We start from the raw sequence: 144,179 nt of genomic DNA, 5'->3' as shown, positions 1-144,179 counted from the left end.
ATTTTCAATAATATACTCCCCCATAACATTATTTTAAAAAATCCAATTGAACAGAAATGCATACTAAACCACTATCTCCAGGAACATGTCTCAGGTAAAAAGATATTAAAATATATGACTACTCAAAACCATTCTTGGTTACATAGGTCACTATTCTAGACAAAAGCTGCTGTAACTCCTTAATGTTCATCACTTCGATTTCTAGCTCTTACCATCCTTGGCATTTGAGTGGCTCCATCAGCCATTTTCCAGCCTCAGAGGGACTGGCAGGCCTTTAAATGGGGGCAGCAATTTGCTTTTCTGAGAAACAGTATGTTTTGAGAGTTGTCATTTCAGAATTTCATCCTATACTAGCAAAATTTTGTTTTTTCCCTTTTGTTTCAAGATATGAACGAGAATGTCAAAATGAATCAGGCTGATTTTTTAGAAAAATCAGAACAGCTAATTATCTCATGCCTCTACCACACCACTGGAATCTGGTCCACCAGTTACAGTTGGGAAACAGAAACAGGTCTTAGGGAAAGGGTGCCTATGCTCTGCATACGAGTAAGAGAGGGAAAGGTATTTTATGTGTGGGGTCAGTGGAGGGAAGAGGAGAAGGGGAGATAATGGGATGACATTGGCAATGAGCACAGACTCAGACTTAGACTCAAGTCTAGGCTCTATACCTTTTACTAATGTGTGACCTTGAACAAGTCTCTTAAGTTTTCTGAGCCTCAATTACTTTAAAATGAGGGAAGAGACAAAATACTCTTTTAAACAAAGGCCATAAATAAAGATAAAGAAGGATAGTATATAATGGTAAAAGAAGTAATACAAGAAGAGGATATTATACTCATTAACAGGATACATGCACCCAATATAGGAGTACCTAAATATGTAAAACAAATACGAACAGACATAAAGGGAAAAATGGATGGGAACACAATAATAGTCGAAGACTTTAACATCCCACTAACATCATTGGACAGATCTTCCAGACAGAAAATCAATAAGGCAATGGAAATACTAAATAACACAATAAAACACTGGACTTGATTGATATTTTTAGGACATTACACCCCCCAAAAGCAGAATATACATTCTTTTCAAGTACATATGGAACATTCTCTAGAATAGACAACATACCTGGACACAAAAGAAGCCTCAGCAAATTTAAGAGGATAGAAATTATTTCAAGGATTTTTTCTGAGAACAATGGCATGAAACTAGAAATCAACCACAGAAAAACAAATGAGAAAAAAATGACTGCATGGAGACTAAACAACATGAAACTAAAAGACCGGTGGGTCAACAATGAAATAAAAGAAATTAAAGTGAGGGAAGAAAAATAATAGTTAGGCACATGTCAAGTGCCTGATACGGTGCTGAGCACACAGCCAGTGCTCAGTAAGGCTATTATAACTAAGGATAAGGTGGGCTTGGGTACGGAGAAGAAACAGCCTGGGTGGAAAGGGGGATTTAACCCAAGTTGTGCCCTTGGTAATTCCTCACTCCTACCATTACCCCACCTCCAGTTTCCAGGTAACCACTCCCTACTTTCTGTCACTATTGACTAGTTTGCATTTTCTAGAATATTATGTAAATGGAACCATTCAGTATGTATAATTTTTGGTCTGACTTCTTTCACCCAGCATAACTAGTTTGAGATTCATCTATACAGAGTATATCAATAGTTTATTCTTTTTATTGCTCAGTAGTATCATATGCTGATTTTATGACTAGACTTCAATTTGTTTATCCACTGATCTGTTGATGGACATCTGTACAGTTTTCAGTTTGCGGATATTACAAATAAAGTTGCTCACAACATTTGTGTCTGAGTCCTTGTGTGAACATATGCTTTCTTTTCTCTCTGATGAATACCTCAGAGTAAAATGGCTAAACCATATTGTAGATGCATGTTTTTAACTTCCTAAGAAACTGCCAAACTGTTCTCCAATGTACTTCTGCCATTTACATTCCCAACAGTTGTGTATGAAAGTTCCAGTTCCTCCAATCCTGGCCAACATGGAGTATGGTAAGTCTTTTTTATTTTAGCCATTCTAATCATATGTAGTTGTATGTCATTTTGGTTTTAATATACATTTCACAATGACCAATGACTTTGAGCATCTTTATATGTGCTTATTAACTATTCATATATCTTCTCTGGTGAAGTGTCTGTTCAAAATTTTTGCTCAATTAAAAAAATTGGGCTGTTTGCTTTCTTGTTATTGAGTTTTGAGGACTCATATATTTTGATACAAGTTCTCTATCATATATATGGTTTGTAAATATTCCCTCCCTGTTTGTTGCTTGTTTTTTAATTCCCTTATTAGTGGTTTTCAAAGAGTAGAAGTTTTTATTTAACTTTGATAAAATACAATTTATCAATACATTATTTTCTGGATTATACTTAGTAATATGTAAAAAAACAATTTGCCGGGGGGTGGGAAGGGACTGGGATTTCAAAATGTAGAATAGATATACAAGATTGTATGTGTAGCACAGGGAAATATATACAGGATCTTGTGGTGGCTCACAGTGAAAGAGAATGTGACTGAATGTATGTATGTTCATGTATAACTGAAAAATTGTGCTCTACATTGGAATTTGACACACCATTGTAAAATGACTGTAACTCAATAAAAAATGTTTATATATACATATATAAAAAAACGATTTGCCCAACCTAAGGTCACAACTGTTTTATCCTATAGTTTATTATAGAAGTCTTATAGTTTAAGGTTTTACATTTATGTCTGTAATACATTTGAATTAATGTTTGAATGTGATGTGAGGTATGGATGATCAGAGGTTTTATTTTGCATATTGATACTCAATTTTTCCAGCACCATTTGTTGATAAGAGTATACTTGCTCTACTGAATTGCTTTTGCACTTTTGCCAAAAATCTATATATGTGTGGGTTTATTTCTGGACTCTATTTCTGTTCCATTGATCTATTTACCTACTTCTATGACAAAAGCACATTGTTTTGATTATTACAGCATTGCAGTAAGTCAAAATCAGGCACTATTTGTTCAGAGACTTTATTCTTTCTAAAGTTGATTTGGTCTTTTATCTTTTAATTGGAATTTAAAAATCATATTGTCAATTTCTACAAAAAAAAAAAAACACAAAACCTGACGGGCCTACACACTTATGGTCAATTAATCATCGACAAAGGAAGCAAGAATGTACAATGGAGAAAAGACAGTCTCTTTAGCAAGTGGTGTTGGGAAAGCTGAACAGTCCCATGTAAATAAATGAAGTTAGAACACTCTGTCACACCATATGCAAAAATAAAATCAAAATGGCTTAAAGACTTAAGCATAAGACAGGATACCATAAAACTCGTAGAAGAAAACACAGGCAAAACATTCTCTGACATAAATTGTGGCAATATTTTCTTAGGCCAGTCTCCCAAAGCAAAATAAATAAAAGCAAAAATAGACAAATGAGACCTAATCAAACTTATAAGCTTTTGTACAGCAAAGGAAAACATAAACAAAATGAAAAGACAACCTATAAAAAGGGAGAAAATATTTGCAAACGATGTGCCAAACAAGGACTTAATTTCCAAAATATACAAACAATTCATACAGCCCAATATCAAAAAATAAACAACCCAATCAGAAAATGGGCAGGAGATCTAAATAGATATTTCTCCAAAGAAGATGTACAGATGGCCAATAGGTACATGAAAAGTTGTTCCACATCGCTAATTTTTAGAGAAATGCAAATCAAAACCAAAATGAAGTTATCACCTCACACTAGTCAGAGTAGCCATCATCAAAATGTCTACAAATAACAAATGCTGGAGAGGGTGTGGAGAAAAGGGAACCCTCCTATATGTTGGTAACAATGTAAGTTGGTGCAGCCACTATGGAGAACAGTATGGAGGGTCCTTTAAAAACTAAAAATAGAATTACCGTATGATCCAGCAATCCCACTCCTGGGTATATATCTGTAGAAAACTCTAATTTGAAAGATACATGCACCCCAATGTTCACAGCAGCACTACCACAATAGCCAAGACATGGATGCAACTTAAATGTCCGTAGACAGATAATTGGATAAAGAAGTTGTGATATATATATATACACACACATATACACATACACAATGGAATAGTACTCAGCCATAAAAATAATGAAATAATGTCATTTGCAGCAACATGGATGGACCTAGAAAGTATCACACTAAGTGAAGTAAGTCAGACAAAGATAAATATCATATGATATCACTTATATGTGGAATCTAAAACATGAGACAAATGAATTTATTTACAAAACAGAAACAGACTCACAGACATAGAAAACAAACTTATGGTTACCAAAGGGTAAAGTTTGGGGTGGGTAAAGATAAATTAGGAGTTTGGGATTAACAGATATATACTGCTGTATATAAAACAGGTAAACAAGGACCTACTGTATAGCACAGAGAACTATATTCAGTATCTTGTAATAACCTATAATGAAAAAGAATATGAAAAAGAATATATATATGCATACCTGAGTCACTTTGCTGTATACTTGAAACTAACACAACATTGTAAATTAACTCTACTTCAATCAATCAATCAATCAATCAATCAATAACTGCATGCATACGCAGTTGGGGCAAATTATGAACAATAAGATATAAGAAGACCAAAATCCAACTGTAATTTCTGAGGTGCTAGGAGCAGAAGCAACATACAGCTCATGATCCCTGCACACAGCAGCACCAAGGGGTGGGCAGACCACCTAAGACACCTCTCCAGCCCAATTGCTGGACCAGTCCCTAACCCCTCCCCATTTAAGGGACCAGGTCAGCCCCCCTCAGGAAGTGAACAAGGGCACCTGTTACTTGTTTTCACTCCCTCATGCTGCAACATGAGTCCCAATAAAGCCTTGCCTGAAAAGAAAAGAAAAAAAAAAACAAATCTGTTGGGTTATTGACTGGGATTGTGCTGAATCTGTAGACCAACTTGGGAAGGCGTGTCTTAACAATGTTGAGTCTTTTGACCAATGAACGAGGGCTAATTCTCCATTTTTTAAAGACTTCTTTAATCATCTGAATAACATTTTATAGTTTTCATTGCAAAGATCCTTTCAGACATTTTATTAAAATTTTCTCTCAGTTTATCTTATTTGTAGTTGCAATTGTAAATATTTTTATTTCAATGTGATTGATGATTGATACTATATGGAAATAAAATTGATTTTTGTATATTGATCTTGTAATTTGCAACATTGCTAAACTCATTTACTAGTTTTAGTAGCGTGTCTTCTGTGAATAAAGGCAAGTTTAGTTTTTCCTTTCCAGTCCAGATGCCTTTCATTTCTTTTTCTTGCCTAATTTCCATGTTGAATATAAGTGGTGAGAATGGGTAGTCTTATCTTGTTCCTGATCTTAGGGAAAAAGCGTTTAGTCTTTCCCACTTAAGTATGATGTTAGCTGTGTTGTTTTTATATATTGCTTTCATTCGGTTTGAGGAACTTTCTTTCTATTTCTAGTTTGTTGAGTGTTTTTATTATGAAAGGGTATTGGATTTTGTCAAGTTCTGTTTCTGTGTCTGTTGAGATGATTATGTTTTTTAAATTTTAATCACTTAATATTCTGCATTACACTGATTTTCGGATGTTAAACCAGTGTTGCAATCCTGGGATAAATTGTGCTTGGTTTTGGAGTATAATACTTTTTTTTTAACAGTTTTTATTGCTTTATAATCACATTACAATGTTGTGTCAAATTCCAGTGTTCAGCACAATTTTTCAGTCATTCATGGACATATAAACACTCATTGTCACATTTTTTTTCTCTGTGAGTTATCATAAAATTTTGTGTATATTTCCCTCTGCTATACAGTGTAATCTTGTTTATCTATTCTACAATTTTGAAATCCCAGTTTATCCCTTCCCACCCTCCACCCCCCTGGCAACCACAAGTTTGTATTCTCTGTCTATGAGTCTATTTCTGTCCTGTATATACGCTTTTGTTTTGTTTTGTTTTGTTTTTGTTTTTTAGATTCCAAATATGAGCGATCTCATATGGTATTTTTCTTTCTCTTTCTGGCTTACTTCACTTAGAATGACATTCTCCAGGAGCATCCATGTTGCTGCAAATGGCATTATTTTATTCATTATTATGGCTGAATAGTATTCCATTGTATAAATATACCACTTCTTCTTTATCCAGTCACCTGTTGATGGACATTTAGGCTTTCCATGTCTTCGCTATTGTAAATAGTGCTGCTATGAACATTGGGGTGCAGGTGTCATTTTGAAGTAGGCTTCCTTCTGGATATATGCCCAGGAGCAGCATTCCTGGGTCATACGGTAAGTCTATTCCTAGTCTTTTGAGGAATCTCTGTACTGTTTACCACAGTGGCTGCACCAAACTACATTCCCACCAGCAGTATAAGAGGGTTCCCTTTTCTCCATAGCCTCTCCAGCATTTGTCATTTGTGGATTTTAGAATGATGGCCATTCTGACTGGTGTGAGGTGATACCTCATCATAGTTTTGATTTGCATTTCTCTGATAATTAGTGATATTGAGCATTTTTTCATGTGCCTTTTGATCATTTGTATGTCTTCCTTGGAGAATTGCTTGTTTAGGTCTTCTGCCCATTTTTGGATTGGGTTGTTTATTTTTTTCTTATTGAGTCGTATGAGCTGCTTATATATTCTGGAGATCAAGCCTTTGTTAGTTTCATTTGCAAAAATTTTCTCCCATTCCGTAGGTTTTATTCTTGTTTTATTTCTGGTTTCCTTTGCTGTGCAGAAGCTTGTAAGTTTAATTAGGTCCCATTTGTTTATTCTTGCTTTTACTTCTTCTAGGAGAAAATTTTTTAAATGTATGTCAGATAATGTTTTGCCTATATTTTCCTCTAGGAGGTTTATTGTATCTTGACTTATGTTTAAGTCTTTAATCCATTTTGAGTTGATTTTTGTATATGGTGTAAGGGAGTGTTCTAGCTTCATTGTTTTACATGCTGCTGTCCAGTTTTCCCAACACCATTTGCTGAAGAGACTGTCTTTATTCCATTGTATATTCTTGCCTCCTTTGTTGAAGATGAGTTGAGCAAAATTTGTGGGTTCATTTCTGGGCTCTCTATTCTGTTCCATTGGTCTATATGTCTGTTTTTGTCCCAATACCATGCTGTCTTGATGACTGTAGCTCTAGAGTATTGTCTGAAGTCTGGGAGAGTTATTCCTCCAGCCTCTTTCTTTCTCTTCAGTAATGCTTTGGCATTACTCTAGGTCTTTGATGGTTCCATATAAATTTTATTATGATTTGTTCTCGTTCTGTGAAATATGTCCTGGGTCATTTGATAGGGATTGCATTAAATCTGTAGATTGCGTTGGGCAGTGTGACCATTTTAACAATATTGATTCTTTCAATCCAAGAGCATGGGATATCTTTCCATTTTTTAAAGTCTTCTTTAATTTCCTTCATCCATGGTTTATAGTTTTCTGTGTATAATTCTTTCACCTCCTCGGTAAGATTTATTCCCAGATATTTTATTACTTTGGGTGCTATTGCAAAGGGGATTGTTTCTTTCTTTTTCTGTTGATTCATCATTAGTTAAGGAAATGCAACTGATTTTTGAATGTTAATCTTGTAACCTGCTACCTTGCTGAATTCTTCAATCAACTCTAGTAGTTTTTGTGTGGACCTTTTAGGGTTTTCTATATATAGTAACATGTCATCAGCATACAGTAACACTTTTACCTGTTCTTTTCCAATTTGGATCCCTTTTATTTCTCTCTCTTGCCTGATTGCTGTGGCTAGGACTTCCAGGACTATGTTGAATAGGAGTGGTGATAGTGGGCAGCCATGTCTTGTCCCAGATTTTAGTGGGAAGCTTTTGAGTTTTTCACCATTGAGTAAAACGCTGGATGTAGGTTTATCATATATAGATTTTATCATGTTGAGATATGTTCCCTCTATACCCACTTTGGCGAGAGTTTTTATCATAAATGGGTGTTGAGTTTTATCAAATGCTTTTTCTGCATTGATTGAGACGATCATGTGGTTTTTGTCCTTTCTCTTGTTGATGTGATGTATTACATTGACTGATTTGTGTATGTTGAACCACCCTTGTGTCCCTGGGATGAACCCCACTTGGTCATGATGTATAATCCTTTTTATGTGTTGTTGGATTCTGTTTGCTAATATTTTGGTGAGGATTTTGGCGTCTATGTTCATCAGTGATATTGGCCTATAATTCTCTTTTTTTGTAGTGTCTTTGCCTGGTTTTGGTATCAGGGTGATGGTGGCTTCATAGAATTTGTTTGGGAGTATTCCCTCCTTTTCAATCATCTGGAAGAGTTTGAGAAGGACTGGTATGAGTTCTTCTTTGTATGTTTGGTAGAATTCCCTGGTGAAGCCGTCCGGTCCTGGACTTTTATTTGTAGGGAGGTTTTTTTTTTTTTTTTATTGCTATTTCTATTTCCTTTCTAGTGATCAGATTGCTCAATTGTTCAGTTTCTTCTTGGTTCAGTCTTGGTGGACTGTATGTTTCCAGAAACTTGTCCATCTCCTCTAGGTTATCCAGTTTGGTTCCATATAGTTTTTCATAATATTCTCGTATGATATTCTGTATTTCTATTTCATTTGTTGTAATTTCTCCATTTTCCTTTCCTATTTTGCTAATTTGTGCCCTCTCCTTTCTCTTCTTTGTGAGTTTGGCCAGAGGTTTGTCGATTTTATTTACTTTTTCAAAAAACAAGCTTTTGGTTTGGTTGATTTTTTCTTTGGTCTTGTTAATCTCTATTGTATTTATTTCCTCCCTGATCTTTATAATTTCCTTCCTTCTGCTGCCTTTTGGGGTTTTTTGCTCTTCTTTTTCTGGTTCTTTTAGCTGGTGGGTTAGATTGTTTATTCGAGATTGTTCTTCTTTTTTGAGGGAGGCTTGTATCGCTATGAACTTCCCTGTAAGCACTGCCTTTGCTGTGTCCCATAAATTTTGTGTGGTTGTGCTTTCATTTTCATTTCTCTCAAGGTCTTTTTTAATTTCAACTTTGATTTCATCATTGACCCACTGGTTTTTTAATACATATTGTTTAATCTCCATGCTTTCCTTTTTTTCTCCTTTGTTTCTGTGTAGTTGATTTCTAGTTTCATGGCATTGTGGTCAGTAAAGATACTTGAGATCATTTCTATCTTCTTAAAGTTGCTGAGGCTTCTTTTGTGCCCAAGTACATGATCAGTCCTAGAAAATGTTCCATGTGCACTTGAAAAGAATGTATATCCTATCTTGGGGGGGGTGTAATGGTCTGAAAATATCCACCAAACCTAATTTTTCTATTGTATCATTTAATTTCTCTGTTGCCTTATTTATTTTCTGTCTGGAAGATCTGTCTAGTGATGTTAATGCGGTGTTAAAATCTCCGACTATGATTGTATTCCCATCAATTTCCCCCTTTATCTCTGTTAGTAATGTTTTTATGTACTTAGGTGCTCCTATGTTGGGTGCATATATATTAATGTGTGTATTATCTTTATCTTGTATTACTCCTTTAATCATTATAAAATGTCCTTCTTTATCTTTCTTTATGGCCTTTGTTTTAAAGTCTATTTTGTCTGAAATCAGTACTGCAACACCTGCTTTTTTGGCTTTTCCATTTGCATGGAATATCCTTTCCATCCTTTCACTCTCAATCTATGTGTGTCCTTCTCCCTAAAGTGGGTCTCTTGTATGCAGCATATTGCAGGTCCTTGCTTTATTATCCAGTCTGCCACTCTTTGTCTTTTGACTGGAGCATTTAGTCCATTAACATTTACAGTAATTAATGATAGATGTGTGTTTATTGCCATTTTGAACTTATTTTTCCAGTTGATTTGGTATTTCCTCTTTGTTCCTTTCCTCTTCCTTTTGTGGTTTGGTAATTTTCCTTTGTATTATCATGGATTTTATTTAGTTTTTGTGACTCCCTTGTAAGTTTTTGGTTTGTGGTTACCCTTTTTTGTAAGTCTATTAGCCCATTACTATAACTTTTTTTATTAAACTGATAGTAACATGATCTCAAACCCATCCTACCGAGAACAAAAAATTTAAAAAAGAAAGAAAAAATATATTCTATATTTCCCTGCCTCCCTCTCCCACTCTCAATGATTTGTATGACTTCTTTTACAATTTCGTGTTTATTTTCTTTGTAATTCATGAGTTATCACCTTTCCAATTGTGAGTTTCTCATTTCTGTAGCATTCTGCTGCTTTTCTATTTATAGTAGACCTTTCAATATTTCTTTTAGCATGGGTTTAGTGTTGCTAAACTCTTGTAGCTTCTTCTTGTCTGTGAAATTCTTTATCTCTCCTTCTATCCTAAAGAATAGACTTGCTGGATAAAGTATCCTAGGCTGCATCTTTTTTTTCATTCAGGACTTTGAATCTATCTTGCCACTCCCTTCTGGCCTGTCATGTTTGTGTCGAGAAATCAGCTGAGAGCCTTATGGGGGTTCCCTTGTAACTCACTCTTTGCTTTTCTCTTGCTGCCTTTAGGATCATTTCTTTATCCTTGATTCTGGCCATCTTGATTATGATATGTCTTGGTATGGGCCTGTTTGGGTTCTTCCTATTTGGGACCCTCTGAGCTTCCTGTACTTGGATGTCTGATTCGTTCTTTACGTTTGGGAAGTTTTCAGTCATGATTTCTTCAAAAACCTTTTCAGTCCCCTTTGATCTTTCTTCCCCTTCTGGGGCCCCTATTATGCAAAGATTGGCACACTTTATATTATCCCATAGGTCCCTTTTGTTGCTTTCATTTGTTTTTATTTGTTTATCTTGCAGCTCTTCTGATTGGGTGCTTTCTGTTGTCCTGTCTTCTAGGTCACTAATTCGTTCCTCTGCATTATCTAGTCTGCTTTGCACAGCCTTTAGATCCATTCTCATCTCAGCCAATGAATTTACTAATTCTACTTGGCTCTTCTTTATAGCTTCAATATCATTTTGACATATTTTATATCTCTAAACGCTATCTCTTTTAATTCCTTCAGCGCTTTGATCACACCTTTTTTGAAATCTTGATCTAGTAGGCTATCGATGTCTATTTCATTGATCATTCTTTCAGGGGATTTCGCTTGCTCTTCTAATTGGAAATGGTTCCTCTGATTCTTCATCTTGCTCATACCTCTCTGGCACTGTGGCTTATGGAGTATCAGTTGTCTATTTTGGTTCTTACAGAGTTTATTTATTTATCTATCTAATGCCTATGCAGGAATAAAACTTAAAAAAAGGATAAAGAGAGAAAGAGAAGTTAAAAAGAAGGGAGAAAAAAAAGGCTTGAAAACAGTGTATAATCAATTATAGAAGAGCAATCTGAATCAGACTAGCAATCGAGTTGAGACGTCTGTTTTAAAACCCTTAAAAATGGGAAAAAGATCTAGAAACATTATTTGAAACCTCTGCATAATCGATAGAAGGAGATCAAAACCAAAAGAAATGAAAACGAAATCAGGTGGTTTTTTAAAAATAATAATAATATAACCACTTTAAAAGAAAAATTTTAAGGAATTAAAACTAGAAGCATATACAATTGTTTAGAAAGTAGAAATTAAAAATGTGTTAGAAAATAGAACAGATAAAAAAGGATAAAGTAAAGAGAGAATTTTAAAAGCAAGGAGGAAAAAACCTTGAAAACAGTGTATAATGAATAATAGAAGAGCAAGTTGAAGCAGAATAGCAGTCGGGTTGAGACATTTTAAAAACCTTTAAAAAAGGAGAAAAGGGGAAAAACATTTTTGAATCCTGTGTATAATCAATAACAGGAGATCAAAACCAAGAGAAATAACGAAATGATGTGTTTTTTTTAAAATAATAATAATAAAAATATTTTAAAAGAAAAATTTAAAAGGGATTAAAACTAAGAGCATATATAGTTATTTAAAAAGTAAAAATTAAAAAGGTAGTAGAAAATAGAACAGGTAAAAACAGATTTTTTAAAAAAAAGGGAGAGGGTGTTCTCCTGGAGACTGTGTGATCTTAATGAGGAGTCTTTCTGTCTTCCCTGTTTTGGAAACTCAGCTTGCTATTTGCAGAGGCCCTGCGTTGGTGCCCTCGTCTGTGCTGCTCCCAGTGCCTGTCAGCAAGCAAATCACTGCCCCTCCCAACACTGGGTCAGGTGCAGCTGTCCTCTGCTGTGGGCGGCGGGTCGCTGCCCCCCCACCCCCACCCCGAGCACTATGGTCAGGGGCTGCTTTCCTGCCGTAAATGCGGGGAGCCGCCCGCCCTCTCCCTGCGCTGGTCGCTCGGCAGCTCTGTGCCGCTGCGCGCTCCGTCTCAGGTCGGCGCTCTGCAGGTGGGCTCGGGGAAGACCGAGGGACAGCCTAGTCCCGGCTCCGGGCCAGAACCCAGCTCCTTGTGTGTTTTGGTGGAGCGAGTTCTCTGCGGGACCAGGGCAGAAGGATCCTATCTGCCTCGGGCTGTAGACAAGTCTCCGTCTGGCCTTTGAGGCTGCTGCGCCCCCAGGTGCTGATTCAGGTTTCACCCCCGCTCCCCCCTGGGTGCTAAGCATTGGATAATATGGCGGTTGTGCCTGAACCCCGCCTCTCTTCCCCCGAAAACCTTCCGCGGGTTTTCAGAGATGGGGGTGTGCACCCTTCCCCCCAGGGCACATCAGCCGTGCTGTTTCATGGAGGGCCCAGGTGGTCCTGCCCTGTGCACCCACAGCCACGGCGCGCAGCCCCCTGCAGTCGCCCGGGGTGCCTCGGTGTAGCTGCCCGCGTCCCCCGCCCGGCTCGGGCAGCCTGGCCCTGCCCCCAGCTGCCAGCTCGCGTCTCAGGCTGGGTGTCGCAGGGACCCTCTGTGCCCATTTGACTTAGTTCTGCCTGTCAAGCGCTGCTCCATACAGGTCCGAGCCTCAGAGGCTCCCCCTCCATCCCTCTGGCCTCTCCGTTGGAGGGGGGAGACCCAGCAAACGAGCGCTAGTCCCCCTTTGCCGCTCTCTCCCCGCGGGACTGGTCCCACACTGTTTAGCCTCTTCTTCTTTCTTTTTCCTTTTCTCCTACCAGGTTTTTGGTGTCTTTGTCTTTTGAAGAGGGCGATGTTCTGTTGGAGTTCTGCAGGTGCGCTGGTTGGCTGAGTGGATCCATGGATGTGAGTCTTGGTGTATTTGTGGGAGAGGGTGAGCTATGAGCATCCTACTACTCCACCATCTTGGCCTCCGTCCTATATATAGATTGATTCTTAAGAGACAAACTGAGGTCATTGATTTGAGGCACTTCTTCTTTTCAAATATAGGCATTTAGCAATATAAATTTCCCTATAAGTACTGCTTTGGTGGCATCATATAAATTCTGTATATTTTCATTTTCATTCTGTTTAAAATATATTCTAGTTTCCCTTTGATTTCTTTTTTGACCCATGAGTTATTTAGGAGTGCATTATTTATTTTCCAAATATTTGGGGATTTTCCAGACATGTTTCTCTTATTGATTTCAAATTTAATTCCATTGTGGTCAGAAAATAAACTTTGCATGAGTTGAATTCTTCTAAATTTATTGAGACTTGCTTTATGACCAGAATATTTTATCTATCTTGGTAAATGTCCCATGTACACTTGAAAAGAATGTTAATTCTGATGTTACTGGGATTATGATGTAAATGTCTATTAGGTTAATTTAATCAATAGTATAGTTCATATTTTCTATGTATTTACTGATTTTGTTTGTTTTTTCACTTACTGAGAGGAAGGTATTAAAATCTCTAAGACTGTGGACTTGTCTGTTTCTCCTTGCAGTTCTATCAGTTTTTGTTTCATGTAGTTTGAAGCTTTGCTATTAGGAGCAAAATGTTAAGGATTTTTTTTTCTTCTCTTGATTAATTGACAGCCTTATTATTATGAAATGGCTTCTTTGGCTTTGATAATATTCTTTCCCCTGAAATCTCCTTTTTCTGAGTTTAATATAATCACTCTGGCCTATGGCTAACTCCATCATTTCCTTCTCGTAGGGGCAAAGCTCAAATGAGACACATTTTACCTAAGGAAGTAAACAGACTGAAATTGATCACAAAGTATCTCCACCAAGAACCTGGAAGCTTGTTATAGCTGTTTATTAAAAAGGAGTGTCGCCAGTGTCCCTCCAGGAAGGTAAGGTCTATTTCTCCAGAAGGTTTCAGGAGAAGGAAAAGAGTTAGGATGCTATAAGTGCCATCTGTAAAAAAAAGGTAATAAAAGTGTCTTGTGGGTGAGGATACATATTGAGAAGAGCTTTTTACATAAGTAACATTTTTCTCTGGTTAAGCGAAGCCCCTTCCTGCATGCACTCTTCACTTTTAGATTGTAGTTTCTTGTGTGCAAACACCCAGCACAACTTGCAGCATCTATATATCTGCCTCGTACCCTCTGTACACTGTTAAAACCTAAGCCTGGGTAGTACACCTCCTGAGATGAGCAAGACCCCCCCCACACACACATTTGAAACAAAACTAGGAAACCCAGCAAAGCAAGTGTGTTCACTGAGGTCTTGCTAGCCTGGAGGCCGTGGTTTCAGACTAGAGAGCAGAACACTGACGGCAGTTATGCAGACACTGGGAAAAGGAAGTAGGATGAAAAGTTCCTTGGTAGTAGCCAAGAGGCAAATGATCTTCAAAGTGTGAAGTGGAATTTGTAGGAGGGAAATTAGATGAGTCACATCTCCAGTTTTAAATATGGCCACACTACCATGGATGGGTTTTAGGCAAGACATACAAAGAGTAGGTAATGGTGAAGGATGGGGGAGAACAGAATGAACCCCTGAGGAGGGTCGCTGTGGGGAAAGGTTTGGAGGAGAAACCCTCTCCCTGCCACGTGGCCCACCAGAACCGCCATGGGGAGATGCCGAGGGTGGCATGTCAGTTTGAAGGGCTCTTTAGGGGTGCTAAAATGCCCCCCTTCCTCCCATCAGAGCATTTTGGCCTTGCCAGCATCTTCCCTCCTCCATGGGTGTGTTGGGATGGTGCTTTGTGATGCCTAAGCCCCCCAGGATCACCACTGGCTGGGGGAGAGCCTTGCTGAGCAAACAAGGCCAAAGGGTGTGGCCCTTTATGATCCTGGGGAGGGGTATATATATATAGGCAGGTCAGGAGGCCTGGGGTAGACCACTGGAAAATTTTGTCATGGCAAGGGTGGTGACCAGGAAATCATCAAGTCCTAGCACATTTATGGAACAAAAGGCTTCAAGCACCAAAGGGAAGAAGAGGAAGATGCCCTGTCAACACAGGTCCAGAGGCAGCGTAAAGGTGAGATGACCCCACTCAAGCTCCTCTTCTTCCCTTTTGACTCCCTGACCCTTTGACTCCTTCACTGTCCTTGCCTGGCACACACCCCTTCCTCAGCCCACATCCATTCTCCTGAAGCCCCTGTTCCCATACACCTCCACCTTCTTCCCCCAACCAGTGCTCCTCTGTGCTCACCCTATTGTCTTTCCAGGTGACCAAGAGAACCATGCAGGTGAAAAGAAGCCTTCAAGGGAGTTTGAGAAGAAAAGCCTCTCAAAAAACAACTACTCCTTCAGTTAAGTCTAAGAAAGCTAAAGGACCAACACTATTTGGCCATTATCACAGGCTGAATGAGACACTGAATCAAAATCAAACTGAGCCAGAGGAGAACCAAGAGGTCATGGAGAAGCCCACCACTTCAAGTCATTACCAGGGCAGCCAGAATATTGGAGCAGGGCCAGTGACCCCAGAAACATCTGCAAAATCTCTTAAAGTCTAGCCACTGATATATGGCCAGCTACTAAGAGACCAAACCATGCACCAACAGGATACACCCACGGTGATGAATAAAATAAAAACCTGTTGTGAAAATTTGTTTGTCTCTCTGTGTGTTCTCTAATGGTGGGGAGGGAGGAAGGAAAGAGGCAGGTGTGTGAGAAGTGACAGAAGAGGGGTTCTGTGGGGTTGGAGACTTAGACCAGAAGGTCCATATTTAGCCAGAAATTAGGAATAAGGACTAGGGGAGGTCTGAGCACTAAAGACAAATTTCTTGCTTAACATTATCCCACAGGCAAGGAGGAAAATGTCTTGGTATTTCTACATGTGCTTTCAGGGGCTTGGAGGGTAGCCACATCACATCAGTGTAGATTGCAGTAACCTATATTAGATGAAGAGTGCCACCCCCCACCCCCGAAGGCAGAAAAATAATCGTCAAATAATCACCCCTAGGCCACTTACCACATACTGTTTGTTATATCCTACCCTATGCTTTAAGAGGCTAAAGTCCTCCAAAAGGACCAAAAACCACACCCTACTGAAAGTCATTGACAACATCCCCAAAATAATAAGTGTTTGGAGGCTACAAACCCAACACTGATTAGTCCACTTGTTAAGAAAACTGGGTCTCCCCTCTCCAACCGAGAGGCCAGCGGGACAAGGGGAGCCTCCGAGGCTTGGATCTGTACGGAGCAGCGCTTGACCGACAGAACTAAGTTAAACGGGCACAGAGCGTCCCCACGACACCCAGCCCGAAACACGAGCCGGGAGCTTGGGGCCAGGCCAGGCCACCTAAGCCGGGCGGAGGGCGGGGACGGCTGCGCTGAGGCAGCCCCGGGGGACTGCAGGAGGCTGCGCAACGTGGATGAGTGGATGATAGGGCAGAACAACCTGGGACCTCCATGAAACAGCACGGCTGATGTGCCCTGGGAGGAAGGGTGCACACCCCCATCTCTGAAAACCCACGGAAAGTTTTCGGGGGAAGAGAGGCGGGGCTCAGGCGCCGCCGCCAAATCCTACGGTGCTGAGCACCCAGGCGGGGGCGGGGAAGAAACCTGCATCCGCACCCAAGGACTTAGCAGCCTCAAAGGCCAGACGGAGACTTGTCTACAGCCCGAGACAGATAGGATCCTTCCGTCCTTATCCCTCAGAGAACTTGCTCCACCAAGACAAACAAGGAGCTGGGTTTTGGCCCGGAGCAGGGACTGGGCTGTTTCTCGGTCTTCCCTGAGCTCGCCTATGTAGCGCGCAGTGGCACAGAGCTGCCGATAGACCGGCGCCGGGAGAGGGCGGGAGGCCCCCTGCCTTCCCGGCAGGAACGCAGCCCCTGACCGCAGTGCTGGAAGGGGGTGCGACTCGCCCTCCCACCTGGCCAGTCTGCAACATCTGACTGCGGCATCAGGAAGGGCAGTGACCCGCCTGCCCACAGCCAAGTAGAGCAGCACCTGACCCAGTGTTGGGAGGGGGCGCGATCTGCTTGCCGACAGGCACTGGGAGCAGCACAGACGAAGGCGCCAATGGAGGGCCTCTGGAAACAGCAAGCTGAGCTTCCAAACCAGGGCGAAGACAGAATGAATTCACAGTAAGAGCACACAGTCTCCTGGAGACCACCAGCCTTTTTTTTTTTTAAATCTGTTTTTACCTGTTCTATTTTCTATTACCCTTTTAATTTTTACTTCTTAAACAATTATATATACTCCCAATTTTAATCACTTTTAAATTTTTTTAAAAATATTGTTACTATTATTACTTTTAAAAATCCATGTCATTTCATTTTTATTTCTCTTGGTTTTGATGTCCTGTTATTGATTATACACAGGTTTCAAATACATTTTTCCCCTCTTTTCTCCTTTTTCAAAGGTTTTTAAAAGACGTATAAACCCGATTCCTATTCTGCTTCTACTTGCTCTTCTGTAATTCATTATACACTGTTTTCAAACCACTTTTTCTCCCTTCTTTTTAACTTCTCTTTCTCTCTTTATCCTTTTTTTAAGTTTTATTCCTGCATAGGCATTAGATAGATAAATAAATAAACTCTGTAAGAACCAAAATAGACAACTGATACTCCATAAGCCACAGTGCCAGAGAGGTATGAGCAAGATGAAGAATCAGAGGAACCATTTCCAATTAGAAGAGCAAGCGAAATCCCCTGAAAGAATGATCAATGAAATAGACATCGATAGCCTACTAGATCAAGATTTCAAAAAAGGTGTGATCAAAGCGCTGAAGGAATTAAAAGAGATAGCGTTTAGAGATATAAAATATGTCAAAATGATATTGAAGCTATAAAGAAGAGCCAAGTAGAATTAGTAAATTCATTGGCTGAGATGAGAATGGATCTAAAGGCTGTGCAAAGCAGACTAGATAATGCAGAGGAACGAATTAGTGACCTAGAAGACAGGACAACAGAAAGCACCCAATCAGAAGAGCTGCAAGATAAACAAATAAAAACAAATGAAAGCAACAAAAGGGACCTATGGGATAATATAAAGTGTGCCAATCTTTGCATAATAGGGGCCCCAGAAGGGGAAGAAAGATCAAAGGGGACTGAAAAGGTTTTTGAAGAAATCATGACTGAAAACTTCCCAAACGTAAAGAACGAATCAGACATCCAAGTACAGGAAGCTCAGAGGGTCCCAAATAGGAAGAACCCAAACAGGCCCATACCAAGACATATCATAATCAAGATGGCCAGAATCAAGGATAAAGAAATGATCCTAAAGGCAGCAAGAGAAAAGCAAAGAGTGAGTTACAAGGGAACCCCCATAAGGCTCTCAGCTGATTTCTCGACACAAACATGACAGGCCAGAAGGGAGTGGCAAGATAGATTCAAAGTCCTGAATGAAAAAAAAGATGCAGCCTAGGATACTTTATCCAGCAAGTCTATTCTTTAGGATAGAAGGAGAGATAAAGAATTTCACAGACAAGAAGAAGCTACAAGAGTTTAGCAACACTAAACCCATGCTAAAAGAAATATTGAAAGGTCTACTATAAATAGAAAAGCAGCAGAATGCTACAGAAATGAGAAACTCACAATTGGAAAGGTGATAACTCATGAATTACAAAGAAAATAAACACGAAATTGTAAAAGAAGTCATACAAATCATTGAGAGTGGGAGAGGGAGGCAGGGAAATATAGAATATATTTTTTCTTTCTTTTTTAAATTTTTTGTTCTCGGTAGGATGGGTTTGAGATCATGTTACTATCAGTTTAATAAAAAAAGTTATAGTAATGGGCTAATAGACTTACAAAAAAGGGTAACCACAAACCAAAAACTTACAAGGGAGTCACAAAAACTAAATAAAATCCATGATAATACAAAGGAAAATTACCAAACCACAAAAGGAAGAGGAAAGGAACAAAGAGGAAATACCAAATCAACTGGAAAAATAAGTTCAAAATGGCAATAAACACACATCTATCATTAATTACTGTAAATGTTAATGGACTAAATGCTCCAGTCAAAAGACAAAGAGTGGCAGACTGGATAATAAAGCAAGGACCTGCAATATGCTGCATACAAGAGACCCACTTTAGGGAGAAGGACACACATAGATTGAGAGTGAAAGGATGGAAAGGATATTCCATGCAAATGGAAAAGCCAAAAAAGCAGGTGTAGCAGTACTGAATTCAGACAAAATAGACTTTAAAACAAAGGCAATAAAGAAAGATAAAAAAAAATTATAGTAACTAAAAGAGTAATACAAGATGAGGATATTACACTCATTAATATATATGCACCCAATATAGGAGCATCTAAGTACATAAAACAACTACTAGCAGACATAAGGGAGATATTCATGGGAATACAGTCATTGTCAGAGATTTTATCACTGCATTAATATCACTAGACATATCTTCCAAACAGAAAATAAATAAGGCAACAGAGAAACTAAATGACACAAGAGAAAAATTAGATTGGGTGGATATTTTCAGAGCATTACACCCCCAAAAAATATGTTATACATTCTTTTCAAGTGCACGTGTAACATTTTCTAGGACTGACCATTTACTTGGGAACAAAAGGGGCCTCAAAAATTTTAAGAAGATAGAAATTTTCTCAAGCACCTTTACTAACAATGCCATGAAACTAAAAATCAACTACAGAGAAACAAAGGAGAAAAAAAAAAAGCATGGAGATTAAACAACATGCTATTAAAACACCAATGGGTCAATGATGAATTCAAAGTTGAAATTACAAAACACCTTCAGACAAATGAAAATGAAAACACAACCACACAAAACTTATGGGATGCAGCAAAGGCAATGCTTAGAGGGAAGTTTAAAGTGATACAGGCCTTCCTCAAAAAAGAACAATCTCAAATAATCAAACAAACCAGCTAAAAGAACTAGAAAAAGAAAAGTAAAAAAACTGGAAAAAGCAGCAGAAGGAAGAAAATAATAAAGATAAGGGAGGAAATAAATAAGAGATTTAAAAAACAATAGAAAAAAAATCAATCGAACCAAAAGCTGGTTTTTTGAAAAAGTAAATCAAATTGACAAACCTCTGGCCAAACTCACATAGAAGAAAAAAAGAGACAGCACAAATAAGCAAAATAGGAAAGGAAAATGAAGAAATTACAACAAATAACATAGAAATACAGCATATCATACAAGATTATGAAAAACTATATGGAACCAAAATGGATAACTTAAGAGGAGATGGACAAGTTTCTGGAAACATACAGTCCACCAAGACTGAACAAAGAAACTGACCACTTGAACAAACCAATCACTAGAAATGAAATCAAATTAGCAATAAAAAAAAAAAAAATCTCCCTACAAGTAAAAGTCAAGGACCAGACGGCTTCACGGGGTACTTCCACCAAACATACAAAGAAGAACTCATACTAGTCCTTCTCAAACTCTTTCAGAAGATTCAAAAGGAGGGAATACTCCCAAACTCATTCTATGAAGCAACCATCACCCTGATACCAAAACCTGACAAACACTACCAAAAAGGAGAATTACAGACCAGTATCAGTGATGAACATAGATGCAAAAATCCTCACCAAAATATTAGCAAAAAGAATCCAACAGCACATAAAAAAGATTATACATCATGATCAACTGGGGTTCATCCCAGGGACACAAGGCTGGTTCAACATATGAAAATCAATGTAATACATTGCATCTAATAAGAGAAAGGACAGAAACCACATGACCATCTCAATAGATGCAGAAAAACCATTTGATAAAATTCAACACCCATTTATGATAAAAACTCTCACCAAAGTGGGCATAGAGGGAACATATCTCAACATAATAAAAACTATATATGACAAACATACAGCCAGCATAGTACTCAATGGTGAAAAACTCAAAAGCTTCCCACTAAAATCTGGGAAAAGACAGGGATGCCCACTATCACCACTCTTATTCAACATAGCCTTGGAAGTCCTAGCCACAGCAGTCAGGCAAGAGAAAGAAATAAAAGGGATCCAAATTGGAAAAGAAGAGGTAAAAGTGTCACTACATGCTGACGACATATTACTATATATAGAAAACCCTAAAAGGTCCACACACAAAAAAGTACTAGAGCTGATTGAAGAATTCAGCAAGGTAGCAGGTTACAAAATTAACGTTCAAAATCAGCTGCATTTCTTTACACTAATGATAAATCAACAGAAGAAGAAAGTAAAGAAACAATCCCCTTTAAAATGGCACCCAAAGTAATAAAATATCTGGGAATAAATCTTACCGAGGAGGTGAAAGAATTATACACAGAAAACTATAAACCATGGATGAAGGAAATTAAAGAAGACTTTAAAAAATGGAAAGATATCCCATGCTCTTGGATTGAAAGAATCAATATTGTTAAAATGGTCACACTGCCCAACGCAATCTACAGATTTAATGCAATCCCTATCAAATGACCCAGGACATATTTCACAGAACGAGAACAAATCATAATAAAATTTATATGGAACCATCAAAGACCTAGAGTAATGCCAAAGCATTACTGAAGAGAAAGAAAGAGGCTGGAGGAATAACTCTCCCAGACTTCAGACAATACTCTAGAGCTACAGTCATCAAGACAGCATGGTATTGGGACAAAAACAGACATATAGACCAATGGAACAGAATAGAGAGCCCAGAAATGAACCCACAAATTTTGCTCAACTCATCTTCAACAAAGGAGGCAAGAATATACAATGGAATAAAGACAGTCTCTTCAGCAAATGGTGTTGGGAAAACTGGATAGCAGCATGTAAAACAATGAAGCTAGAACACTCCCTTACACCATATACAAAAATTAACTCAAAATGGATCGAAGACTTAAACCTCTTTATTTTTTTTTAATTTTTTATTGATTTAAAATCATTTTACAATGTTGTGTCAAATTCCAGTGTAGAGCACAATTTTTCAGTTATACATGAACATAGATATATTCATTGTCACATTTTTTTCTCTGTCAGCTTCCACAAGATCTTGTGTATATTTCCCTGTGCTATACAGTATAGTTTTGTTTATCTATTCTATAGTTTTGAAATCCCGTTTGTCCCTTCCCACCCCCCGCCCCCTTGGCAACCACAAGTTTGTATTCTATGTCTATGAGTCTATTTCTGTTTTGTATTTATGCTTTGTTTGTTTTTGGTTTTTTTTTTTAGATTTCATATTTGAGCAATCTCATATGGTATTTTTCTTTCTCTTTCTGGCTTACTTCACTTAGAATGACATTCTCCAGGAGCATCCATGTTGGTGCAAATTGTGTTATGTTGTTGGTTTTTATGTCTGAGTAGTATTCCATTGTATAAATATACCACCTCTTCTTTATCCAGTCATCTGTTGATGGACATTTAGGCTGTTTCCATGTCTTGGCTATTGTAAATAGTGCTGCTATGAACACTGGGGTGCAGTTGTCATCCTGAAGTAGGGTTCCTTCTGGATATATGCCCAGGAGCAGGATTCCTGGGTCATATGGTAAGTCTATTCCTAGTCTTTTGAGGACTCTCCACAGTGTTTTCCACAGTGGCTGCACCAAACTGTATTCGCACCAGCAGTGTAGGAGGGTTTCCCTTTCTCCACAGCCTCTCCAGCATTTGTCATTTGTGGACTTTTGAATGATGGCCATTCTGACTGGTGTGAGGTGATACCTCATGGTAGTTTTGATTTGCATTTCTCTGATAATTAGTGATATTGAGCATTTTTTCATGTGCCTATTGATCATTTGTATGTCTTCCTTGGACAATTGCTTGTTTGGGTCTTTTGCCCATTTTTGGATTGGGTTGTTTGTTTTTTTCTTATTAAGTCATATGAGCTGCTTATATATTCTGGAGATCGAGCCTTTGTCGATTTCATTTCCAAAAATTTTCTCCCATTCTGTAGGTTGTCGTTTTGTTTTACTTATGTTTTCCTTTGCTGTGCAGAAGCTTGTAAGTTTAATTAGGTCCCATTTGTTTATTCTTGCTTTTTTTTCTATTGCTTGGGTAGACTGCCCTGGGAGAATATTTTTGAGATGTATGTCAGATAATGTTTTGCCTATATTTTCTTCTATGAGGTTTGTTGTATCTGGTCTTATGTTTAAGTCTTTGATCCACTTTGAGTTGATTTTTGTGTGTGGTGTAAGGGAGTGTTCTAGCTTCATTGCTTTACATGCTGCTGTCCAGTTTTCCCAACACCATTTGCTGAAGAGACTGTCTTTATTCCATTGTATATTCTTGCCTCCTTTGTTGAAGATGAGTTGACCAAAAGATTGTGGGTTCATTTCTGGGCTCTCTATTCTGTTCCATTGGTCTATATGTCTGTTTTTGTCCCAATACCATGCTGTCTTGATGACTGTAGCTCTATAGTATTGTCTGAAGTCTGGGAGAGTTATTCCTCCAGCCTCTTTCTTTCTCTTCAGTAATGCTTTGGCAATTCTAGGTCTTTGATTGTTCCATATAAATTTTACTATGATTTGTTCTAGTTCTGTGAAATATATAACATGACTCCTCTTTAAAAATTATTAAAAAATGAAAACAATTTTATATAAAAGTTAGTTTCCATTTACAGTTATTATAAAATATTGGCTCTATTCCCTGTGTTGTACAATACATCCTTGAGCCTGTCTTACACCCAGTAGTTTGTACCTCCTGCTCCTCCAGCCCTGTAATGCCATCTCCAGTAACCAGTAGTGTGTTCTCTGTATTTCTGAGTCTGCTTTATTTTTAATTGAACTATAGTTGATTTACAGTGTTTCATGTGTACAGCAAAGTGATTCATATATATATACACATACATAATTTCTTTTTCAGATTCTTTCCCATTGTATGTTATTATAAGATATTGAATATAGTTCCCTGTAATGTACAGTAAGTCCTTGTTGTTTATTTTATATATAGTAGTGTGTATCTGTTAATTCTAAATCCCTAATATATCCACCCCCCTCTTTCCCCTTTGGTAAACATAAATTTGTTTTCTATGTCTATGAGTCTATTTCTGGTTTGTAAATAAGTTCATTTGTATCAGTTTTTTTTAGATTCCACATATAAGTGTTATCATATGATATTTGTCTTTATCTTTCTGACTTACTTCACTTAGTATGATAATCTCTAGGTCCCATCTATGTTGCTGCAAATGGCATTATTTCATTCTTTCTTATGGCTGAATAATATTCCATTAGATTGATAGGTAGATAGATAGATAGATATCTCACATCTTTTTTATCCAGTCATCTATTGATGGACATTTAGGTTGCTTCCATGTCTTGTCTATTTAAAAATAGTGCTTCTGTGAACACTGGAGTGCATGTGCCTTTTTGAATTATAGTTTTCTCTGGGTATATACCCAGGAGTGGAATTGCTAGATCATATGGCAAGTCTATTTTTACTTTTTTCAGGAACCTCCATACTGTTTTCCATAGTGGCTGCACCAAAATACATTCCTACCAACAGTGTAAGAGGGCTCCTTTTTCTTCACATCCTTACCAACATTTATTATTTGTAGACTTTTTGATGATGGTCATTCTCACTGGTGTGAGGTGATACCTCACTGTGATTTTGATTTGCATTTCTCTAATAATTAGAGATAATGAGCATCTTTTCATGTGCCTATTGGCCATCTGAATGTCTTCTTTGGAGAAATGTCTATTTAGGTGTTCTGCCCATTTTTTGATTGGGTGTTTGTTTTTTTTTTTCAATTGAGCTGTATAAACTGTATATTTTGGAAATTAATGCCTTTTTGGTCACATCATTTGCAAACAGTTTCTCCCATTCTGTAGGTTGTCTTTTTGTTTTGTTTATGATTTCCTTTGCTGTGCAAAAGCTTTTAAGTTTAATTAGGTCCCATATTTTATTTTTCTTTTTGTTTCCATTACTCTAGGAGACAGATTCAAATAAATATTGCTGCCAAAAATATTTATGTCAAAGAGTGTTCTGCCTACGTTTTCCTCTAGAAGTTTTATAGTATTCGGTCTTCCATTTAGGTCTCTAATCCATTTTGGGTTTGTTTTTGTATATGGTGTTAGAGAATGTTCTAATTTCATTCTTTTATATGCAGCTGTTCAGTTTTCCCAGCACTACTTGTTGAAGAGACTGTCTTTTCTTCTTTGTATATCTTGCCTCTTTTGTCATAGATTAATTGATCATAAATGCATGGGTTTATTTCTGGACTTTCTATCTTGTTCCATTGATCTATGTGTCTGTTTTTGTGCCAGTATCATACTCTTTTGATTACTGTGGCTTTGTGGTATAGTCTGAAATCAGGGGGCATGATTCCTCCAGCTTCATTCTTCTTTCTCAAGATTGTTTTGGCTATTTGGTGTCTTCTGTGTTTCCATACGAATTTTTAAAATTATTTGTCCTAGTTCTGTGAAAAATACCATTGGTATTTTATTAGAGATTGTGTTGGATCTATAGGTTGCTTTGGGTAATATGGCCATTTCAATGTCTGCAAATCAATCAATGTGATACACCACATTAACAAATTAAAGAGTAAAAACCACATGACCATCTCAATAGATGCAGAAAAATCTTTTGATAAAATTCAACACTGCTTTATGGTAAAAACTCTCCAGAAAGTGGGGATAAAGAGTATACTTAAACATAATAAAAGCCAGATATGACAATCTCAGAGCTAACATTATTCTCAATGGTGAAATGCTGAAAGCATTTCCTGTAAGATCAGGAACAAGACAAGGATACTCACTCTCACCATTTTTATTCCACATAGTTTTGGCAGTCCTAGCCACATTAATCATAGAATAAAAAGAAATCAAACGAATCCAAGTTGAAAATGAAGTAGTAAAACTGACACTGTTGGCAGATATGATACTATACATAGACGATCCTAAAGACACTACCAGAAAACTACTAGAGCTCATCGATGAATTTGTCAATAAAGTTGCAGGATACAAAATTAATATACAGAAATCTGTTGCATTTCTGTACACTAACAATGAACTGTCAGAAAGAGAAATTAAGTGGAAAATCCCATTTACTATTGCATCAAGAAGAATAAAATACCTAGAAATAAACCTACCTAAAAAGGCAAAAGACCTGTACTCTGAAAACTGACACTGATGAAAGAAATTGAAGACGACACAAACAGATAGAAAGATATACCATGTTCTTGGATTGGAAGAATGCCAGTCCTTCTTAAACAACCTAAAAATAGAAGAAGAGGGAACACTTCCCAGCACATTCTATGAGGCCAGTATTACCCTGATACCAAAATCAGAGAAAATACATAATAAGAAAAGAAAACTACAGGCCAATATTCCTTATGAATATTAACTAAAAAAAAAAAAAAGCTGAACAAAATGGTAGCAAACTGAATCCAGCAACATATAAAAAGTATGACTTTTTACCATGACTAAGTGGGACTTTACAGAAAGTGTTTGGTAAGCTGATATTTTTCCAGAGCAGAAAATTTAATTTCCAAGAAGTTCAATAACCTGCCTCACTTCATAGTGCTATGAATGTGATAGTGCTGAGCTTTAGATGCAGGCCACCTGATTCTAGGGCCCATACTTATTATATAGATCATACTCCCTCATTTTCTTAGGGTGTTTTTGTTATCCCACCACTCCCAACAATGGGTCTTCAGATTTAATGTTTCCTTTCCCAAATTTGGCAATTTTATTTAAAAAAATTTAAAAATTATTTTTATTTTTATTTTATTTTCACTTTTTAGATGATAATATTCAAAGGCATCTATTAACTAGGAAGACTTATTTGGATAAATTTCATAAGTTTAATATTAACTGTATTGGTTTTCATGATTTTACAGTCTATAATTTTTCATTTATTGTCTCTTTGATCTAATTCTTGTTTGTGAGTCCTTCTTACTCATTTCTCAGGTGGATGCAATTGTTTCTTAATTAATATATAAAACATGTAATATTTTATCTTCTAGTTAGTATATAGACAATTATCTTTGCATGCAGATGAGAGAATACCTTTTGTACCATACCTGATTTATTGAGTTAGAGATTTCTTGCTTCTCTATAATGTGTGATTTTTAAATGTGTTCAGTATAACATACTTACACAAGAGTGCACAAACCATCAGACAAAGATGAACAAAGTATCAGAAAGTGAACAATCATGTTATATCCATTCCAGACCTCTTGCTCTATAAACTCTTTGGTTAATAGTAATAAAAGTAAATGCAAATGGCATTTTTATTCTTTTTTACAGCTGAGTAATATTCCATTGTATATATATATGCCACATTTTCTTCATCCAGTCATCTGTTGATGGATAGATACACACTACTACATATAAAATAGATAAACGATAATGGCCTACTGTATAGCACAGGGAACTATATTCAGTTTCTTGTAATGAGCTGTAATGGAAAAGTATCTGAAAAAAATATATACATGTATGTATATGTATAACTGAATCACTTTGCTGTACACCTGTAATTAACATTGTAAATTGCTTATACTTCAATAAAAAATAAGAATTAAAAAAAGAAACAGAGTGGAGCTAATGGTCTGGTCAAAGTTTAAAATAAAATTGTAGTTTTTTAATATTAAAAAAAACTCTGCAATACAGTACAGTGTTATGAGAAGAACACTGGGTTGGGATTCAGGAGACTTACAACTTAGTCCCAGCTGTGCCAAGATTCCCTGTGTCACCTGGGGCATGTTCCATGCCTCTTTGCTCCTCAATCTCCTTCTGTAAAAGGAGTTGAAACAAGATTCTCACCAAGATGCCTCCAAGCTCTGACCATTCAGAAGTCTAGAAATACTTTCATATGTATTAGGCTCTTGCTTATTTTATAGCAGAAAGTTGAGGTCTAAAAGATCAAAACAAAGCTCAATGTTAAGTAAATATGCCCTCTTTTAAAGTTATTCAAGTTCTAGTCTACTTAGGAGCTGGCTATAGAATAATCAAGCTGAAGAATTTAGTCATTTTGAAAAGTAATTTTTAGCCATTTTTAGTGAAACAATTTCACAATGTACATCAAGAGCTGTAAGACTTTTCTTGACCTTACACATTAATTTCATTTCTTTAACTTTATTCAAAGGGAATAGTTTCTTGCACATCATTTCTTTGGAATTATTGTAAAGCAATCATTTTATGCCCAAAGATGATTATCACATTATAATAAGGAAGAGTAGAAACAGCATAAATGTCCAATAATAGGTATATGTTTAAATAAATTATGGCATCTCCATATGATATATTATTATGCAGCTATTAAAGGGAGGATGTGGAATTTTATTTCATTGCATGAAGAAAAAACTTAATGTAATGCTGATTTCTAAAATCAGAGTATAAAATTTTACATATAATATGGTCTCAACTATGAAAGGAAATGTAACAAGATGGTATCATGATTGCTTCTGCCTGATGAGATTGGTTTTTTTCAATTGTTCTTCAAACTTTTCATTTTTTTTACAAAGACACACATTGCTTTTATAATCATAAAAAGAGACAGAGATGATGTATGTTCAATTGTTTCAAAATGATTGGAATAAAGCACTTGACAATGATAGTGAAAAGGGCTGTGTTTTCTTTCTGATGCATTATTTATAAGGAAAACAATTCCTATTAGTCCGTGTTTTCAAAAAGCACAATATAAACTCTTCACACAGTTGCCAATACAATGTCAGGGTAATATTGATAAAAAGCACAAATGATAATCTCAGAGATCTCTTTGTTGATTAAATGACCCTCTGAAATTACTACATGAAAAGATCACCTGCTCTCTAAGAAAAATAACATTTTGTTTGTGTCCTCTAATTTCACACAATGAGAGTGTAATTTAAATATATATATTTCTGAAAATTTCAATTTAGTTTGAAGAGGTATTACATAAATATTCTGAATATTCAATTTAAAGTTCAACACAATGGAATGACATCTATTTAACAACCACACTACTCTACAAGGGGACAAAGACAACTTTCACAAGTTTTAATTGGCAGGGACCTTTTTGCACAGAAAGGTTATTTTCATTTGAGTCCTCTTTGTATTTATGTGGTCTTAGCTGCCATAATAGCTCACGAATCAGCTGATGGATCACCTGTCCCCATCTCAGATGCAGATCAACCTATTTTGAAATGAACAAAGGGGCAAGGGTCCTTTCTGAGCTATTCCATAGGAGATGAGTCAGAAATGAATGTTCAAAGGGCCCATCATGTGCTAAGCTACTGCTGACTCACAGGTAGTAGGTTCTGTTAGTTCAGCGTATGGATGGATGGAGGTACATTCACCCCGCCTATTATCTTCTTAACTTGTTTTGGATCGAGGAGGTGCATTTCCAAAATGGTAGGTTGACAGTGTCTGGATAGCAATAATTACCAGGGAAATATTACCCACATCCTACCTCTTGTATCTCATTGTCATAGAAGGTACCAACCAACTAAGCTTCAATCTTGATCTGTCTCGTTCTCAGCCCATCCATGTACTTAGTTGTTGTTTTAACATCTTTTTGCTGTTAACCCCCGGCATCACCTCTTCCATCCCTGTTCTATTCCAACCTTCTAACTCCCTGTGTGACATCTTTCTTGCTTACTTCCCAGGATGAGACCCTGGCCTGCCTCTGGTTTGATTCTGCTTTCACTCCTTTGGAAGCTGATGCTGGTTTACCTATGACCCTGACCTCCAGTCCCTTCCCCCTCATCCTACACAGGGATCCTGTCTAGAGACTCCTTTCAGAGCTCTCAGCAGAGCTGGCTTCAAACATCTGCTGAAATTAGCCCTTCACATTTCACCATTGACCATAGCTAAGACTCGTTCAAATAAACAAACAATTAGGGTTGAAAAGAGATATGTGAATGTTCAACAACAAACCAACATGCAACATTATCCAGAAGGACTGTCTAAATTAGAGTTCATTTGACCACATCAGTAAGGAAGTATATAATCTGAAAACATTCAAAGGGAATCATTTTCCATTCTTTCACCTGACACAGAACATTCTCCAGTCCCCCAGTCCAGTGTTGCACATTAACCCATTTTGAAGTATTAGGTGTGAATAAATAATGAATTCATGTAAGAGAAGGACAAAACTTAGAATCCTCTAAGGTGAAGCTGATTGGATCTTGTGGAACGTAAAGCCGTGAAGTTTAAGGGGATCAGTCCCGAAAAGAGACTTGAATATTTTGGTTAAGTTGTTGCTTTTAAGGGCCCTATTGTTTGGCTGCACTGGCAGCTTCTGGCTTGTGAGATGCTTGTTAATATTGAATGTTCTCTCTCTCATAGACCAGTAAGTGATTTAAAAAAATTATTGAAGTGTAGTTGATTTACAATGTTAGTTTCAGGTGTACAGCAAAGTCATTCAGTTATACATATACATACATATATTCTTTTCAGATTCTTTTCCATTATGTTATTACAAGAAATCAAATGTAGTTCCCTGTGCTATACAGTAGGTCTTTTGTTGTTTATCTATTTTATGTATAGTAATGTGTGTTAATCCCCAACCCCTAATTTATCGCTCCCCTACCCTTTCCCTTTTGGTAATCATAGATTGTTTTCTATGTCCATGAGTTGGTTTTGGTTTGTAAATAGAATTTTTATCATTTTTCACATTACACATATAAGTGATATGATATTTTTCTTTCTCCGTCTGGCTTGCTTCACTCAGTATGACAATCTCTAGTTCTATCCATGTTGCAGCAAATGAATGATTGTTTCAATAGTAGGATCCAGAGTGCTGAAACAACCTCACTGAGAGTTCCCATCACTCACAATGTATCTGTGGGGCCGAGGAATCAGCTAAGTCCTCAACAGGCAGTGAATATTGGCAAGTTCATCGACTATTTTCATCAAGCTGCATAAATCCAAGAATCTAATTGCTTGTTTGCTGGGCAGAGTGGGCCTTGTTCTCCGGTTCTTAGTGATGGAGATAACTGAAACTTGTTTGTATTTTTCCAGCCAGAAGCTATTCCACTTAATGCTTTCAATATGGAAACACTCGGGTTAAGCATTGAGCAGAATTTAAAGGAATTGTTGAGTCTTCAAAATTAAAGTATAAACAGAGGGCAATTTTAAAAATTTGTAAATCCTTCCTGGTTCTGAAGTCTTTCCCAGGGGCTGATACTAGGCAGGGCTTGGTCATTTTCCTTGAGGGGAGAAACACTGAGTTCAGCTCCCCAGGAGACTTTTTTGACTTGACTGGACATGAGTATCCCTGAGCGTCAAAGATTATAAATTCTTAATTTAGACATTCTGAATTTATGATAAATAGAATCAAGAAAGACTAAAGCTTCATATTTGGTAGCTTTCAGGGTGACTTTTGCTAAGTAATGTACATGAATTTGCGGGGAAGGGATGGTAGGGAAGGGACATAGGTGAACACAACTAAGGAGTACCCAATCTTAAAGTAAATTTAAAATCATCCAGTTCTGAGTAACATCTTAATTACAGATCATTCCTATCTCTTTCTTGGTGCAGGATCCTGGCAGTTGTTTTTCCACCTTCATGTGTGTTGGTGGTGAACAGAGAAATAAGGAAACTGCCTGTCTTTGAAAATATTCTTTAAGCTCAACTTTTGAATGTTTTAGGGCAACACCCAGCTTCTGCTAGGATTTCTGAAACTTGACTGCAGTCTTGAATGACTTTTATAACTTGTCCAGAATTTTAAAGAGTTAATATGTGTATCAATTGTTTGCAGTAGTTTATTTGCAGGTTATACAACAGGGTTATCAAATAATTAATACATGGTTACTTTTGTGTTCTCATGGTATGCCCAACAGTAAAAACAAAAAAACAAAACAAAACAAAAAAAAAACATTGAACTAGCAGACGGGGGGCCCCATTTCTTGCACACTACCACCTGGCTGGAGAAGTAAGTCTTACAGAATGTTTAAGATCATAAATAGGTAATTCAATACAAAAACATATGTAGGACAGAGAATTGATATTAAAAATCAGAGAAAAGCAAAAATCAGTTCTAGATAAAATGGATGGGGGGTTTAGTTAGTGAAGTGAAATGTGTGAATTTAAAGGAAGCTGAGAATGTGGACATAAAAAGAACAGTTACATCAAGCATCTGGGAAAAATATGGTGCTTATTCTGATTTAAAAATAGTTTTTATTGACTAGAAACTGGGAAGTGGGGGTGCCGGCATGGGGAGTTGTTAAAGAATGAGACATTTCATTTGATTAAATGTAAATAACAACTCTCCCAACTTAAACACCATTATACGTACAGTAGCAATTCTAATGTTCACAAGCTATGTATTTCCCTGAGGAAAGAGCCCAGAAATGTTGCTGCTGAAATATTTCTGATGAAATGTTCCTAATAAAAGATGTTGCTTTGGGTATAGTAGATAGTCAATATGTGTTTACAGGACTGAAGTGAATTGAGAATTAAAAACCACTGGCTTAATTTGTATGGTTATGAACAAATGAGTGGAGAAGAAAGGAACTCAGCTTCACAAATATTCAATAAATAATACTAACCATGAATTTATGGATACGGGTATAGTTTTAGCTTTTCAGTTGATAAAAGACATAGATATAGATAACGCATATATGGATTTAAAAAAATTCATACTCTTACTTGGCAAATTGTGCCCCAAATATATGATTTGGCCAAAACACAGCAGGCTTTAAAAGAATAATCTGCATGCTAGTCTTAAAAATCAAACATTTACAAATATGCTTAGCTCAATTTCATTCTAAATGGTTGAAACTGCATAGTTGAATTAATGCTAATTATGAATTAATGCTGATTAGCAAGTTTAATGACCAATAAAAATAAAATCACCATAACAAAAAATTGCCAAAAACATGCCTTATCTCTAATCAAGATATTCATTAACTCTTGTTCCTCTTATGGGAAAGGAGGAGATCCAGTATGAGAAATCGCGTAAACTTATAAATTGACTTTAACTGCTTCCTGAAAATACCTCAAATGTGATATTGAATGAGACAACCTTTTTATTTCCCTTGTTTATTAAAATCTTTGTAACTTCATCAATTTATTTTACATCTTCATTTTCCTTTATTCATTCCTGGAATCATTCACACGGTGTGTAAAACTATAATGAGTAGCTTTATGCTTAGATTTTTTTTCCTTTGGAAATTATGATCAGGAAGGAGATGACTGTATCAAAGGCTATGCTCACACATACTACCATATTGTTTTCCAAGGACTGCCTGACTTCCTAGCAGGATGAACCAATGGTTAGCTGCAACACAGAGATGTAACATAGTTTCTTTCCCTAACATTGCATACCTAGGCTTCCAAATCCTTACTTGATTTACGTAGTTTTCTTTAGCTCCCTTTCCTTACTTCTTTTTGTTTTGGGCCTCCCTCATTTCTGCCCCCAGGATATATAGACTCACTGGGCCTGCGTTCATCTACTTCACATTGTTTTTTCTGTTTTTTACTTTCTGTGAATGTTTTTACATCATCTCCCATTGGATTATGTCAATCTTATAGAATCTGTTAACTGCAACGATAAACACAGTCCTGAACTCCATCTCATCTGTTCTCGATGGTACATTAATTAGTGTTCTAATTAGATTTTATCCCACATAGTATTCCTCTGCATGCTTTACAAAATCATACTACAACCTTTCACTTATATGTTCCCTTTTCAAAAATTTAGAACAAAAATTTTAATTAAAAAAGATGTGGTCTATTTTGACTATAAAACAAGTCTAGAAGTTGCTAAACCTACAATTAGGTAATTGTGAATACAATTAGCTACCAGCTGTTCGTTCTAAAGTAATAAGAGTTTACCTCTGTCGCTAATTATTTATACATAAAATTTTGCACAATTGCAATTTGGCAATTAATTAAATCATGCAGTTAAATTATGCATGATAATTGGGCATGAAAGAACAAAATGCAAATACAAAAAAACTTAGAAAAAGTAACCCTCATGAAGAATATATTTTCTAGCCACATAGAAAGATGAGTCTATTGAGTAGCTACCTGAAATGCCTTTTTATGAAACTAGTCTTGCAGCTAAAGTGAGAGATTTTGCTGAGAGCTCTTTCCATTTATGCTGCTTGCCCTGGCTTCCCCCAGGAATTTCTGGGGGCCCACCTTTGGGTTTGGGGCTTTCTGAATACCTGACTATTTCTTTCTGGCTGCTGAAAACTCCCCCTTTCTGTTTCAAATTCTAGAACTCTCTGGGAAGTGACTTGTCATCTCTTCCAATACCTGCTCTCCTGATCTGGATGTAGGCACCAGGCACTGTTCTAGGCAGTGGAGTTACAACAGTGAACAAAATGAAGTCCCTGCCCTCACGAACTGACTTTCTAGAGGGAACAGATAGGACAAGTGTGTAAGTCAATGTGTATAATATTAGACTGTGATAAGTTCTATCACAAAAAATAAAGTAAGAGATGGGACTAGAGATTGGGAATTGAGGACAATTTTAGTGGTTGTTGGCAAAGAACTCTTTGAGGAAGTGATATTTGACAAGGCCTGAAGGAAGTGAGGTAGTGAGTCATGCAAGTGTCTTGTGGGAAGAGATTTCTAAATGTAGAAAGCAAAGGGTGATGCCCCAGAGTGAAAACATTTTTGGTTCAATACCAGTAAGAAGACCAATGTGGTTGGAGCAGAGAAGGTGAAGGGGAGGGTGGGATGAGTCCAGAAGTCTTCCAGATCAAAAATCATTTTGTAAGCTACAGTAAGCATGTATTTTGGATTCTACCTTAAGGGTACTGGGTAGTCAAGGAAGAGTTTTGAACGGTACAAACAAATCTCCAAATTGAGAAGATTTTATAGGGCCAGATACTTGACCTCATGCAACTGCAAGGGAGGCTTGTTTCCAAAGTTCTGGTGACAGGGAAGGAGCATGTTTAATATGACTTATCTTCTGGATTAGTTAACAACTGCTCTACTGTGACATAACAAATTACCACCAAACCTAGCAGCTTACTCACATTTATTACCTTATGGTTTCCATGAGTCATATATCCAGGCATGGCTTAGATACATTCTCTGCTATAGTATTAATAAGGTTACCATCAAGGTGTCAACTAGGGCTGTGATCTCATCTGAAGGCTCAACCAAAGAAGGATTTATTTCCAAGATCACCCACATGGCAGGCAGCAAAATGCAGTTCCTTATAGGTTGTTGGAGTGAGGCTTGAGTTCCTCACGTCCTGTTGACTAGAGGCATCTTTTGGTTTCTTGTCATGTATACCTTTCCATAGAGCATCTCACAACATGGCATTAAGAAAGCAAGAGGGCAAGAGACAGTTCCAATGAGAAAGAGGGAAAGAGAAAGAGAGAGAGAGAGAGCTAGTAAGATGAAATTCACAAGTCACAGTCTTTTGTAATCTAATCATGGAAGTGTCATCCCATCACTTTTGCCATATTCTATTAGATAAAAGCAAGTTGCTAGATCCAGCCCCCATGCGGGGGGTCATGAACACTGAAATGACGGTCAGAAGTTGTCTATCATATCCTCTCTGTCTGTTGGGGGGCTCTGATTGGCCTACAGTATCTGCAGTGTGGTTCAGACCAAGGCCCAACTGAGGCCCAGCATGTGAATATGAGCTGAGGATCTGAGACAGAGTGAACTGGAGGAAGTCAAAAGAGAAGACAATATGTACAATGTCCAGGAAGATCAGCCATCAGCAAAAAGGAGACAGGTATATCTGGAGCAGAAGATTGAATAAATGATACTCTTTTGTTCTGGGTACACTTTCATCATAAGTGTATGCAAAACCATGCTTATATGTGTATTTATTTATTTATTTTGTGTACTCATACATTCATTCATGCATTCCTTTTTAAGTAACAGATTTATTGTAATAAATTCACATACTACAAATTCAGCCATTTAAAGTGTACATTTCAATGGTTTTGGTATACTTACAGAGTTGTGCAACTGCCACTACAATATAAGTTTAGAACAGTTTCATCACCCGAAAAAGGAAATTCCATGCCCATTATCAGTCAAGTTCCATCTCCCCCAACCCCTAGCACCCAGCAACCATTCATTTACTTTTTGTCTCTGCAGATTTCCCTATTCTAGATACCTAATGTAAATGGAATCATATAGTACTTGTCCATTTGTATTTGGTTTATTTCATTGAGCATAATGTTTTCATCCATATTGTAGCATGAACCAATACTTCATTCGTTTTTATGGCTGAATACTATTCCATTGTATGGATGAAGTACATTTAAAAAATTCAGTCATCAGTTGATGGATGTTTAGATTTAGATTATTTCTAACTTTTTGAATTATGAATAATTCATAATTTTATGCTATTATTAATAATGCTGCTATGAACATGTGTGTATAAGTTAAGATTTTATATATATGTATGCACATACATATATGCCTATACATATATAAAAACAGCCGTAAGACATCCAGTTGGCCAACAGGTACATGAAAAGATGCTCACCATGCTAATTATTAGAGAAATGAAAATCAAAACCACAGTGGGTTACCACCTCAGACTGATCAGAATGGCCATTATCAAAAGCCTACAAATAACAAATGCTGGAGAGGATGTGGAGAAAAGCGAACCCTTCTACACTGTTGGTAGGAATGTAAACTGGTGCAGCCACTACGGAGAACAGTATGGAGGTTCCTGAAAAAACTAAAAATAGAATTACCATATGATCGAGCAATCACACTTCTGGGCATATATCTGGAGAAAACTATAAATCAAAAAGACACATTCACCCCAGTGTTCACTGCAGCAGTATTTACAATAGCCAAGAATTGGAGGCAAACCAAATGTCCATCAACAGATGAATAGATAAAGATGTGATATATATATATATAATGGAATATTACCCACCCATAAAAAAGAATGAAATAATGCCATTTGCAGCAACATGGATGGACCTGGAGATTATCATACTATCAGACAGAGAAAGATAAATATCATATGATATCACTTATATGTGGAATCTAAAAAAAATGAGACAAATTAACTTATTTACAAAACAAACAGACTAATAGACATAGAAAACAAATTTATGGTTACCAAAGGGAAGGGGGGAGGGATAAATCAGAAATTTGGGATTAACAGATACACACTATTATATATAAAATAGATAAACAACAAAGACCTACTGTACAGCACAGGCAACTATATTCAGCTATCTTGTAATAACCGATAATGGAAAAAATCTGAAAAAGAAAGAATATATATATATATATATATATATATACACACACACATATAAATGAATTACTTTGCTATACACTTGAAACAGTGTAAATCAACTATATTTCAATTAAAAATACCTATAAAAGGAAAATTTCTGGGCATTTGTGTATACTTAATTTAAGTGAGTAATGCTTGAGTGCTATCCAAGTGGCTGGCCCTATTCTGTATTCCCTCAGCAAAGCATGAGGATTTCAACAATGTCTCAGGTTTGTCAATACTGTAATCTTTAGCTTTCTAATTTTTCTGGGCCAACAAGTGTAAGGTGATATCACATGGATGCTTTAACTTGCTTTAATTAATGTGTAGGGACATCTTATATATTTGCTTTTGAGTTTCCTTTTTAAATAAATGCCCTGTTCCTTTATCCTTTGCCCAATTTTCTATTAAACTTCCTGTCTTTTTTGTAATGCTTTTATTTTTTCAATTTTTTAAAATTGAAGTACAGTCAGTTACAATGTGTCAATTTCTGGTGTACAGCACAATGTCCCAGGCATGCATATACAGACATATATTCGTTTTCATATTCTTTTTTGTTAAAGGTTATTACAAGATATTGAACATAGTTCCCTGTGCTATACAGAAGAAACTTTTTAAAAATCTATTTTTACATACAGTGGTTAACATTCGTAAATCTCAAACTCCCAAATTTATCCTTTTAAAATATTAGTCTTTTTTGGTTTTAGATACTGCAAATATTTTCTCCCATCCTACCATCTGTTTTTAATTTTGTCTGTGGTGTCCTTTATTAAACAGAAATCCTCAATTTTAATTTAATCAAATTAATGGATTTTCATCTCGTATCTTCGGTTTTCGAGTTTTATTTAAGAAATCCTTTTCTACCCCAAGACAAAAGAAAATATTTTTACAATTTCTTTTTGGATGCTACTATTTTTTCCTTTCATAATTATTCTTGAAACAATTTGGAATTCACCTTCATGCAGGTTGTTAGGTGGAAACGTAGTTGGATTTTTCTGCCCATAATGAGACAACTTTCCCAGCACAATCTGCCAAATAATATATCCTTTTCCATAAGCTGTGGTGTCACTTTTATTGTATCCTATGATCCCATACATACCTGGGTTTCCCTCTGAACTCTTTATTCTGTTTCGTGGTCCACTTAATTTTGATAGTTATCTCTAGCAATGCTTTAGCTTGGCTCCATATACATTCACCTTGGTTATTTTCTTCAGTGCTAGGAAAATAATAACTTTCCTCAAAAGAACGAAAAAAAAAGAAAGCCAAGCTTGCAAGACAAACCTGAGAAGAGGCTCACCTGCTGGATTCAGAATTAGTTACACTGTGATGAATACTAACTTCAGTGTGCCGTGAGTTCCAAAGGCTCCTTGTAGAGTTGAAGGCTCAGTTTGGTTTCCAAGAATCTCCTCACTTTTCTTCATTCTAAAGGGTTTGTGGCGGTTCCTTGCACCATGAAGCAACCAGGACCTTGTGCTATAAACGGCTGTAAATCAAGAGCTTTGATGCAGTTCTAACTAATCCAGTAGGAACCATACTTTATCAAATAGCATAATTAAATGATTCTTATTGTTAATTTACCCAAGTATCCCATTAGCTGTCCACAGAGGTTTCTATTATCCAGCATCAATTGTGAGAATGAGGTGGGTCTTATTTGAAAGACATGGGGTTAGGGTATACAATTACCTTCAGGTGGTTTCAAATAGCATATTAGCATATATTCATATTATAATTATTTCACCTAGTTAGCTATTATGATTGGTATCAACTGTATTTTACAGAGATTTTGTGCCATGTTTAAAATAATTATTAGGATGTGTATTTTTTTCTTTTTTTTTCAAATATTTGATCTCCACCCATGAATCTCATCCTTTTTTTCAAAATTTTGTTTTACATTTTTTATTAAGTTATAGTCATTTTACAATGTTGTGTCAAATTCTAATGTAGAGCACAATTTTTCAGTTATACATGAACATACATATATTCATTGTCACATTTTTTTTCACTGTGAGCTATCACAAGATCTTGTATATATGTCCCTGTGCTATACCGTATAATCTTGTTTATCTGTTCTGCATATGCCTGTCAGTATCTACAAATTTTGAACTCCCAGTCTGTCCCTTCCCACTCCTCTACCCTCTGGCAACCACAGGTTTGTATTCTATGTCTGTGAGTCTGTTTCTGTTTTGTATTTATGTTTTTTTTTTTTTTTAGATTCCACATATGAGCAATCTCATATGGTACTTTTCTTTCTCTTTCTGGCTTACTTCACTTAGAATGACATTCTCCAGGGACATCCATGTTGCTGCAAATGGCGTTATGTTGTTGGTTTTACGGCTGAAAAGTATTCCATTGTATAAATATACCACCTCTTCTTTATCCAGTCATCTGTTGATGGATATTTAGGCTGTTTCCATGTCTTGGCTATTGTAAATAGTGCTGCTATGAACACTGGGGTGCAGTTGTCATCCTGAAGTAGGGTTCCTTCTGGATATATGCCCAGGAGTGGGATTCCTGGGCCATCTGGTAAGTCTATTCCTAGTCTTTTGAGGAATCTCCATACTGTTTACCACAGTGGCTGCACCAAACTACATTCCCACCAGCAGTATAAGAGGGTTCCCTTTTCTCCATAGCCTCTCCAGCATTTGTCATTTGTGGACTTTTGAATGATGGCCATTCTGACTGGTGTGAGGTGATACCTCATTGTAGTTTTGATTTGCATTTCTCTGATAATTAGTGATATTGAGCATTTTTTCATGTGCCTATTGATCATTTGTATTTCATTCTTGGACAATTGCTTGTTTAAGTCTTCTGCCAATTTTTGGATTGGGTTGTTTGTTTTTTCTTATTAAGTCATATGAGCTGCTTATATATTCTGGAGATCAAGCCTTTGTCGGTTTCATCGTTTGCAAAAATTTTCTCCCATTCCGTAGGTTGCCATTTTGTTTTGCTTATGGTTTCCTTTGCTGTGCAGAAGCTTGTAAGTTTAATTAGGTCCTATTTGCTTATTCTTGCTTTTTAATTGAAGTATAGTCAGTTTACAATGTTGTGTCAATTTCTGGGATATAGCACAATGCTTCAGTCATACATATACATACATATACTCCTTTTCATATTGTTTTTCATTATGGGTTACTACAAGATATTGAGTATAGTTCCCTGTGCTATACAGTAGAAGCTTGTTTATCTATTTTGTATATAGTAGTTTGTATCTGCAAATCTCGAACTCCCAGTTTATCCCTTCTCACTCCCTTTCCTCCCTGGTAACCACAAGTTTGTTCTTGACAATACTTTTTTCCATTATGTGTCATTTTGGTAGCCATCTTTAGCAGCAGGAATTCCTTACTCATCACCCACCTTCATAATTTCTGATCTGACCAAGGGCAGAGGGAGCCATATGAGAGAGGACTGTAGCTGTTCCCAAGGTGTACTGACAAGAAGGCCAGTAATTGGATCAGTTTTTTAAAATAAAACTGTTTGTTTACTATTTTTTAAAGGCACATTCTGCTCCCTCAGTATTTAACTCATTACAATAATCAGATGACCAGACTGCTCATGTTAGGCTTGATGGACCCAGTCCACTCTGGGTTTGAATCCCAGTTCTGACTCAGACTGGTTATTTAACTTTCCTGGGTCTGTTTCTCTCTTCTATAGAAAGTGCTAAAATCACACTCACATGAAATGTATATAAAAGAAGCTACACACATCTGGTGCAGCAGAGGCACACAATAAATCTCCACTTAATTTTTTATCCTTACCAACCCTTTTAAAATTGAATTTTTAGTAAAATTGCCTTTGATTTCAGCCCTTGGGTATTCCTTGTTGGGGTATGCTGGTTCTTCATGACAGGTGATGCAGAGAAAGAGAATCCTCAGGTGGTTTTTCTGGAAAGAAGAACGTTTGATTGATGTTTTAAAAAAGGAGGGATATGAAACTCCTACACATTTCAGTATTTTGAAGCTTCATGGTCTGAGACAAGCTGTGTACCTTAGACTGCTACAGTTGTCATGGTAAGTGGTGTTTTCTTTCCATAGCAACTGAAGCAATAAATAATTACAAGAATGCTGGAAAAAAAATGACCAGAGGGCAAACATTGCCTTGCTCACGGTCTTTAGGTGAAGATGTTTTCTCTTATAAAATCACTTAGATTCTGTGCCCAAAGCTTGGTCAGTAGTAACTTCTTCAGAACAGAGAGGAGTGGAGTCATGGGGCTCTTTACTTAGGGTGGGGAAGTTAGCTCTAGGGTCTTGTACCAATCAGCTTAGAAAGATGGAAGAGGTCAGCGATGGCCCAGCTTGCCGGAGATCTCCCATCAAAAGAGAACTGACAAACAAAGCTGGAACTCAGGTGAGGCAAGTGAGGTGCTGAGGGCACAAAATTGAAGGAGGTACTCAATCTCAGGGTTGTGCAAGAGTACATGGGCTGTTCAGAAATATGAAAGGTGGCATGCTGAAGCAGCTCTGAGGAGAAATTTATCTGTCCTGTTGTAGCATCAAATCACAAATGAAATTCACCACCACACCTCGCACTGTCCCATTCCCACACCACACTTGGGCCTGATGCTGAAAATCCCTATATGATCCCTGGCCTCTGGCGTTGTCAGAGAGTTGTGCACATAACTCTGCACCCAGCCAGGTGAGGCATGGAAGAGAGTCAGAATCCAGAAGCCTTGGGCAGGTGCAAAATGGGGCATGGTGAGCATGGAGGTGGGACCACTGCAGGAAGCAGGAGACAAGAAGCTAGGCAGGAAGCCTTGGGTTAGATTGGGGAGGCAAAGATGGACTAACACCTCTCAAGTTCAGTGTTTGCCAAGCAAAGGGCAGCACCCCCAAACCCCCCACCCCCACCGTTGGTTTGGATGGCTAGAAAGGCCAGAGAAAGCTGGGACAGTTAAAGAACCATTGCCACAATCTAACACAGAGGTCTACACTAGGGGTCCGGGGCCAGGACAAAGACCCCCAACTGAAACTGACTGGAACATACTGCTCCTACGGGAGGAGTCTCATGCCCAGCATATTTATTTCCTTACCTAAGAACTCACTGAAGAACTGTTCTTGCTAAAAAGCCCTTTCTTTTCTTTCCTTTTATTTTTGTAAAAAGGAAACAAACAAAAACAAACAAATGAAAAAACAAAAACAAAACTTGTTTGCTTTATTTTTGGCAAATTTATTTAAAAAAAATTTGGCTTTGGGAAATTGGGATGGTGACTCATCCCGCTATGTGAAGCGAAACCCACCTGTAACTCCCTAGAACCCCTGACTGCTCTGCTCACCTTGAACTAGAGTGTCCCTTGTGCAGATGTTCCAGGAGCCTGCCCTTCTAGTCTTTCTTTTCTTTCCTTTTCTTTTAAACCAGTTGATCAGTTTATTATAAGAGTATATAATTCAAAAACAGCTGGATGGAAGAGATGTATAGGACAGGTATGTGGGAAGGGGAACCTCTTTGGTTAAGTTAATTTTTAGGTATTTTATTTTTTTGATGCTATTGTAAATGGAATTGTTTTCTGTTATGTCTTCTTGAATGGACTCTTATTGTTATGAAATGTTACTATTTGTCTGGTAGTATTACTTGCTCTACAGTCTACATTGTCTAATATGAATCCAGCCACCCCACATTTCTTTTGATTAGAATTTGCACAGTATCTAGTTTTTTATCCTTCAACTTTTAACCTGTCTTCATCTTTATATTTAAATGTGTTTCCTGTAGAAAAGAGTAGAGGTCAGCCTTGCTTTATTTTTCCAGTCTGACAATTCTTAACTTTTAATTGAGGTTTTGAGACTGTTATAATTATTGATATGCTTGAGTTTAAGTCTATCTTTCTATTTGTTGGGATCTTAGGAAGACCTTTAGAAGCCTGTTCATCTTCTGTTTCAAAGCAACATTTTTGTGGGGGTAAAGTACACGTGGGCATGATAAAGTAGAAACAGCCAAGGCTTGCCATCCCAGCACAGCTGAACTCTAGCCCTCAGATTCTGCACAGTCCTTCTCATGGGATTCAGTGGGCCTCAGTGTCCTCGGTTAGAAAGTGATGGGCTGGGGCCAGACAATCTAGGAGGGCCAGCCTGGATATGCCAGCATCGCCAAGGCAGGACCCCAGTAAGTTCCCTACTCCCACCCACCAGCATCCTTGTGTGTCAATGTTCTAAACTTATTCTTGTTGAAAGTAAAGGAAGAAGAAAGCATAGGTACTCAGGCTCTCTGAGAACATATTTTAACATTTTTTTACTTTTTAGTTAATGATCTATTGGAAGGGACCATTATTTTTTTTCTGGGTTCCAATGCCATAACGTGGCTCTTCCATACTTTGTCACATCAAAATATTTCAGAAAAGCTATGGCCTTTAATATATATATGTATCAAAGTTATGTGTGTGTGTGTGTGTATATATATATATATATATATGTATACAGACACATATTTTTACATTTATATATATCTTATGTATCTTTTTTCTTTCTTTCTTTCTTTCTTTCTTTCTTTCTTTCTTTCTTTCTTTCTTTCTTTCTTTCCTTCTATCTATCTATCTATCTATCTATCTATCTATCTATCTATCTATCTATCTATCTATCAGTCATCTATCTCTTCTAACTGTTGTGGAGTGAGGACAGAAAAGCAACTATTACAATTGGGAAGGTATTAGAAGAGATGAGAATGTGATTGGGCCTTCCTCAATGGCCAGAAATAGTGGTGGTGGTAGGGAAGGTGACAGTATCCCCACCATGGGAATGACGTGACATAAATTTTTTTAGAGGTCACTCTGACTACCGGATGGAGAACAGTTTGGAGGGGACAGGAGTGTGGGTCCCTAGGACTCTGGTCAAGAGGGCAGGTTACAGCTGATGCCCACATGGACTAAAACAGTGCTAGTGATGGTAGAGGAAAGCTCACACATCTTTTTTTGCCTAAAGAGCATTTTTAGCTGCAGGAAGCATGACTCTGTTTCTGGAATTTTTTCCAGGGAGCAACAACCATGCTATGTACGAGAAGCTTGGCATCCAGAAGCAGATTTTTTTTTTAAGGCACGTACTCCTGGCTTAATGGAGAATGTAGTTTGTAACAAAATAGAGGCCATCCACTTTCTACTTGATGAATAGAAATGAAACGTGTACAGACATTAAAAGTGGATCCTTCCAGAATTTGTTGATTGATTTTTAAAAATTCAAAATGTATCAAAGGGCAATCCTTAAATTCCTTTCAAGTATTTATCATTGAATTTTCCCACAGGTTAAATAGACTATAATTCATTCAGGTATACCACTGTATATTAATATCAAACCAGGAACAATAGGGGACTTTAAATGGAAACTCAAATCTCACATTGATCAGTATTTCAGATGTAGTAGAAATATTACCCCAGCACCACAAAATGGCATCTGACTGAACTGGATATGAACAAGGGTGTGGGTATGCTTACGAGCCAGGAATGACTCAATGTCAATTTTGTACAAGTGTGTTCTCTTTTCCCTTAAGAGATGTGAAAATGAGATTCTTACCTCTTTGGGGGATGAACCAAACAACCAACAGTTTGATGACCACACAGAGATAAAACCTTCCATCACTGGGTTTTTGTCTCCCAGGGAATTTCTTTGGAGATTTCTATGGAATTCTGAGGCTTGCTGTACAGGCTACTCATGACTGTCCTTCCTTTGGAAAGGGCTGCCTACTCTGATATTGACAGGTCCCCCGTGAGAAAGACCAGAGGTAAGGTGGTATCTCCAAGCAAGACCAGTGGAAGTCCCTCAAATCCTGCATGCTGTGTTTAGAAGGGATGGACATCTGGAAGCCCTCGCCTTTGGTGAGTGTTGTATTATGGTTCCTGATGTAATTATAGCCCTACAGACCCAGGCCTCCTTCTTCCTAGGCCCCTGTGCCAGGCACTCTGTATGCATCGTCCCATCATATCTTCCCAACTCTCTGAGGCAGGCATTATTTATTACTGGCCCATCACTGAGAGAAGGACACCATGGCTTCAGAGATGTTAATTACACCCTCCAGGATGGGCCAGGGTTTATACTTCAGCACAAGCTCTTCCGGCTCTGCTCTGCTCCTGCTAATCTCTCTGCTTTTAGGGGTGATATACGCCTCGTTTCTGAGGAAGCTCAGCTGATGATTATTAGGATTAATGCATTTAATAGTCCTCTTTTGAATGTTGCCTCTGACAACTGAGTACTAATTGCATGATTAAAGTTAATTAATGCTTATGATGTTCTTTACAAATGACAAGCATTACATCCACATATGCCATCATAACCCCCTTTCATGTCACCTGGCATTGAAAGAATTAATTTAAGGACTAAAAAGAACAGGAAAGTTGGTGAAGATGGGGCCAGACTTTTCCGCCCCTCATGCAACATTGTGCTTTATGATTTGGGAATGTTATGCAAATGCCTGCCTCACTAAACATCCTTTTGCTTGATCATTTCTTGGTTATTTCAGATGTCATGCCATGCTGAAGCTTTTAAACTTAATAATTAGTGTTTGTTTGTAGTGCTTGAAAGCTATAATACGGCTACAAGTCAGAATGGTCTATTTAAGACGCATTTCAGGAAGACTCATGCTGTTTTAAAATTAGTCCCCCCCTGAAAATGAGTGCAGGAGTTTCTTTCTAAGCTCCATAAAGATTCGGAGAATTTTATGTTTAATTTTAGTGTGTAGAAAAGAATAAATCCAAAGACTGTCCTTCAGAGTGATACAACCCTCCACCCATCGCCCTGAGTTTTAATGAGATATGGTTGATGAATTTAAAACTCCATATTTAAGGTGTACAACGTGATGTTTTGATATACATACATATTGTGAAATGATTGTGTGATCCAGTTTTGAAATCAGAAGGATTGTGTTGGAGATATAAAGTTCTGGAGCCCTTTTTGTGGCATGTCCTCCTCGCGTGAGGGGTAAGAGTCGTCTCCCTTATCAATAAAGTTTCATATTAATGGTGGTGTTAAATTAGTACTTACTTTGTTCATCCTGCACTGTGTGTTGGATCTGAATTAAAGTTGTGTTTCAGTCTTTCAATTCACTGAAGCTCCTTTTAACTTGTCACACAATTGGTCAGTTTGAGAAAACAACATGGAATATTTACATGTTTTCCTCTGTGAGGAATGTTCGATTCTGGAATGAGTGGCTGAGGGAGGTTGTGGAATTGTCTTCCATAAAGAGTCTTTAAAAACAGACCTGTGACATCAAATTGTGTAATGCAGGGTAACCCCGTAGAGCTCTGGCGGGGGGTCTCTCCAGGGAAAGGCAGGCAAGGAAGGCAGATTGGGACATGTGAAAGAAACTGCCTTGCGGTTTGGATGGCCACACTTCATAACAGGTCAAGGGAAACAATCTTCTGTTGCCCTTCCTTTGACCTCTGGGGTTCCAGGCACAACTGAGCCTACCCTGCAAAGCGGTGTCAACCTGGCAGGGACTGGATATATGACTTGACACTTGGCCACGGACGAAATGTTGGTTCCTCTCCTGCTACAACAGCCCTTTTGTTGAGGATGAGAGCTGAGCTTCATGAGTTCCACAATGGAGCTCAGCCTGTAGTCAAAAGATCTCCATCTCCGGCTCAATAACTCGCATCAGGCTGCTCAGCTCGGGCCTCGGTGTCCAGGAAGGGTAGAGGGCTCAGCCTGGCGGAGAACATCATGACTCCGCGGACTGAAGATGGCGCGGAAGGAGCTTCATCGGATCTCAGCCCAGAAGAAGTTCCCGGGGCCCCCAGCACCTCAGGGCCTAGGTGGAAATGCTCCTCGCCCTCGCTTTGCACCCTGGGAGCCTCACTCCCGTGGGGGTTTCATTGTTTCAGGCAGGAATCAGTCAGAGGCAAATCTTCAGGGCTTTCAGTGAGGAGGATTGGGGGCCAAGGAGGAGCTTCAAGGCTCTCATTGTGCCCAACCCTTGTATAAACCCCTGGCCCGTATCCCCCTGCCCACAGTGGATGCTTCAGACAGGATGACTGCCTCTGCCTCCTCTTGGGTGCTGTGGAGCCATTTTGCCCCTTGCTGTGGTACCTCCTTAGAGAGTGCCCCGGGGAGGGATGGTTGGTGGGGAGGATCACGGGAAGCCTCGGTGGGAAGCTCGGCATTTTGAGGCCACCAAAAGGCAGCCATCACAGGTGTCACTGCGGGAGGTAGTCTTTGACTCTTCCTCAGAAATTTCGAGAAAGCTCCCAGTATCATCCTAAACATCAGAAATAGATTTTTGAGGAAAGTGACAATAGCAAAGCCACAGGATCTCCTGGGTGGATGGGCCCTGTGGGCCTCCATTAGCACAGTTGAGGGGGATGGAAAGCAAAAGACCAGCCGGCTTCAGTAGACCCAGCAGTTGCCATACTGTGAGACTACACACTTCCTGATTTTGAGGCCCATGTTGCAAGGGTAGCTTTTCAAAGGATCCACTTGAGGGTTTTTGTTTGTTTGTTTGTTTGTTTTTGTGGGTTTTTAAATATTAAGATGTTAAATATTGTATCATTTCAGTGATTTTCAAAAATTGAAGTATACTTGATTTACAATATTGTGTTAGTTTCAGGTGTAAAGCATAATTATTCAATATTTTTGCAGATTATGTTTCATTATAGGTTCTTATAAGTTAATGGATATAATTTCCTGTGCCATACAGTACATCCTTGTTGCTTAGCTATTTTGTATATAGTAATTTGTGCCTTTTAATCCCATACCCCTCATTTGTCCTTCCCTTCTCTCCTCTCCCCTCTGGTAGCCACAAGTTTATTTCCCATGTCTTTCAGTCTGTTTTGCATATACATTCATTTGTATTACTTTTTGGAGTCCACATATAAGTGATATCCTACAGTATTTGTCTTTCTCTGTTCAACTTATTTCACTAAACATAATATTCTTTAGTTCTACTCATGTTTCTGCAAATGGCAATATTTCATTCTTTTTCATGACTAATATCCAATTATATATATCCAATCATCTGTCTATCTATAGATATGTATCACAACTTCTTAATCCAATCATCTGTTGATGAACATTCAGGTTGTTTCCATGTCTTGGCTATTGTAAATAGTGCTGCTGTGAGCATTGGGGTGCATGTATCTTTTTGAATTAGAGTTTTCAGTATTGTTTGATTTTGGTTTTCAGATGTTCTGGCATTGGGATGTGTGTGTGAGTGCACTGGGACTGAGAGCATAGAAGACCTGGTTACACCAGAAAAGTCCTTTCTTGTAAAGTGGAGTAATACCATCATAAAAGCTGAAGCCACATCTATGTACCTAAATAAATTATTTTACCAGTGGTCCCTAATTTTACTATGTTACTGGCAAAAATGTACTGGCTTCATAATTCAAGTTCTGCTTGTAAATGGTGACAGTTAATAACTTTGAAAGTAAAACTACCATGAAGCCATATGCTAGGGGGTTGAAAATGGGAATATCAAAAAGAAAAAAGAAAATCACTGTGAAATGTGATCAGGTCATAAATATTTTAAAACAGGGATGCCTAGATGCCACTTCAGCCCATGCTGATGTTGGTTGCAGTGGTAGCACTGGTGAAGTTAGTAACAAGCCACCTAGAGAAGTGTGATTAAAAGTGCCAAGTGATTTGGAGGTTGCAAGAAAGTGGGAGAAGCTAGGATTTTTAATATTTCAAGGAATTTTCCTCTTTCTTAGGTGGAATCAAAACCTGAAAGAGAAGAGAATAGATACCCGTGAGATCTGATGAGGCTGGGAGAGGAAAGGAGAAGAGAGAAAAAGGTAAGGGCAGGGTCCGTATAGTTTCCCTGCTGTTTTTCTGGGGCTTATTCTGCGGTAGATTGCTAATTTCTCTGACTCCAAACATGAATAAGGAATCCAGAAGCAAAAATAACTTTCATTATATGAATTAGGGAAATGTTGCATTATTATTTTTTCAACCTATTTCTTTTTTTTTTTTTTTTAATGGAAGTCCTGGGGATTGAACCCAGGACCTCATGCATGCTAAGCACATGCTGTACCGCTGAGCTAAACCCTCCTTCCTCTCAACCTATTTCTGTAAACAAAATGAAATAAGAGGATCAGCTTTTCATATAGTGACTAACCCCTCAGAAGAGCGTGATTTTTCATTTTTATTTTTTGGGGGTAGATTAGGTTATTTATTTATTTATAATGGAGATACTGAGGATTGAACTCAGGACCTCATGCATGCTAAGCATGCACTTTACCACTGAGCTATACCCTCCCCTCTGACTTTTCCTTTTTAAATCTAAAATGGCAGATGAGGAGCTCCAGAGTTCTAATGGCTTGATATCAGAAAAGCAGTGTGAGCATGCAGGCCAGTGAATTATCCAGGGGTCTGGATTGGGCAATTTCAGTTATTTTCTGTGTAATTGAATTAAAATAAAGATGGCCCTTTGCTTATATAGCTCAGTGGCTCAGGGCGTGTTTCCCTGCAGGGAAACTTGGGTGGTGCGTGAGGCCAGTGGGGAAACTTGTGATGACCCAAGGAGGGATAGTTGGCTTTTCTCATCTTGACTGGTTCTCGCTAAATGATTTTCTTTTGGGTCCTTGCCTTGTGAATGCTGCTATTTCTATCAGGAAAATACATTTTTAAACAGTGCTCTGAAGGGTTTTCATGTACAGTATGTCTTCATAGGGAAATAAAATAGATGGCAATAAATTTCTTCTTGTTGCTCTTAATAGAATGAACACCTGCTTTGATTCTACTTATTCTCCCTTATTTTGAAGTTTGTTGCTTAACTCTGAATATCATGGCAGAGGGAATTTTTAGGCTGAAAGGCCATCCCAGACAACAGCAAGACCTCTGAGCAGATATTCTCTCACCAAGGGCTGCAGCTGGACAAAGGAGAAAATTGAATTTCCTTAGTAATCACACATTCCTCCTGTTTTATAAAATTAAGCAATTCTGCAGTCAAACAGGTAGCCAATTTATTTTAATTACTCCAAAGGCATTAATGATGATCACATTTGGAAATAAATATTGTCAAGTGAAGTACTTGGTCTAGAAAATAGTCCAGTTGTGTCTAAGGTACATAGTTTTGTTCTGCTTATTTCTCTTCCTGTTCTAGAAGAGAGGATTGAAGTGTGGCCACATCAAGGCATCCAAAGAGGGTCCTTTCCATGAAACTCCAGGGAATAGTTGGAAAGTATTTGACCTATGACTTTGAAACTACTTAGGCCAATGTGGCCAGGTTGGAGAGGCCTTTGGGCTTAGTGATGAGAAGGCCTGAGTACCAACCCCCTCATCTGTCAGTCATTACACAAAGAGGTATCTGCCTCTGAGCATGGGCCTGGCACTTGTGGAGAGGGGAGGGAACTGGATCCTTCCAGCTGCCAAGAGCTGACTGAGCTGGAAATAAAGACCCAGAGTCATCAAGGTTTTCCTTGGGCAGAGGTTTCGGTGGACTATTGGCGTCTCTTTATGGTTCTTGTGTGGGAAAACGGAGCCACTTCTACCTGCTCTAGGTGCTCTGTCATGCCCTTGTGACTTAGGCTATATCTGAATGTCAGTAGGTGTGCACTACATGTGACAAAGTTCCCACTGGGTTTTCAAGGTGGTAATCCCAGAATGTCCATCTCTTAAAAGATAAGAGTGAAAATAATTGTCGAGTTTTTAATGGAGCACATAAACCTCCTTTGAAGTAGGCCTCCTACTATATACTCTGCAAAGAAACTTTACATTTTCCCTTTGCCCCTTATCAAGAACTTAAGATCTCTGTAAGGCTTTTCCTAAACACTACATCAATATTAAATTGACTTACAAATATTGTTTATGAGAAATAGAATATTGTTCTTGCTATTTGATACATATTTATGGAGTATGTGTCCTGACTTGAGTCTAGCTAATGTCCCACTAGGCAAGGATGTTTTGGTGGCTGATGAGTTTTTCTTCTGGTTCTATTTCTAACAATTAAGCACACTGTTTAAGTAACAGATTGTTCTTTCATTATAAGTGAGCATGACCACAAATAAATGTACCCCATATTTAAATATACAAGCTGTACATCTGGGATGGCAGGAAGCTGAGGGCAGTCAGCCTTTCATATGCTAATACTTGAGATTAAGGCACACTAGATATTACTCAATCAAGCTAATATTTCGCTTTGGAAATTAAAGCATAAATTCATGAATTTGATTAGTGTTCTTCTCTCTGCATTGATATTTAACCATTATATATTTATGCACACAGTGTCCCAAGATTTTTCCTTTTGTCTTTAATTTTTGGCAATGTATGTTTTACTTACTGCAATATTTGCTGAATTCATGAGGGCTATTGTTTTTCAGGAGAAAGCTAAGAGTTGTTGAACTCCCAGTGTATCTTACTGCTGCTTGTTTCCTTGTGAACGCTAAATGTTCCATGGAACTTCCTGTCCTTTATGGTACCTGATGTTCCTGAGACTGATGTTATGGGGTCAAGAGGTCAGGGCTCAGCACCATTTTACAGGTGCTCAGAAAGGCCAGGTGTTGCCTAAAGTCACACAGCTAGTGCAGAGCTGGGACTGGATTCTCAGCATTCTGACTTCAAGAATATTGTTGATTTTCACTTTTAAAAAACTTTTTTATTGAAAAATAGTTAATTTATAATATAAGTTTCAGGTGAACAGCACAGTGATTCAATGTTTTTAATTATACTCCATTTAAAGTTATAAAATATTTGCTATATTCCCTGTGCTGTCCAGTATATCCTGTAGCTTATTTAGTTTGTAACTCTTAGTCCCCTCTTCCATCTTGCTTTTCCCCTCCACTCTCTCCCCACTAGTAACCACTCATTTGATCTCTAGATCTGTGAATCTGCTTTTTAGTCATATTCACTAGTTTCTTGTATTTTTTAGATTACAAGCCTAAGTGATACCATAAAGCATTTGTCTTTTTCTGTCTGACTTCTGTCACTAAGCATAATACCGTATAGGCACAGGAGTGAACGGACTGTGTGCACATTCTTCACGAATGGAGTCTAGGTTTTGTACAGCCCTCCTGTAAGTCCCACTGGTTTTCAAACCAGCTAAGAGGTCTTCCTGCTGTCAGTCCCCAGGGTCAGTATGCGGTTCGAACTGCTCATTCCCCAGGGAGGGTCTCTGAGCCCATGATATCCCCCTCCTCTTCTATGTCCCCTCCTATGTGGGTGGGTCCTCAAGCTTATCGCTTCCCTTCCCTTCCTACCTGACTTCGTGTGGATCTTTCTTTATAGCCTTGCTTGTAGAAGAGTCTTTTTACCTGTTTCTAGTTGGTTTCAGGGAAGATTGCTCCACACATAGATGTATTTTTGCTGTATATGTAGGGGGTGGTGAGCTCAGCATCATCCCCTTCCATCATCTTGATCTCCTCCTGTCTGATTTCCACTGGTTTTTACCACCTCCCCTGGTTAGTAATTTTTAAAGCCACCAGATTAGTAATTTTTAAAGTGTGGCTTAAAGCAAACGTTTTTGTTTTTGTTTTTTTTTTGGCTTGCTATACTTTAACTTCGGGTCTCCCATTTGGGAGAACTTGTGAGTCAGTTGTTTCTTCATAGAAAGCAATACATATACCCCTTAGGATAGGCACAATTATGAAAGCCTCACAATCTTCCCCAGATTGGGTCAGTGCCACTTTGAGACATTCCTGGGTACAGCGGAGACAGAACTTAGGGAAGGCTGTTTATTCTTTGCTTTCTCTAGTATCAGTTCTGTTAGCTGCTCTTCTCGGAAACCTAAGTGTGAGCTCAGCTCTCTGGCATGGACCACACAGCACTTTGAAATGAGGAAGCTGTAAAGTAACAGGCAAGAGTTTGACTGGAAAATTGAAGAGTCTGTCTGCCTCAAAGGATTGTCCTTTGAGGTGAAATCCACAAACAAAGTCAGTCAACATGAAGAATCTGGAAACTCTCAGGACAAGCTGTTTCATTTTTCTACACCTTCCACAAGAAATAAGTGGAAAGCCTTCATGCAAAGTTCCAACATATGTGATCATGGGAGGGATTTGAAGTGTATTGAGCAGAGAAAATATTGCAGCTGTCAGCGGGGGCATTCACAGACCATCACTTTCATGTGGCTATGTCTTAGCTGTCAGCATTGAGAAAAGGAGTTGTGCGGGAATTGAGCTGGGAGAAGGGCGTCTGGCGTGGGTGCTGCCAAGAGTCAGTGACAATGAGGGAGACCAAGTGAGGAGAGTCACAGTTTTTCACTCAGGAAATGCAAAGTTTCTTTACCCTGATTTCTAATTTAAGAACTGTGTACCTGATAAATTGAGAACCTTTTTACTAAAGTGGTAATAGGTTTTTGATCTTTCATGTAATATTGACACATAATTCATATATTGATCTTAAATTATTTTTGTTGAATATGGGTTTTCATTAGTGTATATGGCCACCTTTTAAAAAATATTCAACAGATTCTGGGAGACACTTTCCCTGCTTTTTTGGATAAGGGAGCCTAGGGGACACAGACGAGTGAAACAGGATTCAAGAAAACTGGGGGTTAGACCAGAGAATTACGTTAAGGTGAAGGAGTTAAAATGAATCAAGTTAGGAGAAACCACTTACCTTCTAAAGGGCTTATTCCTTAGTTGAAAAATAGGAATCAGTTAGATTTGCCCCGAGAACAATGTGTATTTACAGAATTTTCACATCTACATAAAAAAGACTGGAAAGAACTCATCCAAAATGGCAGTATTTACCTCTGAGTGGTAGAATTATGTTGGCATTGTGTCTCCGTTCTGTTTTGTAAATTTAACACTCTCAAAAGTAGGAAGACGTGAAGAAATTTCTTTTCAAAAATGAAATCACAAAAAGCAACCAGAGACCTGGCTGTTTCCCAGTGTTCTTTTTTTTTTTTTTTTTTTCCCCTAGAGTTTGAAATATACATTTCCATCTAATCCACGTCTACTTTCAAATAACATTATGTCACTTCATGCATAATATGAGGGTAATGTGAGTACCTTATACTAATTTTAACAATTTTAATTCCTCCCTCCTTTCCCTTGTATCTTTGCTGTCATTATTTAATTTATACATGACCATACATAATCAAATACATTGCTGCTGTTATTATTTTTGAATAAACTGTTATCTTCAATTATTTAAGAATAAGAAAAAGAAAATTTTGGTTTCACCTTCACAAATTCTTTCTATGATGCTTTTCATTTCTTTATGTACATTGGAATTTCTGACTATATCATGCTCTTGATTTCTTTTTTTAACATTTTTTATTGATTTATAATCATTTTACAATGTTGTGTCAAATTCCAGTGTTCAGCACAATTTTTCAGTCATTCATGAACATATACACATTTCCCAGTGTTCTAATGGGAAATGATTAGGGAGTTATGCAGAACTGTCGAAGGGGCTGCACGGGATGAAAGGTTTTGATCTCTTCAGGATGTATTGTCGGGAATGGCTTTGCCGCGCTCCCAGCTCCGCAGCCCCTTTCCTCTGTGAAGGTTGAGCTCCAGGACTTTTGTCTCAAGTGGTGAGGGCCCAGCATGCAGCCAGGAGCCCCAGCAGTGGGCACTCACTCACAGAGCACCTTTTGGGTCTGAGGCTGACAATTGTCCCGCCTCTGATTGGGTAAGACGTTGGGCCTGTGGGCTGCCAGCTGCCTTAGCTACCCAAAGGAGGCGGTTCATTCATTCTTTTACTGTGGATTGTCAGCTGAATAAAACAGCCCACCACAGCCTCAGGGACAAAAGCTCTCCATTAAGATTACACTGCCAGGTTGGAGAATGGCCCTTTCAACTGTACAGCCTCAAATAGGAGCTGCACTCAGCTGACCACCTTTATGCAAATCTATCTTCTTTGTCCAAAGGCCCCTGTGACAGAGGCCAACTAACCCTTTCTGGGCAGATGGGTTTTGGGTGGGGCTGGGATGGAGATTGCCCAGGCTAGGTGTTTCTAGGAAGAAAAACAGATTGAAATGGTTTTGGAAAATGCTATTGCTAATAAATTAAGCTCTGACAGAAACTTCTTATGTTTTAAGATATTATTGATAAAGAACTAATTGTTCCTCAATTGGGACAGGTTGGAGTGGTATAGAGTTTGAGAGTGTGGATATTGTTGTCCTTTGACAAGATGCAAAATATATGACATCTTTATCTGTTGTTTCTGGTTCTCTCCCGGTTTCCTTCCTGATCCTGGGATTCCTTGTATTTTTCCGAGTGGAGAAGCTGCTCCCTCTGTGCTCTCCTCCTCACTGGCTTTGGCTCTCTTCTCTCTCCTTGCTGCTGCTCACACCCTCCATCCTTCTCATTGAATATTTCCAAGGTTTTACCTTCCCCTCCTCTGGTCACTCCCTTCAGGCACTCCAGTGATGAGTCGAATTTCAAATATTCTTTGTGCTTGTCCTGTGGAATAATGGACTCTCCATCCTAGAAGACATCTCCAAGTCATGTGTCCAACTGTCTCTCATGTCTACGTGGTCAAATTGATGATTCTTGTCAAATACAGGGTGGGTTTTCTTGCATGTTTCATTGATGCTTAAACACACAAGAGAATCCAAAGCTGGTAAATTTTCTCTCCAGACTCTTCCATAACTCAGCTCCCTTCAGTAAAGGACACTTTTGGCCTTACGACCTTCACTCACTTCAACCCAGTCACTGCTCCCAGGCCCTTAATGGTAGCATCACATCTGCCCTGTAATTCACTCTTTGTTTCTTCTCATTTTACTCTGCCTCCTTTGTGGCATGTCTGACATCCATCGTCTCTTGCAACTTTCTTCTTTTCCTTCGGCAACATCTACCTCCTAAACTCAGGCCTATCCTCGGCCTGTCTGTGTGCACTGGGGTGAATGTGCAGGGTCTTTTATTGGGCAAGGGGCTGTGAACACAAAGGGATAGGGGAACAGATTTTTAATTGGGTATAAGTGAAGTAAAGGGCTTTGATGTATGGCAAGGTAGTGGGATTTATGACTCCGATCAGGAGGAGATGTGGGCTCAGACAAGTCAGCCTGAGCTATGGTGAGGCTAGCCATTTGCCAGGGCTATCAGTTTTGCTAGGGCAAACACATGTCAGAAAAGGGTATACTTTATCTTCTGAAGAGGAGCAGGCAGATGCTTAAGGGCTGGAAGTTTGGGGGTCTCAGGGCCTCGGCAGTCACCAGTTGGCATCACACCAACGAGACCAGATTCTGGCCTTGTGCTCATTCTCCAGTGAGGGATACTGACAAGGGCTTGAATAGTGATCATACACCCTAGAAAGTGGCAAGTGCCCTGAGAGAGTAGTAGACAAAGGACTCAGGTAGGAGGAATCTGAGGAGAGAAACATGGAAAACCTTGAGAACAATGATATCTTTTTGGACACAGATTCATATATCCAGATCCCCTGATGCTTTCAGGCCTTGTAGGTGCTATGGAATATGTTTGCCAAACATCAGAAACAGGTTTTTATTTGGGGACCATGCTATTTGGCTTCAGCATTTGTACCATTCAGGTAGTACAAGGATTATGTGTCCCTCAGAGAAGGCAGGAATACTCCCTGCTTAATGCAAAGAAAGTCCATAATTACTTGTTAGAAGAAATTCATGAACATCAGCACCACTTCTATACCTATAAGCCAAGTAAAGGATTATAAGTAAAAGGTTTTTTTTTTTTTTTCTAGTTGCATGAAAAGTAGAGTTTGTATTGTGGCAAATCTTAACATCATCTTTAGAGCTTGTATCAAGGCGACTGGACAAGATAGCATCAGAAAGCTCAGTGCCTTTGGCCAAGTAGGCTGTCATTGTGACTGAAGGAGGCTGAAATTGGGTGGGGCTGGGAACTAAGGAAATTTGACTTCATACAGAAGCTAGCGTCAGTTTAAGAACATTTTTGGATGAAGAGCAATCCCAGTTTCTCAATTCTAACCTGGGAAGTCTTGGTAGTTGAAAAGGATTCTCTTAATCTTTGCTTTAAATGTGCAGTTACATCATTATTGACTTCCCTTGTGTTGCTAGAGAGGCTATTTTTGATCAAGAAACATCTCTTTCTTCCAAGGTCAGCTGGATAGACTCTCCAGTGTTCACAGACAGCACTCAATCAGTTTCTTCAATTCTTGTTCTTAGGTAAGAAAATGCCTTTTATCTTTTAGATTTTTCTTTTATACTTAACTTTTATATTTTACTCCGTGCTTGTAATCTAATGAAAGTAAGAGTCCTCTGTGTTTTGAAACAATTAAACATGTGAAATTGTTTAGCACAAATAATAAAAATATCTGTTAGAGATGTCATTGATTTTTACCAGCTACAGATTTAAAATGCAAATCATATTTTATTCTAATTAGACACTTTAAATGCACCTCTCTACCCATTTCCCTGAAATAACTATAAAATCAAGTGAAGGAAAGAAAAGATGTCTTGCTTTTAATAAATGGAGATTTTCCATCAATGACAGATGTGTGTGTGTATGTGTGTGTGCGTGTGCACATATGAACTAATTGTAGAACAAATGCAAACAGAGCTGAACTTTAATGCTAATTTTTTGCATCTAATTTTGTATTTATGTAGGTTTACATATGCTCATAAAGTATCATAAATGAAAAATCAACCTACACATTTCCTTTAAACTGTGATGTATAAAATAAAGCATGGCATATATTTATTGCAATAAATGTAATTTGGTGTTTAGGTTCTCTGGGAACGTTGATACTTCTATAATGAAAATGTGAACGGATATGAAAATGGGTTTATAAATCTTAGGATGTAACAGTTTTACTCATTCTCACCCATTTCTTTCAAAGGGGGCATTTTCCCAAATATGTAACTGGTCAGTTCCATAACTATATTTTCAAAAATTGCATGGACTAGATGTCTCTCATGTCAAGTTGCTCATTTTATAGAAGTATCTCAACAAATGCATGGATTCTCCTTGTGCACCCTTGAAATGCCATACTGGGAATATTTCCTTAGTATAGGAAACCCAATGTGCTGGTACACCTGGTGAACAGATTTTACCCTGTTTTGGCTTCAAAGTTACTTAGATGTCAGAGACTAAGGGCATATTAATTTATGGTTTCTACTATTTGCAAAAAGGAGAACATTATCTTACATAGATGATTCTGAGAGAGAAACATATGTAATGCACAATCATTGCGATTGCTCTTTTTCAAATTGGAAGAAAGTCTTTCCTATTTTTTTAAATTTCAGCTTTATTGAAACTTGACTGACATATAAAAAATATGGAATGCTTTACAAATTTGCACGTCATCCTTGCAAAGTGCCATGCTAATCTCCGTATCATTCAAATTTTAGAATAGCACTGAAGCAAGCACTCTTTGCAATAATTCTTAAAAAGAAAAGTTTATGTTAGAGTCCCTTATCCATAGAGTTGTGTCCAACTTAATGGGCAGGCTCTGCTGAAGACTTAGGGGTGCACCTGGGACTGAAACCTGTAAGCCAGTTAAAAGTGACGTACATAGTTTCCTCATTCATCTTTCCCTGGATCCTTTATAAACTTTGGGAGGATCCTAGACTGGGGATTTTTATCCCCTAGACTCTGTATTTTTATCCCAGAGCTCATTGAATATTGATTGTTAGGTTTTCAAATTTTCCTTTCTGTCATTCTTAAGTTTAAATGCATTTGGCCATTGAAAGTGCTTGAGGAAGGGAGGTAAAGCAAAACAGAGACACATTCCCAGTGATCCTAAACCTATGAAAAGCCTTGAGATGTCTTTTTTTTTCCCTGACCAGAAGGCTTTAATGTGAGTTCTACTATTTTTTTTAAGAAATAAAGATTTTTAATATCACATAAACATAAAATAAAAAAAATAAATCCCCAGACTCATAGTAAGATACTAAAAGTTATCATGTACAATATGACAAAATATAATTATAGATTAATTTGATCTGTGGACATTAATTTAAAAACCTGAAATACTGCATTAGCAAATTGAATCCAGCAATTCAAAAGGATAATATAACCAAGCTGGATTTATCCTAGGAATACAAAGTTGATTTTAACATTCCTGAGATGTCTTGTAATCAAGAAATCTGCTTCACTGTATTTAACTCAAAATTTTCCAAATGTAACCAACCAAGGAACACTTTACTTTTATTTTTGCTGCATACTTCTAACCCCCTTTGATGTTAATGTCCTGCAGGAGCAATGACCTTTAGGAAAGTCTGGGCTACTTGTATTAGGCATTTCATATACGTAAGCAATGGCATCTGGCCTTGGTATTGCGGGACTCCCCAAGAACTCCTCATTTCTGAGCAAGAAGAATAGTGGCAGTAAACTGCAACTCTTAGCACAACTGGCTGTGAATGTTTGCATTGATTTAGGCTCCAGCAGGTTTGGAGGTAGCAAAAACTGCTGGAGTATCTCCAGTCAGTTCAGAAACTGCCCTTCTAGGCTTAGCACTTTCTTTCTGCAGAGACAAGGACAGACAACAACCCCAACTGTGCAAACCAAGAATAAGATTTTTTTAAAATTCTTTTTTTAAAAATTGAAGTGTAGTCAGTTACATTGTCTCAATTTCTGGTATACAGCATCATGTCCCAGTCATACCTATTTGGGAGTTCGAGATTTGCAAATATTAACTACTATATATAAAAGTAGATAAAAAATAAATTTATTCTGTGTAGCACAGGGAACTATATTTAATATCTTGTAATAACCTTTAATGATAAAGAATGTGAAAACAAATATATGTATGTATATGTATGGCTGAGAATGAGATTTGTTGACACAGTCCCCTCTGTTCTTAGTTGCTGCTGCACAGGCATGATATTCACCAGAGCTTTCTCCTCTCTCCCTCTCCACTGAGTGGTGTTGAGAGGATGGACCTTGGTTACTGAGTCCAGGTCTTTGAAGAGGAGGTTTGGGGGACCAGCATCACACCTGTGGCAAACAAACAGACTCCTCCTCTTCCAATGAAACTGGGAGGATGTGTTGCTTCAGAGAAGATTTAAAGAATAGAATTTTAGAATACGTTACTTGATTTTTTTTAAAGAATCATTTGCTGAGCCACAGACCAAATCTAATTCCATATTTATGAGAACCCATCTTTTTCCACTTTAGAAAAATGAGTTTGCCTATAGTTTGACAAATTAACTTTTCTTTAAAGAAACAGTAAAAAGTAATTTTCCCACACTGCAAAATTTTGAAATGCTTGGCTTCAAGTTTCAGTGAGTTTTCTTTTCAATGAATATTACTGGAATTCTGTTTAATTCACAATTTTTAAAACTCAGCATCTGTTTATATTGCATATAATGTAGAACTAACGTGGACGATTTCATACCAAATGTTTATCTTATGAGCCAGTAAAAGCAAATTAAAAGTAAAATAAAAAACTTGAAAGTTGTTTTATTTAGTTGTAGTGTATCTTGGTCATTTTTATAAAATCTTTGAATTAGGTAAGGGACTAGAATAACCTTTAGCTTCTATAAATTCTAATGTAATGTGCAATGAAGTTTTACCTCTATATAAGTAATAATGGAAGAGTTTTTAAAGTGTTATGCAGATCTATAGGATCCAAGTCAAAGGATAAGTTATTACTCAGCTTTTGTAAAGAGCAGAGGAATAACTCTGTAGGAAACCTAAAAGCCCTAGACATTTTAGGGAAGGAGGCATATAGAAATTGACATGAAAGTAGCATAGGGTAATCTTTTTTTTTCTTGTAGATAGTGAATAACTGGGTTTTTTATTGAAGTATGGTTGATTTATAATGTATTAATTTCTGGTATACAGTATAGTGATTCATTTTTACATATATAGGTATATATATATAAATATATATATATTTTTTCCTTATTTTTCATTACAGGCTGTTACAAGGTACTGAATATAGTTCACTGTGCCATACAGTAGGACCTTGTTGTTTATCTATTTTATACATAGTGTGTATCTGCAAATCCCAAACTCCCAATTTATCCCTTCCTTCCCCATTTCCCCCCTGGCATGAGGATAATCTTGATTTAACTCTAGTTATTTATGTAACCATTTACAAATTCTAATGCTTTAACCAATATTAAAGCATGATGACTTTATTTATTCATTTATTCACTCATTCAAAAACAATTTGGGGGCAAAAGTAAGTATAGGAGTTTCAGGGGAGGTGGGCAGGCAAGGAAGAGCTTCTCGATGGTCAAACTCAGTTTAGGAGCAGAATGGACCCTGGCAGCCCGGAGTGGTTCCCAGAAGTCCCTGCATATGGTCCAGCGTCTCCCTATGGGCCCCTGACCTGAGGACCATTTCTGGAGAGCCTGGAAGCTGAGTCATGCAGCATGCTCATGTGCAGTTTGGACTATGCACACCAGCCTTCAGGCATTCTGGACCTCTAGATCTGTGTAGACAGGGGCCACCCATGGCCAGCATGCTATCTTCTTGGGGTCAGCCATTCCTTCCACAGAAAAAAAAAAGCTTCTCTTCTCCTGGAATTTTGGAGGCTGTATTTAAGTGCTACAATTATTTTTATTGTTAGACAACATTATGCACATTGGTTTTGCTCAATGGATTGAAATTGAAGTTCTATTGAAATATAATAGATCAATATAGTTTTTCTTTGATAATGGTTTGCTCTCCCCTCCTCTGTAGCTGTTTCAGGTGTACTTTCTCTGTGGTTCTAACAGTGACAGACTGAGCTTTCCATTAGTCATGGGACCCTGAGCTTCACTGTGGCAGAGTTCAGGGGGTTGCATTTAAGAAAAGGCATAATTACTTTAGCCCAGGTGCTCCCTTGCTACCTAGAACATCTGATTCCAGCTTCTGTGCCTCTGTCTATTCCTGTGTTCCCTCTGTGCTTCTGTCTTTATTCCCTCCTCTCAGCTTTCAGAGTACTCTAAATGAATTTAACTCTCATCACTTTTGACCTTGTAGTTAGTTAATTATCTATTTACTAGTCTGATTTCTCAAAAGACATTCCATATCAACTTCATTTCTTTATCCCCCAGAGTCTGCCATAGAGGCCACACTTAGAAAATGTCTATCAAATGTCAAATGAATAAATAGGGTTTAACTACACCCAACTCTTTGGGAAAGATGTGTTATCTGATGAGGGGAAGTTTACCTTTCCTCTAAAATTGAGTATCTACTTTTTACTTAAGAGCTGTCTGGTAAGAGAGCCAGAATATTAGGAGGTAGAATTTTCTTTAATATGTTTTCTTTATTCTGTTCCTTACAGATGAACTATCAGTTATACTTTCTGAGTTTCTTGTTCTTCATTTTTGGTAAATTCTCAGGTTGATTTCTTTGGAGACGAATTAATACTGGAACATGGGGACTAAATTATGAAAAAGGGGAGAGGAATAGAATAGGGTAGAGGAAGCAAGTGTCATTGACTAAGCTTGGAAAGAGAGGCAATGCACAGCCAGCTCAGTTTTGCACAGTATTAGTGAGTAGCTGAAATAGGACATAGTTGTAATGTATCAAGGGTGGACAGGGACATTTTTCTGTTTAAATATCTGACTCTAGGAGACCTTAGAAACTATTCTCAACAACTCACCCTTGGATCTTGAATGAGTCTAAGGGTCTTAGCCTTGGCTTGATGCCATGGTCCACTAGGATAATGACAGCAACAAACACCCAAAGGGATTCTGGGAGACCTCTTGGGTGGGAAGAGGTGGAGCAGGGGCTTGAAACCCATAATCTCCAACTACTGGAGAAAGGAGAGAGGTGAGAAGGAATCGATGGAATGCACTTCAAGATTCTTACCACCTACAAAGCCCGAGTGCCGCTGTGCTTCAGCCTTGATGCTGCCTAGAGCCTGGAAGTACACTGGACTGTCATTCTTTGCTATAGACCAGAGATTCTCAAATACTCAAATCTTATGTCTCACAAATCACTGTCAAGGGACCTGGCTCTCACCAGGATAGAAACCAAACTCCTCTGTTTTTCAGCAAAGGGCACTGATGTGTTTAGATAATTTGTCAGCATATTTATGATTTTGGGTGAGTTTCAAGGACATTGTCAATTGCAGAAAGGTTATTGGACATAAATGGGATTGCTACAGAACTTCAAAGTAATTTGTTGATGAGCCAGTTAACCAGAATTGGAAGAAACATGAGCTGTTCATGCTTATTCTTGGTTAGTTGGAAGGTCATAGATGGAGAATGGAGGGGAGGGTGCAAGGAGGGTAGGTGGGAGATGACACATGACATTTGCAGATGGGTAAAGAGTTGAAAAAGGGCCAGTGCTGTCATGGAGAGACAGCACACTAGTGAGTGAATGATCAGATGCTGCCACTCTCAGGGTGGCCCTGAAAAATTTAGCTAATCTCTCTGGACCCCACTTTCCTCATATATAAAATGGGGATGATAATAGAACCTGGGATGTAGTGAGTGCTTAATAAATGTCATCTCATATTATTTCTATGTTTAACTTTTCTGAAAACTGTTCTATCTTTCTACTATTTTAAAGCTAAATTCAGTAAATATGATTGAATCTGAGCCCTATCCCAAGGGAAGTTTATTGCTTAAATACAAGAATAACATAATGAGAATCTATAAGGAACTCTTATAGCAAGGGGCTTGAAGACAGATTCCTAACAAGTCCCACCCTAGTTTCTTTGTGATTTCTTTTAGGATTGGGACATATGAAAGCATCATAACTTGAAAAGCTAAGGTACTGCATTTGTTCCCAATGCGTTTCAGGAGTGCCTGCATGTGCCAGGCTTGACAATTCTGAGCATGGGAATCCAGAGATGAGGATGACATTGTCTCTGCTCCTGTATAGCTCACCATCCATAAGGGAAGGCATTTAAAGCATCAATTTTAACCCCTCAATTAAAAAGGCTTTCATCAAGTTAAAACAGTGTTAATTCCAAAAGGTACATAGAACTGGAAAATACTGCAGACTTTTCAACTGAATTACCTTTTGACCACCATCATCTATTTCCTCCGCTCCCAATCATCTCTTCCCCTGTGCCCATCCTCTGGCAACCACCAGTCTGCTTTCTGTTTCTATGAGGTTTGTTTGTTTGTTTTTAGATTCCACATATGAGTGAGATCATGTAGTATTTGTTTTTCTGCCTGGCTTATTTCACTTAGCATGATGCCTTCAAGATCCATCCATGTTGTTGCACATAGCAGAATTTCCTTCTGATTTATGACTGAATAGTATTCCATGCGGAAAGTGAGAGGAATAGCCCCTTTCACACAGAGCTGTTTTTTTTTTTTTCAGGTAAATTTTTTTTAACATTTTTTAATTGAGTTATAGTCATTTTACAAGGTTGTGTCAAATTCCAGTGTAGAGCACAGTTTTTCAGTTATACACGAATATGCATATATTCATTGTCACATTTTTTTCTCTGTGAACTAACATAAGATCTTGTGTATATTTCCCTGTGCTATACAGTATAATCTTGTTTATCTATTCTACAATTTTGAAATTCCTCTATCCCTTCCCACCCTCCACTCCCCTGGCAACCACAAGTTTGTATTCTATGTCTATGAGTCTATTTCTGTTTTGTATCTATGCTTTGTTTTTTTGTTTTTGTTTTTGTCTTTTAGATTCCACATATGAGTGATCTCATATGGTATTTTTCTTTGTCTTTCTGGCTTACTTCACTTAGAATGACATTTTCCAGGAGCATCCATGTTGCTGCAAATGGCGTTATGTTGTCGGTTTTTATGGCTGAAGAGTATTCCATTGTATAAATATACCACTTCTTCTTTATCCGGTCATCTGTTGATGGACATTTAGGCTGCTTCCATGTCTTGGCTATTGTAAATAGTGCTGCTATGAACATTCACACAGGGTGTTTTGAGGATTAAATGATGGTTTGTGAAATACTCAACCCTAGCTATGTATGTAGTAAACTCCATAAATGTTGCCCTATGTCCTTAAACTCTCCCAACCGAACTCCTTGGGTCTTCTAGCCCAGTGCTTCTCAAAGGTTACTGTGCATAGGCATTACCTGCAGATTTGGCACCATGATTATTCTGATTTAGCAGGTCAGGGGCAGCTTGTGAGTGTGATTTCAAGTAGGACCAATCCTGCTGAGCTGAGGGCCACATTTTAAATAGCAGAAGTCTAATGGGCATCCTTCATTTCAGCCTCAACTTCTTTCTAGCCATCTAATCCACCCCAGGGTGATATTTATAAGTTATCAATATCAATTATATCATTTTAAAATATCAGTTCAAGTCACAGCACTTCCAAGTGTCCTCATGAGGCACTTGGTAGATCAGGCTGACGGTTCTCCTCAGATTGATATTCAGGCCTTGGCTTCTGGCCCCAACCTACCTTCCTGAGTATTCTTTTTTTTCTTAATTAAAAAAAATAATTTTAATTTTTAAACTTATTTTTTAATTGAAGTAGAGTTGTTAGTTCCTGGTGTACAGCATAGTGACTCAGTTATACATATATATTCTTTTTCATATTCTTTTTTATTATAGGTTATTACAGGCTATTGAGTATTCTTGATTTCACTCACACTGTGCTGCTTGCTGGCAAGGCCTTGCACTTTTGTTTTGTTTGCATTCTTTTATTGGGGTAGTAAAAGATACATAACATCAAAGTTACCATTTGAACTATATTTTTAAGTGTACAACTGAGCAGCATTAAGTACATTCACGCTACTATGCAACCATTACTGCTTTCCATTTCCAGGAGTTTCTCATCATCCCAAACTGAAACTCTGTCCCTATTGAACAATATATGCTCATTTCCCCTGCCCCCAGTCCCTGGTAACCACTATTCTACTTTCTGTCTCTTATCACACTTTGTACTAGTGTTTTGTGTGGCTTTACTCTAGTAAGGCACTAGTGTAGGCATTCTGATGTCCATTATGTCAGTGACTCTCCACAAGAGCCCTGCAAAATGGTACTGTTATTATTCTCATTTTACAGATGAGGACATTGAGGCTCAGAAAGGCCCAAGTTCACATGCTAGGGAGCAGTAAGGACCGTCTGATGTAATCATACCATGAGGCCTCCCTTTGGTGCCCTTAGTCAGGCTCTATTTTCTGCCTATGATGTTCTTGCCGTCTGCCGTTTGAAGCCTTTTGTGTCCACTACACAGTTCTCTCTGATATTGCTGTTTGTGAAGCTTCTAGTCTATCAGTGATTACTCCCTTGCCTTGGATTTATGTAGATGTCAGTCTTACCCTAAGTCTCTGAGCTGCCAAGGTAGAGTGGGAACAGGGATTGAATGAATTGCTGAAATTTCAGAACTGGCAAGACCATGGGACGGTTTTATAGAATATCCAGAGACTTAAATGGAATAAGACTTGGATTAGGAATTTAATGGATTGCTGATCTCTTTCAGGATATAATAATCCTTTGCCTTTTAGTATTCCTTGTTGCCTCAGGCTGAGAGAACATGCCAGACAGAATTCCCCAAAGTGCAAAAGCAATAAGAGATACACTTTTAGATCCAATTTTGTTTCTCTGCAGGTCTGGTAAAAATTTAGCCTGTCTGTCTTTTAGGAACAGGATTAGGTGGGTAATGGTATCCAAAAACCTTTGCCTGCTCATCAGCACTTTGGCAGGTAGGACTCAGTGTTTTCATTCATTTATTCATTCACCAAGCACTTATTCAGGTTGTTTTTTTCTGCCAGGAACATTTGGGTGCTGGGAATTTCACAATGGACACAACTGACCTGGCCCTGTCCTCAGAAGGAGCCACAAAGTCTGCAGAGAATCAGCTTCACCTTCGGTCTAGGAAAGAGTGGGCATATTACCTGTGCAGGTGTGTGCATGCCTGTGCAACTGGGCTCACTTCCCTCATTACCTGGATTCCCCTATTGCCTCATCCAGCCCAGCGCCCAGGCCTGTGCTCGCTGAAAGAACTCAAGTTTGAGAAAAGAAAAGCTTCGGTAGGCACTTTTCTCTTCTTCTTTTTTTTTTTTTTTTCAGTGGAGGTTCTGGGGATTGAACCCAGGACCTTGTGCATGTTAAGTATGCTCTACCATTGAGCTATATCCAAACCCCAATAAAAGCTTCTCATTAGGGATACACCAAAGGAATCAGGAAGCCTGATCCTGTTTCTGGATCACTTTTGGAGCTTGACTATGCCAGTTGCCCTTCCTGGCTTATCTGGTGTTGTACCTAGCACACATGCTGCATAATCCACTCTAGACTAATTTCCATTCTTGATTTTATCTATTGGAAAATTATGTTCCATTAAGATGGATGAATAACTGATGAAATATAGTCTTATGAGGTATAATTTTTGAAGAAAATTTTGATTGAAAATAAATTGGAAAATTCCACTGACTCAGTTGATGTATTTATGCCATACACATTTAACATCATTACTGTCTCCATGAGAATTATAAATATTTCATTCTTTTTCACTGATTAAATATCTTTAATAAACCTTATATGACTAAGAGAAGATGACTTCACCCAACTTGATGCCATCATGCATTTTTCCCCTATAAATTTACAAAAACCAGACAAACAAACAAACAAACAACCCCCCCAAAAAACTAACATCCTATTGAGATTTGGAACACCACTTTTCTGGAGCAGTTGTATATGAAAAAAAAATGTGTGTCTCTCTGTATAAAGAAAGAGTTGATCCTTGATAATGCATAACAAATTTTATAACTACAAATACATGGTGCGATTGTCTTCCACAATGTCATTTTCAATACTTTGAGGTTTTTAATTTAAAATAAACAAATATGGCAGCCTACAGTAATAGCCAAAGATGTATTCACCTCTACCTTCTGCTTTTCTTCAGACCCTCTCTGGTTTTCTTTAAAATTCTGTGTAAACATTTTCAATGATGTTTACACGAGCTAAACACTTTCTGGCCATTATTGCACTGTGAAGGCCACAAGGGTTCCTTTCTCTCTGTCAGTCCAGCTGAGCTGACTGACAGGTTGGCAGGGCAGGGGGAGGGGAAACCAAAGCACTGAGCTGAGCACAGTTTGGGCTGCCGCTGAAATAGGGCTAAATCTGCTAAATAGCCCATTAGGCCTCTCCGGATGTGGAAGTGTGAAGATGTGCTGTCTTTTTTGTGCTTTCTCTCTCTCTTCATGAAACAGAATATTTTTTATGATTGTGTTTGGTATTACCAGAAACTACTGGTGACAATTTCAACTCAGTTCTCTCCAGTGATACCCCTAACTTCCTCTTCTTCCATTGCCCTTTCTGTGGTACTTTGAGGACCCCTGATCTTTGCCCTCCTCTCAAATTTATTCCTACCACTTGACTATTGTGCTTGTTTCTCAGTGAACCTCTTCCATCCCTGCCCACAACTTGTTTACCTACTTAATTTTTGATTGCGGTCCAATATTTCAAGTACTTTTTCTGGCCAATATCCTTAGTGCTTCTTGTCCTCCTTGGTGCCCAGAAAGACTCTGAACAAGGGTCCATCTGATCATCGCCCTCCTCCACTCCGACATGCAGGCAGCAATGTCCTGCTGGAGAAGATGAGGCTTCTGTGCAGCTGGGTACCACTACAGAGTTGTGCTCTTCTACCTCGTGTTGCTGCTGCTGCTGAGGACATCCACTAGGTGTTCCTATGCCCTGACTCTGTACCCAGATCTGAGACACCACTTATCCATGACGTGCTAGATCTACCTGGCTGGCCCACTGCATGGAGACTCATCTCAGGGTTCTCTCATTCTTCTCATGGCAAGTGACATCAAGAAACCTCTCTGTATTGCAAAATTTTTGCCATTGCTTCCCTCTTGGAGAAGAATGCTATGTCCTCACAGTCCTTTAGATTATATATGGCTGTTAATATCAGTATCTTTAATTAAGGCTACAATTTATTGAGTGGCTGCTATGGGCCAGACATAGTGCCAGCCACTTTACATCTATTAACTTTAATTCTTACGAAAACCTTGCCATGTAGGTGTTATAATCCAGATTTTACAGTTGAGATGACTGAGACATAAAGATTAAGGAACTCACCAAGGGTCACACAATTATCAAGAGCTGGTGTTGGAATTTGAACCCAGGTCCAGTTGATTCCCAAGTCCAAACTCTTTACTGTTTCACCCTGGCTCTCATATTATTTTTGAGAGGTCTTTCTTAATTTTGAATATCACACATGCTAATTATAGCAAACTTGAAAAATGAAAAAAAAAATTACCATGCATATTTCCATCACTCAAAGACACCTTTGAATGTTTTCTCCCAATCCTGTTTTCTACACAGTATTTTATGTGCTCACTTGTGGATCATGTTTAAAATGCTTGGGCTGATATAGTATATACAATACAATATACAATAGTTACCTTTTTCAGCTGATACACTAACAGCTATATTTTCATAATACAGATTCTTCACTAACATGCTTTCCTCTGCATTGATTAAAAAACAGGAAAAATCCACTGTGGTGGGTTACAAATGCTGCGACTTTCCATGGAGCAAGAAATGTAATCTTGGGAAGAAGGATAAAAGGGAACTTGGACTCCTAGTCCTGGGCAAATGATACTCTATTTCAAATTGAAGAATGCAACAAGTGTAGACATTTCACATGAAACTTCATTTGAATTCAACCTTCCAAAGCCTCAAGCAGAACAGACAGGAGTGACTGAGTCCACGTATTTATCTGAATTTGTGGAGAATTTGTTGGAAAAGTCATCAGCCCTGAGATATGTAAGTAAATTCCTTAAATTCTAATGTTGTAGTCTTTACTCTAAGACTTTCTGCTGCCTTAGCTTTGCATCCAGAGAAAGTCATAATCTTGCTACTCTGTCGCTCAGCAGCCTCTATTTGCTGGCTTCCACAACTGCAGAGTGCAGCAACTCTGAGACCCTTTAAGAGCAATCCAGGGGTGATGGAAATTTGAACACACTGGGTCTAGCTGAGTCCTGGAATAGTTCTCAGAATGTCTTCAGTTTGATTCTACTTCAGAATTAAACCTTTAGTGTCCTGTCGTCCTAAACTATTTGTATTGAGAGATGATACCAGGTGTTGTGTGTGTCATCTAGGCTCCAGACATGGCCCCTACGATAATGTCTCAAGAACATTAGCAGCGGAAGCCCAGATTTGATTGGCAAGTCACTTGTCTCCAGGGAAGATTGGTACTGCCATGGAGCCTGAACTGTGATTGTGTTAACTTACTTGGTTCTGGCAGTTAGGAGACTGAGAAACTGAGTGAAGAGTTCTTTGACTGTGGCTTTTATCCCAACTGAACACTGACCACCTTTGCCATTATAATTGTCATGCTAGGAAGTATCTGCTTAAGCGATTCTCAACCACAGGGAACCAATGATTAATTTCAGGAATCAGTTCATATTCTATTCCCATTATCCATCTATTCAGTGTGTTTTCTTGTGAACTAAAAAAAAAAATGTATGTGTCTGTGCATACACACACACACACATATACACACACTGCAGAAAATTAAAAGTTGCCTTGCTTCCCAACAAGAACAAATTTTTGCAAGGTTGACCTTCTTGACCTTTTGACTTTTATATTATACTTTAGTAATAAAATTTGATGAGGCTTCAGATTATTTCCCATTGATTTTGGAAAGACACTCAGTGCATAACTCTTCTATTCTGAATGAAATAATTATTACTTTGCATAGGAAGGCTGGTTACTTTTAGCCTGAGAATTTATAACTAGGTGTATTCTTTTTTCAGTCTTAGCAGGTTTCTTCCCTGGCATAAGTTTCTAAGTCTTTGTCTTAGAAAGAATTACTGAGTGGAAAAGACTCAGTAATCAACGGATGTCTGTGCCTACCTTGTCCAATGAATAAGGAAAGTTATCAGATATTTCATGGTGTGTTTTGACTGTTTTCTCTGTGTAGAGCTAGGTGCTAATGGAAATCTCAGACATATAAAGCATGGCTCTTGTATTTAAATAGCTTGCAAACAAATTTCATTGCCGCCAAGGTAGAAAAAGGGCTATATTAAAACACACACACACAAACACACACACTCCATGGCAGAAATTTCAAAATTATAATGCTTCTTTTGCCATAAATCAAATTTCAATTTATGCATGGATCTGTTCCTTAGTGGGTCTCTTCTGTCTCATTCTATCCCTAAGTTTTGCACTGTTATTTATTTACTTAAATACTATATAGCTTTAAAATAAGCCTTGATGTATAGTAGAGCACATCCTTTTCCATTGTTGTTGTTCTGCGAACGTATTGTGGATATTTCTGACTTGTTGTTTTCCGTGGGAATTTTATAAATAACTTGTGAAGTTATACAGAAAACCAAACCAAGACAAAAAGAATCTACTGGGATTACATGAATTTGATTGGGGAGATCTGATAGCTTTATGATACTAGGACTTCCTATCCAAGGATATGACATATCTTTCTATTTATTTAGATCTTTTATATACATCAATAAAGACATTATTTTCTGTGTAATGGCCTTGCACATTTTTGTTAAATTAACTGCTAAGCACTGTATAGTTTCTTTCCTGTATGAAGAAACATGTAAATGTTATTTGAGAACATGAAAAATTGCTTTCAGTAACTAGACAGATTTAACTTTTCTTGATGTAAATATATAACACTACAAAATATATATAATGCAATTTTAATAAATTACATTAGATTATTGCTGTTTTAGGAATTAAAATTTAATATTTATAATCATTCAGTTAGAAATATTGTGTAATTTTCTTTGTTTAAACCTTTTCTAAAGATTTCTTCTTTGACCCAGAAATTATTTAGAAGTATGTTATTTAATTTCCAAATGTTTGAAGGGGTTTCCAGATATCTGTTTATTTGTTTATTATTGGGCTCTAATTTAATTCTGTTTTGACCAGAGAACATAATCTCTGTATGATTTTAATGCTTTAAATTTACTGAAACTGGTCTTATGGCCCAGCACATTTTGAATCATTATGACTGTTACAGATAGAATGGAAAGTGACAGTTATAGATAGAATGGAAAGTGTGTGTTCTATAGTTGCTGTGCACAGTGCTCTGTAAACAAATGGGGCCAAGTGTAGTAAGAGTTCAATATCCTTACTTATTTTCTGTTTATGTGTTCTACTGATTACTGATGGAGGAGTGTTGAACTCACCAGCTGTAATTGTGGGTTTGTTTGTTTCTTCTTTCAGTTCTTACTTCATTTTGAAACTTTGTAATTAGGTGTATATCTATTTAGGATTGTTATGCCTTCTTGGTTGACCCCTTTATGTCCTCCTTTTCTCTAGCACTTTTCCTCACCTGGAGCCTTTGTTATTAATTAGCCATTCAAGCTGTAGGCTTACATGGTATATATGTTCCTATTCTTTTACTTGTAAGCTATCTGTGCCTTTACATCGGTAAGGTGAGTATCCTGTAGACAGTATAGTTTGGTCTTACCTTTTCACCCAGTTTTGATAATCCCAGGCTTTACATTTGTGTCTTTAGTCTATTGACAGTTAATAGAATTATTGATATGGTTAGTTTCAAGTCTACAATCTTATTATATGTTTTCTGTTTGTCCCATTTGATCTTTGTCCTCTTTGTCTTCTTTTTCTGCTTTCTTTTGGATGAAATGAGTAAATAGTATCCCATTTTATCTCTTTTGATTTATAATCTATATCTCATGTGTGTTTTATTTGTTGCTCTAGGCAGTTTATAGTATACATTTTTAATTTCTTACTGTCTGCTGTGAATTAATATGGTGCCATTTTATGTATAATGTAAGAACCTTGCAACAGTAGATTTTTGTTTTCCATCCTCCTGTCTTTTGTGTTATTATTGTCATAGGTTTGATTTCTACATATATTATAAACCCTACAGTACTTTGTTTTTATTTCAGTTATCTTTTAAAGAAATTAGAAATGAAAAATTATTCTATATTTATTCACATGTATATTACTTCCAGTGCTTTTCACTTCTTTATGTAGATCTTTGTCTCCATCTAGCATTTTTTCCCTTCTACCTGAAGTCCTTCCTTTATCATTTCTGGTAGTGTTAGTATGCTGGCCTTGATTTCTTCCAGATTTTGTTCATCTGAAGATGTCTTTATTTTACCTTCAATTTCTTTGAAGGATATATTTTTGCTGGATATAGAATTCTAGGCTGATTTTTGCCCCCAGAACTTTAAAGATGTTTCATTTTCTTTTGGCTTGGGTTATTCTGATGGGAAGTCAGACAGAGGGTATTCTTTTTCCCTCTCTATTAAATGTGCTTTTATTTATGTTTGCTTTTAAGACTTTCTCTTTGTAACTGGCTTTCATCAATTTGTTTATGATGTGCCTTGGTTAGTTTTTCATTGTATTTATTTTCTTGGATTTATTGAGCTTCTTGAATATATGAGTTTATATTTTTCATCCAGTATGGGGAAAAATTGGCCATTATTCAAATTTTTGTCTCCCCTTTCTGGGAATCTAGTTACATATATATTTTAGATTGCCTGACATTATCCCTTACCAAAGCTGTGTTCATTTTTTCAGTCTTTTTTCTCCACTCTGCTGAATGAAACTCAAATATCTTCCAGCCACATGTAAACTGTGAGTGTTAGCTTTGAATTTACTGTATTTGTTCTTTCTGGTAGGTATTCTTTGGTCTTATAGCGTGTAACCTTCCACAGGCAAACTTAGTATTCAGCCAAAGATTCAAGCGAATGTGTATTCAGATTTCTGGAGTTTTGGGGTTTTTTTTTTGTTTTTTATAGGTCCTTTCTTTCTGGTATTATGCTCCACAAATTCCCACTATCTTGGCCTTCCTGAACTCTTATTTCTGTCTCCTAATCTTAGTGAGACTGTTTAGGATTCTGCTCACTGGACCATGGTCTGGATGTAATTTTAGGTAGAAAGCTGGGATATATTGTAGCACTCATCTTTTTTTCAGTCTTATCTCAGTGATCACAGGCATGTGCTTCCTGATGTACCACGTATGCTGCAATTTGTCCAGTTTCCTAGTTGTTTATGGCAGGAGGATTAGTCCCATATCAGTTATTCCATGGCCATAAGCAGTAGGTCCCTATACATTTTGGTTGCTATTGTATTTTTTAAATTTTTTTTCTAATTTTGGTTGCCAGGTATATAGGAACAAAATTAATTTTTAAATATTTTTGTACACAAGAAAACATTTCTGAACTATTTAATAATTTCTCATAAATTGCAGAATCTCTTGGATTTTCTGTGTAGATAATCATAGTATTCATGACTGAGGACAGTTTTATTTTTCCTTTCCAAGAGTTATTAATTTTATTTATTTTTCTTATATTAATGCATTGGTTACTACGTTCAGCACTGTATATTAAATGTTTTAGCAACCACTCTTGGTTTTTTTTCCCCCTGAGTCTAAAGAATTCTTTAATGTTTCATCTTTAGGTATGATGTTTGTATGTTTTTGGTTGATTCCCTTTATCAGTTTAACAAAGTTCCTATCTATACCTAGTCTGTTAAGGATATTTTTAAAGTCATATATGTGTGTTGAATTACATAAAATGCATTTTCTGCATCTATTGATATGGTCACATTCTTTTTCTTTTTGTCTGATATGATGTTGAATTATATGGGTGGCTTCGCTCTTTATCTGTTTTGCATGTAATTGGAGATACCTGTTATTTAAATATTTGAAAGCATCCATCTGTGAAAGCATTGGGGCTATTTTGTCTGGGTTTGGTTAGGGTGTTTTTCTGTGGATAAATTTTTAATTACTGAATTTCTTTACATTTATAGGATTTATTCAAATTTTCTTTGTATTATTAAATATGTTTGGGTAAAATACTTTTTTTCTAAGAAATACTCCATTTTGTCTCTGTTTTCAAATGTATGGGCACTGAGTTGGTAATACTGCTTTTACCATCTCTTTTGTTCATAGGTATGCACTTTCATTCCAAAATGTATCTTCTCCCTTATTTCTTGATCTGGTGTAAGAATGGTTTTTTAAAATTTTATTTTAGAAACAGATTTTTAAATCTGTTCTATTATGCCTTTATTTTGGATTGTGTCATATTTTTGGTCCTATGCTTATTATTTCCTTATTTCTCCTTTCTTTACCTTTACCCTTATTTTTACAATTTGTTTTGATGACTGCTTAGCTCATTTATTTTTACTTTTTTCCTAGTAAGCACTTATGGGTATAAATTCTCAGTACTGCTTTAGCTACATTTTACAGGTTTTACTATGTAATATTCTTACAAGTCTTCAGTACTTAAATATTTGCTGATTTCTAAAGCTATTTAGGAAATGTTGTCATTGCTATTGTTTTAAGTATCCAAGTGTATAGCATTTTATATTATCTTTTTGTTCTTGATTTCTAATTCAATTGCATTAGGGCCAGAGCATATGGTCTGTATGATACTATTCTTGGGTATTTGTTGATCTGTTTTATTGCCTAGAATGGCCTAGCTGTCTTTTGTGTTCTGAAATTTCACTATGATGCTTCTAAATGTGGTATTATTTGAATTTATCCAGATTGGGTCACATTTTCCATTCTGGAAAAAATTCACCTATTAGCTCTTTACTGCCTATCTCCATTCTTGCTAATCTTTTCATCTGGAAGTCCTAGTAGATACACTAGGCCTTCCCATTCTATCCTTCATGCATCATAACCTCTTGTATTATATTTTCCATTTTATTATCTCTCTATAAAGGTAATATGGTAAATTTCCTCATATCTGTATTCCATTTACTAATTTTCTCATCTGGCTTATCTTAATATATTGCTTGATCCATCCTTTTAAAATTAATTTTGTTGAACGTGTTTCTACAGAATTTCTCGTTTGTTCTTTTTTACACCTACTTTGTCTTTTTTCATATTTTCAGTTCCTTGTATTTTTGTTTTTAATATTTTGAACAATTATTTTATAATGGCTTTCAGATATTTCAATTATGAAGTTCTTGGAGATCTCATACTGTTGGAGGAAAGGAAGGTGTATGTGTGTGTCCTAATTCTAGAACATGGTAGATTGTTTTCTTACGTGTTTTCTAATTTTGGATGGTGAGCTCATCTTCAGCTGGTGCCTTATCTGTGGAAATTCTGTAGAACCTGGCTTTAGAGAGTATCTCTCTAGAATGGTTTGGTCTTTGCTTCTCCCAGAACCTTAAGATTGACTCAGTCTAATGACACCCTTTTTTCCTCCATGCAGAGAACAGACCAAGAAGTACAAACTTCCTTGTTTTCTTCCTTTGCTAGTGGAAGGATTTTCTAAATGAAACTGTAGCCTCTAGGAGTCTGGGTTATACCTAGGGAGTGGGTGGTGGGTTTTAGTTTCAATTCCCCACATGGATTCTCCTTCACCCAGGAGGGCATCTAATGCCCAAGCTGCCTCGTTGCATAGCTGTGCTTTTTTTCCATCCCCACAATAGCACAGGTTGGTATACTCACCAATTGTTCTCAGAGTCTTCTCAGTGTTTGACCCCTGAGCTTCCTCTTATTTTCTTGCGAGCATTTGCAAGAGGTTTGCTACTCCTTCTTGTTTAACACACATGTATTTGAATATCATTGACTTCTATCTTGAGATTTAGACCTTGAGGTGTTATGTGAGTCTAATTATACAATTTGAAGCAGAGAAGTTTTATGATTTCAGGGTCATTTCTTATATGACCAGGATTTCCATGATATCAACAGTAAATGAAGATTTTGTCTGTTGTGGTATGATATTGTGGCTAGATCTGAAGCTTTCAACCCACGTCTGTCTTTGTTTCATTAAGTGTTCTTGAAATTAGTGGAAATTAGAGGAATTTAAGGGTATGGAATTAAATCTACAAATATTTGACTTTTGGGCTATGTTATGTAACTTCACAGAATGTTTTTGTGACTTTTTCAAATATATTCATTTGTAATGTTATTGTGACAAACATTCATTCATTAGGGACCACACAATGAAGCAAGTCTTCAACATCTACATAACATATGAGAAGGTAATTGGTACTTAATGAAATTCTATCTTTAAAAGAAGTAGGCATTCCTTGAGGGAAAGATGCTACGCAACTGAGAATTTTGATTAGTCTTATTGCTTTATGGGATTCATCATGGACTGATTTCTTAGTAAAATGTTGCTCCACTTTGATTTCAGAATTCTTTGTTACATCACCAGATAATGGATGAGCATGAGAGAGAAAATGAGAAGAGGTATAAATTCATAACTGACTGATATTTCTGTCCAAGCCCTCTCCCCTGCCCTCTACTCCCATTTCACATCTAGTAAAATCCTACTTCCTCGGGGAAACTTGACTCACTCAGGGATGTTTGATCTCTCTGGTTGGTGTTCCATACCCCCTAGCCCCAACTCTACTATAATACTTAATACATTACCTATGTGCTTGACAGCCTCCTCATCAAACCGTGTCCTCCATGTCTTGCATAGCGGCTGCCCAGAGCTGACAGTAAATAAATGGATTTTACTCCCTGATAGGTTGAGAAGCCTGTTTTGGAACCTTGGCTTGGCTGAGTTTAAATTCATTTACATATGAGAAAATAAATTACCTTCTTTTTCCAATTCAAGAATCTCAAGTAAATTCCAGTACACTAATCAAAAAGTTTTTGTCAGAATTTTTCAATATAGTCTGTCTTTTATAAAGGTTAAAAAAAACGTAATTAGCATTTTATTGCTCAGCCTTCTCTTTGAGAAGGAGCACTGGTTTTGAGAGAGCCTCTTGAGTAATTACAGATCATTTAGAAATAATTTTCTTTAATAATAAGTTCTCTTGTAAAAGTAGGTAAGAATATATGATGAAAAGACCCATCATTAAATTCAAATCAATTTAGATTTATTTTATATAATTCATGGGCCACTGTGCTTTGCTATGGAAGATATGGAGACAGATATGGTCCTAACCTACCATCAAAGACCTCACAGTCTAAAGGATGTGAGATTGGCTTTCATTTGCTTGTTTTAATATTGACAGTTTTTGTTTTCTTATGAGTTATCAAGGGACTGGATTTTTGCTCAAATGTTGACATTAACATATCCCTTTTTCTCTTCTTATTTCTCCCCATCCATTGTTCCATCATCTGAATTCCAGCCCTCCCTTTATTATTAATAAAACTTGATTGTTTTTTGTCAATTAGGGATAAAGTTGATGAATCTGAAAATAAAAGGAAGGAACACATCAATGTCATCTTCACAAAACTGCGTGCCATGCTGCAAAATCATGGTTATCCTGTGAAAGGAGACAGAGCTAAAATGTCACAGAGCACTGCCGCCCTTTCACAGAAGAATGAAGGTTAGAACTGAGCACCCTGACATATCCTTATAGCTTTCAATTAGCCATATTGAAAATGAGTTGTGGGTTAGACAGCTGGATCTCTCCGTTTACCTCAAATATCTTTTGGAGGGCTTAATGATGAGATGAGCTCCTGAAGCACCTTCTAATACCTGGATATTTAGTTTCTCCCTATTCATAAGTTTGTTTATGGTCAATGCTGAAAATATTATTGAGATTCATGCAAAGGTGGAACAAAGAAATGAGAATTAGTAGACGTATACTGGGTAATAGTAATTCAAATTGCTGTATCGTAAGCACTTGAAGCCATGTAGTAAATGTTGCTGAGGGAACATGGCCCTAAGGGTGTAAAATAGTACCTATAGTACTTAAGTAGGTGTGAATCAAAAAATTTGAGCAGTTTATGCCCATAAACATGTAATTGTGCTGTAAACATCCCTTACCTTAAAAAAATATTTTTGTGACCCCATGATACCTCCAGCTGTCACCGTATTTCTGTGCCCCCGTCACAGCAAAACTTCTTGAAATAATGGGTTAGACCCTGTCTCCACTTCCTCATGCCTCATTCTTTCCTCAGCCCACTTCCCTGAGGCTGGAGCTCCTCCCACTACAGTATAACTACTTTTGTCGGGAATAGCAGTGGCCTCCACGTTGCTGAATCCATCGGTTCCTTGACTGTCCTCATCTTTCATGACCTTTCAAAAACATTTGACAGGTGACCACTCCCTCATTTTTCTCTTGGCTTCCAGGATAACTGAATAACTGTATTCTGATATCTCTCTGAGCTCACTGGACATTCCTGCTCTGTCTTTTCTTGCAGTCCCTACTTCTCTTTTCAATGTCTACTCATCAGTGTGCCCCAGGGCTCAGTTCAAGGACCTTTGCTATATCTATGCTCGTATCTTAGGTGATCTCATCCAGTCCCTTCATTTGAAGTGCCACCTGGGTATCAATGCCCTCCACTTTTCAAATCTATCTGCATCCTTGACCTCATACCTGAGCTCCATATTTGAGACTCACACTCATTTTTTAACTGAAGTATAGTTGATTTATAATGTTGTGTTAGTTTCTGATGTTCAGCGTAATGATTCAGAGATATATATATATATACACATTCCTTTTCCTATTCTTTTTCATTATAGGCTATTGCAAGCTATTGAATATAGTTCCCTGTGCTATACAGTAAGACCTTGTTGTTCAGCTCACACTCATTATTCAATCAGTGAGAGAGTTCCCTACATGACTTCTTCACTTGGATCTGTAGGGATCTGTAGTAGGAAAGGTAACATGGCCATTAAGGAACTCCTGATTCCTCACATTCTCATGTCTGGTTCTGCCAATTTCAGTAAATGGTACCACCATTCTTTTAGCTGCTTTAGCTAAAAATCTGGAAATCATTTTTGTGTCCTCCATTTCTCTCACCTCCTCACCCAATCCATCAGCAAATCCTTTGGACTTTACCTCTAAAAGATATCCCAGATCCATCCACTTCAGCCTATTTCCACAGCCTTGGTGTGCCCATCTCATCCAGGCCACCACTGTCTGCTTCTTTTGAAGATGCTTTCCAAGCAAGACTCTCTTGCTTTGGCTCTCACTCCCCAGTTTGACCTATTTTTCACAAAGATCCATAATGATCTTTTAAAAACATATGTCATTCTCCTGCTTAAAAGCACTTCATGTTCCATTCAGAATAATGCCAAATCCCTACCATGTACCCCACATAACCTGCTCCTGCCTATGTCTCAGACTTCATTTACTACTACCCTATCCCTTGGTCACCCTCCAGTAGCCCCTTTGGCCTCCTGTTATTTAAATAGGCCAAATTCTTTCTTGCTTCCCTTTGTACTTCCTGCTTCCTTTGCCTGAGATGCTTTGTTTGCACCCTGGTTTTCACCTGGCTGTGATCCTGTCATTCCTGAGCTTGGCTCAGCTGTTACTTTCTCAGCAAGGCTTTTCCTGAGCAACCAGTCTAAATTACTGTACTTAAAGAGATATAGAATCACCGGTTCCATTGTCTATGTGTTGGTTATCTGTCTACCTCCCCCATCAGTCTGTATGATACAAAAGGACAGGCACTTTATTTGTCTTGTTCATACTCTGTCCTGGGCCTCTGAAACAGAGTAGGGTACATAGTAGGAGCCCAGCAAATATTTGTTAAATAAATGAATGATGAATGATTTTCAGTTTACCAAGAATGACTGAGTCTCTGTTGTGAGTTAAGGACTATGATGGACCCTAGGGTTTGGGTGAAGAATTGGGTATGGTATCCACCCTCGAAGCAAAACAAGAACAAGTTCATGGGTAATAGTAAGGTAGAAAAGCCCTTTATAGTTGATTTATAAAATACATTGGTTTTGTTTCTTGAAAATATATGGACTCTATTCTGTCTTCTTGATTTCTTTGCAGGGAGTATAGGAGGTGAAAGTCACTAGGTGGAGCTGAAAGTTAGTGAAGAGATGACCTCTGAAATCAGCTGTGGGAGAGTGTCATGGGTTGTCTCCTAAGTTTGAGGAGCTGTGATGAGAATTGAGTTTCCAGTCTGGGACAGTAATCAAGATCACAATATTGAGGCAGTCGTGCAATGGGCATGGTTTAGTTTTCATATTATTTCTACTTCCTACGTAACTACACACCTACTTCCCATTCCCCCTTTAGTGAGGGTTCTGGAGCTCTTCTGCTCATGTTTGGCCCCCTTCTTATCCAAATCTTCTCATGGGAAAGAATTGGAGATGCCTGCCCACCAAGAAAGCAAGTGCTGCTTTCAGAATTGTCCTTGTCAAGAGATTGAATATTTTTGATAGGGATCGAAGTCTTATGCCAGGGGTCTGTGACATTTTTGTGAGGAGAAGAAACTAACATTTGTTAACATACATTAAAATAACTGGAGACTGGAGGGCTGGTTAGTGAGGTCTCTGAATTAGTGAACTTAGTGGAGTAGATGGGATTGGGGGAGGTAGAGAGGGGCAGATGTTGACAGTAAAGGCTCCAAGTGAGCACAAGAGCTGAAACACTGCTCATTCGAAAAACCAGAAAATCTTCAAGAATGGATAAGGGTATATGGCAGATAGAAGAGTGTCAACAGCTTTGGAGAGTTCCAAGATGAGGCTTAAAGATTTTCTAGTTAAGGGCCCCTGCTAAAAGCTTAATTAGATGAAACTAAATGATGGCATTCCCTGTTTTGGCCAGGGATTGGGAAGATTTTAGATGCCTGAATACATCTACAGCACTTGACACAGCCTGTACCATATCAGGCATATGATGAATACTGGGTTTTGATAGAATTCAGATAGAAGTCATTAAAGAAATCAAGGAAAGGAAAGACTGGAGGTTGAAAATTAAAAAATTGTTAGAGTGGTCATAATGTGTATAGTAGAAATTGAGTTGGATGATCTTCAAGGTCTTTTTCAATTCCAAACAGTTTGTTTATGATCATTTATAAGCAGTTAGTTATTCTACATCAGATCCTTCATTAGCACTCAGAATTTTCTCATGAGAGTCTTTCTATAAAACCAATTATAACTTTGAAAAATCTAATACCCATAAGCTAATCACTTTAATGTGACGTTTTAATTTTAATCCTTTCTTCTTTTTTCTAAAAAGGCAAAGTCAATCCAGAAATGTCTCAAGAAAAATCTAGCTGGATTCCATCATTTCAAAGCTATGAAGTATTCAACCATATGACTCTACAAGTAAGAAGGGATTTGTTCTTTGATTACTTCATATGTGGAATACGTGCAATAGAAGATAAATAAGAGTGTTTTCCAAAGTGTGGCTAGGAGACCCCGCAAATCAGAATTACCTCGGGAGCTTGGTAAAAATACAGGTTCTTAGGACTCACCTTAAACTGTCTGAATGAAAATCTCAATCCTGCTGAGGCCAGGACCCTGCATTACTAATAGATTCCCCAGATCCTTCTGCCAGCTGAACCCTATGATCTCGAGTGACAACGAAAATGAACAATTCTTTACATAGGTTAGTGGCAAGTTAAGTAATTATCTGGTAGACTCACTCAACACCGATTGTTAGACTCTATGGAATAAGCCTTTAAGTCTTATTGTTTTCCTCAAGGTCATGAGACGTTTATGGTTTCTAGCTCCAAAGAAATTGGTAAGATTCACTAACTTCAAAGGCCACAAACTTAAGCCTGAATGACCCTGGTCTTTTGAGTCAGACACATAGGGACATGTCACTTAGTTGTTATGTGTCCTTGAGAGAATTACCATCTCTGAGCTTTGATTCCTTTCCCTGGAAAACATCTCCATTTCACAGAGTTGTGAGAATAAAGTGTGCTTTCTCCCTCTCTTTTCCATGTCATTTCATTTCTCTTATTTTCCATTTCTTTGTCTCCTTGAGTTGCAGTCTGCGTCATTTCTTCAGCTCTGTCTTCCAGTTCAAAAATGATCTTTCCAGTTATGTTCTACCATGATATTTAACCTATACATGAATTTTTATCTTCATGATATCATTTCTGGACATTTTTCTTGATGATTTTTCAAAATCTACCTAGTCAGTTGTGAATCTTTTGTTCCTTCATCATATTTTCAATCCTTTTAAGAATTTATTTAAGCATATTAAGCATACTTAGTTTCTGTTCTATCTCTGATAATTCCAGTATCTGCAGTTTTTGAATCTGATTCTGCATTTTATTATTTATACTGCCCCTTGTTCATGATTTTTCATTTCTCCCATGTTTATTAATCATTTGTTATAAGCTCATGTTATTTGTAAATTTACCTATATGAATTTTTTGAGCCCTGGTTTTAAGACTATTCTCTAGAAGTGCTTTCAATTTCTTTTTACTAGCTATCTGGGGTCAGGACGCTTTTAAAGTCAATAATAAGTGTGGAGTGTTGACAGTTACACAGGTAGTTTGTTGATTCCAGCTCCGACTCTTTGTGAGTGTGGGCTTCTGTTGAACAATTCCCAGATGAGACTCATTTTTCTTTTCCTTTTCTAGCCAGAGCTGAGGTTGAGGCAAGATGGGCAAGATACAAATTCCCTGCCTCCCTTTTCTGTATAAGATCTTTCTATTTTGCCTGCTGAGAATGTTACCCTTTGGGAGGTCTGGCTTTATGCAGGAGTCTGTGATTTCACCTCCCACCTTGTGCAGGCCCCAGCTTTGCTTTCTGTCCCTCAAGCTCTCTGCCATCAGTGTGGCGCAGGTATTCCTAAGGCTCCAGTATCCTCTTACCTCTGAATTCTCATGCTGTAGTCATTTCTGATATCAGATTGTTTCCCTTACTTTACTGTAAGCTTGGCCCTGTTTTGAAATAGAAGGTTTTTACATATTTTATTCATCATTTTAAGCTTTTCTACCAGGAGGCATTTGTCTGTATATCTAATCCATTATATAGCAGGAAAGGGGTTGCACTACCCGTATTTATAAATAGATGGTTAAAGTAACCATAAGTGAAAATGCCCTCCAAAATATTCTTACTGGTTTTGAAATTAATTTTGAATTAAACATGAAACAACCTACACATGGAAATGAATCTTCCTAGCGTGTGTTGGAGAGTTTTGTGCTAATTGGGTGTACATTGAAATTTGTTTGTCTAAGTGACACATCATTTGACAAACATCTCATGCTTAAGGTTAAGTAGATTCTGTGTAGGAGTCAGAATAATGGAATTTTAATTAAGCCTGTGCCTGCTTTATTGATATTTAAGGACCACAATACATTTTCAGCTTGTGATTATAATTATGTATGGATTTAGAAATAAAGCTATCATTTTATTATTGTTCCATTATTTAATTACATTATTATTCTCTCTTCATTAGTCATTAGATGGCTTTATGATAATCGTGAGCACAGATGGAGTGATAATTTTCGCAGCTGAAAACGTCTTTTCTCTCCTTGGCCATGTACCAGTAAGTTCTTCCAGCTTTGGGGAAAGGATCAGTCGGTGTGTGGTTTAGAGTTTCATTATTTGTTTTCGGAAGAACACAACTCATCAGAGAAGACATTCTCAATGTTGTTAAAACGTGCACCTGTTTTGTTGTCCTCTCAATTGGTTTCAATTTTAAAAGTATAAAAACAAACTTCTAAAATGATCGGAGGTAATGAAACAGTGTGTGTGTATGTGTAAGGTAGGGGGTGGTTTGTAAACTGACCCTGAAGGGGATCTCCAAAGAAGACCGTGGTTTGTCAAATGACAGTCTTCTCTGAATCAGTGGAGACTCCCTAAGGAGAATACTTTGCATGGCAGCCCTCAGCAGGATGAACGTATTTGATTTTGTACATGTCTTGAGTCCACCACATACTCATTCAACAAGGAATGTCATGATTTGTTCATGCTGCCTCATGGCATCCATTTCCAGGTTGGATTTGCTTTTTGTTTCTTTATATTGAAGAAGAAACTCTGATATCATTTAGAAAAAAATAGAAATGACTGCATAATTTAACAATGTTGTAAGTATCCCTGGAGACAGCTACACATGAGTTAGAGTCTCTGATGTTCAAAATTGGTTACTCATTTCTGAAACCTTTGGTGTTACTGTATCCCTGTCAGGAAAATTTCTATTTCTTCATAGCACCATTGATTTAGAATATATGATTTCTTAAAACTTTTTTCTGGATCTTCAGTCTGCATGCCTAACCAATATATCAGTTCAATATGAAAGTACTATTTATCTTCATATTGTGTGAAGACATCCACCACCACTGCCACCACTCCTGAAATCTGTCACTTGGCTGGTTGTGTTAATCACATCTGGATTGTTGCTTTCATTGCATATTCCTCACTCCACAGAGTTGTCCTAAGAACTTAACGAACCCTGACCCACAGATCTATAGCACTCAAGTTTGAAAATGTAAAGTAATAGAAGTTTTGTTAAATTACCATTTAGTTAAGTTAGAAGTGGAGCTTATTAGGATCTTATTCCACTAGAATAAAAAGCTTTTCAGGCCAGCATGTTGCATAGCCCACTTGGAAATTCAGAGAGCTTTTCTATTCTTTTCTCTTTATTTAAAGATACTATGATACATTTCTTTATTTTTCATTCTCTTCCTTTCCTTTAGAAAACAGTTTACACTTTCAAATCTAATTTATATTTTAGGATGCCAAAACAGCTGAATAAAATACAAATATAAGAGATATTCATTGAACTGAACTTAGGAGTAACTATAGAAGGAGAATGGTTTTATTAAATCTATATTAAAAGAAAGACAGATTAAATTAAATTAATTTAATTTAATGTTACAGATTAAATTACAGATTAAATTTTGTTATAGTGAAGACCAGAAAACTACCCAAATTCTTACGGTATTAGATATTACTTAAACCAAATTGGTCATTGATTGAGGCTGGTGACTTTTTCCTACTAAACATGAAGATTTTTCACAGTGATGATGTTATAATATTATCCTTGATTCTTTTTGTATTTTGGTTCAGAATTTTCACTCTTAAGAGGCTCTTTCACCCTTCAGTGTTTGAGGTAACATACACACACACACACAGACACACACACGTGTACATACACACATAGCATACATAGTCACCCTAAGGTAGTGGGTTTGAACTACTAATCTTAAACCATGGGCTTGGTAACCTGAGATTGGTATACTTAAAAACAAAGCTATAACTATTGCATCTGTACATAAACATTAAATGGGAATGAGTTTATATATTCTTGTAAAACAGGATTGAAAAGAACTATTCCTGAGGCACAATTTCACACTTCCCCTCATTAAACGCTATCTCATCTTAATTTTTAACCATGCAATATTTTCTAGGCTTTGATTAAAAATTTCATTTTGTAAGTCACTGCTCTTACATTAATATGGAGAGCAAACCATTTCTAGAGTATCTGCTTGGCTCCAGGAGTCTATAGTTTCAGTAAAAATCAAGGCACCTCTGTCTGTTAGGCTACTCTAAGCTGATAGCATGGTGGGGTGGAAAGAACTTGGTTTTTGGAGTCAAATAATCTGGAGATTAAAATTTAACTCTCACTTACTATGTTAGCTTTGGCTTCTCATCGGTAAATGGGGGAAAATACTACTTAGAGAGTGACCAGAAATGGGCTATTACAAATGGTGTGGTTAGTGAGGGCCCATCTAATTATTTGGACAGAGACTTGAATGGCATGTGGATACTGGAGCAAGTGCATTCCAGTCAAATGCAAAAACAAGGGAGAAGGCATGAAATCAGGAAAATACTTGTTGTGGAAAAGCTATGGTAAAGAGGCAGTGCTGTGAGCAAAAAGAAAAATAGTAGGAGGTGAGAGGCTCGGAGCAGTAACAGAGGTCCACCTGGTTTAGGGCCATTGTAATGACTTTGACTATTCCTCCCAGCCACTTGGGGGTTAGGAGCAGATGAGGGAAGTGACCTGAACTTAAGTTTTATCAGAATCACTCTGGCTCTTTTATTAAGAATAGGCTATGGGAGTAGGCATGGAGGTGGGGAGTCCACTTGGAAAGCTATTGCAATAATCCAGGCAATAGATGGTGATGGGTTGCATTAAGGTGGATGTGGAGTAGTCAGTGTTTTGGAGGTAAAATAAGTTTTGCTGATGGATTGGATGGAGGTGTGACAAAAAGATGGGAAAAGTCAAGTTATGATGTTATAAAACATACCATGACTAAAATGATGGCTAATATCATTATCATGGCATTTAGCTTATGCCTGAAATCTGCCATCACATTTTCCCAATTATTGATTTCATTGACAGTTTTCCCTTTGGAAAAACTTATAATAACTTGTAGCGGTAACTTGCAGTTACTTATATTCACTACTTCCTGTCCAAGCAGCCTGCCTTTCTATGCACCCTACCTCATCACTCCCCTCAAAAATGTAAAACACATGCTTGTTATCTTTTATAATTTCTAAACAAAGGAAACTTTTCAAATACACATTTCATCATGGAAAGAGTTTTTCAGCATGGAGTTTTTAAGAGACTTTAGCAAATATGAAAACAAATATATGTATGTATATGCATGACTGAGACATTATGCTGTACACCAGAGATTGACACATTGTAACTGACTGTACTTCAATAATAATAATAAAAAGACTTTAGCAAATTTTGAACATAGGTTATATGGCTAGTTTGTGATAATTGTGATGAGTTTTGCTCTGTTCTCCCTGCGAAGATTACAGCATAGTAGAGACTGATGATGAGTCTTGTTTGATTCAGGATGTAGTCCAAATCTCGTACCTAGGCTCTTATCCTTCTTGGTGCCCTATACAGCCAAACAGTTCTCTAATGCAGGTTTAATGTGAATGTCTCTGCCAGCAAAAAAGATACTGCTTGCCTCAATTCTCATTAAATGTCAAGGAGTGGAGTAAATTTCTTTATTCTTTTTTTGGCATAAGTGAGACTCACCTTACTAATATGTGTGGGACAACTAATAGGTATTTGCAAACTTGGCTTTTAAAAAAATCTCCTTAATTTTTCACTAGTATTTGTCCTTGCTTCATTAAGCTCCAAGTACCTTGATCCTTCTGCCTTGTGTAATAAGGAGAGCAAATGCCAAAGATTTACAAAAATAACATGGTGTTGATAATGCTTTCAGGTCTCTGCCCTTTGTCTAACTATAAAGCAGGGTCACTGGAATGATTGTTAGGACCACTGTTTTAAGTTGGTGGTCAGTGATAAAGCATTCATTGTCACTGTCATCTTCCTTAAAGAATGTAGTTAATTAACAAGAAACTCATTGCCATTGTTTTCCATCCAAGGGAATGTATGCTATTAAAAGAACTGCTCACTTTAAAAAATATTTTTAATTGAGGTTACAATGTTTCGATTTCTGGTGTACAGCATAATGTCCCAGTCATGCATATATATACATATATCTGAAGACTGTTCACTTTGAATTTTTTAAGTGGCAATGCTATCCTGCATTCTTCTACCAGTGAAAGAACTGGTAAGCCTTAGCACTTGTACCTCTCCTTAGAGTATTATTTTATACTTGGCGTCATAATTGTTTGTGCATGTGTCATCTGTCCTGCTGAACTATGTGTTCATTTAAATTATAATGAACATGTCAATTTCATCTTTTTTAACTCTCATAAGTCTCAGCCAAAAAATAATAATAAATTACTTCACATAGAATATTTAAAATGCAAAAACTGGCCCAGTAGCAAATTGGCTGCTCTTGGTGCAAATTGGAGTCAAGGCAGCAATGGTGTAGTGGATGGAAAAATGAATATGGAGTTGGATGCAGCTGGATGTGAATCTCATCTCTGAACTTGTGACCCTTCAACAATTGGACCAGCTTTAATTTCTCCATGAATGAAATAGAAGATAATTCTTCCTTTCACAGGGTATTAAGTGAGCTAGTTAGTGTAAATGTACCTAGCACAATGTTCTGACATGGAGCAGTTGTTAATCACGCATTAGATGAATGAATAAATGAGTAGTCTCTACTGACCAGAGATAACTTGGTTTGGTACCTAAAGTGTATTTTATAACTAAACCAATGAAAGCATTTTTATTGAAAAAGTTTAGTTTAATGAAAAATATTTCTTTTGGGAAGTCAGTTTCTTACTGTGTGACTTTCATTGTCAAAATCTATTGCCTGTTAATTTCATAATGTTTTCTGTGCTAAATTAAGGTTCTGCCCTGAATTGAGCCAAGCTTTTTCTTGATTGAGACAGGATCCATCTGCTAATTTGAACATTGGCCAACTCATAGGCTGGCTTCTACAAATGGGCCATAAAAACATATTTCTGAATTTTTACTGCAGATTATTAATATTAATCAGTTAAAATCATTTGAATCTGTGGTTCATCACCCAAAAACATTATTAAGCTACACAGAATACTTTGTTTATTATTTTGTTCCTATCACATTAAAAACTCATTACTTAACTCAATGTCTGATAGTTTATTCACATGTTGCCATATTTCAACTACATGGTACAGCATTAACCATTCATTCAACTAATATTTATTGAGTGCTCAATTGTGTGAAGCTGTGTTCTAGGTGTTGAGAATGTAGCAGTGAATAAGACAGCCAAAGTCTCTGTTCTAATGAAATTCATATTTTATTGAGGGAGACAGATAATAAACAGATAAACATATACATGTGGCTTGATGTCAGGTAGTGATAAGTGGTATGAAAACAAAGGTAGGAAGAAAATGTCAGGGAACTCATGCTGTTTAAAATACTTTTGGGTCAAGACTTCAATGAAGTAAGTATCTGAGAAAGAGTGTTTCACGCTGAATGAAGAGCAAGTTTAAGGGCCCCAAGATGACTTTGGCTTTTCCTCTGAATGACTTGGGTAGCCAGTGGGAAATGCTGAGCATTTTCTGAATGACTTGGTCTGACTTATGTTTTAAATTAATCACTCTAGCTGCTCTGTGGAAAATGGAGTAGAAGCAAGAGTGTGACAAAAATAGATGCAGGGAGATCAGGGAAGGCTACTGCAGTCATCTAAGATAAGAATGATGGCTTAAGCCAAGTGGTGAGAATTAGACAGCTTCTTTATGTATTTTGATGGTAGAACCAACAGAGTTGCTGATGGACTGGATTTGGGGTTTGAGAGGAAAAAGGCAAATCAAGGACAAGCATGTGGGTAAATGGTGCCCTTTACTGAAATGAGTAAGACTGAGGGAGAAGCATGGTTTGCAAGGGAAAATATCAGATGCACTGTTTTGGATGCCTTAAAATTGAAATCCCATTACACATCCAAGTTTAGTTTACCAAGAAGAGTTCATGGAGAAGTCTGGACTAGAGATGAGAAGTTGGGAGTCACTGATAGTTAGATGGTGTTTAATGAGATGGAACTGGAACAGACTACGCAGGGAGACAGTGCAGTAAGAGAAGAGGTCCAATGATGAGGCCCTGGGTAGTCCAATGCCAAGTACTCAGGAAAAGGAGAAAGACCCAGCAAGGAAAACTGTGAAGGAGTAACCTTTGAAGCAGAAGGATATCCATATGTGTATGGTATCCTGGAAGCCAAGCAAACAACTGTTTCAAGGGAGAAGGAGAAATCAGTTGTATCAAATGCTGAGATGTTGGGTAAGATGATGATTGAGAATGGAGTGCTGAATTTGGCAAAGTGGAGGTCATTGGCAACCTTGCAAAAATAGAGTGGTTAGGATAAAAATCTGATTAGTGTGGTTTCGAGGGAGAGTGATAGGTGAAGAAACTAGAGACAGCAAGTGTAATTCCTTTCAAGAATTTTTGTTCTAAAGTGAACCAGAGAAACAGAGCTGGAGGAAAGGATGTAGTGTCAAGGAAGGTTTTGGATTTGGGGAATTTTCTGTTGTTTTCATTTGCAAAATGACAGTTATTAAAGCATCTCTGATATAGCATTTGCATACTATGGGAAAATCCCAGGAGAAAGGGAAAGTTTGATGATGTGGGGAGAATGGGGAGACTTTCTGGAATGATGTCCTTGAATAGTTGAGAGAGGAACAAAGACAGTGCACTAGACTTAGGGAGAAGCTTACTCAGTGAAATAAGAAAAAAAGCAGGAGCAGATAGGTTGGTAGATTTGGTGTAGGGAGATATTGACATTTCCTTCTCCCTTTGTTTTTCATTGAAATAAGAAATGTGATCCACAGCTGAATATGAGGATGGTGGCGAGGGTCGGAGGCTTGCAGGTTTGAAGAAAGAAGAAGAGGCAAGGAACCATACTGAAGAGTAGGAGAGTAAATTGTCTAGGGAACTGTGGAATGATTTCTAGGCAGAGCTAAGTGCCCTTTAAAAATGATACACAGCATGGTTGTGGATTTTCCTCCATACACATTCAGTTGCTTGGATGGAGCCAGTGGAGCCAATGAATGATTTAAAATTCACTGAAGCTACCACAAAATAAGGAAGGTATAGGGTCAATGAAGAGTTGAACTTAAGCAGAGTTGGGATTTCCCCAGGGAAATAAAAGCTCATGGTTGTGATTATAATGATTGACTATGGAATCTGAACTGGTTAAGGAGGGATGTAACAGTTTGAAGGTGATAAGGCACACTGAAACTGTGGTAGGAATGGGCTGGAGGTCTCAGTGGCTGGGACAATCATTGGAGAGGTGGGGTACTTGTGTGAGTGTACTGGAAATTTAGGAGGTGATGGTCATAGGATGGGGTAATGTGAATTGGGACTTTTAGAAATCTAACGGGCATGACCTTAAGATGGATCAGATGATAAGCTTAATGTAGGTAAGGAGACAGAGGAAATGAATATAGTAGCACATATAACAGTTTATTCTCTCTTTCTCTCTTGAGGATGAACTTGTGGGTAAAAAATTATTAAGCCTTCTGCCTGAGGAAGAGAAAAGTGACGTCTCCCGAAAGATTGCTTTCAAACTTCCTTTATCAAATTCAGGTACAGATTGTTTTTTCAAATAGTAAGTTTTAGGTTTTAAGAGACAGATAACAATCACTGAGAGAAAGATAAAAATAATGACATGAGAGCCAATATAGCTGCTGATCCTATATTAATTTAACTTAATATAATTTCATAAATTTTATTTCTAGTGTTAAAAAATCTCTCTTTCATTCAATCTTGTTCGTTATCATGAACCTTGATAGTTTCAGCTTTTGCATAATTGCATTACTGTTATATAAATTATGTTCTAGTTGGTACCCCACTCTACAGATATAACATAGATAGCTATGCAAATGCTAACATTCATGGAAAGAAAATAGTAATTTTGTAAAATCTACTCTAAGTAAGACAATAGTTGTACGAAATAATTCTGCAGAATATAGTTAAGTACCAATGTCAATTTGTTTTGTATCTGTTTTCTTTTAGTAGGGAAACATATTGATTTTTGCTGTCATTTAAGAAGAAGAAACATTGAATGTGATAGCAGCCCTTCTTATGAATATGTGAAATTCATCCTGAGTCTAAGAGATGTTTCTAATGGTGAGCAATTCAGTTTTTAATCTGATCTAGATGAAGTTCATGAGTTATGCAGCTCTTAATTGCTAATATAAATCCCCTTCCACCGTCTGTACTCTCAAACTCTCTGACACTCCTATGACCACAAGTTTTGGTTACACACATTAATTAGACTTAAAAAAAATAATGAAATTTATAAGGTGGAGTTATATAGTAACATGGCTGAACTGATAAGGATGGCTCTTCCTTTCTGTAAATACAAGGAAATTATTGTTAAACCTAACTTAAGAAGTTTAATGCATAACCAATCTTAAGGGAAATCCATGGGTGCCAGAACTTAAAGGATAAAGTACAGGACCCAGTGATAAGAGGGAGCTGATTTTGTGGTGGCCTCAGTGAATTTTAAATCATTCATTGGTTCCACTGGTTGGGATCTGGAGTTCTAATACTCATTCAAGGACCAACACATAAAACCTAGGACTTAAAATTATCAGTAAAATTCTATCCACTGGTCTAGAGAAGGAATATGTTTGCTATCTCTCTCAGAGTTTGAGTAGAAAAAAAAATGTGTCATTTACAAATCACAAACCACATCTGTGTCTGTCATGTGGATATAGGATCTGAATTTATCATTATTAAGGTTTCAGGAGCTGCAAGCTGATAAATTAACATAAACACTGATTTTGTGCCATTAAAACATGTAGGGCTTGAGTCAGAGGTAAATAGCCCAACAAAAATGTGAAAGGATGCTCAAACTCACTTAAAAAATTTGAAAACCAATGAGTAGTAGCACTGTACATCCATCAGAATGGCAACATTTAGAAGTGTGAATAATAGCAAATATTGGTGAAGACGTGAAAATTGAAAGCACTAATACAGTGAGTGTTGAGAAATATAAACTCATGAAACCATCCTGGAAAACACAGTGAATGTAAGTTCTGCTGATTATCTTGTAACTCAGCAATCCTATCGTTCAGTGGAAATATCTCAGAGGTGAACTTCCAGTGAGATCTGTGTCTAAGGAAACATGTACTGTGTATGTCATAGTGTTGTTAGTGGTAGGAGGGAGTTCGAGACATTCTAGGTGTGCATCATTAGGGAAATGGCCAAGTAAAATTTGGGAAATATACAATATGGAAAACTCTGTAGTAGTTAAAAGCAAAAAACTCTGGATATACATAGTACAATGTGGTTAGATCTTAAAACCATATTGTTGATTGAAAAAAACTGAGAAACCAGAATGAGACATATAGCACAATATCACTTTCATAAATTGCAAAAACATACAGTACATAAAACCAGACTACATATTTTACAAGGATATATATTTAAGGTGGTAGATCAGAGTGGGTGCCTGTGGGTGGGGAAGGGACAGAGAGAAAAAAAATAAAAATGAGAGTGGGAACTTTGTCTGTGTTCATAATATGCCATAAACTCGCAATATAATTAAGTTTTTTGCCACTGAGGTCTAAAAGTATAACAAATGAATAAATGAATGGGTAAATAATGAAATTTAGCTCACAAATTGGCTGTCTGATATATTTGTCATGTGCCTTGGAAACTAAAGGTCAGATGCCTTTTTAAAAAAAACTTGCTTGACTACATACATGCACATTTAATACCCACGTGGTCTATATATAGAAGAGGGAGCTAAATGCCTTTTGGAGACTAAAACTTCCATCCACAGGGTAAGAACACAAGACTAAAAAAATCACCCTGAACTCATGACTATTTCTCAGTAATGAATTCATGTTTTAGTAGAGACCAGGGTGGGAAGGGTGGCTGAAATGGAAGGAAGACAGGAAAAGTTTATTATTCAGAATTCTAAAGACTGTCGACAGGCAGGCAAACAGCACACTGATGTGGCAGGTGCCTGGCTTCTTGCATAATCAGCCTGTCTCTCTAATAGACTGTTGCATGTGTCTCTGTCTCCCTTAGAGCCCCTGTTGCTCTTCCGTAGCTTCTTTCCCAGCCAATCCTATGAGTCATCTGCTACAAATTTTCCTTTGAAGGATCAGTTTTATCTGGTGGGGACTGTTTGTGCCCTTAAAGCTCAAACTCTGCAGGTGAGTATGTTGTGTGTATGCCTCCCACATTGTGACCCTGTGAGCTTCCTTTGAAGGGCCATGTCCCCTTGGGTTCCTCGGCCACTGGATGACATGACTAAAGCACCTGCTGTGTGCAGAAGGTTGTGTTAAAATAGATACATGAATGAGAAAAGATCAGCTCCTGTGTTTCAGAAGGTGAACTTGTGAGTGGAGATCTGGATGCACCTAGAAGAAATGCACACTCACTGACTCTGATATCATTTTAAAGAGGTACACAAGGGCTTGGGGCTGTGACATGTTAAGAGAAGTGATCCTTTTGGCAGGAGGATAAAGGAAGGCTTCTGTCATGAGGTGAGTGTTCAGGCAGGTCTCCTGCCCACCCATTGCTGACTTAGTATTCTCATCATATAGCACTCACAGAATCTGTCTCTAAAAAGAAAAATCAGTCTTTAGAATCCAACTGATAGCTTCAGGCTAATGAATTATTTCCTAAGTAACATATTTAATAAGCACACACTATATGCCAGGCACTGTGCTCAGTGCTGGGGAAACAGACAATAGGCAAGTAGCACTGACATATGTGATGGAGACAGAATCACGTGCTAATGACAGGTGGGAGTAGGGAGTTCAGACAGAGTGCTCAGGGAAGGCCTCTCTCTGGTGACCTCTCTTTTGAACAGAAACCCTGAAGAACACAGTAATAAAAAAATAAGGTACAAGAGGTAGGCAGGGGCCAGCTGATGTAGGAATTTGAGAACCATGGTAATGAGTTTGGGTTTTATTCCAAGTGCAGTGGAAAGCAGGAGGATGACATGATCTGATTTTCTTTTTAAAAGATCAGGCTGCTGCTGGCTGGGATGAGGAGTATCGGGGAGTGATGTGAAAGGTGATAGGGTTTGGACTAGGATTGTTGTCATGGAGATAGACGTACACAGATTTGCGTGATATTTTGGAAGTAGAGCCCAAAGTCCTTGGTAATGCGATGGAAATGGATGGGAGAAGACAGAGAGATCACTCAAGGATGACTCTTACTTTTTAGTCCTGAGCAGCTCAGTGAATGAAATGGTCATCAAGTGACTTGAGCAAGACTGGGACAGTGTGGATTGGGCAGGTCAGGGGGGACAGGAACTGGGGGTGAAATCAAAAACTCTCTTTGAGCTGTGTCCATGTTGTGATGACCTTGTGACATACAACACATTCACCTACCTGACAAGACAGGCCTCTGTATCCAGACCACCTGATTTCCCATTCTGACTCTACCAGCTGCAGGACCTTATCTAAGCCATGTCTTTTAGCCTCAGTTTCCTTTTCTATAAATGGCGATAGTAATAACTCTTTTTATGGTTGTCATGAAGAGCAAATAAGACATCACCTCATATCTGGTTAGCATTCAGTAAATGTGAGCTCTTACAGTCACCATGATCGTCGTCATTCTTATTTTTAGCATTAGCATTAGCACTGTTATGGGTGGGACCCAGAGAAGGCAAAAGACCTGCTTTACTTTTCCTCTGACCACATTACAGAAGCTGTGAAGGACTCCTTTATGTTCAATTTTAGAGTAGTGATCTGTGTTATCACTTTTCCAAATTTAAGACAGTGAGAAAAGTGGTGGAGAGAAAGCAATTGAATGAAGTTCTTGGTCTGGTTGGCCCATTCATTATCCTTCTCTGGTGACTGTGATTTAAACTCTCATAACTGTCATGAGAAGGTCGACATCCCATCTAGAGGTTCACCCCCCAAATCTCCCTCCTCAGTGCCTTTCTCACACTGATATACAGATGAGTTGGGTGTGAGATTGCTTTCAAAGTTGATACATCCTATGCAAATAATGTCAGGTATTTTGTACTCTAAGTACATTTTAAGTATCTAAAATGCCAGTTTTTCTGCAGGAACTTTTCACTGCAAAGGAGTCCAATAAAGATGCCCTGCTGACACAAGATTCGGATGAGGAATATCTATCTCTGGACCACAGGTGAGAGGCTAATGTTGACTTAAGTAATGGAGGTGTAGGGCATACTTTTATTAGACAAAACTGAAAGAACAGAAATAACATCTATGAATATTTTTCCATCAAAATGAAAACAAAAAACACAATTGAATACAGATGAGCAATCTCCTAGACTGAATATAAATATAAGTGATTGGCTTTTTATCTTTTTTTAAAAGCAACAAATAGAGCAACCTTAACTGCTGCAGGCATTTAATGACTTTCAAATTAAGACAATACATTTACAAATAGACTTGATTGCTTCTTTTTCTTGAAACACTTTAAATAGTAGAAGAACAAATAAGCATTATGGTAACTGCTATTATACAGGTGTCCCTCTTTTTGTGAATCTAATCTGTTCTTGAACATTTGTTTGTTAACAAATTTTCAGAGAACAAAAGCCAGTAATTTCATTATTTTGAATGGGAAAAATAAAAATGCGTTCCTAACCCATAGGAAAATGCCAACTTGCCTGATATTACTAAACTCCTTAATACACCTATTTAACAATCTACCAAGAATTTCGATAAAATGTAAATTGCAATACTATCTAGTTATTTAATATTTGATAAACTCATTAGTAGGTATTTTGTACATAGTAAACCATAATACTTGACACTGCTCAGTATATAATATTGAGAACGGATTACATTTTCCTTCTATGTTACAGTGTACATGGATATGTAAATAAATAACAAAATAATACGTTAAGGATGAGCACTCCATGCCAGTAACACTTAGCAAAATCAAATAAACAAGAGGACTTCTTGAGAGGTTTCTTAAGATGGAAGGCACGTTTGTGTGAGGTCTGGTGGTGAGAGGAGGGAGCTGGAAGCTGTAGTCTCTGTTACTCTTTGCTGGTGGGAGGAGGTAAGGAAGAAAGAGCTGGTGAAGAAATGAGTTAAACAGGAAATGTCTGAGGTTCATCTGTGTCTGGATCTAAGGAACAGGGGAGGATCTTGCCTTCCTGGCAGGAGAGCTCAGAGGTGTTTGGCTAAGAACCACTGTCTGAAGCTACACACATAACAGCGGGATGAAAAACAGAGCTCACAGTGGCAGTCTGTTTGCATTCCCTTTGCGTGGCGTCCTACAACTCTTGCTAACATGAGACCGCATTTGTGATTGTGTGTTGAACGTGATAGGTCTGCTCCTGCCATGATCACACTCACTTTACCCAGCAAGGTGTAAATATTCACCACTGTATTTGTGATTCACAGGCGTTAAGGACATCATGCATGGCCAAGCTTAAAACTAATAGCCATTCAACCCTTTTATTAATTGAATTGTTGTTTTAGTTCCATTTGCATCCTTCAATTTATAACTCATAAGAGAAGCAATAACTCTTTCAGAATCCTTAAGTATCTTTTCATATTATGAAGTGGTGGGATTGGGTGTTTTCTTTTCTTTTCTTTTTTTAAATTGAAGTGTAGTCAGTTTACAATGTTGTTAACTTCTGGTGTACAGTAGAGTGATTCAGTTATATATGTAAATGTATATATTTTTCACATTCTTTTTCATTATAGGCCATTATAAGATATTGAATATAATTCCCTGTGAGCCATGCAATTCTTTTTTTTATTGAAGTATATTCAGTTACAATGTGTCAATTTCTAAAAAACTAAAAATAGACTTGCCATATGATCCAGCAACCCCACTCCTGGGCACTTATCTGGAGGGAACCCTAATTTGAAAAGATACATGCATCCCAGTGTTCATAGCAACACTATTTACAATAACCAAGACATGTAAAGAACCTAAATGTCCAGTAACAGATGACTGGATAAAGAAGCTGTTGTCTATTTATACAATGGAATACTACTCTGCCATAAAAAAGAATAAAATAATGCCATTTGCAGCAATATGGATGGACCTGGAGATTGTCATTGCAAGTGAAGTAAGCCAGAAAGAGAAGGAAAAATACTATACGATATCACTCATATGTGGAATCCTTAAAAAAAAAGAAAAAAGAGGACACTAATTAACTCTTCTACAGAACAGAAACAGACTAGCAGACATAGTCAATTCTCAATGTGCTTTATCATTCCCAGCTGTTATTGTAGTGCATGCACTTACTTGGGCGTCTTACCCATTTCCTTCATTAGTTACTCTGCTTTATTAGAAGACCTTTTACTAATTAATCTGGGAGAGAGAATATCTATAAAACATAACACATTTAAATAACATAAACTCTAGACACTGTTCTATCAGAATATCTGAGATACAATAGCAGCAAAGTACATGCTTTTACTTAGGCGTGCATGACTTAAACATAGTCTTGTCTGCAACCTAAAACAGATTTATTTAGTAGGTTTGGGTAATGAATTTTGTGTAAATTAGCAGATCATTATAGCAGATATTCAGAGAGTGAGAGTTCAGAGACTGAAGAGACTTGCATTTTATTTTTAAGTAAAACTTAATTGTATGAAAAATATTCTGGTGTAGAAATGAGCCATGCCACTGCTCTTCACACAATATAAGAAAAATGTTTTCTTAAGGCTTAAAATCATATCCTTTCTAATATTGTAAGAAATTATCATTGTTGGATGAATGAACTATAGTTTCATATATTCAATACTTTCATAAAGTATTACTACAGTTTCTTCAAGAAGTAGGCAACGGGTTTGATCATGTAGACAGTAAGATAGAAAAGTGACACTTAGGAAAGAATTGATGGATTTGATGAAGAAAATTTTGTTTAATTCCATCCCTGCCTTCCTTCTCATATCCCTCCCCTCTCGTCCAGCATGATTGCCACTGTGCTGGCTCCAGCTACCTCTGCTTTCATGTGATGGATCGTTGGTGGGCCTGGGTCGTCTACTAGCCTGAGGTCTACAGGGAAGCCCTGTCAGCCTCATCCCCATCTAGCACAGAGCATGACATTGAGCAGACAGAAATGAACATCTGTTCAGGGACTGACTGATTGACTGAGCCTATCAAAATGGTAATCCTTATTTACAAAACAGAAACAGACTCACAGACACAGAAAACAAACCAAACTTATGGTTACGGGGTCGGGGGCTGGGGGGAAGGGGGTGGGAAGGGATAAATTGAGAGTTTCAGATTTGCAGATACTACTATATATAAAATAGATAAACAATAAGTTCATACTGTATAGCACAGGAAACTATATTCAATATCTTTTTGTAACTTATGGTGAAAAAGAATATGAAAACGAATGTATGTATGTATAAGTATGACTGAAACATTATGCTGTACACCAGAAATTGACACAACATTGTAAACTGACTAGACTTCAATAAAAATGTATATGTTAAAAGATGGCAATCCATTCCATGCCATGACACCTCACAAACTTGATGCAGGATTGTTATAGATGAGTGCAGCACCAGTATTGCTTGATTTTTTTTTCATAGACATTCTTTATCCTCAGGATCTTTTCAAATAACAACAAGAGGTTGTGGTCTGTGAGACATGTAGTTTGTAGGCACCCTGAGCAGTAATTGATAATCTGGCTCCCATGTTATACCCTCAGAGATGATTAAAAAAATAATCAGGCACAAAAGGCATAGGGACCTAGAGCTCCCCGAATGCTTCTGGAACTTCCGTTGGTAATGCTAAATGTTCTTTGAAAGGCAAGGAGCATCCTGCTAAGAGGCTTGAAAGCTTTGTGCTTATGAAAGAAACACAAAGAAGGGTGTTTAATATATTTAGAAGAAAGGGTCTGTTTCCATGTAGGATGTCCTGTCCTTGCATATTTCAGATTTGAAGCTAGAGAACCTTTTATTTCAGGAAAGGGACTCAACAACTGGGTTTTCCATGAAAGCTACAGATGTACTGGAGTAGGTCTTGCTTGCTTGGACCATAGAACATAGAAAGAAATAAGGAATACTTCAGAGTTAGTGAGGGGCAGGCACAGAATTGAATACTGTGTACCCCTTTCCTATCTTCCTACTGCTAGAGACAGAGGAAGCACCCAGCTACTCTGTTAGTTTGGCTAGATGCATGTAGAGGTAAGGCCCAAAGTTCTGTCATAGCATCATCTTTTTTTTTTCTTTTGAAGTTCAGTTATGTATTCAAGGTCTTGATTTCATTTCCTTTGGGTATATACCCAGAAGTGGGATTGCTGGATCACATGAGAGTTCAATTTTTAAGTTTTTGGAGAACTTCCATACTGTTTTCCACAATGCTTGTGCCAATTTACATTCCCACCAACACTGTACAGGGTTCCCTTTTCTTCACATCCTCACCAACATTTGTTATCTCTTTTCTTTTTGAGAATAGACATCCTAACAGGTGTCAGGTACTATCTCATTGTGATTTGCATTTGCATTTCCCTGCTGATTAGTGATGGAGAGCACTGTTTCATATACCTGTTGATCATCTGTATGTATTTTTGGAAAAATGTCTTTTCAGGTCTTTTGCACATTTTAAATTGGATTTGTTTCCTGTTTTTTTGTTTGTTTGTTTTTACTATTGAGTTGTATGAGTTCTTTATATATTTTAGATATTAACCCCTTATCAAATATACAGATTGCAAATATTTTCTCCCACAGGTTGCTTTTCCATTTGTTGATTGTTTCTTTTGCTGTCCAAAAGCTTTTTAGTTTCAGGTGGTCCCACTAGATGATTTTTGCTTTTGTTGCCTATGCTTTTAGTGTTATATACAAAGTGTTATCTTTTTTTTTTTTTTTACTGAAGTACAGTTAATTACAATGTGTCAGTTTCTGGTGTACAGCACCATGTCCCTGTCACAAAGCATTATCTTAATGTAAGTGCATTCTGTACTTTATTCTTCATGATGTGATTTCATGTTTTATAACCTCCTCTCGACAAATCTATAAGGTAGATTTTAAACCCATTGTAAAGGTGAGAAAGTTCAGTTACAGAGGATGTATAATTTACCCAAACTCATGAAGTTGGCTAAGCAGTAGAGCTAGAATTGAGACCGAGATTATCCTGGGCTTGTTCCTGTTAGGAAACAGTTTCAGGAGCTGTGGCTGGCATGGGATTCCAAGCAGAAAACTCAAATAGTCTTTGGGAAGTACTTGATTGGGACATTACTGAGAGACAACTTTTTCCCTGTAATTTCACTTTAAATTTAGGGGGAGAAAGGAATTAGTAGGGAAGGAGACCACACCGATTAGCCCTAACACTGTACAAAGATAGAGAACAGTGGAAAATCAAATGGCGAGTCTTTCCAAGGGTTCTTGTAGCTCTTACCTTTGCTTGCAGTCTTCAGAAACTCTGCTTCGGTGCTGGAATTGGTCGCCGGGGAGATTCTACCTGTCAGCAACCGCACCAAAAAGAATGTTCCTGGCTAATTCCCCTTTCAACTTGTTTCAGTGAAGAGTAACCTTGTATAAAAGTATGAGGAGAATTTTGCAGAGATGTTCAATGGTCTTAATTAGTGAGGTTTTGTTGTACAGAACCTTTGTACTATTCTGTACTGATTTCATTCCTTGTATCTGCCTCCTCTTGAGCTGAAGAAGGACCCTATACATAACTGTATCACATGCCATTTGGTTTGGTTTCTCTATAACTAGATATCAAGTTTGCATAGTCTTGTCACTCCAACCCAGTGAAACTTACTCATACAGCAAATGTTTAGTACCTACTACGTGGGAGTTTCTATTCTAGACTCTGAGGATACAGCAGTGAACAAAAATCCTTATTTTCCTGGAGCTTCTATTCTAGTAGAGGAAAAGAAAAATAAAAAATAAGCCAGAGTAGGTGAGATGGTGAAGAGGACCAGGGGAAAATATTAAGCATTGAAGAAATATAGCGAAGGTTGTAGAGGGAGGTTAAATTGTATTAGATTTTGCCATGTGCGGTTGACATTTTTATAGTTTACAAGATGATGCAGTATTGGAAGTCCCCAGTGGTTAACATAATAGACAGGGTTGTCAGGTAAGGCCTTAACAAGAAGGTGACTTTTTAGTTAACACGTGAAAGAAATGGAGGAGCAAGCAGTGTGTATTTGGGAGGAAATAGTCCAGACAGAAGGAAGAGCAGATGCCAAGTCCCTGAAGCAGGAGCACATTGGGGTCTGTTTGAGAAACCAGTGTGGCTGGTGCAGATTCAGCAGAGGACAACTAGTAAGAAAGGAGGGCAGAGAGGAACAGAGGATTAGAAGACACAAAACTAGGGTGAGGGTATAGCTCAGTGGTAGAGCATGTGCTTAGCATGCGCAAGGTCCTGAGTTCAATCCCCAGTACCTCCATTAAAAATAATAAACAAACAAACAAATCCTTACCAAAATATTAGCAAATAGAATCCAACAGCACATAAAAAACATTACACATCATGATCAAGTGGGGTTCATCCCAGGGACACAAGGGTGATTCAACATATGCAAATCAATCAATGTAACACATCACATCAACAAGAGAAAGGACAAAAACCACATGATCATCTCAACAGATGCAGAAAAAGCATTTGATAAAATTCAACACCCATTTATGATAAAAACTCTCGCCAAAGTGAGTATAGAGGGAACATATCTCAACATCATAAAAGCTATACATGAGAAACCTACAGCCAGCATAGTACTCAATGGTGAAAAACTCAAAGGCTTCCCACTAAAATCTGGGACAAGACAAGGATACCCACTATCACCACCCTTATTCAACATAGTCTTGGAAGTCCTAGCCACAGCAGTCAGAAAAGAGAGAGAAATAAAAGGGATCCAAATTGGAAAAGAAGAAGTAAAAGTGTCACTATATGCCAACAACATGTTACTATATATAGAAAACCCTAAAAGGTCCACACAAAAACTACTAGAGCTGATTGAAGAAGTCAGCGAGGTAGCAAGTTACAAGATTAACGTTCAAAAATCAGTTGCATTTCTTTACACTAATGATGAATCAACAGAAAAAGAAAATAAAGAACAATCCCCTTTGCAATAGCACCCAAAGTAATAAAATACCTAGCAATAAATCTAACCAAGGAGGTGAAAGTATTATACACAGAAAACTATAAACCATGGATGAAGGAAATTAAAGAAGACTTTAAAAAATGGAAAGATATCCTATGCTCCTGGATTGGAAGAATCAATATTGTTAAAATGGTCACACTGCCCAAGGCAATCTACAGATTTAATGCAATCCCTATCAAATTACCCAGGACATATTTCACAGAACTAGAACAAATCATAATAAAATTTATATGGAACCATCAAAGACCTAGAATTGCCAAAACATTACTGAAGAGAAAGAAACAGGCTGGAGGAATAACTCTCCCAGACTTCACACAATACTATAGAGCTACAGTCATGATTATAAATCAATAAAAAATGTTAAAAAAAAAAAGACAGCATGGTATTGGTACAAAAACATATAGACCAATAGAACAGAATAGAGAGCCCAGAATTGAACCCACAAACTTTTGGTCAACTAATCTTCAACAAAGGAGGCAAGAATATACAATGGAATAAAGACAGTCTCTTCAGCAAATGGTATTGGGAAAACTGGACAGCAACATGTAAATCAATGAAGCTAGAACACTCCCTTACACCACACACAAAAATCAACTCAAAATGGATCAAAGACTTAAACATAAGACAAGATACAATAAACCTCCTAGAAGAAAATATAGGCAAAACATTATCTGACATACATCTCAAAAATATTCTCCCAGGGCAGTCTACCCAAGCAATAGAAATAAAAGCAAGAATAAACAAATGGGACCTAATTAAACTTACAAGCTTTTGCACAGCAAAGGAAACCATAAGTAAAACAAAACAACAACCTACGGAATGGGAGAAAGTTTTTGCAAATGAAACCGACAAAGGCTTGATCTCCAGAATATATAAGCAGCTCATACGACATAATAAGAAAAAACAAACAACCCAATCCAAAAATGGGCAAAAGACCTAAACAAGCAATTGTCCAAGGAAGAAATATAAATGATTATTAGGCACATGAAAAAATGCTCAATATCACTAATTATCAGAGAAATGCAAATCAAAAATACAATGAGGTATCACCTCACACCAGTCAGAATGGCCATCATTCAAAAGTCCACAAATGACAAATACTGGAGAGGTTGTGGAGAAAAGGGAACCCTCCTACACTGCTGGTGGGAATGCAGTTTGGTGCAGCCACTGTGGAAAACACTACGGAGATTCCTCAAAAGACTAGGAATAGACTTATCATATAACCGAGGAATCCCGCTCCTGGGTATATACCCAGAAGGAACCCTACTTCTAAAAGACACCTGCACCCCAATGTTCATAGAAGCACTATTTACAATAGCCAAGACATGGAAACAGCCTAAATGTCCATCAACAGATGACTGGATAAAGAAGAGGTGGTATATTTATACAATGGAATATTATTCAGCCATAAAATCTGACAGCATAACGCCATTTGCAGCAACATGGATGTCCCTGGAGAATGTCATTCTAAGTGAAGTAAGCCAGAAAAAGAAAGAAAAATATCATATGAGATCGCTCATATGTGGAATTAAAAAAAAAAGAACATAAATACAAAACAGAAATAGACTCATAGACATAGAATACAAACTTGTGGTTGCCAAGAGGGCGGTGGTGGGAAGGGACAGACTGGAGTTCAGAATTTGTAGATACTGACAGGCATATGCAGAATAGATAAAAAGATTTTATTGTATTTTGTTTTTAAATTGTTTTATTCACATATAGTTGATATACAGTGTTGTGTTAGTTTCAGATGTACAGGATAGTGATTCAGTTTTATTTATACATATGTATTCTTTTTCAGATTCTTTTCCATTATAGGTTAGTACAAGCTACTGAATATAGTTCCCTGTGCAATACAGTAGGACCTTGTTGTTTATCTATTTTATATGTAGTAATTTGTATTGGCTAATCCCAAACTCCTAATTTATCCCTCCCCTTCCTTTCTTCTTTGGTAACCATAAGTTTGTCTTCTATGCCTGTGGGTGTGTCTCTGTTTTGTAAATAAGTTCATTTGTATCATTTTCAGATTTCACATATAAGTGATATCATATGGTATTTGTCTTTCTCTGTCTGACTTACTTCACTTAGTATGATAATCTCTAGGTCCATCCATGTTGCTGCAAATGACATTATTTCATTCTTTTTTATGGCTGAGTAGTATTTCATTGTAATATTTATACCATATCTTCTTTATCCAGTCATCTGTCAATAGACATTTAGGTTACTTCCGTGTCTTGGCTATTGTAAATAGTTCAAGCCAGTACGTTTTAAACCTCCATCCTTGTGAGGTGGTTCTACACCCATTAAGACCCAAACTGTTCCATGAAAACTGTCCATGCCTCCTTGCTGGGTGATGGAGATGTGACCCAGTCTGAACATGATGGAATTCCTAGCTTGGGGGCCACAGACAGTCAGATAAATCCATGCTCTCAGCACCCACCTGAGAGACAGGCACATGCCGCCACCTGGAGTTGTGGATAGGAGAGGAGTTGGGGCTTTCCAGCAGACTGGCATCCAAGGAAATAATAGCCCATGAGCCTAGTCCCATGCTGCTGTGGTGGTTAGATTTGGAGCCAGCCTCTTGGTTTCCATTTAATTTGTCTTATTGGTATGTACAGGTTCTGATCCTTGAAAAGGGGAGACATAAAACAAAAGATAGAAAAAGAGATGCAGCCTCAGAATTCTGGCTTTTAGATTCCGTTGTGTTTATATGACCTTTAGCCAACCCATATTCCATCTTCAGCTACATGACAAATTTCTTTGATCCTCTAAAAGCATAAAATCTTTAGACTGTCTTATTAGATTTACGATTGATAAGAGCAACTTCATTGTTAGTATTTTTTTGAAAAGCTCTAAGTAAGTTTTGTACTCAAAACTTAGTGAAGCGACCCTGAAATCACTGCGGGTTTCGACACTAATAAAAAAAAGTTTAATAAATGTCAAAGTTTAGAAAAATCTGGGATGAATTATCTCAGTATTTGCCTATTTATGAAAAATAGTTTTGGATAAATATGCTGGCAGCTGCTTGTTCTACTCAGACAGTTAACAGTGTAATATACTTTTTCTTCATGGTATTCATTTATCATTGCTTAATGAAGATGGCAGGCTGCGTATTAGGTATCGGAAGAAGTGGGACATGCTCCTGTTCTCTTTTGACATAATACCTTTCTCTCTGCCTCTTATTTATTTATTTATTTATTTATTGAAGTCTAGTCAGTTACAATGTGTCAATTTCTGCTGTACAGCATAATGTTTCAGTCGTACATATCTATATATACACATATATTCCTCTTCATATTCTTTTTCATTATAGGTTACTATAAGATGTTAAATAGAGTTCTCTGTGCTATACAGAAGAAATTTCTTTTCTTAATCTATTTTATATATAATAGTTAGTATTTGCAAATCTTGAATTCCCAATTTATCCCTCCAAACCCCTTTCCCCCCCAGTAACCCTAAGTTTGTTTACTATGTCTGTGAATCTATTTCTGTTTTGTAGGTAAGTTCATTAGTGTCTTCTTTTTTCTTTTCTCTCTCTTTTTTTAAAGATCCACATATGAGTGATATCATATAGTATTTTTCTTTCTCTTCCAAAGCTGTTTGTTGAAATATGGTCTTGTTCTTCCGCTCAAAAGCTTTCAGTGTTTTCCCCTGGTTCTTGGAATAAAATCCAACATCCTTTTGTATGATTTGTAAGCCATACTGCTCTCCTGCCTACCTAATCCTCCAATCTCATTTCGTGCCACACTCACTATCTCTCCTTCTCCAGCAGCATATTGGCCTCCTGTCTTCTGGGAATTCTCAAAGTTCTTTTGTAACACAGAGCCTGTGCACGTGCTTATGTCCTCAACTTGAACTACTCTTCTATCGTGTTGCCACATGGTTGGCTCATAATGCCCCCCTAGGTCCATTTTGGGGTCTCTTCCCACGGCACCCTGCCCTTTTTCTTCGTCATGCTTTTTGCTATTTGTAAATGTATAGTTATCTTTGGACTATTTGTTTATGGTCTGGATTCCCCATGACACTGTCAACTCCATGAGGCTGTGTTCTCAGTGTCCAGCTCTGGGCCTGCCATCAGAAACTTACTGCCTAGTGCAGAGATGTACAAGAAAAACAAAAATGATAATAAAGTCACAATTCCATGTAAGTGCCATCTAACCTCTTTCACTGTGCCTTTGTTCTTGTTTTCTGCAGGGACTAAAATGCCTTTTCCATCTATACATTGTGTGCTTAAACCCTCCTTCCCATTCAGGAACCAGGTCATTCCTCCTCCTCTCTGAAGTCCTTCCTACCTCCTGGGCACCTGGATTGGGAAGAACTCTCCCCTCTCTGCTTTCCTAGTGACACTGTTCACTTTGTCTTGAGATCACAGGGACTGACGTAGCTCTTCTTCTAGAGAATCAAAAGCTCTAAGAAGGAGGTATCCAAATTGCATTCAGCTTGTGTCTCCCTCAGTTCAGAGAGTAGCTTGTCTTATTCAATTAACTCACTTTGTGATTTCTAGGATACAAGTGTGTGATTAGCTGTGTGTCCACCTTGCCACTAGAAGCTAAGGGGACTGATTTGCAGAATGTAAAAGGAAAAGAAGGCCCAATTTAAAGTCATATCTCAGGGGGGAAGGGTATGACTCAGTGGTAGAGTGCCTGCTTAGCATGCATGAGGTCCTGGGTTCAATCCCCAGTACCTCCATTAAAAAAAATCTAATTTGCAGATACTAACTACTATATACAAAATAAATAAACAAGAAATTTATACTGTACAGCACAGGGAACTGTATTCAATATCTTGTAGTAAACTATAATTAAAAAGAATGTGAAAATGTATATATGTGTGTGTATATGTATATATATATATATATATATATATATATATATATATATAAATATATATATATGACAAAACTATTATACTGTACTCCAGAAATTGACACAACATTATAAACTGACTATACTTCAATTAAAAAAAGAATATGAAAATGAACCTAAGTAAATAAATAAATAGATAACCTAATTATCTACCCCCATCAAAAAAATAAAATAATAAAGTCATATGTCGTATCTATATAACCAACATTTAGGCCATCAGTGCTTTCATAAGCAACAAAGACACAAGAAAGTTTTTTTCTTTTAACATATGCTTGGACTTGACTGATTTCTGTTGCTTTATTTCTACAACTGGCTCAATAATAGTCATATAAAAGTGACAGAAGAAACACAGAATGTCACCTTCGAAAAATGATTGAGACGGTGAATTTTAAAGTAGGAAGATTGAGATGCCAAATAAAACATGGGCTGTTTGGCAAAACCTTATCATGAACATATATACCCAGACCAGGCCCTCTGGAGCCTCTGAAGTGCTGTGTCAAGGAAATCATTTTGACCGAACAGTGCTGAATTTTAATTTATAAAAATGTTCTTAGACCATTTCATACTGAAGGAAATATTTGATAATAGATTAATATTTTGATGATCAAATATGTGATATTATGAAAATAATGACATCTGCAAGTAAATACGGTAGCAGGTGAACTGTAAAAACTAGGACTGAGCTGTCAGTCCTAGTCCTTCAAATACTTTGTTCTTTTGGAGTAGGAGATGCATCCCCATAGAACGCTCTGTCCTCTGCTGGAAGGCTTGGTCTAAAAGGCTTATTAGTTAGTGGGAACAGAGCAAACCCTCTTTATATCTTACCACACAGTGCTGGTCTTAGTATAGTCTCTAGTCTGATTTATGAATTTCTCCTGGAATGAATTTTCCACAAATATATGATGGAGAACTCTGTAGCCTTGACATTCATTCTGCTTATGAATGTCTTTAGTGTTAGCAGCTGGCTTCCAGGCTGGGTTCCAGGCATGTTCCAGTGACTCACCAACCAACACTATATGTTGCCTTCTCTACATTTGAAAAAGGGGCAGACCACAGAACACTAATCAGATTCTAACGGTGCCTTCTTATTTGCTTAATATTTATATACTGTTTCAGAAGAGGCCAATAACAGCAGTATTCTTTTCAAGATGATAAAACCTTGAAAAACATTATTTTGGTTGATGACCTACCATATATTTTTTTAACATTTTTTATTGATTTATAATCATTTTACAATGTTGTGTCAAATTCCAGTGTTCAGCACAATTTTTCAGTCATTCATGAACATATACACACTCATTGTCACATTTTTTTCTCTGTGAATTATCATAACATTTTGTGTATGACCTACCATATTTTTAAAGAAATAGAGTTTTTGTTTACTTGGTGTTTGTCTGCTTTCTTTTTGTTCTTTGACATCAGGGCACCGCTCACCATAGACAACTTGCCCCTTGAGGTACTGGGGGTCATCAGACTAGGATTTTTACCATGTTGATGATTTGTATGTACTTTCAAGGTATTATGAATATTGTGTATTTCTTTTTTTTCCATTCTGGTGAGGAAATACCATAGAGTGCCATTAGATGTTTTTCCGCTTTTGATGTGTTTGTGGAAAACTTGTGTAACCAAAAAAAGCACATTAGAGAAGTTCAAACTGGCCCTTTAGAGAGTGATGTTTTCTATGAAATAGATGCAGTAAGCCTTTGGTGAAAATTTTACCATTTGGACTCCAGCCTTTGTAAAACACTGAAATATATGAGGGTTGAAGCATTGAGTTTTGTTCCTTTTAGTTGTGTATGAGTAGTGGTTGGAAGCAAGTCTGTTAACATAACTAAGACAGAGACTGAATTTTCTTAGCTATGTGATAAAAGTAATTACCTACCAGATAATTTTAAAAGGGACCCCATATTTTAACATTTTGTTTTAAATCTTCATATTCTAGTATGTAAAATCATCTGAGCTATTCTATATAAATTCAATTATATGTCAGTTTAGATATATTAGCTTCAGATATATCAGTTATTTATCAGCTATGTATCAGCTCACACAAACAATATGATTATAAAAGCCACAAGAATCTATGTCCATGGCTTGAGCAGGAAGAATGGGAGATGCTATTGGTAAAGTACATTTGGCTTACAGACCCTACATCATCCATACATGGGCCTTGATCTTCTTTGCATTTTGGCCAGGGAACAGTGAAGGATGTGGTGGTCAGAGTAGGGAATCCAAGAGAAAAGCCAAGTATTTCCCAAGCCACCTTATTTCACTTTCTGCCTATCTCCCAACCCTTGCATGCATGTATTCACACACACACACACTCAAACACACAACCCAAATATTTCCCTACTCTATCCTTTTTGACTCTGGTATGATAGGTCAGAAAATACATATTCTTTTTGTCAGAACTCAAACGTAAAAATTACCAGAGCCTTTAATATAGGATAGTCAATGGTATAAATGTCTCTATTGGAGAAGACTGGTAGATTCAAATAACAAACTCCTTCCATCCAGGATATCTGAATGAAATAGCATATTTCGCTCCTCCCATCAATAAAAAGAAAGACAGAAAAATTTTTGAGACTGAAAATGGCATTCAATCCAAAAAAATATTTCTAGAAGCAGCCACTCAGAAAGTGTTTCTATATTCAAATGCTAATTTTTTTTAAAAAAAGTGGGTGGATTTGTTATCTCTTTGTAAGCAGGAAACTAATCTTTAACAATTTCAGATTCATCAGGAGCTTTCCCAAATGAGAATAGACTGGGGATTCTTTGATGGGACTCTGAGTTTTCCACTGGATACCACAGTCATGGAAGGAAAGAAATCTTTCACTTACTTGTGTTTTTCAAATTGCAAGATGTCGTTTATTCATAGTCTTTCATTTGAGAGAAGTCATGGCCAGGTCCCGGTGAATTCACCAAAAACAAATTCTTGGAAAGTTTCCGGCCAAATGGTCAATTTGGAGATCATCCAAAGCCTTATGCCATCATCAAAGGTTTGGCAGCAGACTTCCCAATGAGCCTGGTCTGGATATCTTGGGAAAGCTGTCTCATCAGACGTCATCTGCTTCAGTTCTGGGAAATCACCAGATGACGTGCAGGCCCAGTCAGGGTCTGGTCTTTCTTTAGGAGTGTCATGTGAATTCAAGGGTCTGTTCCTTTCAGTTTGGTGGCACAAGGGTTGGTTAGCAATACTTGATAGAGGCCTTTCCAGCAAAGTTGGAGAAAGTTCTTCTGGAGGTGACTCTTCTAATAGATGAAACCTCCAGTTTGCAAAATGTAATGTTTAAGGTCTTCATCCCCCAAGTGCACAGTGTGAAAAGATTGCTTGAACAAAACATGTTTATTTTTAATAGAAGCAACTAGGCCTTTGCAGTTTTGGATTATCTCTCCTTTTATCAGTTGTGACTTAAAAGAAGCAGGAGCCAAGTGCATTGGGTGTCCTGTGACTATCTCAAAGGGTGACAGTTTGAGTTCCAGAAAGGGTGGATCTGTGAATTAGAAGGACTAATGGCAGTGCTTTTGGCAAAGGTATTCAGAGGGCTTCTACAAGTTTTGAGAATTGAATTTTGATAATGTTGTTAGTGCATTCAGCTAAACCAGAGGCTTGAGCTGGTAAGCACAGTGAAAGTGTAATACCAGCCAAACAGCACAGCTTGTAAAGCACCTGGCCAGTAAAATGGGTTCCTTGATCACTATGAAGTTCAAGAGGAGTTCCCTAGGTAGGGATAATCTTTTCCAAGATAAGTTAAGCCACTGAGAATGGAGTAGCCTGTCTTCAAAGGAAGGCCTCAGTCCAGTGTAAAAAAATACAGAGCATGACTAAAACATATTTATATCCATCAGATGGAGGAAGTTGTATGAAATCCATTTGTAGGACTTCAAATTGTCCATTAGGCAATTAAAAATGCCCAGGAGCAGTATGAACAGAATTCCCTGGGTTGTACTTAGAACAAGTGGGACAAGTGAGTTGTAGGCACTTTTCCTGGCCTTACTGATGTTTCCCCACCCATACTGGTTCTTCAAGACTTATCATTGTTGTTAGGCCAATGGTTTAATCCATGTACAGTGGTGAGGAGTGGGGATTTTTGAGTCTCCAGTAGGACTGGATTGTTATATGGTCCAAACCACAACTTCATTTTTTTTTTATCAAACCAACAATTGTTGAATTTCCAATCTTGTCTTTCCTTTTCTGAGGCCAATTGTTCGGCTTCTCTAGCCAGTTTTTCTAAATTATCATTTGGGGAAATATCCCTTTGGACCATGACAGAGGTTTGGCTGCTGTTGGTTCCTTGAAGGGCAGCATTCCTTGAAGAATTGTCAGTGAGGTGATTTCTCTTAGTTTCCAGAGAGTCAAGTTTAGAATGCCCCAGAATCTTAATAATAGCTAAAGTGGTAGGTTAAATCATCATGTTCAATAATTCCTGAATATACAGGCCATTTAAAATTTTATTTCCACTGAAAGTAAGGAAGCCATTTTTCTTCCACAGTATTCCAAATTGTGAGCTACTCTGAAAGCATATCTACTGTCAGTACAAATATTGGCAATTTTGTTCTTGGCTAAAGTACATGCCCATGTAAGAGCACACAATTCAGCCTGTTGGATCAAAGTAGACATAGGTAAAGATGCTGCCTCAGCAACATCAAAGGGCGTTGCAATAGCATACCCAGCACAATACTTGCCATTGTCACCTTTTAAATAAAAGCCATTACTGAACCGTGAGAAGTCAAAATTACCCAAAAGAATTTTCTGTAGATCATTACCAGGGGTCAGGAGGTGGTCTGTCAGGGTTAAGCTGGCATGAGGGACTTTGTCAGTGATGGAGGAGAGAAGACAAGTTGGGTTAAGGGTATTACAATGTAAATGTGAGGAGCAGTTAACAGAAGGACTTCATAGGAGGTAAGGTGCCTTGCTGAGGAATGTTGAATATGATGAGAATTCAGAAGAGCTTCTGGTTCATGAGGTAACAAAAATGTTTAAAGGGGATCCCACAATGATTTCTCAATGAATTTAACCAAAAGGGCAATGGTGGTGATGAACTCTAAGGCAATGGGGTATCCCTGTGACACAGGGTCCAGTTGCTGGCTATAATACCCTGGGGGTTAATGGTCATCCTGTGTTTTGGGGTGAGTTCCCCAAGAGCATTCCCTTCCTTTTCATATACAATAAGGGAAAAAAGGAATCTGATCATTGGGATGCCCAGGGGCAGATGGGTTCATCAAATTGTAAGGCTTTGAAAGCTGTGCCATACAGTTCATCCAATAAAATTGTGTCAGGGTTGTTATTGTTTAGTGAAACATCCAGAGATTTGGCCATAAGAGAGAAATTTGGAATTCAGTTTTGGCAATAACCAACTAGCCTGTGAAAACCTCACAGTTGGTGCTTAGTTTTGTGTTTGGGGAAGCTAGATGTAGCCCTTGTTGTGATATCAGATGTCTTGAATATCAAACCTGGGTTTGGGCAAACTGCAGTTTTTCTTTGGTGACTTATGTCTCTTTAAAGTTAAAAGCATTAGCAAATAGAATGCTGCCTTCCTGTGAGGAGGCTTGAGAAGGAGAACAAAGAAACAAATCATCCACATATTTGAACACAATAGAACCTCTAGGGAACTTTATGTCATTCAGATCAGCCTTCAGGATTTGTGAGAAATGCAGAGGACTCAGTAAAATCCTGAGGTATTACTATCCAGGTGAATTGCTTTTCTTCCCAAGTGAAGACAAAAAGGTATTGGCTAGCTTCATCAAGTGGAACACTAAGGAATACACTGCATAAATCAATTATAGTAAAGAATTTACTTTTGGTGGGAATGGATGTTAGTAACATAGGAGGGTTAGGAACAACAGGATGTAGAGGGATAACAGTGTTACTCATTGCTCAGAGGTCCTGGACAAAGCTCCAGTCTCAGCCCTTAGGTTTCCTCATTGGTAAAATGGAAGTATTACAAGGGCCAGTACAAGGGATAATGAGACCTCGAGCCTTGTAATCTTCTATTACAGGCTTTATGCTTTGAAGGGTTTCTTATAAGGTTTTGGTTAATTCTGGGAAGAAGTTTTGAAGGGTCTATTTTCATTTTGTTGGGAAGTGTGCTGCAAATTTTGCCAACATCAGTTGGAGATTTTGCTCATAAAAAAGTGGTAGCTGATTCAACAGGGATAAATGATCAGTGAGTGTTTCCAGAATCTGCTCTAACATCAACAGAGATGGAAAAATAAAAGATGCCAAAGGGTCATTTAATTCACCTGGTGGGTTACTTTGATGACCACTGTCAATTTCTAGAATGGTTTCCCCCTTTTAGGAGAAAGAAGTTCTAGCATGATACTTCTCTAAGAAGTCTCAGCCTAATAAATGGACAGGGCAGAGGAACTAATGAGAAAAGGGTGTGTGTCTCTCAAAGGGCCTAAACAAAAGGGAATAGGTTCAGTGACAGGAACCTCTTGAGGTTCATTAGAGATCCCCACTATTTGAGGTGTTTTAGTAATCTGAGGCAGGGGCTGTTTTATAGCAGTAGGGTTGAACACTGAAATTGTGGCTCCAGTGTCAATCAGAACTGGAAGAGATTAACTCCAAATCTGGAGAAATATTCTTCAAAGATGATTAGAAGTCCTCCCTCTTAATAGGAATGGGAGGACCCCCTGTAGTTCTTTGGAGCCCATCACTGGGGGGTTAGGAGGGCATTGGAAAGGCTAGTTAGAGAGCTGAAGCCACCTAAAATGCTTAAATTTGTAACAATCTCTTTTCCAATGCCCTGGCCCTTTGCAATAATAGCAGAAACTAGGGGAGTTTTGGTTTTGTTTAGGGGCCTTCATTTTCTGGGGTTGAAGATTAAGAATTTTGATGGTCTTCCTTGGAGGTGATTCATCTAGAGAGCCAGAGCTAGTTTGCCAGATTAACTAAATCTGGAGGGGACATAGTTCCCCATCCCATCTAGTCCTTTTTCACTAGAAATAAAGGTCCTGGTACAGTCTACTAATAAACATACAATTAAAAGCTACCCAGCTGGAATCAACATCTGAAGGAAGGCCAGATTTTTTTTAAATAATCTGAAATCAATTGTAATATTCATGAACAGGTTCATCATGTTTTTGTGTGCAAGCCTGAATTTTGTTTCAATAAACAGGCTTTGGAAAAGCCATAGGAATTGCTGGATGAAGTTGCCTGAGCCTGAACATATAACAAGTTAATGGGCTGGACTCCCAGTTCTAATTCTAGAGACCTTTCAGGATTTTCCCAATTAGTGCTTTTCACCCAATGCTGGGGCTGACTATCACCAACAAGTATATTGTCTAGTTGATGTAAGCCAGAGAAATCAGGTTGCTAAGTTTGAATGACTCTATTAAATTCCTCAGCAAATATGTGAGGATCTTTGTTTACTTTGGGGAAATCTTTGACTGTGGCTCTCAGTTCAGTTTTAGTCCAAGGAATATGAGAAATTAATGGTTTAGCCTTTGGATCCTCAGAGGGCTTAATTTAAAAGAGAGAGGTCCTGGTAAGTTCAGAGGAAAAGGGAGTGGGGAGAGTTTCAGAGAAAAGGGAAATTTTGGTGGGAGAATTGCTAAGGGAGAGATTTGAAGGTATGAAGGAGGCATAGATGGAGTAGGAGGGAAGGAGGAAGATGGCTCTGGAGGCTTTGGCCTTGAGGAGGCAAAGGAGAGAGACAAGATGGTGCCAAAGCAGAACCTAAGACAAAGAAGCCAAGGAAGAAGAGTCTGAGGCTTCAGGAGCCATTTTATCTGTCTTTAATCCTCTGTTTGCCTCAGTTAATCTTAAAATTTCATTTTGCAGAGGGGCAATTTTAGACTCCTGATAACATTGGGAAACTTCAAAATAGCAATCAAAATTGGAATTCCACTCAGTTCTGGAAAGTTTTTGAGCTATTGTAGTCCAATTCAATTTTAAGGAAATTAAGTTTGGGGATTTCAAAAGTTCCCCATAATGGTCATTGGTCAGATCAGTCCATTTAGTTAGAAATGTGAATGAAGAAACACTAAGAGTTTTTCAACATAAAATGGGCTGGAGTCCCTGTAGGAGGGGGATGAGGGGTGCCCTCAAAATACTTAGATAACTGGGACCCATTTCCTAGAGGTTTTTACTCTAAAGAACAATTTTCAAATTGATTAAGCAGCTTAAACAGCTTACAACACAAATGGCTGAGTTCAAATGGCTTGCAAGCCAATCCCAGCCAATCTTAAGGAAGCAGCGTGATCTTGGAGGAGCCAGGCTGAAGCCCTCCCTCCCCCACTTTTCAAACCAATCTCCAGAAGACAGTCTTTTCAAAGGAATAGGCTGAAGGCTGAACCAGCACAATTTCGTTTGAAACAGCTCCTTCCCAATGGAATTGGGCCAAAGGCATTCTCAGCCAGCTTTGATTGAAGCAATCTGATCTCGAGATCAGACCAAAGTGCCAAACAAATACTCACATACAGAACAAGGTCTTTTTCAGAAAAAAATGAAACCTTAAAATAGATCCTGAATAAAGCCTGGAGAGCTTCACATGAAAAGTGGGTGTGAGCCCAGGTCCAGGAGAAAGATGGGTTGATGAGAAAAGCAGTGAGCAACAATGGGCACAGTGTGGGTACCACACCTGTTTGCTCACTTGTGATGGAGCTATCATTGCCAGGAGTCTTCTCTGGTCCCTGCCAGGGCAAGCAAACTGTTGACCTGAAACAAGTAGATATTTCTCCAGCGAAGATGGGTTTATTCGGGATTAGCAGAGAATTGCAATTCGAGGTCTACAACCATGATGAACCACTTACAAGTACCTGCACAGCAAAGGAAGAACACTTTTATAGAGGGGAAATGAAAGTGGGGAAAGCTAAAGCAACCAAATAGTCCATGGTTTTTCATTGGCTGAGTCCTTGCCAGGAAAGAAGAGGAATCGTTCCTCTTCCTGCTGGGCTCTGCTGTCATCACAGGGTGTGAGAGCGCCCCCTTCTGGTTTCCGAACTCTAGTTAATTCAGGTTTCTGTTTATTATTACTACTTTTTTTTTTTTTAACAGACTTTACTCATTATTCAATTTATGGAGCTTTATTTTCCTCATCTATAAAGTGAGAATTATAACAGAACACATGTCATTGAGTTATTTTAGGATCCAAAAAGATAATATGTGTAAGATACCTACCACATGGTAGTAACTCAATAGATGATGGTATCTCCCCTGCCATCAGAGGTGAGATTGGTAGTGGGTAGGGAGTAGGGTTGGATAGAAGTTGTTTTATGATAACTGAGGGTGATGACGGAGCACTCACTTCAAGTTATTGATATTCTGAACTGATCAAAATCATCTCCTTTGGATAGGTTCCTAAAATAAACTAGCTCCATCTTTGGATAATGTAAATCTATTAAGATGACATTCTCCAATGATTTATTTACTGAAAGGTGCTATATTGAAAGAGAAGGAATATTTAAAGAGTAGTTATTTTGTATTAGGAAGGATTAGTTTGTACGTTCATTCAGAGGATATTTACAAGGGTGCATTGTATGCAGAGCCCTGTAGCCAGAAAACACCCTTCTTCCTCTCCCCATCCCTGCCCAAAGCTGAGTACTGGTCTAGGTGATGTATATCAATGGCAACTCTTGATTCCCAGCCTGCTTATGTGAACACTGGAGGGTCTGCTTCTTGGCTCCAAAGGAATAAATGATCGTGCATGCAGAACTCATCTCTGGGGAACACACTTTCTAGGAGAGAGAATTAAAATCACAAGAGAACCATTTTAAAGCAAATTACAGCATTATCCATCCCAAATCATATATTTAAGTGGAGAAGAAACTTAGAGGAATAGAGTGATCAAAGGCAGAATGGCTAATGAGGGCGTTTGAGAGGATGGTGTTGGACTGTACAATTACCAGTCACTTTTTCCAAACATTATTTTATCTTTACAAGATCCCTACAAGGTACACATTATGAGTCTCACTTTAAACACTAGGACATTGGAGCTCAGGGAAGTTAACAGACTTACATTAGGTCTCACAGCTAGGAAGTGTCAGAGTGGAGGTTTGAGCCCAAATATGTGTGACCCAAATTCTGTCCATCTTCCATGACAGCTTTGACATATTGGACACAATGGTGGGGGCTGGGGAAAATAGGATGCTGTTTCAGGCCTGATCCCTAAGTAACCACTTAAGAGCAAAGTGACTCTTGAGGAGAGGTAGGCTCTGGAGATGCTAGTACCAAGCAGTTGTCAGGGATGGCTGAGATGCAGTTAGACCTGAAGGAAAAAAAAGGATGTTTACAACTTGACCCAAGATTTCACATTTTAGATAAGGGATGATAGTGGGTTTCCTCTGTGAGCCTATGGACTAGCTTTGGTTAGAACAATCTTAAAAATTAGCTCCTTAAACTTTGGTCACAACCTGCAACCAAGAGGGGAAATCTGGTTTTCCTTTCTTCCATCGCTTCAGATTAGATCATCTCAGCTATAAATTAAACAAGCAAAGACATTTAGGATTATATTTTTACTGTCATCAGTTTCCTGATTCTCTGCCCCAACTGTTCAAAACACACCTTAGTTTGTACTGCATTGACACATGAAAGGACAATATTCATTGGATGTCTTTTTCATATTTACAGTTTCATTTATATAGCAAGTAGAAGTAGATGGTCTTTGAGCCAAGAACAACCTTCCATTAAAGTAATTCAGCAGTGTTGATTACTTTACCAATGAATATCAAACCTTGGGAAAAGATTTAAAATGGAGAGTGAGTGAAAAACATTAAGGGCCCAATTTAAGAGTAACATTTTGATATTTACATAATGAGACAGAAGTACTTTTCTTTGTAAAATTAGAAAGTTTTCTTTTCATGTAAATACAGCTAGGAAAGTGTTCTTCGATTGTTTTCTTTCTTTTTGAAAGTAACTGATGCAATTTGGAAAAGGAAAGTTCTGTTTGTATCTGTTCATAACCAAAGAGCAGTAATGGAGGAGACTGCAAACCCTCTGTTACACTTCATATCCTGAGCCTGAATTCATTTTATTCATGCATAGATTGGTTAGTTATGGAACAGTCTTTAATGTTTTTCCTTAAGTATGTATGTGTTTATTTGTTACTTGGACATTCTGATTTTGAGTCACACATTTGCCATCTATATTAACATATAGAGAAGCATGAAATGTTAATTCATGGAAGAATTTGGAAAACTGCTTTTCTTTATTTTCTATTTTTTTATATTCAAGCCAGTGGATTTAGAGCAAAACTTAATTGCCTCACAATGTTTTATTGTCAAAATTAGTGTCTTATCCAGTAAACACCCACTGCATCTTTTGATGCCGTGCTGTTGGATACAACCTTCTGTGACGACAGAAATGTTTTTTATTATTTATTTATTTATTTATTTATTTATTTATTTATTTATTTATTTATTTATTTATTTATTTTAAAGAGCTTTTAAAATTTATTATTTGTTTTTTCACAATTAAAAATTTTTAATTTTTATTTTGGGGGAGGTAATTAGGTTTATTTATTTTTTCTTGCTTTTCTTGTTTTGTTTTTAACGTTTTTTATTGATTTATAATCATTTTACAATGTTGTGTCAAATTCTAGTGTACAGCATAATTTTTCAAAAATGTTTTTTAATCTGTTCTGTTTAATACAATAGCCACTAGCCATATGTAGCTGCTGAGTACTGAAATGTGGCTTCTGTGACTGAAGAACTAAATTTTAAATTTTACTGAATTTTAATTTTAATTTAGCCACATGTAGTTAGTGGCTACCATATTAGATGGATGTTCATTCACATGCTGTTTATCAGGTATAAAGATATTTACTATTCAGAAGTCAATATGGAGTCATTTAATTGCTTGTAAGGAACAGATGGAAGCCTCAGCTGGTCCTTGGAAAATAATTGTGTCAAGCTAAGCACGCCTGGGGTGAGGGACATGTAAATATTTTAATGAATTGACTGGTCAGTTTGTTTATTCCTTTATGCACTCAGCAGATATTCATGAAAATAAAGTGCTCTTCATCATGGTGGGTGCTGGGGATATAAGAGCTTCAAAAGATGCACACTGCCTTCAAGAAATTCACCAGATAGTAAAGGTAGACAGAAAGTAACAAACTTTTATACAAAATAGAAAAGAGTTGAGAAAAAGGGAAAAGTCAGAGATAACTTGTGGTTTTCTGTCTTGGGTGACTGGGTGGAGGGTGGAACTATTCACCAAGATAGGAGACACTGAAGGAGGAGCAGGAGGAGGGGGAAGTGGAGGAGGTGGAGTCAGAGGAGTCCAACTGGAGCATGTAGAGTTGAGGTATCTGTTATATATCTAGACTGCATGTCCTAAAGGCAGTTGGATATATGGGTCGATGGGTCGATGGGTCAGGGAGAGGTCTTGGGATAAAGATGTTGGAGTCACCTCTAGTTGAAGCCAAGGGGCAAAATATGGTCTGCAATGAAGATAATATAAAGAACAAACAGGAAGTGAAAACAACCTTGAAGAAATACCAACACTTACTCTGCTAGACTAAAGTGACTTATAAATTTAGTCAAAGAAAAAAATTAAAAGATAAATAATAATATTTTTGGAATTTTATTTTTAAATGATGTATGGTTAAATTTATAAGTAACTCTGTTTATGTCTAAGTTACTTGATGCTGAAAGTCAAACCAGTGAGAAACACATATTAGACAGTTTATAGCCCAATCATCCACACAGATGACTGAATGAGCTCATTAACTAGTTGTGTATGCTATTTAAATCAATACTTTCTAAATATTATTTTGATACCAAAATATATATGGTGAAGGAAAGTACAGCATTTATTGCAGGGCACCAAGTAAGGTGAAAGGGCAGCTCATGTTCAAAAGACAAAAAGTCCCTGATGGCTTTCAGGGAAGGGTTTTTAAAGGCACCCTTTGGGGTGAGGGTTGCAGCTCATGGTTGGTGGTGAGGTAACAGGGTGATGTTTTGGGAATCTTGACCATCAACCTTCTGATTCCAACCAATCTGGGTTCTGTGTTCTTGTGGTCAGCATGTAGTTGCCATCCTCCTCCTGTGTAGAGGGTCTTAGTCTCTGCAGAATGACTCAAAGGCATGCATCAGATTCTTATGCATATCCCTTGAGGAGTAGAACTATGTTTTATAGCTGAACTGTTGCTTAGGCTATCATTACTTTTCTTGCTTTACTACTCTTCCTTTGTTTCTGCATTTCCTCCCTTCCCTAATTAGTAACTGCTTGAGTCTGCTCTTTGGAATTCAGGGAGGACCTAGGAGATGAAAGCCTTATTCTACAAATAAGAAATGGCAGGTGGGGACACAGACAGACTTTTGTACCTGGGAAGGCCCTGCAGGATCCTGCTCAGCTTCAAGTTATGAAATTAAGGCTTAAAACATAATCTTAGTATTAAAAGCAAGGTTTTTATTCATTCATATTTTCTCCCTCTCTACTACTTTCTCTTTCTCTCTCAACTTCTACTTATTTGGTGAAAAGTAAGCTAGTATTTAGACCTGAGTGCACCATGAAGCTACATTCTCTCCTTGGGCATCAAAATTCTAATTTTGATAGAAATGAATTGTTAATGAGCCAGAGAATCGAGAGTTTCTCTAATTACAAGAAACAAAATTCAATTTGGCCTGAACGCATTTTCTGTAATTGCAGTTGGTTTAAAACTTAAGAACATTCACTCATACACCTTGGCCTTTGGGGGAAAAAAAAAGCTTGCTTTGCTCACCACTGTCAAAAAGAGGCATTGAAACCTTGCAGTTTTCAGCAAACTTCATTCTGATGAGGGTCCAGATGATTTACTTTATAGATATGGTGCAGAAAAACTTTCTCTGCAGAAAAAGTGACACCTCAGAGATCGATAGTATTTATTAAGAAAAATAAAACAATTTTTTCTTGTTTGAACTGTTAAAAATAAAATTTAACTGAGCAAGTTTGAAGATCTAATTGGTTTTATTAGGTGGTTCATGAATTGGGCACCATCCCATCTAGGATCCAGAAGGGCATTCACAGGGGTTGTACAGAATGGAAGGTTTGTATAGGAGGAAGGGTGAGGCAAGGGAGCTATTAGCAAAAGAAAAGAAAGGATTATTTTTAGGTCAGGATATCTTTTGGGGAGGAAAGATAATAGCAAGGGTTTTATCCTATAAGTTGCCTCTTCTTCCTTTGAGGGATGGAGAGGGCCCACATGACAGATTATCTAATTGGTGCTAATCAGGAAATTCCAAACTAGATTAAGATTATGTCAAAACTGCAATTAGGTTAGGTATTACATCTAGGTTTGGTAGCATGGGCTTTAGCACAGATGATGCCATTTGGACCCTATGGTTTTTCTCTTTAACAGAACCTTATTTTTACTGTATTATAGAGAATTTAAATTTAAATGGCAAGTGAGATGTGTTTACCATTTCTCTTTTTGCCTATTTATAGAAGCATTCAAGGCCAAAGAATTTATGGAGTGGAATTCCTGAAGGCTGAACCTGCTGCTCCTGCCTCAGAAGTACGTACATGGAGAGCCATAGAGTAAAAGCTTGGACCCTTATTCCCATAATGGTGATTTTAGTTCGTGTGTTGCCGTTGTAGGGGAAGAAAATAATTTTCCGTCTACCCTTCTAGGTTCCTGGCTGAGATGCCCCTGTAATAAAAAGACAGTATTAACAGGAGAAAAACAAACAGAAGTTCATTAGCATATACATCTCCTGTATACATGGGAGAGACCCAGAAATACTCAGTAACTTTCCAAAATGGCCCAAGCGGCCATCTTAAATACCATTTTCAGCTAAGGATAAAAGAATATGTTGAGGGTGGGGACTTAGTTGTGGGGATACAGTGAATGAAAGTAAGGTTGTTATGTAGATTTAAGTCCTTACCTTCTGCATTGATAACAGTTTCTAGAAATTTAGAAATCCTTTTTTCCCCTGGTACAGAGAGGGAGACACCCTTACAAATGGAGATTTTCCTTCTAAATATAAGTATCTTTTACAAAAGGGTAACTTCTATTTGTTTTCACAGCTTCTCCTATGCTGCTGTTTCTTTAAAATAATCAGCTCAAAATAATCCTTATCCCAAGGGAGTGACAAATTCTGCTTGCCTTGACCACATAGGAAGGTTCTGACTTCAAGAAATACTCCCTATGGGCATAGCACATAAGTGGTGTTCCACATTGCCATTTTGTAGCCATTTCTCATTCAGAGCCAGTAACAGCCACGCTTGGAATGGTCCCTGTAGTAGCTTTAAAAAGAACTAAGCTAAGCTCTATTATGCCAGACATTGTTGAAGGTCTTTTTGACTTGTGAGTGCATTTTGAAATGAAAGGTTATTGAACTGCCTGTTACTGTAGGCTGGGTGATTAGACTCAAGAGATGGCATCATCCCATCATGAGTAGAACCCAACCCCTAATTAATCTGGATTGTCCCACATCCTTTTTCTTAAACCATCAAATGTATCAGCCAATTATCCATTCACAGGATGTTACTCTAGAGAATCTTATAAGGGTACACATTAGTAGAAATATGAAACCTGGGTCTCCCCTCAATGATCTGAAATTCTAGTCTGGGCAATAAGATCAAACTAAGAAAAAAAGATACAAGAAAACAGGAAAAGCATCCTAGAAAGCCTGCCCAATGGATAGTCTTCCACCTTACCTGCCACTCCGTGGGTGCATGTAATGTAGCTGCTAGGCTGGCTCACTGCAGTGGTGACAGTACTAGAGAGAGAAAAGATGACCTAGACATCAGGAGATAAGGGTTCGATTCCTGATTCTGCTGTTTACCAATTATGTGACCTGGGGAATGTTATTTTACCATGGAGATCCTCAGTTTCCTCATCTGTAAAACAGGAGTGGTAATAATCTCTGCCAGGCTACCTCATAAGGATATAATAATGCTCAGTGGAACCTCATTTATTAATATATTATCTATATTCCTGCAGCAGAATGAGCTTCCATGAGAGCGGGAGCTGTCTTGTTCATCAGCACATCCCCAAATATCTTGAACAGGGCTGGCCGCACATGTAGGTGCTCACATATGTAAGATGCACAAATGAGTATTGGATGTTAAAGCACTCTGTTATTTTTATAACACTCTTCAAATGTCTGGTAAAGGGATTTCAAGAGCAGTATCAACAGGTTGGAATTGTGGACTCTCACTTTGGTTTTCAGGCTTCCACATGATTTTGCTTGAAAAGATTTGCATATTCCCGGGTTCCATAGAAGTAGTAGATAAAACTTCCTCCTTTCTGAAAACGTACCTCTGCTTAACCTAGCATTCTGTTCAAGTGTGAAACAGTGAGGAAATTAGGTAGAAAAAGGTTAATTTAAACAGAGCAATGTTCTGTTTATGCACAAGCTAATTTCAGTTATGCTGGGAAAAGAGGCCAAGACATCCATATAGCTCTGGCCATCAGGCTAACATCTACATAGCTGACTGCCTTACTTTATCAGGCAGTCAACATTTACCCAGGATCTGTAGTGTGCCATGTGTGAAGAATCCAGTCCTTCAACTTAGTGTTTTGAGGAAAGTTGAATTAAAAAAATTCTCACTTTATAAAATGTATAAAACCTAAGTAATACTAATAGTTAAAGGTAAGTGGTTAATTTTTTAAAGAAATTTGTAATCTTATCACAATAGCACAACTGCTATTTAATTTTGCTTATTTCCATTCAGTCTCAGTCCACCATCACATATATTTTTTAGTCATAATGACAGCTTACCTGCTACTCCATACCCTTTGGCTTTCACTTATCCCTAAACTCCATCTTTCTACAGTCCCAAATTTAATCATTTCAGTAACTGAACAATATACTATGGATTTGGGGGAGTTCTGTTTCCAATCAAGATGGAGTGACAGGGACCAGATTGACTTTCCTACCCAAAACATCCAAAAATAATACAGACAAAATATATAAAAATAGTCTTCAAGATAATAGACATCAGGCAGCAGAGGACAGGGACTCTTAAGAGATGGGAAATGAATGAAGTGAGCCCTACTATTGCCATAGCTCACTGCCTAGCTAGTTTCCAGGCCATGTAGCCAAAAGGAAGAACACACAGGGATCCCAGTGGAATTCCTGAGTTGGGTAAATTGAGGTGAAAGTATAGGTAGTCTAAGGTTGCTAGCAGAGTACCAGAGGGGAGAGGGCTACACAGATAGAGGATGCCAGGGATCTATGAGGGGAAGAACCACCCAAGAGGATTACAGGGAATAGTGCCAGCATTCATACAGGGCAAGTAATTCTTCCTGTGTCTACCAGCCACACTGAAAGTCCTCATAATATGCAAGACATGAGGAATAAGAGTACACACAAAGGTCTTGCCTTAGTTATGGGGAAAATTAGCCCTAGGCTAACTATTGCTCTGTTTCTGACTATCAAATCATTAAGACAAGACCAAAAGTATCAAACTGTTTCCAAATAATTTAACTATGTTCCAGAACAAAGATGAAGACTATAGGAATGCAGAATTATCCAATACCCTACAAGGTGAAATTAATATTTGGCATTTGGTCAAAGATTACCAGGCATTCAAAAAAGCAGTAACATATGGCTCTTATTGAAGAGAAAAACCAATCAATGGAAACTCACCCAGGTCAAACACAGATTTCAGAATTAGTGGACAGGGATATTTACATATGTGTTACATATATTCAAAATTTTAAGTGAGACATGGAAGATGGGTAAAAAAAAATCTTAAGATGAAATTTGAGTAAAACAACACTGGGTGGGATTGGTGGCAGATTAAACATTGATTTAGTAGGTTAGGGGATTTAAAGACAAAGCAATAAAAATTCTCCGAAATTAAACACAAGTAGAAAAAGTTTAAAAAGAACAAGAAAAAAAGAAAAGAGCATCAATTAGCTGTTAGAAACTCTTCAAGTGGCAAAATATATGTATAAATGGAGTCTCCAAAGTATAGAGTGTACAGAAAAATATTTCAAATAACGATGGCCAGAAAATTGTCTGCATTTTATAAAAGCTATAAACCCAGAGATCCAAGGATCTCAACGAAACCTAAGCAAAAGAAACATGAAGAAAACTACACAAAGCATACACTGGCCTCTGCCAGGGACCATCATATTTTGATTTGTCTGTAGTTACTATAGACAATGCTGTATTGAAAGAAGCATGTTCTGTTGATAACAGCTGTTAACTGCCAAGGAATTGAGAACAAGGCAATGTGTTGAGAACAAAGTTTTTCCACAAAACCACCACCTCACCATTTGGACAACAGTGGCTTAAGTAGTAACATCAATGCCAATCCAAAGCAGATTCTTCCTAATTGACTCTATCCCAAATATTTTCCTTTCCCGATGAGTTCAGGTGACTCATGATGCCAGCTACTGACATTCTGTCATCCATCCCTAGAGATCTGTTGCTCCTGAATTGTGTCACAATACACAGGCATTTTGGCAAAATTGGACTTTGTACATTATCAAGTTGCTTTTTCACTCAAATCCATTGTGCTTGGAGGTGGCAGGCAATTTTTCAGAAGCAGCTGGCTTTGAGCATGTACCTGGGGCTGGGTGGGGCAGAAGAGCCATGGTATATATAAGACTCAGAAGCTGATTATGTGTTAATGAAGAGGACAGGACAAACCTGACTGAGGGAGCAATCATGAAAGCATCTTCCATTGATTTTACAACTGTTATATGTTAGATGCTTCATCATGTGTTCATTCAACAGATACTTATTGAAGTGTCCAAAACGTGGTCTGAGGTCAGCCCTAACACAATCTAGGAGTGGGAAGGGTGACATGGTACTTATGATTAAGGTATATTGAAGACTTCTTATGTGTCAAGCAGTGTGCTAGGTGCTTGACTTCCACAACAACTCTATGGGACATTATTATTCCAGTTTTACAGATAGTGAATCTTGGATTCTTGCTGTTGAATAACTTGCCAAGTCACATGATAAGTGGCAGAGCCAAGATTCAAACCTAGGCCTGTCTGGTCTCAATATCTATGTTTCTTACTATACAGTGAGGCATCTACTTTCAAAGCAAAGCTCCCTATTTTCTCACATTGCCTTATTTTTTGTTTTATGACTTCCTTTTCTTTATTTTTTGAACACTTAAAACATGTTATTTTAAAGGCCATTTTAGATTCATTCAAAAAATATTCAATACCCATTTTTAAACATACACTGTTTTAGGTGAGCAGAATAGATACACTTGTTAACAAAATTGAAAAATTTCTGTTCTAGAGGAGCTTACATTCCAACAAGGGGAGATAGATGATAAACAAGAGAAATATATTAAATCAATAAATCATATATTAGATGGTGAGAAGAGCTGCTGAAAAAAGTAAAGCAGAATGAGAAGGATTGGGAATGCAACAGATGGGTGAGCGCAGTATTAAGTATGAGCAAAGGTTGAAGGAGTGAGAAAGCTAACTATGATGATATCTGGGGGAAGACTCAAGAAGAGGATAAACCAATGCAAGACCTTGAGGTAGTTGTGTGCCTGGTATTTAGAGAAATAGCTGGAGCAGAGTGTGCAAAGGCGAGTAGGTATGGATAAAGTCAGAGATGTGATGGCAGTCATGTCAAATAGGGTCTTGGAAGCTATTGCAGGGATTTAGGGTTTTACTCTAAATGAAATGAGGAACCATTGGAGAATTGTGCAAAGAAGAATGATGCAATATGTTTGGTTTATTAAAAGAGTCACTGTGTTGAGAATAGGCTGTTGGGAGCAGGGGCAAGAGTGGAAGCTGGGGGCCCAGTTAAGAGGTTATCTCAGCCATCCAAGTGAGAGGTGATGATGATGGCAGGGACCAGGGTAGTAACAGTGGAAGTTATAAGGAGTGGTCAGATGCTAGATGTACATTTGAATGTAGAGCCCTGGGATTTGCTGAAATTGGATGAGATGTATGAGAAAAAGAGAGAAATTAGGGATGACTAGGAGTCAGGTGCTTGACCTGAGCAACTGGAAGGAGAGTGTTGCATTCACTGAGATGGAGAAAACTGTGGGAAGAATTTGCAGGCTTAGGGTTGTTTGTTGGGAGGCGTAATAACAGGGTCTCAGTTTTGAAAATGTTTGAGATGCCTATTAGAGAGTTGAGGGGAAATATAAAGCTGGACTGGAGATAAGAATATGGGAGTCATCAACATGGATGGTCTTAAAGCTATAAACTTGGATGAGGTGACCAAGGGAGTAAGTATAGATGGAGATAAGGACCAAGGACTAAGCCTGGAGCACCCCCAAAGTTAAGAGATTAGAAAGAAGAGAATAAATCAGCAATGGAGACTTGAGAAGAGACCAGTGAGGTAAGAGGTAAGCCAAGTGAAGAAAGTACTTCCAGGATGAGGGAGTTGTGAACAGTGTCAAACACTGCTGATAGTTTAGATGGGTTGGCAATTCAGAAGTGACCATTAGATTTAGGACCTGGAAACCACTGTGACCTTGAGAAAAGTTTTGACTGAGTGTAGATGGGGACAAAAGAGATAACATCTGATTGAGGTTTAAGAGAGGATAGTGGAATTGGAGATACTGAGTACTTCCCTTTGAAAAGTTTTGCTGTCAAGGGAATCACATAAACAGGGTGGTAGGTGGAGGAGAGGTGGGACCCAGAGAGAATTTTTAAACAGTATATTTTTAAAATTCTATTCTATTTTACCTAGCATTTCCCCTGCATCTATTCAATCTGTCGTCTTGACTAGAATGCACTGTAGCACTTCTTTCCCCAAAAAAGTAAAATGCAAGGATCTCTTAACAATTAGGCAGAGCGCTTTTGACATTAAGCTAATCATGGGGAAAATGTGAAGACTGAGGGGCATACTTCTTGAGTGCTGCCCCAACAAGGTACACTCATTTCTAGGTCACAGAATCATCAGGCTTTGGAGGTCGCATTTAAAGCCGACTTTGTGTCTAGCCTCAAAGGCCATGCTTCTCTTTTCAAATCCTTTAGCAAACTATCCGTGGAAACAATTATGGAGCAAAAGTGAATTCAGAACTCCTCTTGAACTTGTAAAAGCTTATTGATTGCCTTCCTGTCCCCATGTATGCATGCTCATTTTATCTTTCTTTTTAGCTTCTAGCTGCCTCTCTTGAAAGACTGTCTTCAGGTCTTCATCCTAATTGCATTTTAAACTGTAGCTTTTTGTTTCCAAAATAGTCTCTTTGCTCTGTTTTTTTCCCAGGCCAAGTATCATTACTGCCCATGATTCCATCATTCAAGATCATTTAAGCTCACTACATATATATTGATAGGCTAAAAGTTACAAAGGCACAAAAGTGGACATCTTAATACCCAAGTGTATACATTTCTATTGAAAATCAGCCAGGAAACAAGGAGGAGCTAGTGATTAAATTGATAGATGGCTATGATAAAAAGCAGAAGCAAGAAGACAGAGAAAGATCATACCCCATCTTGATGAACACCATCCAGCAGAATATCTTTTCTAAATAAGGAAAAGATTGCCACCTCCCCAGCAACATATTATTTTAAAGAGTAAAAAATACAGTGACTTGAACAGTGAAGTTGCACAGTTTCCTGAAATTCAAATGCCGGGATTTGATCTGGACAAGTGTGCTCCAACAAACAGGTTCTTTGAGGAAAAATCAGCATGGGTCTATGTCTTAATCCAGTCCAAATCAAACAAACAAACACACAAACTTAATGTTTTGGTGGAGACCTAAAAGTTTTCATTTATTAAACCAGATATTTAAATTTCATATGAGCAGTGATCCCTAGACTATTAAAAAAGGATCCAGTTGTTACGGAAATGAAGTGGATCACTAAATAGAAATATAATGTATATGGTTTAAAGCAGCAAATGGCTTAAATTGAGGTACCGGGGGAGGGAAAGGGGTGCTAGGTTTGAAGTTGCTGGATTATATCTCTTGCTCTGCTCCTAACCTGCTGTCTGAGCGTCTCCTCTTTGACACTTTCAAGTGGGGAGGTTGCACTAGAAGCTCTCCAGGGCCGTTTCCATCTCTCTGCTCCTATATAGTAAAAGAACATTTGCTAATAATAGTTTCAATTGAATTTGCGTAAAAAAATATGGAGTAGTGGTTAAACAGCCCCCCAGTAGTCTTTTCCTTTATTTAAGCCTAGGCTGCACATGTAGGACGTCTAGAAAAATGGCCCCATCAATGGGGGTGTAGTTCTCCTACAGCCTTCCCACCTGTCTGAACCAGCATCTCACCAATACCTCTGAAACAGCCTTTGACTGGCAGTAATTTTCTTATGCTTATGCTTTTAGCATATCTGTACTGTGTTTCTCTTCTCAGTCTTGATATTGTGTAGTACATGGCACCCATAACCATTTTTGCTTGTTATCTTACAGCGATACTTTTCAAGTACATGTTTCATGATGATTTTATGTTACGTATTGAATGTATTGAAGTGATGTTAGAAATGATGTGAAATGCTTCAAAGTTTGTGTTCTGCTTGTATTTCCTGTTTTGTGTGTGTGTGTGTGTGTGTGTGTGTGTGTGTGTGTGTGTGTGTTCATCTTCATATTGATATGTCATCCTTCCCTTTTGGAAATTCTTAGGATCAAGTTGATATTGTAGCAGTCGAGCAGTATGGATCACAAGAATCTGATTATGAAATTAAAATAGAGTCTGATACATCTAATGACTCCCGCATCTCTTCCCTGGAAAGTATATCTGAACTGCCAGGTGGGTACATTCAGACATTTGGATGGGGACTATCAGAAGAAAAATAGTGGCCTACAGAGTAGTTACAGTTTTTCAAATGAAGATAGTGTCTGTGTATAATGGTGTGAAATCACGAGAGTGAATTCTAACTTGCTTCATCTTTTGTAACTTGTTTGAGATGATGATTTAAGAGCAATGAAAGTGAATATCTCATCAATGGTTCAAGTCCTTGGGCATGGTATTATTCTCTCTCATTTAGTTTTAAGCTAAAGATTGGTATTAGAGCTCAGTCCTTGGAGGAGTAGCATCTTCTCTTTTCATACTTATGCAGCCTTTGCTGCTATGGCATAGTGTTGCAGTCCAAAGAAACCTCTTGTTTTTAAAATCTGTACTATAAGAAGAATTGTAAGTAAAGAGCAAAAGAGATAGTGGCCCCCAGACAGTGTTATTTACTTACAGAAGTTTCAATATTAAAGACATTTCATAAATATAATTGTATAAAAAGTACAAAACTTAAAGCAGTGGTATATACAAAATACAAATTATGTCCTCTAATCTGCTGCTCTCATCATAGATAATTTGTAGTGTGGAATCTCCATACATAGAAATAATACCTTTATTTTTGAAATATTCCAGTTAACATTTGCCCATTATTGCTGTCGATCTCAAAGCTTTGTTTAAAATAGCCTTTCAGGGGGAGAGTATTGCTCAGTGGTAGAGTACATGCCTAGCACGAATGAGGTCCTGGGTTCAATCCCCAGTCCTTCCATAAAAAAATAAATGGATAAATAATCTAATTACCTCACCCCAAAAAAGAGAATAAAAAAATCACTTGAAAACAATTGTTTTTGGTGGAGAGGGAGCCAAGTCCATGAACTCATGAGTGGGATTTCTAAAATGTAAAAGAGCAATTTAGTTTACACACAAGAAAATTCACTCTTTGAAGTGTACAGTTTCTTGACAAAGAGCCAAATATCCACCACTACAAACATGTCTATCACCTCTTCAAATTCCTTTGTCTGCCTCTTTGAACTCAAACGCTGTGCCCCATCCTCTGGCAACCACTGATCTATGTTCCATCTCTGGTTTCCTTTCATCAGAATGTCACATAAATGGAATCACAATATCTAGACTTTTTGGTCTGGCTTTGTTAACAAAATGCATTTAAGATTCATACATGTTGTGTGAATCAATGGTTCATTCCTTTTTTCTTGCTGAATAGTACTGCATCTTATGAATGCACCACAGTGGGTTTTCTTTTCTTGTAATTCATCCATCTGAAGAAGGACATCTGGGTTGTTTCCAAGTTTTTGGTGATTAGAAATAATCACCATGGAGTTTTTTGTGTGTGAATATGTTTTTAATTCACTTGGGTAAATTCCCGAGAGTGGGACTACTGGGTCATACGGGAAGTGTGTGTGATGAGAACTGCCAAACTACTTCCCAAAGTGGCTTTACAATTTTGCATAGTTCAAATAATGTTCTCCACTTTGCTTGTTGGGGCTGCTGAAGGCAAGTCATGCCGCAGCAACTCTAAGAGCACTTCAAGCACTCCTAAGATCCCACATTCTGGGGAAGCTAGGGTTTTTTTTTTTTTTTGCCATTTTTTCCCACTTTTTCTTTTCTTTTTTTTAAATGGAGGTACTGGGGATTGAACTCAGGACCTTGTGCACGCTAAGCATGTGCTTTACCACTGAGATATACCCACCTCCCACACGGAACCTAGTTTTTCAGAAGTGATTTATGACTAAGTTTGATTTGGTTTTATCAATTGGAAGGTATCAAATTTCCAGAAGCAGAGCCAAAAAAATTTTATAATGAAAAGACACTTAACATGAATGGGGTGGGGGCCCACTTATACTTGGGTGGGTGGAGGTAAACTTAGACATTCCCTCCTTTTACTTCATTTTCAAATATGAACAGATTTTTAAGTAATGTTCTGAATTCCTCCTGGTGTCTGGCACATCTGTTCCTTAACATGGAATAAAACTGGACTTTCCTGCTTTTATAATTCATAACAGGAAATAAACAGAAATCTGTATAATCTGTTTGATAGTGTTAGTACTTTTACTTTTTCTGATCATGAATTCCACTGTCCTTTCTTCCTCAGCTACATCATCTTTGCAGAACTTTGAATTTGAACGTGAGGTGGAATATGTGGATTATATGGATGAGGTGGAGGAGGTGGAGGAGGTGGAGGAGGTGGTCGAGATGGAGCAAGAGGATGAGGTGGACCAGGAGGACCAGGAGGACCAGGAGGACCAAGAGGACCAGATGGACCAGGTGGACCAGGAGGATCAGGATGACAGTGTGGAGCAGGAGATCATCTCATGTTCCAGTGTGATTACTGACATCAGTGATGAGGTACCTTTGGGAGCCTTGCTCCACATGTTTGTCTGTACTATTAACCCTGCAAAGTCCTGAATTTTCACTCTTGTACTCAATTTCACTCTGCAGATAGTATGTTCTTTGTTTTTTGAAACTGTATCAGCATTTTTGTTGTACTGAATTTTCTGAGCAGCAGAGAATCCGGTGGGCCCTAGTCAACAGGGAGATTGGAGGTTCGTTAAGTAGGACCAAATTCCTGTTCTCCTCTTAATGTAAAACATGCGAAGACACTTTGTGCTTGAGAGAAAGTTTGAGCCAGATAGAAGCTTAACTACTAAGAAAAGGCTGTATTTTTAAGAGCCATGCTTTTAAGAGTCTCATGGGAGGATGGCTTTCTTGCCTACCTATACCAACACTTCCCTACCACGAGCTAGGTTTCCCCAATGGAATTGTTATTAGGTTAGAAGCACCCCTTTCAGAATGTTACATATATCCAATCTTCAACTGTCAGCACCAATGTATGGTTCAAGGCCAATTTGAACCACTGTATGGTTCAAAACAATTTAACAGATTAACTACTCTGTTGCTCTTCTACGTCCAAATTTGTGTGCATAATAACAGATTTGGATGATCATATTTTCTTTTAGACAGGATTATTATAATCAGGATTTGCAGCCAAGATAATGAGATTATGGTCTGTTATGTGGAATTGTTTGCATTAATTACCAAGCCTTAGACAAGTCTCTTCATTCCTAGTACCAAAGGCATCCTCTTCTGATGACAAGTGAGGGCTAGAAAACAGTTAAGCCCCAGCAGTGTGGCCTTGGCACATCCCTGGGCCTCAGTTTCTCTACCTTGAAATGGTCTGCTTGCCTTGCAGGAATTTTTGGACTGATATGAAAATGCTTTGCACTATTTAAAAGAAAATTTCTGTAGAAATACATTTATCTTTATTTATGTCTCATTTATGCTAAGAAATTGTGGTTCCCCTTTTGCTGTTGATAGGTTTCTCTTCTCCTTTGAATTAATTTATATTTAAATTTTATTTTTTTTCATAAATATCCGGTTCCTTTAATGAATTTAAAATAGAAATTAATTTTCAAAAATAGATTTGATTTTTCAGGAGTATATCATATTAATTTACACATTGTGTAAATTGAGGTATATTGCTAATCATCTTGGTAACACAGGAGCCCTGAAGAGCATATATAAATATTTAAGGGTTCTTTTTCTTTCTTCACTATAGAGCGAGGATTTAAGTGTTGGAAGACTAAAGCTAATTTTTGATCACCTTTTTTAAAAATAGTTTTTAATTGAATGAAAGATTCTTTAAATTCTATAGTGCTTTACAATTTTACAAAGTTTCACACACCTGGTTTCATATAATCCCATAATAACCCTTTTTTTTTTATCCCATAACCCTGTACCGGCCCTTCAACTTTTGCTTAAAATAGTCAAAATAACCAGCAATTAGCATATGTAACCTAGCTCTGCATGTGATGGTGTGATAGGCTTGTTTCTGGGTGCCATGGATTGACGGACTGGCGTGTACCCATAAAATTGGCAGCAAGGTGGAGAAGGACTGGAAAACATCACAGGGTCATTAGTGGAAGGCACTGGAGAAGGGAGACTGGACAGCTTGAGCTAAATAGCTACAGGACCATCCTGTTCCTTAAGTGGAAGATATATCTGAGTTCTTTAATCATCTTTTTCATCATTACATTGAACTCTTTAATGGGTGGATTGCTTATCTGCACTTCATTTAGTTCTTCTGAGGTTTTATCTTATTCCTTCATTTGGAACAAATTCCTCTGTCACCTCATTTTGCCTAATTCACTGTTTTATTTCTATGTATTTGATAAGCTGGTTACATTTTCCAGTCTTGGAGAAGTGACCTTTTGTAGGAGACAACCTATGCGTCCCAGCAGCACACTCCCCTCTGCTCACCAGAGCTATGTTCCCTAGGGCTGCCCGCTATGTGGGCTGTGTGGTCCCTTATCTTATAGTGACCTACTTTCTGTGAGTGGTCTGGAAGGTATGGCTGGCCCCTGGTCTGGTTGGTTGTCAGGCCTTGCCTCGTGCAGAGGCTGCTGACTGCTGGTGGGTGGAACTTTGCCTCAGGGTAGCTGGTTGCAGGGCTGGGGGTCCCAGATCTAGTATCAGCCTTCTGGTAGGTGGGGCCAGTTCCTGACATGGCTGGCTGAGGAGTCTGGTATGTCCCAAAGCTGGTGTCAGCCCACTGGAGAGTGGGGCTAGATCCTAGGGGTCTGGCTGAGGGGCCTAAGATGTCTCAGAGCTGGTGTCATCCTGCTGGTAAGTAGAGCTGGGTCCCAGGGTCTCTGGCTGCAGGCCCCTGGGGGTCCTGGAGTTGGTCTTGGCCTGCTGGTGGGCAGAGCTGGGGATCAAGGTGTCCCAGAGCTGATGCCAGTTTGCTGGTTGGTGGGCTAGGTCCTAACAGGGCAGTCTGTGGGGCTACAGTGGTCCTGGGGTTGGTGTCTGCCTGCCAGTGGGTAAGGCTTGGGCCCAGGGGTTCTCGGGGCTAGTGACAGTATATGGTGGGTAGATCTGGGTCCCAAGGTCTCTGACTGCAGGGCCCTTGGGGTCCCAGAGCTGTTGTTGGCATGCTGGTAGGCAGGGTGGGGGTCCAGGAGGTCCTGGGATTAGTGCTGAGTCACTGGTAGTCAGGTTCATGTCCTGAGCCTTCTGCTGGATAGGGTCAGGCCCTGGGGTAACTGGGAGTTCAGATGTTCCTAAGGCAGCGAGCCTGCTGGTGGGTAGGGGCGGTGTCCCTTCTCTGCTGTTTGCTTGGCCTGAGGCATCCCAGTACTGGTGAAAACAGATGGTGGGCAGGACAGGTCCAGCTAATAAGCTAGAGAGAAGATTCCAAAATGGTGCTTGCCAGTACCAGTGTCCACGTGGTAGAATGAGCTCCCCAAAAAGGCTGCTGCCAGCCTGTATGTCCCCAGGGTGAATTCCAGTTGCTTTCTGTGTCTCTGGGAGGCTCTCCAAAACCAGCGGGTGGGTCTGATCCAGACTCCTTTCAAATTACTGCTTCTGCCCGGGGTCTTGGAGCATGTGAGATTTTGTGTGCATCCTTTAAGAGTGGAATATCTATTTCCTACAAGCCCCTGGCTCTGCTGAAAGTAAGCCTTACTAGTCTTCAAAGCCAAATGTTTTGGGGGCTTGTCTTTCTGGTGCAGGATCCCCAGGCTGGGGAGCCCTATGTGAGGTTTGGACCACTCCCTCCTTGGCTAGAACCTCTGCAATTGTAATTATCCTCCTATCTGTGGGTTGCCCCCCCCTGGATATGGATCTTGTCTGTACTACGACTGCCTGTCCTTCCTGTCTCTTTATCATTCCTTCTTTATATTTTTAGTTGTAGAAGATCTTTTCTGCTGGTCTTCAGGACTTTCTCATCAATAGTTGATCTGTAGATAATTGTAATTTGGGTGTACACATGGGAGAAGGTTAGCTCAAGGTCCTCCTACCCTGCCATCCTGGACACTCCCCTGACCCTTCCTTTCTGTCTCTTGCCTCTGGTCTGTTTCAGGCCCCTGTCTCTCTCCCTTGAATTACCTCCACAGCCTCCTAAGTAGTTTCTCTCTGACTCCAAACTTACCTTCTCCTGTCAGTTCACTGCTGCCAGAAAGCATGTTCTACAACATTAATCTGAGCATGTAACTTCCCCAATCAGATCTGTGTTTTAGAACACTCCTCCTGATCATTTGCAAGGTGAGCGATGGATAAAATTCAAGTTCCCTGGCCACCTTAATTTCTTTGGTCTGTACAAGTCTCTTTTTCTGGCTTCCCTTCCACATGTGATTGCCTCATCCCCTCCATTCCAGCCAACCTGAAGCATCAGTTTGTGCCCCAACACATTCTCTCATTTCATAACCCTGTACAGTTGTTTATTTCCAGGTCTGAGGCTGGTACTGAAGTTAAAATTAGATTTCCACGGCCAATAGGAGAGCATTCCTCCAAGTACTGTAAGTGTTTGTGGCCAGTACCTACTTTATAGGGCCTCATGAAAGTCAGATCTGTGAATTATGTACTGTGCTTAGACGAGTGCCTGGAATCCAGGAAGTGCGCATTGAGCAGTCTTCTTCTTGCATTGCTGGAAGGGGCATCCGATGGCTGTTTCCCACATGTCTCCCTTGTGATCTGACCTGCTGCACTCTGACTCTTTCACTTAGGACTTCTGGGCCAATTCCAAGGCTTTCTGCTTAGAGGGAAAACTTAAACTAAATAGTCCCCATGATCCATTTCTGATATAGAATTCCTGTATTCCCTAACCATTTCTTCAACCTTTCTAGTAATGAATGAAATCAGGGTTGAAGGGCCATCGTTCACATTCTCAGTCTTTCAAAATTTGGAAATAAAACAATGTGGTAGAATTTGGAGCACCTAGTGGCCCTATGTATGATGAACCATATGTGATTCCTCCCACAGTCATTGCAAATACCACCGTCAATTGTATCATACATCAACAGACGTGAGCTGACACTGATGAAGATGTTCAGTGAACAGCTGGAGGAGAAGACTCAGATGCTGCAGGCTGACATTAGAAGCCAGAGGGATGCACTGGAGATGTTGACTGAGCAGCTTCAGGCAATGCAGGATTGCAAGCTTCAGGTCAGAGACCAGTTCCATGTAACTGACAGAAGGGAGAGGAAAAATGAACCTTAACAGTCTTCAAGGAGTCAGTCAACAGAGCCTGCTAGTAGTGACAGCTGCTGCCTCCAATCTGCCTGGGACATCTGGAATGATCTTCAGCACACACTTAAGGCTTTGCTCCTTTTCTCTTGGCTGCAGGATCTGAGATGGGCCCAGCTAAGCTCGGGGGTGGCAGATGTGGCTCACATGTCGCCAAAGCTTCCTGTGGGCTTGCCGATAGGCAATCTTGCTCTACGGCCAGCGTGTCTTGTGCCTTAAAGGAAAGGTGTGGCCCTCGAATAAGACCTTTGTCATACCGTATCTTTACAGGTGCAGCCATCCACGTCACGCCCCATTGACAGTCCTGGGCCCCAGTCTTTGGAGCCGCCACCGAAGAAACAATGCACTGAACAGATGAAGGGATCCTTTTCAGATCTCAGGGAGTCCACACTTCTCTGTGGTTCATCGCCTGCTCTCAGATTCCCTGAGGAGCTTGAGGAGCCCTCTGCTGCCTCTATCCAGGTAGGGAAATCCTGTTTCATCTGTAGCTGTTTCATGTGTAGCTGAAAGAGGATTTCGTTCTCATGACATTGTGGGCTCCCCTGTTTCCCCTGAGTGGGCAGCAGCTACTCATTTGGCTGCAATTCGTTTGCCTGAGATTTTTTAAAAAATCCTGGCAAACTGGACCTGGACACATATGCACTGGTACCTGTATATATTGGGTGGGACTGTGGCTTCTCACAGCCAGGAGTGTGGCTGCAACTAATGCCCAGCAAAACAAGTAGATGGTCACCCAGACCACTGTGCCCAGAGAGGCCAGATTACTGTTGTCTTCTGTTTTGGGAGAATGGAGCGCGAGGGGTCGGTTTCTGAGAGGCTCCTGCAGGCAGTGAAGTATGCCTCTCCGTTTCCTTTTGATACAGCAGCACCTTCAGGGGCAGGAGCAATACCTGCAGCAGCAGGAGCAGCAGACGCAGGAGGAGAGGCTGCAGGAGCAGCTGCAGGAACAGAATGCCACTGTGGAAAACCAGACGCTGCAACTGCACATGCCAAGCCAAACTGGCCTCTCTGTGCCCCTCTGTGGTAACACTGTTATATTTATGCAGATCCCGCCTATGATTGTTCCCATCCAATTATTAGCAGAGCAACAGCCCTCTGGCTACAATCAAGATGAAAACCCTGGAGGCCAGAAAGATGGGAGTCATAGGTAAGAAATGCCTGGAATGGTAGTAAGGGCTTGTGGTTGGACACCCTGCCTGAAACTTGCGCACAGGGCACCAAAAGTCCCTTCATCCAAAGCATCTTGCTCTCTGGTCACTGACCCCCCCACCCCCCGCCACCATGTGCCTGGTGCATAGCCAAGCATGTATTGATGGAAGAGAAGATGAGGTCTCCAAGCTAGGGAATTAGCATACAGATCTTGAAATCACTTGGTTTCATCCATGTATCATGGCACAGAGTGTCTATAGGGAAGTCTTGAGTGTCCCCAGCTGGATAACTCCTGGCTCCTGGCTTCCTTCTTCCACTTCATGGGATCTGGCGATCACAGTAGATCAGGTGACAGGGTTCCCATGGCATTGACAATCTACCATGGAGGAAGCGGGTGTGAAACAGTTGCTGTCGGATCCCTAAAGAGCCAAGAACACAGAAGGACCGAGTCCTGGGAGGCAGTGTGAGGACACGAACACATTTTCTGCTCACTGATAAAATATTTGGCCCCAAATGCCAGAGAAAGAAGGTTCTGCACAGCAGTGAAGGGTTGCGTAGCACATACCTGGTACCCAATAAATATTTTTGAATGAATGCCAGTTCTCCAAGCAGGTCGCCCAGAGTTCACCGGATTTCCTTCTGGGCCTTTCTTTAGGATCAGTGACCTTGACAGGTGGGGTGAGTTAGTGCCATGTTCCTCCCTGGCCTGATCATCCGAATCAACCTGAGGAGGTTGTGGAAGTGAAGATTCAGAGTCTGGGATGATGCTCAGAAATGTCCATTTATCACAGGACCTCCAGACTTCAGGTTATAGAAGGAGCATTGGCCCCTCTGAGCTGCTAGTCCTTTAGTGACAAGGGGTGAGTCGCTGATGTTGGGGGAGGTACAGTGACTTTCACAAGGCCATAGAAGTCACCACAGTGGCAGAACCAGGACTGTCCTAGTAATAGAAACAAAACCACTTGCTACAACTGACTCATTTTCTTCACCGTTTACACCCACTTTGTTTTGGCAAATGGAGTCTCATTCAGGCCGAAGTGCGAGCAGGAGCAGGTCAATCCTGCTTTAGCCATCAAACCCAGATGTGCCCTAAGCCCCTACCAATGAGCAAGACAATGTCTCCTGGGCCATTGTTTCTAGATACATGTCCCTGTTACATGTCTCTTCTATTCCAGTTTCCTTCCTGAGGCCCAGCAGGGGCCCCGCATGACTCCACTGCCACTGCCACACAACCCAGTCTCTGAGATGCTTTCTTCTACAAGCTTTCCTCATTCTCCCATAAGTTGTGACTCAAAGTTAGTCACCCTGAAGACCCCGCAGGATTATGTCCAACTTTGGCCGCAGCTGCATGGTTCACGGCGTCACCATTCCCTCCGAGTGAATACTTGGGCTCCTAGTGAGCAGGCCGTCCAGCAGGACCAGGTCACCTGGGCACAGGTATATCACCTACTTCTCTTCTGCCCCCCAGCCCAGGTAGGGAGGGTCTTCCCGGAGCCTGGACCCATTCCCCATATGCTCCAGGCCGGAAATCCACACTTCAAAGCTCAAATAAATGTGAGGGTGGTGACTCACATGGAGGTAGCCGTCACGGGGAGAGGCTTCCATGAAAGAGGGAGCTGCCCTCATGGATACTGAATGCAATCTGACTTGGAAACTTCTCAAAAATATGTTACCTGGGCAAAGGGAGTCCTGCCACATGCTGAGCTCAGTGCCCCAGCCCAGTCCCCTTTTGGAACTTCTGCATCTTTAGTTCTGACACAAAACCCAAGGCCTAGTGCAGGTGTGTTTCCTTGTACTGAACATAAACCAAGAAATCTTCTGTTGAATGTGCTCAATACCCATCTGTGGAGGGCCCCATATTTGGCAGGGCAGACTCCACCTTGGGGACTGTCTGAAGGTGCCGTGTTTCCAAGGCAGAGCTTAACCTCTTTTAAAACAAAAACAAAAACTAACAAGAAGAAGAAAAATAACCTCAGTAAACTAAAGCAGAATGAAGGAGTTTGAGTATTTTAAATATTTGGATATTTTAAAGGTATAATTAATTTCACATATGCACCTTGACCAACTGGGCCACCAGCCCTGTAGAAAGTTGATCCATTAGAGGGACTGTCCACATGAAGAGATCCGACGACCAGTGGGCCCTGTGGTTTAGTTACCAAGCCAGACTCTGGGGGGGACCCTGCTGCCTGCCCACTCTCAAGGCACTTAACCCTCTGGATGGGCCCTGAGACACAAAACTGAGACAACGCTGAGCAGATATTCCAGGGCAGTGAGGAAGGGGGGACCCTGGAAGTTTCCCCGCATGGGAGAACGCAGTGGAGCGGCTAAGGGTAGGCCTGTGTCAGAGCTTCCCCGTCCACAGGACTCCAGGGGCTCCCCACACCCCACTCTGGTTCAGCACTACCACCCTCTGTACCCTCCCTCGCCCGGGTGCCCAGACACCTTCAGCTTTCTGCCCATAGCCCAGTCCTGCTCCTTCTGTCTCTTCTGCCTTCCCCTCCACTCCCTTGAGTTCCACTTGTTGAAATCTTGTATTACCTTCAAAATCCAGCCCAAGGGATCTCTCCTTCTCCAGCAGAAAAGACTCCCACAGCCCACTCTCTGTAATGCCATCTGTGTCTGTCCCTCCTTCCCTGTCCACAGCCAGAGTGTGTTGTTACCTCTCCCTGCCACATTCTCAGGTAGCTGCCAATCAGGCTCAGCATGGAAGTCACTTAGTCTGAGCAGAGCGATGGCTAGGTCCAAAGGGAGGTGCGGGGAGAGACCTTCCAAGGTTAGTCGTGGCTGGTAGGGAACCTGGGCTGGGAGGGCCAGTCACAGGGCCCAGTAGCCCTAGATGTTAAGGTAAGTTTGGGAGAGCCCAGGCCTGCTTCTGCTGCTGGTCTTTAAGCCAAGATGCTGTTGGGAGAGAGAAGCAGGGAGAAGGCCCATCTTCCCCAGCTCCCACTTGTACCAGCAGTTTGCAGGCTTGCTGACTTGAACTAAAGGCATCCTTCCACTGCTGGGAAATGGGCCCAGGGACTCTAGCAAAGGACTCCACCTTGTCCTCCTTTTTCCCAGCAGAAATCAGCTACTGAAGGAGAAGACCAGGGCTTTCTGGGTCTAGAGACTTTCTCTGGGCCAGAGCGAATCAGCTACTTCATGTCTGTAGAGCAGTCTGACTTGGACGAGCTGGATGAGTAGCAGCGCCAGGAGGACTTTCATGAAGCCTTCAGAGAAGAATGGGAGATGCGCTGATGAGGCTGAGGGGCTCACAGAGCCCCCAGGAGTAAGGGGTGGGGGTAGATAGTTACTTTTCTTTCCCGATAAGTTCTTTTTGTAATTATTGGACGAGCACAACCTGTTTCTTGAAAGTTGTGTCACAAAGTCAGCCCATGATCTCCATGATCCCTAGTGTGCTAGTGTGACAGCAGCCCAGCCACAGCGGGTGACCGCTGTCCCCAGCCCCCAGCCCCCACTCAGCCTTGCACACACCTATCCCACTGTGGGCAGCTGGGCTGCAGAATCTGCTCAAGTTAAAGCACCCTTCGTCTGCCAAGAAATATTTTCCTGCATGGATTGCAATCTAGTAAGAAGCTGTCCTGTCTTCAGCTGCAAGAATTCTGAGGCCTTGGCCTTGGGGACCCAGCACCTGCTCCACAGTCATGTTGGGGAACCCTCTGGGGAACAGCAGCCCACCTGTGGGAAGCTGAGATCAGGTTAACTTTGTGCTAACATTGTCACAGCTTCACTTCTTAATAAAAATTGCCTTCTACTACAACTCGCCGGGAACTCATAACTGGCTTTCGGAACCTGGAAGCAATACCGCCCTTCCCGGGCTCTCTGGAGAGCTGAGGCCTGACACAGTTGGCTTGGTGCCACCCATTCTGTGGAGACAATGCCCATGCCTCATGCGTCCCTTCGGAGCTGAGCCTGGTGGCTCCAGGGCACGGTGCCCATTTGCTGTGCATGTGAGTTCCTTCTCTCCTTAAGGGCAGGTGTGCTCCCTGTAGGAAACGTGGTTAGCTCTCGGGTCAAGCCCCCAAAAGAGCATCTTCCCAGCTGTCTGCACAAGGGAGGGAAGCAGGGGTAGGGAGTGTGTGGATAACCTAACCCAAATTCACTGTGTGCCTGGAATGTCAGTCTTAAAGTGATGAACCATTGCTGGAAGAAGGCAAAGGAAGATCCAAGCAAGTTCAAGTGAAGGAGGCAAGGAGGCCACATACCCACAGGAGAAGCTTGACGTTCCTAAGGCAACCTGATCTTTACCAGGTGCTATGGATGGAATGGGTCCTCTCAATTCATATGTTAAAGCCCAACCCCCCAGTGGGATGGTCTTTGGAGGTGGGACCTTTGGGAGGGGATCGGGTTTACATGAGGCCATGGGGGTGGGGTCTTCATAGTGGGATGAGTGCCCTTGTAAGAAGAGACACAGAGAGCTTGCTCCCTCTCCCACCTTGTGTGCACAAAGAGGCAGTCATATCTGTACACAAGATGAGGGCTTCCTACCAGCCAGTAGAAGAGGTCTCAGAATCAAACCTACCTTGCTGGCATCTTGATCTTGGACTTCTAGCCTCTAGAACTGTGAGAAAGAAAAGTCTGTTGAAGCCCCCACCACCCCCATCTACACAACACTCCCAAGACATGCAGCTGAGGCCCCGTTCTGCCATGGACAAGTCACCGAAGCTCTCTGGGCTTAGTTTCTCAGTCTGACAAAAAAGGAGGAGGAGGAGGCAAAGCCTTTGCTACCTGGCTCCCAGAACGGATGATGTAAATGGAATCACAGAGCTTTCTGAAAAGGCACTATAAAAGCTGACTAGGCTGTAGACATTCAGCTGGGGTTCTTGTTTCAATTCTCTATTTCCAGTGTGCCTGGGTCAGGATTTGTCCGATCTGGCCTAACTTCTGGCTTCATCACCCTCTGATTTCAGACAAGGGTCCAGAGCTGGGGAGTCCATGGCTCTGTCTCAATCAACTGCCTAGCTCCTAGCTCAGCCCCCCAAGTCAGGTTGTTCTGGCCCAATCCCTGCTCTGAGGCATTCCTGGGACTCCTAGCCAACATCTTAGACTTGGCTGCCTGGGCTGACCAGTAGTTTTAACTGGGCTGGTTGGCACTTATCTTTTCATTCATTTTCCCTCCAGCTCCAAAGGGTCTCCTGATGACTGTAGCCTGGGAGACAGCTGTCTGCACTGGGGTTTTAGGAGGGGCAGGGTTGACCAGCCCGAAGTGAGATAGAGAGGCTCCTCCAGCAGCCCAAGGGCAGACAGATCCCAGGGTAAAGGGCTGGAAGGGAGAATCCAAGGCAAAGCAGGCCTTGCTCCCAGGATGCTCACTCCCATCACTCAGCCTTGGCCACTTGGCCGTCCTTCCAGGGTGGACTCAGAGAAGCAGTGGCCTTCTGCCTCAGGCCTTGAGCACAGTGACCCACACACTACTTGATTGCTGGGCATGTGGTTTGGGACATGAGGGCTGCTGATCCCCAGAGTTCCCTGGCCTTGCTACACACTTCTACTGGGACAGCTGTGACCTTCACCTTTACCCCAGCTGCCTGGCCCTCACCAGCTTTGCCCTTGAGGGGTGGCTAGAGGTAGAGTGGCCAGAGCATCGAAATCTCATGGGCACAGGGCTCTGACAGCAGAAGGGGGCCCAGACATGGTAGATCCAAGACCCCAGACCCTGACTGTCCTTCCCTCAACACAGCCATTGGCAGCCCCAAGATTCATAGCGGGCAGCCTCTGAACCTGAGCATCGTTGCCTTACCATTACCTCACAAGACCTGATGCGGGCTTGCTGTGGATTTGTTTGCTCCTCCAGCACGAAGCCAAATTGGCATGCGCTGTCTGG

At 38.6% G+C, this 144,179-nt stretch overlaps 1 protein-coding gene and 1 pseudogene across 1 annotated transcript; one reads left to right on the top strand and one right to left on the bottom strand.

Moving 5' to 3' along the window:
* Positions 1-46,836: 46,836 nt before the first annotated feature.
* On the top strand, positions 46,837-141,538 carry PASD1 (PAS domain containing repressor 1). Its single transcript, XM_064482895.1, has 17 exons — positions 46,837-47,015; positions 77,897-78,051; positions 81,652-81,740; positions 83,830-83,919; positions 91,218-91,317; positions 91,750-91,860; positions 93,775-93,902; positions 95,774-95,856; positions 121,997-122,066; positions 130,060-130,232; positions 131,388-131,412; positions 132,293-132,529; positions 136,943-137,125; positions 137,477-137,668; positions 138,070-138,353; positions 139,531-139,792; positions 141,416-141,538. Exons 1-17 carry the CDS (start codon positions 46,837-46,839, stop codon positions 141,536-141,538), a joined length of 2,484 nt encoding a protein of 827 aa, XP_064338965.1.
* LOC116151069 (U6 spliceosomal RNA) lies at positions 58,242-58,339 on the bottom strand (annotated as a pseudogene).
* Positions 141,539-144,179: the final 2,641 nt, after the last annotated feature.

The sequence above is a fragment of the Camelus dromedarius genome, chromosome X, assembly GCF_036321535.1.
Source record: "Camelus dromedarius isolate mCamDro1 chromosome X, mCamDro1.pat, whole genome shotgun sequence".
NCBI lineage: Eukaryota > Metazoa > Chordata > Mammalia > Artiodactyla > Camelidae > Camelus > Camelus dromedarius.
This window is presented reverse-complemented; position numbering and strand designations above follow the sequence as displayed.

Coding starts and splice junctions, on each gene's coding strand:
- PASD1 (XM_064482895.1), top strand. CDS start 46,837: ATGGCGCGGAAGGAGCTTCATCGGATCTCAGCCCAGAAGAAGTTCCCG. Junction 78,052..81,651: donor CCTTTCACAGAAGAATGAAG/GTTAGAACTGAG, acceptor TTTTCTAAAAAG/GCAAAGTCAATCCAGAAATG. Junction 138,354..139,530: donor CAGAAAGATGGGAGTCATAG/GTAAGAAATGCC, acceptor CTTCTATTCCAG/TTTCCTTCCTGAGGCCCAGC.